The 142,366-nt window shown below is 46.1% G+C and overlaps 3 protein-coding genes across 3 annotated transcripts; 2 read left to right on the top strand and 1 right to left on the bottom strand.

Moving 5' to 3' along the window:
• Window positions 1-3,804: 3,804 nt before the first annotated feature.
• CLDN16 (claudin 16) lies at window positions 3,805-11,835 on the bottom strand. Its single transcript, XM_010220188.2, has 5 exons — window positions 11,716-11,835; window positions 6,913-7,015; window positions 6,156-6,320; window positions 4,846-5,037; window positions 3,805-4,024 (listed from the first exon to the last, which is right to left on the bottom strand). The coding sequence occupies exons 1-5, from the start codon at window positions 11,827-11,829 to the stop codon at window positions 3,885-3,887; spliced, it is 714 nt and encodes a 237-aa protein (XP_010218490.1). The 5' UTR covers window positions 11,830-11,835; the 3' UTR covers window positions 3,805-3,884.
• A 14,881-nt stretch (window positions 11,836-26,716) lies between these two features.
• Window positions 26,717-36,389, top strand: CLDN1 (claudin 1). The gene is made up of 4 exons (XM_088525539.1): window positions 26,717-27,003; window positions 34,288-34,452; window positions 34,924-35,008; window positions 35,536-36,389. The coding sequence occupies exons 1-4, from the start codon at window positions 26,781-26,783 to the stop codon at window positions 35,696-35,698; spliced, it is 636 nt and encodes a 211-aa protein (XP_088381665.1). The 5' UTR covers window positions 26,717-26,780; the 3' UTR covers window positions 35,699-36,389.
• Window positions 36,390-75,240: 38,851 nt separating this feature from the next.
• P3H2 (prolyl 3-hydroxylase 2) lies at window positions 75,241-141,599 on the top strand. The gene is made up of 15 exons (XM_088525528.1): window positions 75,241-75,714; window positions 125,945-126,091; window positions 126,900-127,089; window positions 129,610-129,741; window positions 130,333-130,475; window positions 131,912-132,001; window positions 132,495-132,535; window positions 132,665-132,759; window positions 136,306-136,433; window positions 137,025-137,120; window positions 137,211-137,361; window positions 137,978-138,095; window positions 138,766-138,841; window positions 140,050-140,190; window positions 141,435-141,599. Exons 1-15 carry the CDS (start codon window positions 75,241-75,243, stop codon window positions 141,525-141,527), a joined length of 2,115 nt encoding a protein of 704 aa, XP_088381654.1. The 3' UTR covers window positions 141,528-141,599.
• The last annotated feature ends 767 nt before the right edge of the window (window positions 141,600-142,366 follow it).

Raw genomic sequence — 142,366 nt, 5'->3', positions numbered from 1 at the left:
TCCTTACTCACAAACTTCTGTTCTCACCTGCTCAACCATCCCTTGCACCTGGCTCTTCTCAGCAAGCGCAACGCACGCTCCTTCCTGGGGCAGAAGATGAGGCTGTTGGATATGCCAGTTTTAAAGCTGTGAATGTTGCCAGTCCTACATATTCCCTGACATCTGAGACTGCAGCCAGTGTGCAGAGAGGAAGGGAAATGTTTCTTACCAGCATGATTATAAGCTTGTGATCTGAGGAGTCGCCTGTTGGATCCTCTGACATGACTTTCTTCTGTGGTCTTTAACCTGGCTGCCTCAGCTCCCCTCTCTAGGAACTGGGGCAATTAGATTTAACTGCTCTGAGAGATGGGTATTGGTCATGATTGCACAGCCTCAAAAGAAAAACCTTCTAAGTGCTATGAGCTGTTGCTGCTGTGATTAAATGCTTGCCCACAGAATTTAAAAGCCACAAAAGACCAAACTGTGAGGGTCGAGCCATAGCTGAGAACTGTGCTTCCCCAAACCTCTTTTTGGTGGTGAGATTTTGTTTCATTTTTCTCTCTTTGAACATTTCTAAAATGATTAGAAGTAGATGTGCCAAAACTGGTGGTTACGTCTGCCACCTAATAAGAGCTCCTTGTACAGGCATGCAATGGGGTCTGCTGCTTGCAACTAATGCCACCGTATCCTGGTGGCATCCAAGACCAAACTCCACTTTGCCAAAGTCTGGTCCTGTTAGTGCTGCTGTTTTTTATATTTCCTTCCACGAGAGAAATGATTTCCCTCCTAAGAATCGGAGCAGATCAGCTAGCAAAATACCTTTTCTAGGTGAAGATTAGAAGTGAGGTTAGGGACACGTACACTTCAAAATATTACAGCTATATAAGAAAAATGGCTTGCTGGTTACATTTTTATCTGATGAAAATAATTGCTTAAATCTTGTGAATTGCTCAAAAATCATATGACAAGGTGCATGAAAGAGAGGAAATCCATATTTTAGAAAATATCCATGTATCTGCACCGGGAGATAATCTAGCTGAAAAGGTCACAATAAGAGATCTCTATTAACAAGGCTGATTGAAATGTGAGAAAATGCAGAAAATGACAGCAACTGCAGATGTCATTATTTTTTTATATAACTATTGCTTACCTTTATCAAAATGGACAATCGATACCTATTTGTAGGTTATGAAATAAACTTATATAACTTGTAACAGTTTACTTGCAAGACCTTTCTCTTTTCCATTACCTGCAACTAGCTGGAGCCCTGGCAAGCTGCACCGAGTGGAGAGGGTGATGAGGAGCCCTGAGTTCTAGGAGACATCACAAGGTGAGTGGAGCAGGAAATGTCATAGTGACAGGTCTCAGTTAGATCCTTGATACCGTCTATGCCCTGGGAAAAGGAGCAGAGATGGCTGAGACTAAACTAGACTAGATGCCCAAGCATGCAAAAAAAAGTACTCTTTAGAAGTTAGTGGAGAACTCTAAAAGATTTCCTGTTGGCACTGAAGAATTAAGTGTTGAGCCTCAGCTGGAAATTGCATCTGAGCAAAAAGCCTTGTTAAGACATCAATAGCAATTGGGAAGACAGAGTGAGTCTATTTTAATATGGTGACCCCACGCCCCTACAGCAAGCTGCTGCTGAATAGGATGTAGATGGGAATTTGGAAGAACCAAAGAAAATGCCTTAATACCTGAGCTCGCCCACAACATCTTTAACTTTATGGACTGATTGTGATTTTGAAAGAAAAAACAAGTTGTACGTACTTTCTGCTTTTTTATTGCTATAAAATAAACAACCAAAATAAAACAGATTAGCATCACAAGCTAATGAGAACTGAACATTGCAGTTATGAAATCAAAGTAACAATTAATCAGTCAGTGCATTAACAATTATATATTAACAACTGATCAAAACATCAGATAGACTCCCAGCAAAATCTGAATAATGAAGCAATGCAGCATCGGACTGATTGTTACAAAACATTAACCCTGCAAACCTATGGGTGGCCATGACCTTTTCCTAATATTCTTGTGCAGCCAGTAGATCCTTCGAAGTTATCGTGAGAGGAGACTGAAGACAAGATTAAAGAGTTAACCTTTATTCTACCTATATTCTGCAGGAAAAAAGGGCTCACAAACATTTATGCACTTTTTTATATATACATATGTATTTGAGGAGAGTGCACCGTAGGATGAGATAGCATTTGGAGTATGCATATTTCTTACCTGTGCATCTCCAGAAGGAGTGCAGGACTTATATTCACCTCTGGCTATGTCATAGGTGTTTAGCCCTTAAGTGTCTACAGAACCTCTGCTTGGTGTGGCCCCTGCATCACAATTCCCAAAACACTTCCCATCACTCTATAACAAGCTGAAGAGCATTAGGACAAAGGCCCAGAAGTTTCTCAAACTGCACCATACCCCCCCAGAGGAAGAGAACAAGAGAAATGAATGGTCTGAGATCTGCAATTGTGCCTGCATTAGCAGCTGAGCCCAGGTTGTTTTCCCTAGACTAAAAGGGATACAAATCTTCCCAGCAAAAAGTGATCTCTTTATGACTCAGGAAGAGCTATAGGAACCAGCAACAAGAGGCTGGCATGTGTCCCTGAGTATTGGCGGTAGGGACTAACACACTGTCTGGGAAGTGTTTGATCCAGGACTTTGGCCCAAGTGATGCTGCCTTTGCTCAGCACCTCCCATTGAGAAGCGTCTCAGCACTGGATGAGTCAGGCCGGTGCAGCCCATGGAGTCACAGCATCTTTCCTCCTTTGGACAGGCTCAGAAGAGAACCTGCCTCCCAGGAGAAGAGCAGGAAGACGGGAGCTCCCTCCTAGAGGCAGGAGCTCCGCACTACTCTGCTTCTGCAGTGTATTTCTTCTCCTCTCACTTAGGGCAGTTCCTATCAACCCTAAGTAAATTGTGATTCAGTTTCTCTTTCCTCCAGAAGCAGTGCAGGGCTGCCAGCATTTCTGCACCCATCCTTGGGGAATGTGTTAAATCACTTTTTTTTTCAGTCCCTCAATGAAGACATGGCTGAAAGTCTAGCCTCCCCCAGCCTGTGGCAGCCTGGATTCCAGTAGGCAAATGTAGTTTTTATTTTAAAAATCTTTTGATAGAAAGAGGTAGAAAATTTTACAACTGTTGATCCTAGTTTGTAGCTGACTCTTGTCATGCACAGGGAGAGATCTCATATCATCACTCACTTCATTTTTGTCCAGGCAAAACATTTAGTAAGCAAAAAAGAAGCTGACAATTTCCAGATCTCAGCAAGACTAATGAATTCCTAACATACATTTTAACGATTACTGAAAAGGACTGTATTTTGCAGAGAAGGTGTACCTGAATTTACAGTATCTTAGTATAGGTGTTCATAGGCCAAAAATACAGTCAGTCATTTAACACAGCTCTTCATTTTCTGCTGGACTCTCAAAGCTGCTTTTGGAGGAGAGCATTCCCACTTGCTGGCTGCACAGATTCCAGATGTTTGCCAGATGATCAGTCCTCCTCTTAGCAGAAGCCTGCATTATCTGGTTTGTATGTTCTTTTGACACATTGTCAGACACAGAACAGATCCGTCTTGGAGTATGGAGATCTTTATGCTGAACACTGGGGTCTGATTTATCTCGCCCATAGAGCCAAATGCTGAAAGAGGTTATGTATTTTAGTTTGTGCTTATGTGAGCAGCCTCAGTACTCAAGACAACAGAATCTCTAAAGCATGGTCCTGCTTGGAGATAACTTTCTGGAAGGAGATTTTTATTTGAAGCTCTCCTAACGCAAACATTGTACCATGAAGCAAAACCCTGAAATGTAACTTAGCATCCGTATCAAAAGCATCTCAGGTCTCTGTATGGTCCGTAACAAGTAAAAGTAGAGCTTTTTTTCTGGTGTTTTGCTTGCTCCTCATACTCTTGTGTCCACTGCATACATTTTGGCAGTAGCTGTTTGTGAAGATGGCAAATGCACATTTGTGACAATGGTCTCAGCTGGGGAATAGGCCTTCCTCAAGGACTGAGCAGAATGCAGTCTCCCAGAGCTGGTGTCTGTGATGCACAAGGAGAGAAACAAGACTTGCTAACAATTGTTTGGTGACGTTCAGTTGTAAAGCTTTGAAATAGAGAGAAAGAAGCATTCTAAACATCACCAAGATAGTGTAATAAAACATTTTATGTCATACTCACATGTCAGCTCCCTCCTGAAGACCTTGATGTGCCTTGCAGTGCTGCTGAGACGAACGCCATTTTACAGCTGAACATACTGCAAATGGGGCTGAGCAATCATTTAGGGGTATCTGTGCCTTACTGGTGGTCCAGCAAGGTTTGGGTGAACCAGTCCATGCTTGCACAAGCCCTTTTATATTCCTTTGGGCCCATGACAAAATATTTATCCTGCATGCATTCAAAATGCATACAGGAGCACAAATGATTCTTGATCCAACATAAAGTCTGTCAAAATAAGCTCATTTATATCAGGTCAAGAGTTTGAGTTGATTTGCCCTTGGTGTCCCTGATCCATGATGAGGACCCCTGCCTGCTCTCTCATCAAGCCTCTGTTTCCTACACACTGGACTTCCTCCAGTGACAAAGTCAGAGACACAGGGCAGCAGATGTCTGCCAGCCCAGCAGTTCCCTCAGTCTGATGTCTCTTCAGAAGCTGATGCAGATCAGCATCCCCATTGCTCCCTACAGAACTCCAGCAGAGAAGTCAAAGTTGTAGAGGGCACAGAGACCAAACACCCATCTCCTCCTTCCCTGTGTCCTAGAGACAGTCCCAGAGGGATGTTCCTGACTCCATCCACCTGTAGCAGACCCCAAGACATCACTCTCTCCCTTAAATGTGTTCCAGCCCTGCAACAGTTCCTCACCTCTGAAGAGATACATGCAGCAGGTGAGCACAGCCCCAGACAAGAAACACCCGAGGGACCCCGCCATGCCAAGCCAGCACGACCAGCCAAACTTGTATTGGATTCCCAGAAACACGTTGTGGAGTACCAGTGAGGAGCGCTCCACATAGACGTCGATGGCGTACCACAGCGAGCCAGTAATGCCTGGGACACCTGCAGGACAGGAGAGAGGGGCCGCACAGCACTCCCATGTACCCCACAGTGATCACAAGGATATCACAAATATAAATTCCTTGAGTTATAGTCTGCTGTCTCCTCGTTGAGACTTTAGGCCAGGAGGAACCTTCCAGGACAACAGTATTTGGGCCCAGCTCTATCTCAACTGGATCACTTTGCTTAAGCCACCTTGTCTCCTGCTGATACCATACCTCCTTCTGATATCAGTGTTTTCAGGGAAGGGTATGTACCTTGTGGGTTTGAACTATCACAGATATCAGCAACTGTTACCAATTTTAAAAATTTCTGCTTTAAAAGGAAGAGAAATTCTCCCTTCATAGCTTATTTATCAACTTGTAAAGTTGCTTCAAGATTTTAAATTTCTAATTATTTTAACTTTCAAAATTTTGACAATATTTTTTCAGACAAAATGTGGGAGAAAAAATAGAGTCTGTTTAAAAGAATCTCTCCATGGACTTCACATATGCTATCTATGGTTAGGATGCATTACATATTAGATAGCAGTGATAGCCACTGAATTTTGGCATGAAGTCAAATTAAATGTCTTAGCACCCTAGCTGGCAGTGTGTTTATTTTCATATTAAAATTCTCCCACTGGCTGTAACAGCAAAACACCACAGTACATCAGGTTTTTGTGACCTATAAAGGAGAGATGTGTTATTATCCCTTTATTACAGATCAGCTGTAGAAATTTGAAGACAAGTGACATGCCCAAGGTCAAAAATCTGTGGCAAAGCTAGGAACTGAACCAGGATGTCAGTATGTTTCTAGATCTTCAGAAGTTGTCTCTTTGACATGTCTACACTGACTTCCTCACAGCAGAGCATCAGTAAGTGAAGTCAAACAAGGCATCAGCCAGCTCACCTGGTTGGTAAATGAAATAAAAGCAGTTACTTCCAACTAGCTGCTGTTAGAGGCATGAAGTGAATAGTGGTAAATTTTATATTGTGCACATCGGAAGCAAATAAACTTCCTTCTCCCATGTTTACCCTCCAGAAGATCACTCACTCCTCTCCCCAAAGAAAGAGAAGGCTTAACAGCTCCTCCTTTTCCTAAAGGGCATTCTTCAGGATGGATCCAAAGTGGATGAATACCTGCAATGAGCAAGGTAACTCCAGACACCATGCAGATGCGCAACTTGATGTGTGGCTCATCTGGAAGGAATTTAACACAGTCTAGTCCCAGAAGGAGGAAGAGAAATCCAAATCCTGCCAGGATATCTGCTGTGATCATCATGGCTCGAGTCAGCACCAGCTTCACTGTAAGGCAAAAGCAGATTTTTCTAGGACACAAGGAATGGAAATGACAGCGGGGTAATCGGGTCAAGTCCTATGTGAAAGTATCTTTCTCAACAAAGCTTTCTTCAGCTTTCCTCGCATGAAGTTCATTAGTGAGAAAAGAAAAATGACTGCCATTTGTAGATACACCAAATTATCTTTTGCTGAGAAGAGCAAATGACAGTCTGTCATGCTACTGTTTCAATGATATGCTTCAAGACTGTTTTCATCTACGCTTTTACTTGCAAAGAGTCTTTTGCACTCTTTTAAGCAACAGGCAGCATGGCACCTTTTGGGTGCTGTGTTGGCCAAGGATAACTGTCAGCAAGGACCGGACTTCTAAATTAAATACCTGAGGATTAGCAGATACCATTTGTATTGATAGCCAAAGCATGGGCTTAGGCCAAACTGTGCCAAGGAGCCTCTAAGCTTGACATAGCCAGGCCTCAACAAGTGAATGAAACTTCTCAGCACCACGTGGGCACCTTCAGTCCCTGCTACAGCGAGAAGGAGATGCTCACACCATTGGAATCAGGGTGTCCCATCTCCTTGTGGAAAAATCATTCTTACATACCAGGGTGCTCAGCGTAGATGGAGTCATACTCATCGCAGGTTTGGATCCCATCAAAAACATTTGTGACACATTCCCACCACAGGCCACGGCATTTTGTACTCACCTGTGGGCAAAGAAGATTTAAATAATAGTAATAATAAATAAATAAATATAACAACAAACCAGCTGATCGTCAGTTAAAACGTTCAGCAGAAATCCCAGTCCAGTTATGTCAATGGCAAACCGGAGTTGTTTAACTTGAAAAAGAAAAAAAAAAAAAAAGTGGCAGGATAGACTGAAAGGACAGTGTTTTCTGTGTGCTTGCTAAATTTTTAAAATAGAGCAAAGGACATGCAGATTGGGTATTAGGGTAAAAGAATTCTATTGGTAAGGAAAAGCTTCTGAAGGAAACAGCTGCCAGAGGCTATAGGGTGAGTATAATCACAGATATCTAAGGATGGGTTTGATGTCTCCTGCCAGATGATTGTCTAGGCCAAGCTGGGCAGGGCTATGGACGAGATGACCCGTGAATTTGCCATCCATGTCTCCTTTCCGCCCTCTTCTTGCTGATATGGCCAAGAAGGAAGGAGGCTGGGAAGCATGAGTCACAGAGGCCCATGTTTTGCTGGAAGCTGGGAGTGCTGAACTGGTTGCAACATGATAAAACACTGTTAGTTCCAGAGCAGAGGTGTGAATGGGAGCCCCTCTCCAGTGACCTGGCCCCAAAAGGACTCCACTGTAAACAAAGGCCAGAAAATGAGAAGTAGTCGCCTCTGACAGTGGCCCTGCGGGACCACACGTGCCACGAGTGAGCTACACTCATCGCCGAGACATCCAGACTCTGGCAGACGGAGCAGTAGCAGCATTGCTAATCGTCTCAGTGCTGCGGAAGATTTAGACAGCACTCCCAGCCCAGCCTGCCCTAAGTCAGGTTAATATGGGAGGCATTTTCATTAGCAATGCAAATATAGCAACAAGCACCTCTAAAACATTCCTAGGATTGCTCATATGAGGAGCAGAGATAATGTCAGCACAGCTTCATACTCAAGCCTGCCCTTCTGCCCCAACAGACACCCCACTGCAGTTTATCAACAGAGAAACTCACACAGGAAATGGGAACCACACTTGTTTCGATGATGCAAGAAATTCCTTTTTCTTATTCTTTGCACATCACAAAGTAATGTATCCCAACCACTTCATAAAGCCCAATACAGGATGCACTGAAGTCTTTAACCAATCACAAACTCTAACCAATCTATACAGATTTTCTATAATACTGCAAATGGATTAAGGGAGAGAAAAAATGACTCACTATTTCAGACTTTCAGAAAAGATACTATTTGTATTTGAGTGAAAACAATCTGCACAGTTTGTTTTGTGAACATGAAAACTAATTGCTTATAATTTTTTCGGGTTTTTGGCAGATTTAGTGGAAATTATCATGAAAATGAGAAGCATTGAGAGAAAAATCTGCTTTAATTGATTCTATATTTTTCAAGAGAACAATTTCATGCAAAACAGTTTGACCTATTTATATTAGGCATAAGCTTTTGCTGTGTCCCTCTTAATTCAACTGGAGTTTCTCTTCTGTCTTAATTTACTACCATTCAGGCTGTGCTTGAAATTAACATATTTTCATTAAATTGCATCTTGTTCCACTTGTGTTTATACCATTTTGTATTCTTTCCATATCACCTTAGGCTTATTCATATTACTATGCATTCAGCTACTGGTCTCAGATTCTTCCTCACTTGCTAACATTGGTATTGTTTATAAAATCTTACACACAGCATCTTCACCTCAACTATTAATGAAGGGACTAGCAGGATTCCAGATTTCATTAGCTTCCAAGCAGAACAGAGGTCTTCAGGTTCAAAATTTTAAATGTTGTCCTAATCTGTGAAACAATCTGCTGCCCAGGCTAGAAAACCTTGCTAAATGTTCTTTCTTTCTTGGGATGTTTTAATTGTCACTTGCTAGTGCTAGCACTGAATTTATGCCAAAAAAAAAAAAAATACCTACACAAAGACTACCACTCTTCAGGCTCTAGAAACTCTCTGTGCTTCTGCTATCAGGGCTGTGCTCAGGACACATCTCAGTGCAGCACATGCACAGCCAGCATCCCATTTCCCAGGGCAGGAGAGATGGGAAAAGGCCTCAGAGAGGGGACTTGGACCAGCCGAAGCCCGCGCTGTGCTACACTGATTTTCTGTTACCTGCCTTTTCACCTTCTCCCTAACCATCTCCCCTCTGCTTTGGGCAACTGTTCATCCTTCTGGCTTGTTCGGCTCTTCCCTAATCATCCTTATGCTCCATCCCACCAAAGCACCCTGAGCAGGGAGCAAGGCTAATTAGGAAGCATTGGCTGACGAGCTTGGGCTTTCAGCCGAGGAGGACCTGCCTTGGCATGAATGTTGCATGGATGACCTCAGTCCCATGTCCAGAGCTGTGCACCACATTGGTAGCACTAAGTTCCCATCACTTCTTCCTTCGTAGCAAATATGCTCCAGCTTCCCTGGGACTGGCCAAGGTCTTCCACAGGAGCTAAGGATCATGGTTAAAACACTTCGTCTTCCAGTCTGATTATGAAACACAATCCTGCGACCTGCTTTCCCTAACACAAGTATGCATGTAAAACATAAACTGCATAATGACTATAATATATATAAGTATAGCCTATTCATAATGTGTAATTAATATTAAAACACATCCAATTAAAAAAAAAGAAGACAGAACAAGCAACGTCTTCCCCTCCTGGGGAAAGCACAGAAGACAAACATGTGAGACGTTAGTCATGGCGTTTTGACACACTGGGAGAAGGTGCTTGCATATAGTGATTATGAGCCTAACACAAGAGTAAAACAGACCGTGTTTAACAGCAGTAGCAATATTTTTAATCCAGCTATAACAGGGAGGGACTGAGCGTACACAACAGTGCCTGGTGTGAAGAAGTTTTTATGACTTTTTGTAGCATAAAGCACTGCAAAAAATGAGCCAGTCTTGTCTTGATGCTCACACTGAAGGAAGCTCTGGTCAGTACATGGGCAAGGAGTGAGCTGGACAAGCTACCAGCACTCATCTGAGCTGAGGCGATCAATGTTTCAGGTTGCCCAAAAGCAAGGCCAGGTCTCTGGCCTGCTTCTGCTGGAGGTCGCTCCCCCATGGCCCAAGCGTCAGAGAGAGGCCAGGTGATGATATCTACTGTGGAGGATGGCGGTCCTTTCTCTCGAAGTCAAAAGTTGCCTGAATTACTGCTTTTTCTAGTTAAAAACAGGACTCAGTGGATTCCAGGCCTGTCTGGCCATTGATGATTTACCTGCATTCTCCTACCTAGAGAGGCAGTGAGTCATTAGGGCCATTAGAGAGCTCGTTCTGTCACTTATTAAGGCTGGGGGCATTTTGCTCCATTATTTAGTATTCACACTCAGAGCAGGAATGTGAGAAGGGTGGTTGCTAATGGCCAAACTTGGTGTTAATGGAGCACTTAGAGACAGCCCAGCACAGTTGCCTCTGTGCCAAAAAGACAAGGGGGCAAAGCCTGCGGTTAATGGGGTTGGTTCTTTCCTGGATGCAGCTGTTGGACTACTTTTGTCCCTCTTTACTGAAAATGATGGCAGTTTGGGATCCATTTGCCTATGCTGCATGTAGTTCACAGCCTCCTGGAATGAATCCAGAATATCTCCTAGCTAGCAATATAGAGTATATCCTAGCCAGCACCAGCAGATACCGTCTGCTTACCCTGCAAAGAAGCTTCATGGTCAGACTTGCTGATCACCAGCAATCCCATTGCATAGGATCTGTGGTCACCTCAGTCAGGGTTTCTTGCCGTGTAAAGAAAAATGTGTTTCCCTGGTAATATTTTACCTTTTTCTTTCTCAGATAATGCAACAATTTGTCACAGAGGCAGCAAGTCATGGCAATTCCCCTTCGGCCAGCAGTTTTGAGCCTGTTGTGTGTGGCTCTTCCCCCATGCTTCACTCAAACTGCTGAACATTGTATTGGAATCACCAGATCCAAAGGAGCTTTTGTTTTCCTACACTGGATAGCACCAGATAGCACTGGATAGCAGAAAGATTCCTCCTGATATATGCAGCCATGTTTTGCCTTCATTGCATAAATCATCAAGTTTTCCAGGTAGCAGATTGCCATAACCTTGCTCTGCAGCCCTTAAGTGCTGGTTGCTCTGGGAAGAAAAATACAGACTTGCACTTCTGAGTGGTGGTGACAGGATGCCTGTTTGGGGGCTGGAGTCTGTGGGGCACAGCTTGCATGTACACATTGTTCTGCTCTTTTGCCAATACCTTTCTGCAATGTGAGAGTGCTAATATCTGCACAAGTTTAAGCAGATGTTTTTGAGTCCAGGCTCTAAGACCAATCCCTGTGCTCCCTCTAAACTTCTGCTAGTTCAGGAGATCAATGGCTGTGGAGGAAAAAGGCTTGAAGAGCACAAAGGTACACCTTGGTCTCCTTAAAAACTCTGACATATAGAACTAAAAACTGTTCCAAAATATCCATGCAGACCGGAAACGCAAGGCGACCATGCTCTAGTTTATGCACATTTGAACCTAGGACCTATAGACTTTTTCTAGATGAGAGCAGAGCCTGGATAATAGAGTCTAGCAGAGAGAATTACACAGAATGCCACTTTTCCCTGATGCTGATGGAGTCATTCTCCCCCCTCCCACCCCATCAATTTTCATCCAGGACAACAAGGGAAAAATTCCTGAGAATGGAGCAATGATACCAAGAACTCCATGGCCACGTCAAAACTCTCCTTAAGCCACATTTGCTTTGGGAAGCAGGCTGTCCTCACCCGGGTCTTACCTCCAGGGAGTCATCAGCATTCACCATCCAGCAGTCTGTCCAAGTAGATGCTATCAAAAACCCAGTAGAGAAAAAAGCAAAAAAACAGGCAACATATTGGAGGAAATACTTCATCCCAGCAGGCGATTAGCACATCCAGGGGTTTAAGAAAAACAGTGCCCAGTGCTTGCTGGAGCGCTTAAAGCTGGAGTTCAGATAGAGTCTCAGTGTGGTGGCCTGGGAAGGCCACCACTACTCTCTTCCAGCGGTCATGAACAGTGGGAATTTCTCACTTCTACCAGTGCTATCAGTTGATGATGGCTGCAGAAAGCAACGTACGTCTGCGACACAGAGCAGAGGAGGCTCAGAGAGACCTTGCTGTGCACCAGAGCTGCTGAAGTCAAGCAACCCTGCCTATTTAAAGCTCTTGTCATGCCTGGGTGAAGAGAAATGGAAATGCAGAAGTCACATGCAGGTAGCAGGAGTCCTGCAGTTTCAAGGAAGAAGATGTCATTACACATTTTTGAAAAGTAGAGCCGTGATTTAAAAAATGAATCAAAATGTTTTCTTTGTGATGGAGGTTTTGAGCACTGCTAAGCTCACACACAAGAACACCCATGTACACGTGCACACACACACACACATACACACACATGCACTTACACGCTTTATTCCGACACACTGGTCTGTGCCGTAGCACTGGGCAATTATGAAGTGCATTTATCTAAATTCCCAACTTTCTTTGGTTACCCTGTGGGGACCCCGATCAACTGATGATCTAGTTCAATGCAGACATGTCACTAGAAAGGGAAGGAAAAAGGTAAAATCAAAGGCCCTCAGAGCCAACACCAACAGCCACCATCAGCAACCTCAACATAAATATGGAGATTTGGGGTTTTTTAGAGGGATTTTGCCTGCTTATTTACTAACATGCAAAATGCCTGTTTTCCTGCAGGCTCTCAGGATGAAGGGGCAGATCACCTGGGACAGAATGGTAGGGTCTCTGTAAGGAGGATCCTCACTCAGTCTCTTCTCACTCAGGGCAAAGAGAGCTGGAAGGGCTCTACGGTGCCTTCCAGGAACAGTGAGGGGAGAGAAGGCCTTGAAATTCCTTGAATTCCTTGAAATTCTGGCTTACAGAAACCAGCACATTTTCAACAGTCTTCCTTTTTGCAAGGGAAAACCACAGAAGACTATTTCGAGCTTTGCTTTTACTGCACTAATCTCCAAGGCAGGACTGAAGAGCAGATTCTTGCTCTGATTTTGGCTCTGCCTGTAATCTGCTTTCCCAAATTGATCCTGGCTGTCATCTCAGCTGTAACCTGCAGATGGAGCCGCATGGTTCAAAACTTGCATTCCCTTCTCCAAGATTTCCCTCCAAATATAATAGCAGCAACAGTAACAATATACTATCATATAATATAAGATATAATGCAATATATATAATACACAATAATATAAAAGCAATATAATATTATTATATATAATCTATATAATTCCTGTCACAGCCTTGTGAAGCACTATTGCTGCCAGAGTAAAAAAAGTTTTGCCTTGATCCTAAGATCGCTCGGTTTTTCACAGGCTAGACCAAAGGAAAGGTTCACAATGTGCTTCTGGAGGACACTGAATAAAAAGGAAAACTCTGCCCACCCCCTCCCTGCCCCCAAAAAAGCCCAACAAAAACTAGAGTATATGGGAGTTCTAGCTTTTTTTACTCTGTATTTATTATTTACATTCTCAGCAGCTACCAGGTGAGGAAGTTTTTTCCTTTCTTCTCTGCCACATGCTTGTCCCTGGGGAGACTTGTCCTGATATGGTTCTGTGGATATGGTGCTTTTTTATTATTTTTTCCCTGATTTTTTCAATTTTCAATTGCCTGTTAAGGCAAAGCCCTAATGGTCTTCAATATATGGTTTCCTGTGACAAAGATAGGGTTGTGTTTCAAACAGTTCCGGTCCACAGGGCCATGGTGTTGGTCACACGGGTCCCATAAAGATAATAACTTTCATTAGCCAAGTGTATATACTTTATGCTTCTATCAGACAGCTGCTGACAATATGCATCACCTTCTTCTATTTGTCTTACACTTTGTTAATTAACCTGTGGCTGCACCCATTTTCAAAACAAGATGTTCTTGCCAATTGTTATTATTAGTAACTCATAAAAAGTGGTGTGGTAAGCTCCAAAAATATCTGGAAAATCTCAATGAACCTTCCGACAAATAGAATTAAATCCTTAGAGGTGGCAAGAGCAGGGTGAGAGAATAGCAGAGCCTGGACTAGCCAAGGAATGTACTCTAGCCATACTCTAGCCATTCCCTACCCTGTTGTGCTGTCCTGCACTCAAATACCAGCCTATCTGAGAGAAGATGAACTCAACCAGGAAGAATGGGTCCATTTTCCTCATTTGGTGCATGGTGGAAATGTGCCCAATATGCCAAAGCATAATGCTCCCAAGGAAGAAGTGGGACCACAGTAAAGGCCAGAGTGGAGTTTCCAAGCTTTTGCAATGGGCATGTGCTCCTCTGTTGTAACTTAGCATGTCGGATGTCTGAACAGATCAGCTTGAGGAGAGAGCTGCACTAAGGGATGAAGATAGCATGTTCAGGGGTCACTGCTGCCTGTGCTTCAACGCATCAGTCCCTAGCTCTTGCAGACAGTCTTGCAGACATTTCTGCATGCCCCAAAATTGATGTTGCTGTCCCTGTTCCCTCTTTCTGCAGGGCAGGGCAGGCGACTGACCTTTCCTGGAGCAGGATACCAGTGCTTCCGTGGCCCTGAGTCACTCTGCGACAGGAAGTGGCTTCACACCATCTATTTGCATCTAGCTCAGGGCTCAAGAGCATCCTGGCCTTGGTGGCAGAGCAGGTTGGGATCATCCAGTTTTCCCTGGGGTAAAACTCCTCCAGAACATGGAATGCAATGATGCATCTGTGATTGCTATCCAATAAAGGGATTAATTCAATATCTGATGCTTCGTTAAGTTCTCCAATCTGTCTTACGGAAACTTCTGGAATTATTACAAAGAATGTGATATGTTTATGCAGTAGAAATCAGCAAAGCATGCATTTAATGCTTGTCATTTAAAACAAGCCAGCATCATTACAAAATAAAGTTTGTATGTAGCAGTTTCTCACCACACTCAGCTTTTCCAGCTTAGCATGACAGATGTCCCCTCATCTTTCAAAAATAGCTCTCTCAGAATAACCTCCCAAGATATCTTTGTATAGCCTAAAACCTGGCTGACATGACTAAGTGTAGCTTTCAAATGGATCTGTACGCCATAATACACATACTAGCTGTATCTTACTCCCTTGGCTAACCTAACATTGACAATACTTCGACACTAACCACAGCAATAGGGTTTAATGAGCGGAACCTGGCCTTGTAGGGCTCTTAAACTGCTTGGTATCAATACAGCATAACTTCACTAATCTAACAGCCTTATCGCCTTGCCTACACACGCTCCTAGCTTGGAGATGAATGTTGTACAGGTCGATTACTTTTATTACTCCATTAATACAAGGTAGTCTGTGCTCTCCATTAAAGGCAAGTCATTATATTGTCATTTCCACTAAGGCTGTACCTAGAGAAAATTACAGAAATGACCACTGTTCTAGAGAGGATCATAGCTGTTTTTATCAATGTACCTACAAAATCTTTTTTGAAACAATATCCCAGTATAAGCAAAATGAAGAAATTTCTTCATCTAGGAGTCTCCTTTGAGCTCAAGGCCTCACAAAGGCTCCCAGTTTCATAAGTATGGAAGAATTGTGGGGCCTTCCTTTGCTTCCATGGTGTCTAATACATAGCAGAGCAGGGAGCCTTGAGCAAGAGAGAAGCTGTGATGCTGAGCATTATTGCACGAAATACAGACCTAACTGCAAGCAAGCAGTCAATAGTGTAAGTGTCATGCTCAGGGCCAGGGAGGTTTGTCAGATGGACATGGCCCAGGGCTCAGATGGGATGGAGAGATTCAGGGTGGTTTTCCTTCAGAACCATTCTGCCACCATGAAAGGCTTAAACAGACTAGAGATAGTGAGGGACCCCCTCCAGCTTTTTCTCTTGGCATCAGTACACCATCAGATGTCACAGCTAACTTAGCAAAGAGGTGAATGTGAGAGGATGTGACTACTGCACATGAGCAGACTTGGCAGGGAAGTACTAACAGAGGACAAGAGCTGCTCGAGTTACAACATCATATTGGCACATAAATAGATGAAGGGCTTCTAGTAGGAGTGAAGGGGACAAGAGGCTAAACTACGATGATAAAACAAGTGTAATTGGTTTTGGAGAGAGAATTTATGGCTGGTTGCTTATGATGGCAGGGCTTGCACTCAGCAAACCCTTTACAGCCCCATGTTGTAAAAAAGTTTGAAGGCTCTCTTGTAAACCATAGGTCACGGTGGTCTGCCCTCCTTAGAGTTGTTAAAGGAAAGTGACTTTCCACAGAGTAGAGACCAAGGAGCTCTGCACCCTCTGCCATCGCAGACCTGTTCCCAGGAGCTAGCGCTGGCCTTTGCAGGCTGATGTTCATATGGGCATCCAGGCTGGCTGCGCTCTTGCACCACGCAGTGCATCTTGCAGTGATCACTGCAGCAATGTCCATGTTCTCTGGTCCGAGGAAAGAGTGAAATAATTTTGTCTGCCTATTTCTCGTGGCTACCTCCTGGTTCTACCTCTTCCATTTTTTCTGATTCGTATGTCAGCATCCATGGCCGTTGAGTTTTTTCATCTGCAATGCAAGAGATGGCAAGATCATGAATCTGGAACCCATTAGGCTGCCTGAGGGGAGGACCAGGAGAGACTCCATGCGTTGAGCAATGCTCAGCAGAAAGCAGTGCTCTACAGCAAGCGTTCTGGTGGGCAGAGTGTGTCAGCTTGCACATGCTGTCTGAAAACCATCCAATTTGTATCCAGCTTCTCAGCAGTAAGGAGGGCTCCGGCGACCTTTGTGCTATACTCAGGAGAGGAAAGGCAGAAGCCTCTCAAGTCACTCCTAGCCTTTTACATGGACATGTATCACACACTGGTGTGTCTTTAAATACACATGCTTACATATTATACATTCAGATATACATCTGCCTGTAAGGTATCTCTCCAGCCATGCTCTTGGGCTCATGAATCTCTGAGAATTAGCCTGGATACCGTAAGGAAAACAGAAAGACTTTAGAGCAACGTACAACATTTAAAGTAGGCATAGATTAAAAGTAAAGTAGGGAAACATGCATTTTCTAGTAGAGATGAACTTTAAGGGACTGGTACTCTTTTTTTTTTTTTTTTTGATGTGTATGTGTGCGTGCGCGTGCAGTACACACGTGGCTATGATACCTGCGTACATTCCTTTAAAAAAGTGTTTTCAGTCACTCTAATGAAATAAATAACAAAATAATAATTTGAATATGGTCTTCTAAGGCTATTAAAGTAGCCTGCAACCTCTTTTCACTGTGGTAAATTCTGTTTTATATCTACATATTAAATCCCGCACCTGCAAAGTACACGATCTCAGTGCTGCATTACTAACCCTATTTTAGAGCCGGGGAAACTGAGCCACTAAGTGTCTTACATCAACAGCAAGGACTCATGTTCCTACTGCTCTTGTAATACCTTGCCAGAACTCTCCGCATGGGAGTGGTACGATCCTTATTGCACAAAGCACGGGTGACCACTCCGGTTTCCTGAAAGCAACCACCAAGAACACGCAGTGCCGTCGCCGCATACCAGGCTCAAGCAGGCGTGTACAGGCAGAGGGGCTGGGCAGCAGGTTGGACACACCTTTTCTCAGCATGACAGTCATGAATATCCCTGGTCCACAGACACCCTGGGGGTTGTTGATGCCCTACTACACCCTGCAATATTGTCATACTGCTGCAAGCACGTGTATGTTTCCAGCATGGGTCCGAGCTCTCCGATGCCCGATGCACAGGTGGTGAAATGCAAGTGAAGCACAAAGCTTTTTTCCACTAACAGTAACTAGTGTGGCAATTTAGCTGTTTCCACAATACCAAAGAAATGCAAAGGAAGAGAGGGCACATGGTAAAAGCAGCTTGCATTGTATCTGCACTCCGGCTGCTGTTTCCAAGAAACTCGGCTCACTGCCATCTCCGTGAGGAGGGCGGTCGTACGTGCGCTTCACCCTGCAGGCTCTCCTGGCTGAAATCCAGCTCCTCTTGTGACTCACTTCACTGGAAACATCCGTTTCTGACCTCTCTCCCCTTTGCTCCTGTTCACCCAATTTTCTTATCAGAGAGTGAGGAAAGACCCCCAAGAAGCCTCATCAACAGGATGGGAGGGGGTAGAAGTGACTGCTCATCTAGAAATGCACAGCTTGGTAACAGGATGTTTGAGCTGCTATCAAACAGCAAGAAGGGTAAGTGTCAGGGCTTGGAGAAAACAGTGGCTGCGATGATTCACTAGCATGGGGCAGTTTTCAGACCCTATCGGATGAGTGTGGATCAGGTGGGGGTACGGGGACGCCCGGCTTGCCCTCCATGGGGTGGATGCCAGGCTGCAATGGGGCAGCAGAGCCAACTGCAAACCCACCTCGTCTCGACACAGACAAGCTTTCCTTCACCGTCTAGGCAAGCTGTTAATCATTACTGTCCCTTATACAGGAAGTGGCATCAGGGGCCTTGTCATCCCTCTTCCACACTGTGCTGTCCCCTCCTCCGTTTTGGGGCCTCTTTTTGCATTAAGAAATTAACCATAACATATGTCTTGCTTTCGCTCTTTCTCCTGCTCTGTACCGAGGGACCAGAGTTGATATTTCAGACAGGGCTTGATTTCCCTTGCTGTTCCTCATCTGAGCTCCCCAAAGGAGACTGTCCATCCCCTGCATCCTAAAGGCACCCCACATGCATGAAGAGAACACTCTCTTTCCTAACAGAGTCCTGGACCAAAATGCCCATTCAAGCTGAATCACTCTCTTGAGGTCCTCCCAAAGTACTAGACCTTCTCTTATACCATCTATCATGCCTGGTGGTCCAGCCTGGTCCCTGCTCACTGAGTTACTCTTCTTACACCAGTTCTATGTCATTTCATCTAATATCAGAAGTTCCAGTCTCTAAACTATTATAGCCAGGTGGGTCCCTTTTTTCACTGAAAAAGGAATCCAGAAAAGCATATTCCACATTACCTTGCGAAACACATCCCGACTGTTCAGGACACTACATGCAAGACATCCATCTGCCTGCTTCTAACTTTGGCTTCTTTCGTGCCTTCTTTGTCAACAGTACAGGGTGTGGACCAGCCTGAGTGCTCCCAAATCACCCATCAGCCAAGCCTGTTATGTACACCAGGCTTAAGGAAGAGTTTTTATGAACAGAGGGACACAGCTGTGAGAGAAACACCTACAGCCTCTGGCCTTCAGCCAGATAACTGGGGTTTCAAACTCCCTCTAGGCATTGAAATATGACCTTGGGTTGCCAATGCTCTTTCCCAGACTTAATGATAAAGGGTGTGTTAGAAAGACGGGGAAGAAGCTCCTTCTTACCTCCCCTGCCTTGCACACACACGCACATACACACATGCTGCTTGCAGTGCAGATGTGTCTTGGGCTCAGCAAAGGATTTTCAAAAGACTGTCGCTCCCACACAGGTACTAGAAAAACTGGCCTAATTTCAAGACTTCTGCACATTTGGCCCTACTCCCCACTGAAAAATCCAGCCTTGTGTCATAGCAGCAAACACTGAGTGCTTCAGAAATATCTAACTAAAGGGAACCGAAGCATTGAGTATGAGTACTTAAAAAAAACCCCTAAAGCTCAGCTCCCTTTCTAGAAACAAATACTTGTAGGATGGCTTTGCAGGCTATCTGTGAGGGTAACTGATCACTGGTTTTAGCAAGTTCTTACTAGAAAAGACCTTTGATGGCTTTATCTTCCCAGCATCAGTTATCTGACATGTCATAAGGGCCAAGGAAACAGATGAAGGTTGTGGTCCCGGCACAAATAGGTGAGACATCGCCATGCAATGGGGTGGGAATCTTTGAGAAATTTCTAAAATGCTGACTACAACTTGGGTTTTTCCCTGATATGAAGGTTGTCCCAAAACCAGCCTCACAAGTACTCTGCTGGGTGAGCAATGTAAATAGTAGCAACCCTAGATTCAGTGTTGGCTAATGACAGCTCCTGCAGAGTAGCTGAGACCTAGTTGAGACTAGGCATCTCTTTTTTTTTTTTTCCCTCTTTGTTTGTCATATCTTTCCTCTCTTCCAATTCCGCCTCCTTCATTCATCTGATTTCAACAGAAAATACTTCAGCAAAGAGGAAAAATCTGCAGTGGTGATCCTCAGGGTGATCAGACTCTTCACAAACTCAGGAAGTTCATTCCATAGTTAAGGCATCTAACTCATATATGAACACAGATAACTAATTCTCTGGTGAAATGTGAATATAAATGTGTTCGCTGCTGTAATTGGTTCCTCAAGGATCAAAAAAAAAAAAAAAAAGATCTTGCAGGCATCTGGAACACAACGAGGACCAGGAAGAAGGATGAATGCTAAGGATTAGGCCTTCACAAAGCTCATTCCCCACAAGAGCTCAACAAGTGTTTTCACATCTGCACTTAAAAGACTTTTTGAATGGATATGCATATAGCAAACATGAATTGTATCTCATCGGGATCCTAGTGCACATCTGTCATGGATCATGCTCTGACTAGGACACTCTGATGCTTTTCCTTCTCAGTGTCATCCAGGCCTGGATCTCACTTGTTCACAATGCTGACCTGCTCTGTCTTGTCTGTTCCGTGATTTCAGTACCACACACTGCTATGACCCTGATACATGGGAACCATGGAGAGGGAAAGTGACTGCCCTCTCCCTGGCTGACCCTCCAGCAAAGCACATGTTGCACTTGCCACTCTATTCCTCAGATGCACCACCACATCTGTCCCATTATCTTCCCCCATGAGCAAATTTTCATATACTTTGAGAAGAAAGTCTGTTGATGGTATGACGGAGCCACCCTCTATTGAAGCCATGAAGAAACAAGTTTAATAACTCCCTGCAATTCCCACCTTTTACTTCTCAAGTACTGCAAAGGGTTTTCCTTAGTTTGACTGTGTCTGACTTTTGTTTTCTATCTGGTCTCTGGTACAGAACGTCCAGTGAAAGAACAATCCTAAAATAGAAAAATACAAAGCAAAACAAATCCTACTGTACAGGTCAAATCTCTTGACCTCCATGGGATGGGTCTTATGCCATGGAATCTCTATTGGAGCTTCCGTATCCCCGTGGAAAACAACATGTGAGCGGCCAAACGCAGAATCACACTTGATTGCCAGCATCTTGTTGCCTTGCAAGGGCAAGGCCCGGAGATCTGAAAGCTGTGGATAATGAAAGACGTGATACAGTTACATTCATGCCAAAACCACTTGTTTACAGACGGGAATGATGTTGGTGTTTTGGGGCTTTCTGAAGATGGTTCTTGTCCCTTGTGGTCATTTGTGGGTTGCTGATTCAGGAAAACAATAGCAACAGGTGAAAACTCCCCAAAGCTGGGGAGGTGACTTGATCACTTCAACAGCCTCCAAGAGGGCAGTTTGGAGAGGAAGCTAAGAGTTCAGTGAGCCTCTAACCTCCTGCAGCCCTGCAGTCCTTTGCTGTAAGTGCATTTTAACTAGACCCAGATGAAAGTCATCACAAGAAGGTAGAGTAAAAATCATTGCCAAATCTTTAGCTTTATTAAATCTGGTGAAGAAACATGAATTTTGGAATGACTGTGCAAAGAGGGCTGATTATTAGTTTGGCTTATCGCCAAAAGATTTGGAATAACAGATGATGTCCACTAACCAGAAATGGTTTAATGTGTTTCTGAGTTCCAAAATTACGTATGGAATTATCCAGCCCATTCTTAATCTGTTTTTAGCAATATATTCTCAATATGTAGGCAACATCAAGTCCCATCAGTCCCTTTATTGATGCTGCCTATATCAACCACAGGTTTCAGTTCCAAAGAGGAAATCTGAGTTTTACTCATGGAAATAAGGATTTCATTTTGGGTGTACAGAGTAAAGCTCCAGTTTTGGTGCTATTATGTTGCTTTTTAGGCAGTAAAAGTCGGTTTGAGTAAGTCTTTACCAACAATACTTTTTTAAAACCTTTTTCTGAACTTGTGATCATGCAATAATGAGCAGATGCTGAAGAGTTAAGCTTTCTTTGTGCTGCTGTGTTTTGTAGCCCTGCAAGTTGTGATCTTTGGCTGCCTCTTCTGCTACCATGGTCAAAAACTGTATCCACCCCTTGTTGCAGGCTCTGCTTGGACACATTTTCACACAATTCATGACTAATCCCAGGGACGATTTGTGGGAGTTTCTGATACTTATAACATCTGATGAAAGACAAAACAGCGGGGTTGCCTGCAAAACAGTGCTCAGAGCTAGGGTTTAGCAGGAGTACTTTTCCTGGATGGATGGGGGAGTGACAGAGAAAAGCGAGAAGAAAAGGCAGCCTGCAAATATACAGCAAAGCTAAGTCCTTTCTGGGCAAGGCAAACCAGGACTAAATCTATGTGGTCCGTCCAGTCTGCCCTTTTTTCCCCAGTACAGAACTTTTGGGACATCAAATGAAGTAGCAAGTTGTAGGGTTCAGAAGAAACAAAAGGTCGTACTTTTCCATGAAACACAAAGTTGATTTGTAAAATTTTCCGCTGCAGGATGCTACTGACACCAAAATTTTTGAAAAACAGACATATTTATGAAAGAAAAATCCAATGAGGAAAATTAAATTTAAAAATAGCAGCAGTGGCTCAGATTGTCTCTTAAACATGGATCAGATTAGACTGGAAACCTGTTTTGGGGGAGTATCACTGTGTTTGTGTTATTCCTTGGCACTGCTCTTGGCTGCTAGCCGAAACAGCTGGCTGGGCTGTGGCATGGCCATGGCCATTCTCATTTTCTGGTCCAGATGTGGAGTTTTTGTTCTGAAACCCAACTCATGCTGCCGTGCCTGCTCTCTGAGGAGACCAGGGGGTGCCCTCTCTTGATCCCAACAGATCCCCTGTGCTAGACTCTCCATCACTGGCAATCTTCCAGTTAGGAAGAGGTGTTTCCCTGCAATGCATCTAATGTGAGGATGAATTCGGAGCAGCCCCAGCGACAGTGTTAGCGGATGCCAGCACAGAGGCTCACGCACGACCATGTGCTCTCTGAACACAGGAATTGCGCAAGTGACACCTTCCCCAAGAAATACCTAGGAAAAAAGGAGACCAGGCTGCTCTCCTGCAAGTCCTGGCAGGTGCTAAAGCTTGTTTTTGCCAGAAAAGCAAACAGGTATCACTAACCCGCAGAGCACAGACCTCTGCTTAGCGTGAAGCTGAAGTTGCTTCTCTGACTAAGTACGCCCAAAGAAGCAATACAACCAGGACGTGAAATATTTGATCAGTGCAGACTGATGAAGCAATAACTGTTAAATAAGGAAAAATCTCTATGAACTATTAGAGGAGTATATCTACACACACACACAATAATATCAGAGTTTGTTTTCGAGAATTGACTATATTCTTGTGCTTTAGCATATTCTCTGCTTTTGTAAAGGACAAAAGAGGTAGATTTTATGCTTAGCTAAAAACAAACCAGTCACTAAAGACTGTGAGCACAGGGCTAGCTCTGGCCTAGGGAATACAGAGCCATTGTTACATCTTGGATAAAACCAGGACTTTTAGCCAAGATTAATGATCTGAAGCAAAGGTATTTTCCCAAAAGTCAGGTAAAAGAATTTGGCACTAGCTTGTAAAAACTCCAAAAGACTTGCAGAGAAGAAAGAAACTCAGGCACAGGAGAAAAGGCAGTGCTTATTGCATAAAAAGAGGTTTGTTTTGCCCGATGAACCAGTGAAGAAAATCATTAGAAGCAAAGTGAAAAGATATTTCAACTCTCAAAGAAGGAAGGGATCCCATAAGGGAGACTTGATGGTCATAGGAATGCTGTAAAATTACCAACAAATTCCGAAGTGCCGAGAACACTGATGAGCGATGAAGGGGAAAAGCAGAGTTTCAGTGTTTATCTTGATCTGTAAATTCTTTGTGATGCCCACAGAAAGAATTGCTGTTTTGAATTCTTTGATGAAACATGAGAGTAAGCATCAAGTTTAAACTGTCCCTGGAAAGCAAAATGTAAATTGGATGTTCATAATGCTAAGACTCTGGCATGGAGTTTTTTTACTGATTGTAGTGGCATTCAGTGGTCAATATGAACAACAGACTGGAAGCTCTTATTTCTGCAAAGAAAGAAGCAGACCTGTGCCCAGAAAGCATGCCACATAGGCACAGAGAAGCACTTGTGTTGCAGCCTACCCAGGCTATGGGAGGTCCGAGAGCACTTGGATGTACCTCAGCAAGCCAGTGGAGCACAGAGCTGAGCACTGCTTAATACACGCCATATTCCTGATTTAGCCCTTCACGTGTCCCTGTCACTATGGTAGCTTGAGTGCATGAGCTTGCGAGTAGAGGTATGCTCAGTTCTCAGCCTAGAGTGAGCTCTGGCACCAGTGAAACTTTGCTGCACACTAGGCCCTTCTAGGAAGGATCCTAGCTGACGTGGATGATACTGTCAATATTAGTCTGAGATAAATGGGATTTTGAGTGGGCTGGCTCAGGCTGAGTTCACATAGTTGTTTCTCCAAGCAAGAGCATGGGTAGGAGAAGTGCTGTGCTCTGGAACCTTCCCAGGGCCAGTACATGAGCACAGATGTACATCCGCGTTAATGCAAAGCCAGTCTGCTGTGCTTACAGCCCCCTAACACTGCCCAGTGCAGCGCCCGTGGAGGATGGAGGAGCCCTGGGACTGCTGCACAGCCTCTCTGCAAACACAGCATCCTTCTCCAGGCAGCTGCAGTCCCACAAAAGCCCTCATGGCATAAGGCTGTCTCTACTCAAAGCTTCATGACCTTCCGAAAAGAGAAGAAACTGCAGATGTATGCTATTTTACTATACGCCCAAGCAGCCAAATTCACACTGTAGACAGATTTGGCACAGGTTGGCCCAAGGGTGCCACCAGGACATGCCCCAAGAGCATTTTTTCGCAAGGCCAGAGTGGGCCTGGGTTACAGTCCTTCCCAGAGCCAGCAGCCTGGGCAGAGGGCTCTGCCACGGAGCTCATGCACACGTGGAAACCACAGGTATCGCCTGTCCTCGAGTCTGCTCTTGCTCTCACAGCACAAGACTCCTTCCTTCCCAGGACAAGCATGGCCAGATCACTGCCATCCCAGACCCCCCGCCTTGCTTTCCTTGAAGGTTCAGCAGGAAATCCAAGTCCTTCCCTTCCAAAAAAAAAAAAAAAAAACCACACCTCTGTTCCCCCTCTTCATCTGCTCAGGGACTACAGCTAAAGGACCTATACCTCCTAAAAGCATCTTTGGGACTTGCACACCTGGAGTCAGGTTCAGAACTGATCTCACAGCGTCAGCAAGGAGCTACCTGCTCATCTGGGGATGGTGTGGGGGTCAGGAGAAGAGCTGAGTCATTTCAGCGTGCTGAAGCACCTTGGAACACTCCGTGTTCCTTTGAAAATGGGCATTATTGGATCGGGATGATTACTCAGACATCAATGCTCAAATCTAGACACTCCTAATGCTGCTCTCCTTGGGTTAGAATGGGTTTTTGTCATCCCTCCTTATCAGGCAGGGAAGGGTTTTTCCCAGGGAGCAACCCCAATGGCCAGCACCACCCTGGTTTTCCTACTCCTTGTACAGAAACTTTGATGAATATGCACAGTGATACATCTCTTTCATCTCTGCCTTTTTTTTTTTCAATAAAATTTCATGTCTTTCCTTTTTTCAGCCTCCCAAAGCTGTAAACCTGGAGCACACAGACACCAAATAAAGCACCATTGCTACAGATGCAGCCTCATAGCAACTTTTAATATGCAGTTGAGGACACGATTGGAAATATTTGCTAACATGTGACTAGTAAAGATTTATCTCCTCAGAGATGTCCAGAAAGCTGGGTACCAGCAACTGCAATGTTTTCAGAGCAAACTAGAGTTGCTTTGTCTCTCTCCTCCATGTGGTAAGATTGCAGTTGGTTTTCTCCCCTTTGGTCCCCCATCATTGCGCAGTATGGGTCAGGTAATCAGAAGTCTGTTTGCCTGTTTGCAGATCTCAGGAGCAGCCCCAGCAAAATCCCCTAAGTCATCAGAATGCCGTAAACCACGGTGTCAAAACAATACAACCCCGTCCCCACCTCCAGCAAGGCCTTTATCAGTAATTATGGCCTGTTTATCTCGGAGCCTGGAATTGCACCAGACACCCGCTGCATGTCCCCTCCGTGCAGTCTGCGGCAAAGGCAGCAGCACCACCCAGGCCATGCCATGTGCTCCCGGGCCCTCTGACAGACACGGTATTTCCTCACTCCAGCTCTCCTGAGTCCAGATCTGTCAGTATTCAAATATTCACACAGAAGAAAGAAAAACAGTAGTACCAGGACCACTAAATGACTTGGAAGGATTGCTCCCTTCCTGGTTTGTAATCAGCCCTCTTGTTCGATAAATTTGGCAAGTTGCTTGGTTCATAGAAGTATCTGAAAATCTAAATCTGCTTTAGGAGAGAACAAGAAGGTGCAGCACATGCTCCTTCTTAAAATGATAGATTCAAAGTTTGGATTTAGGGTTCTGGAAGCATTTGTACATGGATGATCAGTGCTTGCCCAGTGGCCTCTTTGAATCACAACCGAATAATTTCCTATCACTTCTCTGGTGTTTCCTTCACAGCAGTTTATCCCCACGTGTGTGGACAACCCAGGCGGGGAGGCTTCCCGGGGGGAAAGGGCTCGGGGGAACCGGGAACATTTTCCTGCCTTTCTCCCCTCCTCGACACCGCGGCGGCCCCGGGAAGCAGCAGCGCGGGGCGGGGGGGATCCCCGTCCCCGCGTCCCCGTCCCCATCCCCGGTCCCCCGTGTCCCCGGGGGCGGCCCGCGCCGTCGGGGGAGCCCCGCGGGGCGGGGCGGGGCGCGGACCGGCAGGGGGCGCCCTTTGCGCGGCCTTAAAAGGGGCGCGGGGCGGCGCGCGGCCGCCACTGCCCTGCGCGGAGCTGCCCGCGCTCGTCCCGCATCGTCCCGCAGCGGCGGCGCCCCCCGCCACCCCCGCGCAGCCATGGCCAGCGGGGGCCTGCAGCTCCTGGGCTTCGTGCTCGCCTTCCTCGGCTGGATCGGCATCATCATCAGCACGGCCATGCCCCAGTGGAAGATGGCATCCTACGCGGGGGACAACATCGTGACGGCCCAGGCGCTCTACGAGGGGCTCTGGATGTCGTGCGCCATGCAGAGCACGGGGCAGATCCAGTGCAAGGTGTACGACTCGCTGCTCAAGCTGGAGGGTAAGTCCGGGCAAGGGGGTCCGTCCCGTCCGGTCGCCCCGGTGCCCGCTGCGGCTCGGGCTGGGGGTGCGCGGCCCGTCGGGGTGGCCGTGCAGGGGCTGGGGGTGGTCGTGCTGTCCAGGTTGGGCTGCTGGTCCCGTCGCATCTCCGCCGGTCTCGGGGTCTGAGCCCCGGTTCTGCCGGGCGCTCTGCTGCCTGTGATGCCCGTCCCGTCGGGGCTGGGCGAGCTGCGGCTGCGGCTGGGGCTGGGGAGCAGCCCGCAGCCTCCTGCTCTGCGGGGACGTGTAAGACTCGGTCCTGCAAAGAGACCGGGTACAAGGGAGGTCTGTCATTCCTTGGCGACACCTGCGTGGAGGGTCAGCTCCTGACCCGGGCGCTGCTTAGTGAAGTGCTCTGACCGCAAGCAAGAACTCGCATTTTATTTTATTTTATTTTATTTTGGTGGGGGGTGGTGGTTGTAGCAGTTAAATCAGGAACTTTCTTTGGCTCTGGTGTCAGCAGTAAAGCAAAGTTCGCACTGATGAAACTTTTGAGTATGTTTTGATCTTGCTGCTGCTCTTGTGTAATTTTGTTCCCTTTTGAGTAGGTCACTGTTACCCCTTGGGGACTTTTCAGCAGAGGGATGGCAGGTGAGCTGGATTCCAGCCCAGATAAGGACAGCCTGTAGATTTTAGGCAGACCATTACTTCAGGGTAATCTGTGAGGCTTCTGTATCATCCTGAGATAGTAAAGCTGTCCTCCTGCATGTGACACCTGCTGCTTACCTTGGTGGGGTAACACTATTGTGTTGTATTGCTCTTTTTCCACACAGCAACAACAAAAAGCCCTTTTGACCTGTCCCATTACCTCCCCCTCATCCCAGGTCTGGTCAGACAGCACCTGGTACTCCTTAGTCTTTCTCCAGCCATAATTAATAAGAGAATAATTGCCACCTTGGTCACCTTCTCTTTCCCAAATGAATGAGCGTACCGTTTCTCATAAACTGTGGAGAGGGATGTTTGGGAGTATCCCCAAGTTGGATTGCTTGTGTGACGCACAGGAAGGGATGGTGGCAGAGCTGGACACCTGAGCCACACCTGGGCCATACTGGTGTCCCTGCTCCCCTACCTCCCAACACCCATAGCTCCTGCAGCTGCTGGAGGTGCAAATCAGGTACAAAAAGGCCCTCAGGTGCATGGTGCACCTATTTAGCACCCTTGGAGCATCAGGGCTGCACTGAGTGCATAAGGTGGTTTGATTAGTAATTATGTATAAGCTCTGCTTTTTATCTTTATATCGGGGGAGTGGGTGGGAGGGTACCGCAGAGCTGAGGAATCTCCAGCACCCCATGGGTCACTTGCAAAAGGTAAATTTGCCCAAGGGGCTCTGGCTGCAGCTCGTTGTTGTGTAAATTAATCTTGCTTGCAGAATCTAGTGGCAGGACAGATTCCTAAAAACCTGACAAAAGACCTCCAGACCTGTCCCATTCATTTCTAAGTACTAAATAACAGCTGCTCCACTCACCTTTGTTCTGCAAACAGGCTCTTCCAAGGCCACAGGGGAGCTGTGGCTGCCAGGGATCGAGGTTGAGCTATTAGTGGCCTTTTATCAAGTCCTACAGGGCATCTTTGCCTGCAAATCCTCAGGAAGCCCAGGAAACACGAGTATCACTGGGGAAGTCTTCTTCCTTGGGAAGTCAGCAGTGTGTGACCAAAATACACTTTTTTTTTTCCCTTGACTACTCTTAGCTTTCTCATACTGTGCCCTTCCCACTCAAAAGCAGGACATGTCAACTGACATAGTGTCTTCTCTGTGGACTTTGCTTTCTCTGGTGTGCTTCAGGGTCCCACAGGCAGCTGAAGGCCTGGGCAATGGTAACCGGTATTGCTGTTTTGGTTGGAGGCTTGGAAAACAACAAAAACACTCACCCACTTCAGCAGCCGCACCCAGGAACCGATACAGCTGTGCAGCGGGAGCTCCTGTATCGTTTATTTGTGTCCCAGGGAAGGCAGAGCATCTACGTGGGCAGAAACACTTCTCAGCAGCTGAGCTTTCCCTGCTGAGGCTGCGCATGCCCTGAGTGCCCCAAGCCATGTGGCAGAGCCTTGTGCAGCAATGGGAGAGGCTCACATAGTACAGAGAAAGGACTGAGTGTCTTCACACCTACAGTAGTTTAAGGTCATGGAATGATGGAAAGCTTTGCTAGCAAGCTTTTGGATGTCTGGTAGCCATTTCTTTAGATGTGTCCCTGCCTGGCTGCTTTGGCTGCTGCAAATCAGGGATTCTTTTAGCATAAGTTGACACATGCTGCTAGTGACTTGAGGAACCTTCAGCTTCCAGCATGGCCACATTTCTAGAGCTCATCTGTACTGGTGTGTATTTTTTTTTTTTTCCTAGCAGCTGTGTTCAACTGAGGGCTTATGGGAGTCTGGGATGTGCTATTCGGGCAATGGGAGGCCTGCATTTTGATGGCTTGTATGAAAAGCTGTGTATGGCTGCATGCATAGAAGTGTTTTTTGTAGTCCTCTGCCATCAGCTGTGGAGCTAACACAGCTTTGTGCCCCATTGAGGATGTGGGGAACAGGACCAGACAGGAGGGAGTGGGGTTCCTGGTACAGTTTCTGGAAGTCCTCACTGAGACACCCTATTCAAAGTGGATCCTCTGGGTCCTCTCTAGACTCCTTCAGCTGAAGATACTCATTGCCCTGTTTGGTGTTGCTGGGAGAGGTTCTGTGCTTGAGACAAGCTGAGACTCATCTGCCACTTCATCACCAAAGCAAGTACCTCCTCAATGAGCCTTTGTGCCCCAGCCCAGAAAATAAACAAGGGTTTGAATGCCCTCTGGGTCAAACAGCATCACTCAAATGTGAAATCTTCCCTCCTACATCTTTGCCACCCTGGCTGAGCCTGTTTCAAGGAGCTGGGGAAGGGGGGACAGAGGGCTAGAAAGGGTCATCTTTGGGTTATTGCTGTTTTGCTGTGATACTGGGGGAAAGTTGGGAGGTTGCGTTTTAAGCTAGCAGGAGGGACAAATGTGTCCTAATCATTTGTCGCTTCATCTTCAGATCTGGAATAAGCAGGTAGAATCTGATGGTATCTGTGCTTTCATGTGGGTTAAGATTTAATTTGCTCCTATGTTTCTCAATCCCTGTTCCCTTCTCCTGAAATTGAGTTATATGAACATTGGCTCCCTTGTGCTGTGCTTTCTCAAGATAGAGGGTTACCTGGAATGCCACCGAGGCTGTTCCTGTTTAGGTGCCAAGTTGTGTCTGTGGGGGGGAAAACTGGAGTCTTTTGCAATACACTGCTAGTATTGCTCTGCAAGCAGCTTCTCCTAAGCAGCTTTATTAAAGTGTTACTATGTGTTACTAAATCTCTTGGTAAGGGAATTTCCAGGCTTTGTGGGAAAACAGGCTGCCTACAGGTCCTCTACACAAGCCTCTGGAAATGGTGGTAATGCATGTTGTGTGCTTTTTCAGGGGAGCTTTCTTCAGCGCAATTTGAGTGACTGCAGGAGAGCATCAAACTTTATTTTCATTCCCTTTGGGACAGGCAGAGTAGATAGAAGGCAGTTCTTGCTTGTTTATCCTGTCTTTGATACTGGACACACCCTGAGGCCTTCAGGCCATCCCATTCCAGCAAGAAACAGGATCTTTTCTGTGTACTTGCTGCCTGAGTGCTCTCCGGATGGTGTTCTGGCTTCTGGAGAGATGTCTGAAGGAACCTGGGATAGAATACCTGAAAGTAGCAGAGTGCATAGGTTCCCTGCAAGGACTGGTAAGGGGGTCAGAGCCTCTAAGATGCTAGCAGGCTTTCAGACTCAGCCAGCATGAGTGTAGAGCATGGCAGTTCTTTGCTGATCTCTGAATTTGCTACTGCTTGTTCAGTTCTTCATCACCTTGCCTGCCTTGCAAAGAAACTTTCATGCTGGCTGGGCAGAGCAGCCTCAAATCCAGCTTGTCTGAGGAGGTTCAGCTTTCATGAAACTGCAGTGGGAGGCTTTGAAGGCTGCTGACTGCTTTTCAAGGGGGGCCCCATTGGAGGGGAAGGATAAGTCCATGTGAAAATATGCAGACGAGTCAGTAAATGAGCAATCTTCATCAGAAAATCTGTGTTACACTATAATGATGATTTTTGCATTATAAACAGGCATTGCAAAAATCCATGGCACCTTCCCAACAGCTTTGCTCTAGCATAGATAATACACACAAGATAAATAAGGGAATGTGATGACAGAAAAATACCCCCAAACTCTTGCTAGCAAAGTCCTTCCTTACTACTATGCAACTGCCAGCAATTACATCTGTGCCAGATAGTGGTTGTGGGAACCTAGGGTTCAGATAAGTGTATGTCATGTAGATTAAGTCAAAGTTAGCTGGTAGCATGTTTGTTTTTTTTAAGGTTGGATTCACTATGTGAAGCCAGTGAGAGCTGACATGTCATTTTTTATGGCTTTATAAATAACCGTGACCATTTATAATGGCATGAGGGGGGCATAATGGCACATGTGTGCTATTAGCTGTTCTAGCACTTACTACTTTCCTCCTAGTATTTTCAAGACAGGTCTGCAATTACTAACCAGCAATAAAAAAGGCTTCCAAGTAAATGGTTTTATATTGATAGTACATTGCTGCTGTCTGACAACTGTTGCTGGGTGCCCAGTGCATCTGTCTACCCCTCTGCAGGGCCTTTTCTCCTTGGGTTACTGATGCTGCCCAGACTTTATCATGTAAGGTGACAATACCTGTTCCCTTTGAGACTTTTGCTGCAGCAGCAAGGAATGCAGAAGTAAATCCTGTTTCTCTCGGTAATATGATAGATGTTATAAAAGGCAAATTGCTATGCATTTCTGCCCATTGTTAGCCCATCCTGTTTGCAGCTTGAGGCAGTTCTGCATGTCTCTACCCCTTGGAAATGTCAAAGCACTGGTAAAAGCCTGTAAAATGAAACTAATACCAAACTAGCTTTCTCAGACTCTGGATGTGCAGCTTCTACTGGCAATGCAGTTGCTAATGTGTACAATAATGACTAATCACCTGTATGATAATTAACCACAGTTAGTGCACTGCACATATTGCAAAAGTGATAGGAAGACAGAAGTGCTGCTTTCCAGAAAGCCTGAACACATGGCAGCCAGCTTGGGATAAGGGAGCATGCCTGGCTAATATTGCTCTGCTGTCACACTGAAGCATCCCAAAATAATGGAGAGCTTGGTCTGCAAACACTGCAATCTGATTTAATGTTCCAGAGCTCTGGTTTCCTAAATGCATCTGCCTCCTGCCATGGAATAGGGAGGCTTGAGGACCTTAGGGGTGAGGAGCCCTTGGTGTCCTCCAGGCTCTGCTGCTGAATTTCAGTGGCTGTAGGAGATGCTCACAGCATATTTCATACCTGCTGCAGCTGAGATACCAGTTTTTGTTCAACTTCTTTCAAAGCTTTCATGGGGTTTAACCAGTTAATACTTGTATATCTCGAGGTTTTAGCTAGGTTTGGTATCAGCTCAGTCTGTCTTCTGAAGTTGCATAAACTTTTTCAATGTATGCTCCCTTGTTTATAATCTCTGTTCATTGTACCTTTTTAAAAGATGTGAGTTCTGTTCATTATATTTAGTTTTCTATTTTGAGATGGCATTCTGTTAGCTCGAGCATTTTAGAAGAATTCTTTCAAATCCTCTTGATATAGATTACTCTTTTGCAGCAAAGCTACACAGTTGAAACAGACTTGGTAATGCTACAGTAAATGTCTTTCCCATGCAAAATAGCAACTAGTGTGTTCAGTTACTTGGCCTCTCCAGAGCTGCTGTGATAAGAGTTCAGTCTTAAATGTATGTTGGCTGAATTGGTTTTGTATATGGTATCACATGAGCTGAGGTGAGCTCTAAATTCACATAGCTTTTCATTTAGTAGCTTGATTATTTTTCATGTTCAATATCTGGCTCTGGAGGTGTGTGTTTTGCTTGAGATTTGTATTGGATTCCACTATTTTGATTTAATGCTGAAGTGATAAATGGCTTCATAAGTGGCTTCCAGCAATCAGTGATGCAGCAAATGTTTGATTAACACCTGGCGACAGCCTTCTCCTTTAGAGGAAGTGAGAGAAAAAGCCATTGAACCAAACTAACTGTGGGCTGTCTTTCCCAAGAAATAAAAGCCTCTTAGGAAAGCATTTCCTATTGCTCTGTGCTCTGAACTCTGCCTGTATTGTAGTGTTTTTTCACTGATTTCATAGTATGCCCTCAGACCACTTAATGAGTTTCCTCTGTTAAGAGGCAGGGCCAGATTTACCTAAAGCAGAATTCAAAGCTGATGGGCTGTCTGTCCCAGCTGCTGTGTACTCCTGGTACCCTCCTTTCCATTGAGCATCTAGTCCTGTCTGCTCTTGGATCTTCTCCGGAACTTTAACTGCCTCACTTCCCAGGCAGTAAAGATCAGCTTTTCTTATTTCTCCTCTGCTCATTTTTCCAATGTTCCAACCATTTGGAAGTTTTGTCACTAATGATGTTTTATGGCCTTTTTTTTTTACTGGATACAAAAAGTGTGTACTATCTCAGATGTGTGCATAAAGTTAGAATTTCTATTTCTGAGTCACTATAAAACGAAGCCTGGGATAAAGAAGCATATTAGGTTTATTTGCTTAGAGTCTGGGCAAGTGCAACTCATTACCCCACACCAGTTCTTCAAAAACCAAGAGGCTGTTAAAGCACTTGTTCCTGAAGTATTTAGCTTGCTAGGCTCAACTATTTTTACTTGGGGGGGAAAAAAGGTTGCCATTTCTGTCACAAATAACTTTATACCTTCTAGAACAGAAACTTAGGGTGTTAGAACCAAAATATGTAATTTAACACCGAAGTATCTATAAAATGGCTTTGGAAATGTTGAGCAGTAAAGGGGCCCTGTTGACTGCTGTGAAACTATTCATATGTATGGCACTATTCATATTTAAATATAGATCTAAAGGGGTTTTCAAGGAACAGCCTAAACTTGAATACTACTTTGATAAACAGATATCCTTCCAATTGGGATTCAAATGGTCAGGGAACAGAAGTTGTGTGAAGGCAATTCCCAGGTCATTTCCTGCATTTTCTGCATGCCCTTGTTTGCCATGCACTTTAGAAGAAGTTGAGATCCCAATGCATGACAATCTCAGAGTTTAAAGTGGAAAAGGAATATCTTGGTTGTATCCTGAATAGCACAGGGCAAAGTATTTGGATGCATGATTTTGGTAGTCAGTCCAGTAACTATCTTTTATATTTGTATTTCAGAATTTCCTTCTCTTTATACTAATTTAAATCCTAATGTCTTCTAGGCAGTCTTCAGGCCACTCGGGCATTGATGGTGGCTGCAATTCTCCTGGGCCTTGTTGCCATATTTACTGCTGTGACCGGCATGAAATGCATGAAGTGCATGGAAGATGACCAGGTGAAAAAGATGCGGATGGCTGTCTTCGGTGGAGTGATTTTCATCATTGCAGGTTGGTAACACATGTCTTTAACCTTAAATGTGCCAACTCTAAATGGCAGGCAGGTTTTGGATGAGCTGTCATTGCTCCAAGAGCATTTTGGGACTGGGAGCCTGGAGAAGAGAAGCACTAGCTGTTGGCTCTCTAGTTGCCACTAGCTGGCAAGAGCCCCATCTGGTCTCTTGCCTCTACACTATGCTTGCTGTAGTGGGGGGTTCTCTGCCACCCATCTCCATCAGCAGAGCTGGCCTGATCTAGACGTGCTGCACAGAAAAATTTTGCCAAAAGTCCTGTGCTGGTGTGACTCATGTGGGTGGCTCTAAATACCTCTTTCTCGTCCAGGTCTAAGCAATAGCTCAGACTTTCTCAGGGTGGTAGCAGCTCAGCATCAGTTCAGATACTTGCTCTGTGACACTTTTTGCAGTGAGTTTTGTTGATTTTGCTTTTTTAAGCAGTAAGTGGTGTGTGTTCTCTCATGCACAGGAATGGCAGCGCTGGTGGCCACATCATGGTATGGCAACAGAGTGGCTCGGGCCTTCTATGACCCTTTCACCCCTGTCAACACCAGGTACTGCCTCATTTTATGTAATACATGAACACTTCATAAAGCTGCTATGTAGAGCATGACAAATGTTCACAGGGTATAGTTATGAACAGTGGCTCAAAGCAGGAGAATTTCCTGAACTACCTGGGTCAGCTTTCCTACTGGACAGAAGTAACAACGTTGTGACTAGATCTCATCATTATGGTGGCTCTTGCAGTAACACCAAGGTTTAATGCAGCAGGATTGCAGCAGACCTAGTTTGTGACTTCTGTTTTTTTCCTACTACTGCATGCCTGAGGCCTAGCTTTTATAGACCTTGGCCTTCTTATGGTCTTGCTGAGTGGACTGGAACAACCAACTGTGCAAAGCTTTGTAGATCTGAAGGTCAGAATCCCAGGTCTCTGTTACTCTAAAGTGCCTGCCTTGCAGGAAGCCACTTGCATAAGGGTTTCAGCCCCCTCCTGCATCCTGCGAATGTGCTAATATAAGCAATATCTGTAATCCAGGGACATTGCCTGCAGTATTTACTCTCCTCCTTGTTTCTCCCCCAGGTTTGAATTTGGATCAGCCCTCTTCATTGGCTGGGCAGCTGCTTCTCTGGCCATACTGGGAGGAGCCTTCCTCTGCTGCTCCTGCCCACGGCAAGAAACCTCCTATCCACCCACCCGAGGCTATCCGAAAAATGCCCCCTCCACAGGGAAGGATTATGTATAATGAAATGAAGAAATGGAGCCACCAGCACTGGTAGTGAAGAAGCCTCTGGAGAAGACACTACAATGCTACTGTCCTGAACAGAGCTCAGACTTCCCAAGTTCTGCCTTCCTCTTCCCTCTCCTCCAAATGTGTATATTTTTGTATCTTCTTTGCTACAGGACGTAACTTCTCCTTTCTCTCCCAGCCCATGGAGGAAAGCTAGCCTAGGTTCATAGGTATTGTCACTGGAAAGATGAAGCCTCTGAGCTTGGGTTAACTTCAGTATTTGGGAGTAAAAGGGAAAATGATGCTGTTGGTGCTTTTTTAGTTTTTCTTTCTTTTTTTTTTAAATTAGATGGTAACAATTCAGTCCTAATACTCATTAAGTTAGAGCCCATTATGGGGGGTGTGTAGGAATTAAAAGAACACTTACAAACACAAAGTCATAAAGCCAATGCTAAGGGGATACCTAGTTTTAGGGCAAAGACTTCACATGTGTAGGAATGCTTGAGGATTCGACAATGCTCTTTTACTCTCATTGGCACTCTTCTCTCTGTACAGATTGGCAAGATCAAGGCAATTAAAAAACATGCAGTTGTCCATGTGCATGCTGTTGACCAACAGAAGACACAGTATAATGTGGCTTGGTGTAATACCATGTCACTCTTACTGAGATCTCACAAACTGATTGTGAACTCCCAAAGAAACTGCAGGTTTCCCTGGTGTTCAGGAAGCGAGTGGGAAAAAAAGATTCCTTTCTGCTTTCCCTGGCTAAGCACTGCCACTGATTGTTTCTGATATTCTAGCTCTAAAAATCTAACTTAGTTCTTGAACTTTTCCCTTGTGTTACAAGGTACCTCTAACAAACTCTCCTTTCTTGGAGTTGCTTTGCTAAAATGCTGGCTTGTGCTTTCTACCTCTTGGTTTTGGCCATTATTTCATATGTGTGATGTTCTCCTTTGAAGTCATCCCTTTTGCCCTTTCTCCATGTCTTGTGTCCCAGTGCTTCTCCACCTATCAACATGTTCTGAAGATGGCCAGGACTTGCCATCTGTTCAGTCCCATGCCAGTGTGTCTACTGCAACCTAGAGGGATTAAGAAATGCCTCATTTTTTTTTACAGGAATGCTTTCCACATGGAGCACAGACACAGACATGCTTTACTGCTACACACAATTCCCTATGCAAGCTGCTGTTCTTCTATTTCAGACTTTTCTTGTAACTATTTAACCTCTACCTTTTCCCTCCCTCACACATACCAGATGTATTAACTTAGTTTCTCTGGGTTGTTCATGCATTTAAATCCTAGGTTAGTTTCTGGATTGACTTTCATGTTTCTGTCCTCAAATCTGCAGTTTTAATTTGGAGTGTTATGAGTTACTGTCTCGGTTTGCCTTACACAGCTAATGTTAAAACAAATAGTGCCTTGTCAACGCTTGATGTTTCCCCAAGGATACCTCATACAGTGTCACTTGCTTCTTTTTTATCTTCTAAGCATTTTCAATGATGAGATATGAAGGCATATTTCAAGAAAACTGACTCCAAGGTTTTAGCATTTTTTTAATCCAAGCTCAAAGAGGAAGAAACCCAGCTTTTTAAAGATAAGATATTGCATATAAAGTCATATCTGAAAAATGCTGTTAATAGAATGTTTCAACCCTTTCTCTGAAACGCCCCATTTTCAGTGTTTTAACAAGCTCAATGAGGTTGGCCAGAGTTTAAACCTCATAATTCCTAGAAGGATGGTGTCAGCTCTCTAAAGCTCAAACGTACTGTTCCCAAGGAAGCTGGTTGCTTCTGACCAGGCTTGTAATTGTGTATATGTTCAGAGGCAGCAGTCTTTGATTTTCTTCTGCAGATAGGGAGAGCCTCAGGCTGAGTGAGCTGTGTACAACCATGGTGTTAGTGGTTTGTACCTCTGTTTGACCTCACTCTCTGCAACATGAATTGAAGTTACTAAAACCAACCAAATCATCTGCTTGGCTTGAGTGGATGTTGGCCTGTGTTTGGTGATGGCTTGTGCAGCTTCCATGGCTTCATGCAGAGCTGCCTGTGCATGATGGCTGCCTCATGTGACCGCACCTCCAAGTGGCAGCTCAGGTCATCTCAGACAAGGGCTGTGGATCTGTACTTTTGTATTGGCATTAACCCTGAGCCAGGGGGCAGATGCTTGTATTGGGAATTTGTATAAAGTGTTTAAACAATTTCAATAAATTGACTTTTTTAAAGAAAATCAGACTTAATTTGTTTGGGGTAGAACTCGAATGGTGAACATGGAAGAGGATTGCAGCCTGTGCTCTTGGGCACCTGCCTGGATTGCAGTTGCTCTGCTGTATCTGCTGCAGGTGAAGGTGGGGACAGCTCTTTTGTGGTGAGTCAGATGCCTATGGCCTCTGGCACAAACTCACCCAGTAATCATCAGCTGCGATTGCAGCCTAGGAACCAGAAGGTCTGTTCCTCTTCAAGGCACGCCGCACCCCGGGTGGAGCAGGGAGATGGGCTCCCTGACAGGAGGAAGCTGCAGGAATGGGGACGGGACAGGGCGTGGAGCTGCAGCGTTCCTTGCAGAGATGCTCTTGTTTCAGTGGTGCCTTGAGTTCAGAAACCTTGTCTAGAGAACAAGAGCCAGCTGTGCTTTTTATTTTATTTATTTTTTTAAAGCTCTGTGTACTTCATTGCCTTTCTGGCCAAGCAGGATCATGAAGAGGACAGGAGCCCTTGAAGGTGCTGGGAGGATGCCTTGCACCCAGAGACCTTCCTGGAGTATGTCATGCTTCCCTCAGCTGTGGTGGCATGTGCAAGCAGTTGGGTGTAAACTTTTACAGACCAGGTAATGACTCCCATCTAGCACTAGCTTTTGGTGACCTCTGGGCAAAGATCTGGTGATCTCCCAGGGGAAGCAAGGACCTACTCCCCTTCTGCTTGCCCTGGAAGCCTTTTTCTATTCAGGGGCCTTTTTTGTGTTCCCCTTTTATGCTTTTGAGTGCATGTGATGTGAAAGCTTTGTGTTCAAAACTTTCTTACAGTTGGTCAAGAAGCTGTCTCTGTTCCCTCATTTTCCAAGGGCTATTTGCTTTTCTGCTGCAAACAAAAGGAATAGAGCTAATTAGGGTTGTGTAAAGCTGGCAGAGCAAAACAAGACAGGCATGTGGTTGGCTGAGTGAGCTTGCACTGCCTGGAGCAGACTGGTTGCCTGGCATAGTTTGGGGTCTACAGTCATTCTTATTCCAACCTGTCAATTAGTCAAGGATTTCCATTGAGATTAATTTTTTCCCATGTTTTTATGTTCTTGTGCACACTCTGTCTCCAGGGGTTATTACAAATTCTGATCTGAAATTTCCTATTGCAGAAGGAAGGTGCCTAGGCAGACTAAAAAGAAAGAATAATCCCACCTACAAAATGGAAAGTAGAACTTTTTGTTTGTTGGTTTCTGGCACAAACAGAGCACTCTAACCTAGTGCAGAGGAAGGAGCCAGAGGCTGACCTCCTTGCTCACTATAGTTCTAATTTAGCAAAGCTCACGACCAAACCTACAGCTCTACTGGGGTTCCTGAGCTGCTAGCAGGAGGGTGCTGATTAGGCCAAGGGTGAGGATGTTCCATTTGTGAATGAATATGATCTCATGTGGGTCCCAATTCTAATTTCAGTCCTACTGTGATAACTCTTAGTATCCAGCAATGAGGACAGGTATTTGGAGAACTTTGCGTTCTCAAGCGTTACCTGTCCCAGGTGGGTCAGTTCTTGTTTGCTTTCTCCTGCTTAGGAGGGCTCTTCCAGTGTCTTTCGCAGTCATGCATTTTCACTTGCCCATATTTTCTGTATCTCTTTTGTCATCTCCATTGTTGGTTTTGTAGCAAAGTGGGGTAATGTGACATGAGTTGAAAGCTGGTGAATGGTTTCCCTTTGGATTTCAAGCTTCGTGTGTTGCCTTGAGATGCCTGCTGCTATAAACATCTTGAAATGAAATGATAACATTTGTCTGTGCAGACAATGGGAACTTTGACTGCTTCTTGGCATCTTCCTCCACACACTATTTATTATTCACAGGGTGCCAGAGTTGTGCAGGGAACTTCACTGTCAGTAGGAATTATATGCTCACTCGTATCAGTTAGATACAATTCAAAAAAGGGAGGGACCTGCAGATGTTCTGGGATGGCATCAGCCTCTTGCATTTCTTTGCTTCTGCAACTCAATCATTTTAAGAAACTGTCCATGCTAAAGCTTTTATCAGATTCAGCTTCTGACTTATACATACATTTCCTAGAATAAATCCACCTGTCTTCAGTGCTGCTCTGAACATAAATACAGTTTGTTAAAGCACTAAGCACTGAACGGTGGAGATCCCAGAAATAACCAGCAGAGCTGCTGACAGCTTATGATGCAAAGTGTTTGTGCAATATAGAAGCTCGCGCTTCTTTTAATATGACACAGAAGCAGAAATAATATCATTACAGAGTAAAGGAAGTTAATGCAGATTTTTTGCTAAAGAAAACAATTTAGAAATGCTGGTATCTTCCTGAAGATGTACAAATTTAGTGGGTTTACAAATGTAGATGAGGAACCAGGCTGAGAGTTGTTTGTTCTGAGCATGGAGACATAAGAGTAACACTCGAGACAACTAATGAATTGACAACATAAAATAGGCTCGTTTCAGCCTCAGTGCCTTGCCAAAGGACATCTAAAGATGACAACAACAACAGCTTCTTCCAATGTCTTATGCCAACATCCACCTGAACAGGCAGCCTACAGGTGGTTATATTAGCACAGAGGAAGGACTGCAGTCAAATCTAGAGATACAAAATTTCTCCATTGGCTCCAGCAGCCAAACGCAGTCTAGTCAGCAAGTAGTATCCACTTTCCTATGCAAGTCATCGGGATTTCTCCTCTGCCATGTTCCTTGCCCACCCTGTGGCTTAGTAGCAGCTGAATATCAGAGGAATTTGCTGGTTCCACCCAGAGCAGAGGGTTGCCTGCAGGTGAGGTTTCCTCTCTCCTTTTCCACAGGAATGGCTGTTTGGAGACATGAAGTGGAGGCAGGCAGGCTTTGCCATATGGGGAACTCTGATCTCTTTAGATGTATCGCCAGAGGGAGTTTACCACTGCCTGTATTCTTTTCCTGAGGCTTTTATTTCTCTCTCCTCAAGTTGCATATGATCCATCCTCCATTAGTGAGAGGTGTGCATCTCACAAAGTCCTCTTAAAATTTCCATCAGTCCCACCATTCAGGTCAAAATTCCCCTTCCTGATCACTCTGCTTGGATGTCTGTTGTCTCTATGGAGTTCCCAGAGGGACAGAATAGCTCTTCACAGGTATGATTTAATGCACTCCTTTTTCAGCCATACGGGCATGAGGATCATCCTGTTCTTTGCATGCCATTAGGCAACTGACTTGGTATTTAAACCTGGCTCTTTGCTTGAACCAGAAACAGCTTTGCCAGTATTTCCTCATTGTCCCCATGCATTACTCCGCACATGGAGTACTGTGAGCAGTTCTGGGCTCCACAGTACAAGAGGGAGGATGTGGAGCTGCTGGAGAGACTCCAGCACAGGGCTACAGGGATGATCAGGGGCCTGGAACATCTGCCCTATGAGGAAAGTCTGAGAGAGCTGGGCCTGTTCAGCCTGGAGAAGAGAAGGCTGAGAGGGGATCTAATCAATGCCTATAAGTACCTCAAGGGAGGCAGTGAAGAGGATGGTGCTGGCCTCTTTTCACTGGTGAGGACAGAACTAGAGGAAATGGCCACAAACAGAAGCATCAAAAGTTCCACAGGAACTTAAGGAAAAAATTCTTAACAGTGAGGGTGACAGAGCACTGGAACAGGCTGCCCAGAGAGGTTGTGGAGTCTCCTTCTCTGGAGATCTTCAAAAGCTGCTTGGACGCAGTCCTGTGCCACGTGCTCTAGTGACCCTGCGTGTGCAGGGGGGTTGGACTAGATGACCTCTAGAAGTCCCTTCCAACCTTAAGCATTCTATGATTAGTCTCTTTATTCCTCCAACTGCACAGGCACTTCAGTTTACTGGGTTTTCATTTCCCTACTGCAGAAGCTCAGCCTGTGGTTAGGAGCTCGTTCTTCCACAACATGCTGCTTTCAATCCTGTCTGCAGTTCCCTCACAAATCTTCCACACTGTGGCATCTGCATCACTGTGCAGAAAAATGAAAAACACTTCTTTGTTGAGCCTCATGTGCTTGATTGGAAAACATCCCAACTCCTACAGCTTTTCCAGAAAAGCCCTGCCTGGATTCCTAGCATACTGCTTCAGGGACATGGTGTATCTAGGGTCTGCAGTTCTTGGAAATAGTCCCCCCAGTCCATGGAAGCCTGCAGGTGGTCCTGCTCTGCCCCTGGCCTGGGCTCCCAGCTGTGGCCAGGGGCTGGAGCACGGACAACCCACCCAGCAGCTTTGCCTTGGAGGCATTGAAACTGGAGTCAGCTCCTATCAAGTTTACCAGTCAAGCCTAGGAGGAGATTTCAGTTCAGAAAATTATTCTCTTAAGTTAAATTCCCCATATGAAGGTGTTTCCATGTGCTTCATTTTTGCCTTAAACGAAATCAGAACCATTTTATCAAAAAAGAAGAAATTTCTCACTAGATCCCTCCTTTTCAGCTCACTCCAGCAGTGAACCTTGCTCCTCTCCCATCCTTCTTCTCTGCAGTTGTCCAAGTCCTCCTTGAGGAAAGACTTCCAAGTTCTTGTATCACTGGATTCATCTGACCATACCAGGCTGGTCCTGATAGCAGCTGCATTACACGAGTCAGGAGCATATTCTGGGGCACTGCATAAGTCCTGTTCTTACATTAATATATTGGTGCTTCCCCTACCACATACAAAACACCATACCTGAGAAAGGTATGTCACTGGCTTTGATCCAGAAAGCTGAAGGATGTCACTGTATTTTCATATCAGGGCTGAGAACAAATCCTCTCATCACAGATAAGGGACCTCCCTTGGCATTCCCAGCTAGGGTACCCAGGACTGAGGGGGGTACAAAGACAGCTTTTGCATATGCCATGCAGCCTACAAGCAGCTTTCCATGGAAAAACACACATACAAAAAAAAAATGAAACAAACCTCTCTCCTGCAAGTGACAGGGAGGGAGACACAGTACAGGCTGGCGGGTATCTAACTTTCCTACTTCCCTTGCTCCTAGGAAATACCCTGCAATCTGATTGCTACTGCAGCACTCTCCCTGCTCCCTCTTGCCATGATCCATGTCCTGACGGAGGAAAGGACTCTTATATTTAACCTGGGACACCATACCAGCGTTCAGCAGGTGGGAGGAGTGGGATGCTGGTGCTCCCAGCCCACTGCTGGGTCAGCCTGGTGGCTCCAGCCTCCGGCTGCCTCTGGAGCCAGCTATCCCAGCAGGGGAGCCATAAAAACAAGCTCAGCCAAGGGGAAAAAAAGCAAGAAATAGCATTCTTATTACAAGGTAAACAGCATTAACTCCATCTTGGGGGAGTAGAAACAACACGGCGGTGAGAGGCTGCTCTGCCTGGGAGTCCTGGAAGGGCGGTAGAGCTCACTCCACCCTCCTCTTATGTAACGCTCCCCACGCTGCTGCTGTAAATAGTCATTTACCTGTGTGTGCTCCTCTTTTGCTGTTTTTATAGGCTTTTCTTCGTAAACGCAGCTCTCGGTGGGATAGCCCCGCTGCGCTGAGCGCCTGGCACAGCCTCGCGAGCGGAGCTGCCTGCGCTCTGCCAACCTGCTCCCCTGGGTCAGGGCCGGAGCGATTAGCCCCAGATCACTCCTGCCAGCAGTGTTTCCAGCCGTGGCAAGGGGGATGGGAACGTGTGGGTTGTATTTGTTTTTATTCCAGCGAAAACAGCTCAACGGTTCATTTTAATTACTTTTTCCAGACCTGTAATGGCATTTCTCCACAACTTGCAGTTCTCCAGAAACGCACTGATTAAAACACAGCCGCCAAAACACGTCTGACAGAGAAGCGAGCCTGCCTGTTTACCTCACTCTGGGAGTTCAGAGCAGGTGCTCCAGGGAATTGTTCCATCCTTGCCCTGCTCCAGGTGTCCAGGGGACAGTTAGCTCCAGGCAGCAGGAGCAGCTCTGCTTTGGAGCATGGGGAGGCGGGAGCACAGGGTGACCCGCTCCGGACTTGTGCCCTCCTGTCTCCTAGCCAGCTGCAGCTTTACGGTACTCTGGGGCCTGCAGAGCTAAGGATGGGCACTGAGAGCCTCCTCCTGCATCTTCCACCCACCTCACAGGGCTTCTTCCACAGGCAAGTCACATTATGCAGGACCCTGACCGCTGTTCTCCCCAGAGGTGGGAAGGGAAGCTAGGGGGGTGATTGTCAGCCCTACACATCTATCATTAACACCAACTCCCTTGTTTTTTAGAAAGAAAGTTAAAAGTTCTCCTTTCTTGGTCCCTGTATTTCCACTTCCTGCACTGTTAATCTGGACAGACATCAGCAAATAATCCATGTTGATCCTGTCTCTGAGAAGTGAAAGGGCGGATGGGTGTGGAGATCCAAGGGGCCAGTCACTCTGTGTACACTCTGGCTTGGCCAACCTTTACTGCTACCCACACAGACCTGTGGGTCGTCGTCTTGCTCCTCAGGGGAGTTTTACTGGACATTGACAGTGTAACATGATGAGAGCTTTGTTTTGGGGAAAAAAAAAAAACTACTTTTTTTTTTTTTTTTTTTTACAGGGGGAGTGAAGAAGGCTCTTATGGGCTGGCTTTCCCCCATAAGAACATCTTCAATATGATCTACCCTCTCTTTGCAGAAACCCCATTCCAGGAGGGAGGGAGGGAGGGATGTGGTCGTGGCCCAGCAAAAAGACTGCACAAGAGGGAGTCTAATTTTCAGCGTCCTGCAATATGTTGATACCATGATATGTTTAGCTTGGGGAAGAGGCTCTGTTGACATTAACATCTTCGCTCACTTCGGAGCTGCGGTATGTTCTATCGACACGAAAAACAACAACAGACTGGGCTGTGGCTAGGTCAAACTTGCAAAAATAGCAGGGCAGTTGCTCAGCTGGGGCTAAGCTACCAGAGCTCCCTAGGAGTGGGAGCAGTGAGGGCAGTGGCTGTGGCATCCATCATGGTAACAGAGGGTCCTCGTTAGGAGTAATTGCCAGGTTAATTAGACTTCAGACCTCTGGACTGGATCAAGCAATATTTCCCAAAACTTTGGAATTGTCCGCAAATCACTAAGGGCAGTGTCGGAGATGAAAGCTCCATCCCCCATCTTTAACCTTTCTGCTAGCTATTACTTTTTGAATCTAGGTGATGACAGTGATGATAATATTCTTAATAGAAACAATGACAGCAAACATATGCATATATATATAGATAGATATATATATATAAATGTCTTCAAGGTGCAGACCCAGGGTGTGATATACCCTGTACAGACACTGGACTTACCCTGAGATGTCATAGTAACAGCTTTGTGATCTGGATCTGCTCTAGGACACAGCATTGTCGTGGCTCTCCGTTTGCCTAACAGATTCATTACTAATAATTACTTTCATCTGTGTTGCACTTGAACTCATGGGACTGCTCCGAGCTGTTTGCTTCGTATTTCAAGGTAAGTCTACAGGACTAAGCCCTGCAGATAGAAAAAAACAGCTGTCTGAAATTCAAGCCAACTCTGGAGCAGGTATTTATCTACATGGGAGTTAAATGTTTCTTTACTATTTTGTTTTGCACACCTAAACTCTTCAATATACAGCTCCCCAGAGCGGTCTGGCAAGTTAGGACTATGATGTTGCCTTGCTAAAAAGTGAGCAGAAGGCAAGCTACAGCTCTGAAGCTTAAACCCTGGAAATCAAGGGATGTGAGGTGCTTATAGACCCAGCTTTGAATGTATCTTTCTTCCTCTGGCTAGAGCTGGGGCTCTAAACCTTTCTTTTATTCCACAAACATGCCATGTGCTTGAGGGGCTCCTTAGATTTCATTTCAGGAATGACCATCAGGTCACCATGCTGCTATGAGTTGTGTGACTCAGGCTGGAAGTATATGATAAAGCTGGGTCACTTTGCCCTCAAACTGCCCAGAAAAGGTGCAGTTCCATCTCTATGTCCTCACCAGCTGCACGTTCATTTCCTCCTTTGTGCCATCTCTGGAGCTCCCTGTGCTGAGGGCATAGGCCTCTGCCTGCTTTGGCATGTGCGTGCTCAGATGAGCATTTGGCAGGGAGAAGGACTCACACCTTCAGCTCAGCACTATGATGGAAAAGCAGAGCAGCATTTGACACCAAAGAGCCTTGGGGTACCAAAGGCCACCCAAGCTCTTAGGTCTTCTGCAGAATTTCACAGGAATTTGAACATCAAATAACCAGGATTCAGCCTGGTGTTTTACTGGAGAGAGGAGCCAATGGAACAGCAACTTTTCCTTGCACACACCTACATTCTGCTGAAGGCCTGAATTGCTTCTGGCTCAGAGGAGCCTTTATCAACACAATACCAGGCATTAATAGGAACTTCCTTACGATCTTTCCGCAGAACAAAGTTTGGGCCAGCTTTGAAATGTAGTGACATCATGGCCAAAGTTAGGAGCAGATGAAAATTGCTGTGATAGAGTCATTTCCCTTGGACTTCGTCTAAGAAGACAGATGGGTTCAGGTGTTTCAGATGAAGTTAAAAACATTAATTACTACTGTAATGTAAGTTCAGAATTTGGCAGGTATTATATATATATATATAGTTATCACAGATCACAGTGCTAATATTGCAAAAGTGTGTTTTGTTCCCGTAATAATCAAATTGTCTAGCACTATGTAACGGATTAGTGGAGGCTGCTTTTTTATATCTCAGCATACACAGAGCTTAGCAGTGCATGTGAATACCAAGAAAACTTCAAGGACTGCATTGCTTTGTTTGGAAAATGAAAACACAAGGGCCTTGGACGGGATTCAAGCTGATTTGCAAAGTACATGGTCTAAGCCAGCCCCCCCCCCCCGCCCCGCCCCTTAATACCACCCCTTAATATTAGTAAATTTATGTTATCTGTGTCCTGGCTTTCAGAAGTTAGCCCTCCCTTTCCTCCTATTCTCCACCTGGATATAGAAATTCATACTGTGGAAAAGCAGCAGGGCTATATTCTGCCTGGTTAACTGGCAAAGTTTTCCATCATTTCCCTGATAACCCAAATTCTTTCTGTTTAGATGGTGTCATTACTGATCAGTGCTTCAGTTTAGCTGTGCCACATGCTGTACAAACAGCTTAGAGCTTGAAAAAATAATGCAGTAAGAATCGGACAGAACCACATAAATACATTTAAATCAAAATGATCTTGCATGAATGAAGCCCTATGATATGTCTGTTGAAGCAGGCAGCATTGCATTTGGTATCCCTAAACCTGCCCACGAATTGCAGCACATCTTGCAGAAAAGCTGATGATGAAGCTGGTCAAAGACAGGGATGGTGTTGACTGTAGCTGCAGCTGTAGACCAGGGCAGAGGAATACAGAGTCTGTGAAATATTGCAAAATTTTTATTGCTGGCAAAATCTCTTTACTCTGAAGATAATGATGTGGATGCAAGTAGTTTACCAGCACCAAAGGAAGTGGGACAAGTTTTTAGAAGATACATCCTTTGGAGGTATTGGAAAACACAAACTGCAACAGGGTGTGCTGAAAATAGCTCGAGACTGTGAAAGTGGGAGGACTGGGGGGGTCTCATGTGCTAACCTCTTGCCTTTCTCTGGGAATGGCTGTGGCCGCTCCCAGCAACAAAATCCTAGGCTAGATGGCCCTTGATCTGTATCAGACACCTCTTCTGGGTCTTAAGCATCTGACCCAGGCTCGTCCACAATCCTATCTCTGTTTTGGTCAGTTAGCATTCCTTTCAGAATAGTTGCAAATCACCCAAGAAGCGCAAGGCATGCCCTTCTCCCTGCCAGAGGGGAGATTTGCAAGTAAAGGACTTCAGGTCTTTCCATGAAGACTTTTAGAGAAAGGGCTTCTCTCTCTCTCTCTCTCTCTTTTTTTTTTTTTCCTTTTCCTTTTCCTTTCCCTTTTTCTTTTTTTTTTTTTTTCCTTTCCCTGAGACATGGGCAATTTTGGTCTAAATATCCTGGAAAAAATGGGAGATAAAAATAGACAGTGATGACAACATCCATGACTTCCTACAGGGATTTTTTTTTCAGGATTTTTCTGTTTTCATTTTTTCTCTGAAAAGCTGAAAGATGTTCAGAAGAAATGTTGATAAAAGCTAAATAAGCATTCTTCCTTCTCCCCCCTGGAATTCATCTTCAAAGTAACTTACAATGCAGCTAATCGAAACAAGAAATGTTCCTCTCAGTGGTGCCTTCTCCTCTTAAGAGCAATTGAGGTGATTTCCTATAAAAGGCTGTTCTCTGCGCCTGTAGCAGTATTTTTCTTCTCAGAATGGGTGGCCACACACGTTTGCAGAGACCACCGGTGCTCTTGCTGATGGATGTGCCATAACACACGGGGTGGGAATTGGAGAGTGCAGCCATCCACGCAAGCACAACACGAGGGTCAGGCAAGGGGCCCTGCTTCTGAATGTAGTTAACCCTGCTGCAGCTCCCTTCCCTCTTGTGCTCCTTGATGGCCGTCAGTCCTGCAGCCTCTTCCATCTCGGAGACTTCTCTTCCTCTGGAAGTGCCTGTCACGTGGATTGGGTTCTGGCAGGAGGCAATAAGCTCAGGTCTGCGGAGGCTGCTGTGCACATGCAGAGCAGAGGAATGGGGTGGGGGCAGCTTCCCACACATCATCTCTGGCTGGCTGGGACGGATGGGGATGGGCTCTGTGCAATATCCAGCCCAGAAGCTGTGGGGTGGCTGAGGATGGTTACTATTTGGTGATAAGGTTCTTCCAGAGGCAGTCAGAAGAATGTGGTGGGTGCAATCTGGGACACTTTCCCACACCCATCTGTATATACTTATGCTCATTCACTTTGAATGTCCAATTAAATGTGATGGCAGCAATTAAGCAAGAGCATCAGTATCTGTACTTAGTAATCTGTGAAAACCAGTTAGAGGGATTCTCTTAAAGATGATTAGTCACATTTTGAGCCCACCGTTGAAGTTACTGTTCTGTCACTTGGAAATGCTGTATATGTGTGTCAGTGTACCATAACCTAACAGAGACAGACACGGTCTCCCAACAGGATGAAGAATGGAGAATGGGTATCTATTTTGATCAGGACTGTCAAAAATTAAAGTGTGTTTCTATGAATAGGCACGTGTGTATGTGACATATACATGCATTGTAAGAGTAAGTTCCAAAATGCTAGTCAAGACTACTGTGTCTGCTTCAAAAGAGGTACAAATGACAATTTCTTTTCAAGCAGCACAGGAAGGAAAGAGGCTTTCCTTCTATCTTGCTACTGCAGTTAGCTTTGTCATCCCATTCCCTTTCTCAGCTGACAGGTCTATATTCAGACCACCTAAAGTCTTACCTATAGTTAACAGTTAATAGTTAAAAGTCTTACCTGTAGTTAACAAACTACAGTCAACTTTTATCTAGACTGGGTTAAACAATAGCCAAAGATGCAGCACTTTTCCCATTTCTCATACTAGTGACAGAAGGGGTATATTAGAACCTGCTAAGAAAGAATCTCATTTGATTCTGGTCATATTTAGACCCAAGAGAAACAAAACTACATTGGGGAAAAAAAAAAAAAAAGACAAGAAGATTGCAGCTGGTCAACTAAAGAGTTTTTGAATTCTGAGCATCCTGAACATCCTAAATTTAGTGAGTTTCTCACAATACTAATGCTGAGCTCCTGCTTGGGCTGCTCAGATCAGTTCAAATCCAGAAATGATTCCAACCTCTCCAGCTTGTTAATATTTGAAAATGCCATCAGATTTTCAGATCTGAAAATGCCCCGAGGCAGGCCATGCCCCCTGCTCTCAAGCCACCAAAACTTCAACTAACCCTTTCTCCCTCCATTTGGATAAACACCCTTTGCCTCTTTGATTCCCACCAAGCGGAAGCAAAAATGAAAGCAAGCTAAATTACTGATCTAAACTGCTCATTTCCCAACATAATATTCAAAGCGTGAGTCACGTAGAAGGACTCTCACCTTTTCTGTTAAGGTCAGGAGCAGTTTCAGTGTGAAGCAGGCAGGACACTGCCGTAGTGCAGCGCGGACCTGCGCTGGCAGCACCAGTCGCCCATGGCACAAGTGGAGGAGGAAGGCTCCCCATTAGCCTCTGCCAGAGCCCCTTGTTGGCAAAGCTCAGGGAAGGGTATTCTTAGCATCAGTAAGTGTGATTATCAGCTCAATTACGCTGTGGTAAGGCAGGAATCACTCCAGCAGAATCGAATGCCAGGGGAGTGCAAATGAAATCCAAAGTCAGACCTATCATCTTAAGTGAGGTCACGTGAACACCACCAGTAGCTTTGTCTGAATCTTCTTTTTTAATGATTCTTTTCTAATGCAAATAACCTAGTTTGATCAACTTAGGTGCTGCCCCAGGACCCAGATAAAGTTTGGGTTCCAAATGAGGGATGGCTGGAAGGCAGGGCAGCATCACCTATCTTTAGAAATAGTTTCATCCCTCTCTCAGCTGCAACAAGGAGGACTTTTCATTGTATGCCTGTTCTCAAACAGACTTCCTTTGTTCTGCTGTAATTTCTCCTCCGTTGGAATTTGCTGTCCAAAGTGCCTTGCTCAGTCATGCTCAGGCTTGTTCGTATGCAAGCGACTCAGAAATCTGATGAAACCTCAGTGGTGCCTGTAAATTTGTTTCCAGCTATCCAAAGAGAAAGTCACGGAGCCATTTTTTATGGCAGTGTTGACCCAGCAGCACCAAGTGGAGACCATAGAGAGGGAACAGGGAAATGATACCTGTCGGAGCCCACGTTTCTGGTATAAATAAGTGACATAAGCACCCAGAATGAGACTGACTCACCAGGAATGCATGAAACTTTCGTTCGAGTCCCATCTTGACTGCCAAATGTTTTACAAAAAGGCACACCTCAACGGGAATGGAGAACAGAGCGCCACACCAGAATTGCCATGAGCCCAAGGGTTGGCCACTCTCTTGGGAGGATATTTGCAGCCTCCGCACAGGGCAGAGCAAGGGCATAAATTGAATCTCCCTCCTCTCTAGTGGATGCCCAACACTGGCATCAGCACATGTTGCCTCATTGAAGTTGTCCCTGTTTTAAGCTTTCAGCATGCCTGCAGAAGAGGTTAGATGAACGCCTGCAAATCCCCCCTTAGGTCATCCAGTTGGAGTGAGGCTGTGAGCTTTGCACTGCCTCAGCTCTTGGGCACCTTGGCACTTGCTTTCTGGAGGCTCAAGATCCTGCTGGATGCACAGACAGCCTTGCCCAAGGAATCCAGGCTGGGAGCCCAGCCTGTACCCTCAGCTGAGACCAGTCTATCAGCAGTCCTGGAGGTTGACTCAGTCCAACTCTTCCATTCACGTCTGTTAAGAAGAACCTTATAAACAGTGATGTGGCTTCAAGACTCAGGTGATTAAGACACTAGATGAAGGAATCCCTCTAGGATTTATAGATTTGGCTGTGAGTTTAGCTGCTGTCTGAGTTTGGGGACATTGTCTAAAGGGCAGTACCAAACACAATGCACCATGGCACCTGCTGCAAGAGTCCTCCTTCATTTTGTTTCTGGACAGGCATTTCTTCATAGGGAAGCATGGCACACTAAAATGTCCTATGTCATTCTTAAACTTTAGTGTTTTTCTCTACATACACAAAGTGATTCTTAGGTTTCTTTGTTTCTTTCTTTGTTTTGCATCAGGTAGTATCAAGCCTAGAGCAAAAAAACATCTCTGTGTTTCACAAGTGAATTCCTGCTCTTAGCTTCAGAGCCCTGGGGCTCAGAAGGCCAGCATGAGGCCAAGGCTTGCAGATGAGTTAGGGAATTCAATGAGGGCACTTGGTCTCAGAGTTTGTTTCCAACTTGTACTGTCCGTGAAAGGCTTGCTTTTAAGTTACATGGAGTGTCAGCAGAAAGGGACTGGGCTCAGACCCTCTTCTACTCCGTATCTGCTCCCTTACCTGAGCTTCTTGCTTTCTTCTGCTCTGTCTTGCCCCTGTGCTCTGTGACAGCAGAACTCATGTTTCAGGAAGTGTCTCATTAAATTTTCCATATTTTGAAATCGAATGACTCACCCATACAGAGCCAGCCCATGTTTTGTCCTTGTTCTTCCAGACTGTGCACTGAACACACAACCAACTGCTGCCCTGTAAGTGGCTCTAGGACTCCAGGAGCATGGGGGGCCAGTCGTCAGCGAGTGCCCATCAGTTTCCCCCTCAAAAAAATGTCCCTTTCAAGCTTTTAAGTAAAGGCATGAGCATACATGAAAGGACACTGGGTGGGGGCTTGTGCCAAATAATAAGCAGGTCTCAGCAGCAGTCAAACGAGTTGGGCAGGTCTGTGGAAGCAATTTAAGGCAGGGAAGCCAAGAGGATTGGTAAAGTGAGAGATGTAATTATAATCCCTCTGAGCTGGGACACGAGAAGCCAAAGGATCCATGATACAACACCAGCAGCGCTGCAGCATTAGGGGAGGGGGAATTAGTCCCCAGTATCAACATGTTTACAATTTTATATTTGCCATGGCCAAGCCAACTTGCGATTATGTAACAGCGAGTGCTCTGTACCTTGGATTGGCCCCTCAGCAGAGGATATCCAGCCTGGATATCAGGATATTGACCTGGCACACTGCAGCTGCAGTGTGGGATCCCACGTCCTCACTGAGCACTGCTGGAGTGGTCCCTTGCTGGGAATGGCTTATTGGACTTGTGCGCTCCTTCAATAAGAGTCCAAAACCTTATTGGGTTTGGCACTTTATTGGGTATCAGAAGAGGTGGGGAATAGGGACACAGAGGGATAGAGCAAAGTTTTTTTTTTTTTTTTTCCTCATTTCCTGTGTTCTACCTGAGAAATATTTAACTGAGAAGTTGATTACATGGGATGTTTTGAAGTGTTTCCCTTGCCTGTTCGTGGTATTCTTGTGATGAAGGGACTGCAGAGCAAAGGGCTCACATCAGACAAAGGAAAAGTGAAGGTCCAGAGCCCCAGTAAACAACCCTCAGATGCCTGCTACCCAGTTAAGTACCGAAAAGGCTGAAAGATTACCTGGTTTTCAACAGCAAAAATAGTCTTCAGGAAGCACCCTGTTTATTAAGCTATCCCTTGCTCATTTTCATTCTTTAGTTGTATGGAGTTTATGGTCTTTGCTGCACAGCGGTACAACAACAGCAAAAGGGATGAAAGGATGGTCTTGGCAGAGCAGGCACTTAACCAAAAGCTAAAATAATAATAATAATAATAATAATAATAATAATAATAATAATAATAATATACTACATTTAAAGATATAGTTTAACCTAAGTGAGCATCAGAATTAGAATTATAGAATTAAATAGTGAAAGGAGGAGTTTCAGATTGTCCAGTCAATTCAGACAAGCTCTGACAGCTAAAAAAAGAAATGAAAGGAAAAAAAAAAGAGAGAGAAAGAAGGCAGCTGAGGATATGCTGAGAGCTTTCAAGTTTTTTTCATTCATCACAAGAAAGCATAAAAAGGGCCTTTATAAATTGTATTTAAGAGATAGATAGTTTTTTATTTAGAGTCAAAGGATTTTTTGCTTTAGCATTAAAAAAAAAGAAAAAAAGAAGAGAAAGAATTGGTATCATAATTTTAAAAGCACTTTAATCCTACATGTATTATAGAAACATATTCAAAAGCACATGCACACTGCAATTATCTATGCCTGTGGTGTCTTGGTGTCTTAGGAGCGTGGACTTCAGGAAAACAATAGTGCGCCTGTTATCAGCACAAAGGAGGATCAGTCTGGAATTACCTGTAACATTCACAGCCCAGGGCTCTGAGAGTTCTCATTTGCACTGTTGTTGAGCTGTGAATTTACTTACAACATTCCTGAAAAAAACTGACTGGCATTCCAGACTGCAACGTGGAGCAACTGGGAGAGCTGGCACCCTCTGGACAATGATCTTAGTGTAGTTCTTGCCTAAAACTTGGGGAATATTCTGCCAGTGGAGACAGAGATGACTTCTGAAGCAGCAAAAATCGGTGTGAGGGAGGGGCATCTGAGCACTGAGAACAGAAAATGGGTGTTCCGGCCTGAATGCGGGGAATGCAAAAGGAAAAAAGCAGACGGATGTGGCCTGGGCAGCAATACTCCACTGTATTTGAGCCAATACTGTTTCCATTTGTTTAAAACAGGGGACTGTGATGAAAAAAATGCTGTACCAGGGAACAGTGATTTGATAGATAGGTTTGGAGGTGATGGCAAATATCCTGATGTTCCTTGGTGTGATCAGTCAAAAGCACACAGGTCCTGCATCATCTTTAGGTCCATGGGTTGGGTTGTTGAGAAAGTATCTCTTGGAAGCCCGCAGCTTGTTATTTGTGTTAACTACATGCGACTGTATTTTGTGTTTGAATTTCACACTCCCAAGGATAATATTGTGAATCTCAGAAATTTGGGTGGGACACAGTCAGACTTGGGCAGTCAGACTTTAAGGGCTATGATGAGAAAAAGATAATGGTGGATGTGTTGTGAGTTTTAGCAGGTTATGGTTTCCCAGAGCATGAGATCCAGAGGAAATGGTCCTTCTATACTGTTTCTGAACTGTGTACTACAACATGAAGGTAGTGATATTTGTATAGGTAGTGCTTAATGAAAGTGGCAGAAATCTCATAAAAGCATCACCAAGATACTGGCTCTCTATCCCAAGGCTGCAGCTGCCAATCCTTAGTGTCCAGGGCACCTGACAGCCCCCATGGCACAGACCTTGTGGTGACAAGGGTCACCCTCTGCCCCTGCAGGTAGCTGCTCTACTAGAGCTGAGCCCACCACGGGTAGCTGGAGCGGTATTCGGCTGGGCCTGTTTTCCTCTCGGAGCGCGGCTGCGGTATCTGAGCCAGCCATCTCGGCTCCTTTCATAATCGATGGGGAGAAACCGGCAGGAGGATGTGATTCACCGACCTGTCTGACGCTCCACCTGAGCACCTGCAAGGGATCGCAGCACTCCTACCTAGGAACTGCCCCAGCAGACTCTGCCACCCACGCATCTGGCTGGCAGCGTGTCACAGGCACCTTGTGCTTCCTCACATGTCACATGAGGAGAGCTCCTGAAGCTCCACACTGCCAGGAAGGATGCTGCAGGAGCCCTGCTGACAGCTTGTGTGGCCAGCTGCAGGATGGGGAGAAGCTGTGATGCAAGGTGGCACCGCTCAGCATCCCATCACGAGCTGCCTATCCACAGCTGTGCCAGCTGCTCAGTGCTCAGCTGTTGGGGATAGGTGTGCACCTTCCCCAGATAAAACCTGGGAGCTGCAGAGGTGATCTTTTGGCACCTGGATGGGGAAGCAGGTTTGTGTCATGCTGATCAGCATGATCTTAGCTCTACATTTCATTTCTCATCTGTTGGAGGAGGATCTGAGGACTGTACTAGATGTGATTCATGATGACTGCAATTTATTTGTGCCATTATGATGGGTAAATCTTGCAGTGACTATTACCAATAACTTATATATAGAACACCAGGCTTGCAGGGCACCAGGCACCCATGACATGAGACAAATTCTAGGGTATGGACAGAAAGTGCTTGGGGCCTACTGACCTATATGCTTTTTTGGTGAGCAAGAGTAAGGAAGTACCCTATGCTGACCAAAGCTCTGAAGTTGCAAGGGAACAAGTCTTGCCGGAGGGATTTCCTGCATGAGGAGCAGATACTCATGCTTCCTTGGCAGATGTATCTTGAGCAAGTGTGAACTGAAAGAACTTGGGATAGGTGTAGAACATGGGGAAGAGATAGGTGGGTGGGTGATATTTCAGGGATTCAAAAGGATAGAGCGGTGGAGGTTTGGAAGGGGAAGAGAAGCTATTAAAGGAGGAGGATGAGAGGTGAAAGCGAGACATTGGGATAGTGGGAGCTGGCTGGCAGAGGAGAGCAGAGGTGACGGGAAAGAGCTGGGGAAAGAGTAAGGAGAGGAATGGGAATGTGGGAGATTCAGCTGCTTGTTTGTGGCAGACAGCTGGAAAATAGAGAAGAGAGAGGCTCTGAGGACAGCTATGGAGACTCAGCTAATCTCCTCTTTCAAGTTAGCTCTTCCCTGAATTTCTGCCGAGCAGGTGTCCTGGCCATGGAGTGTGCAGGACCCAGCTTGGATGCCTGGTCCTCCCGCAGCTAGCAGAAATGCACCCTTCACTGGTAGCTCAGCCAGCACCTATGGAGAGAGTGAGCGAGGCTGTGTTAATTACAGTGTAATGAGGATCCTGAGTGCCCCATGCCAGGCTGACCCTCGCTGTTCCTGGCTGGGGATGCACCAAGCGGCTTCATGTCAGCAAGGCATCTGTTTGCAGGGATCCAGCTTGAGCCTGGCTCTGTTATGCACTGGTTAAAGTCAGCTCCTTTCCCAGGCAAAACCCTCTCATAAATAAGTTAACTAGCTGCCAATTTACCTTCGAATGTTGGCCAGTGCTAACATGCTTTATACAGCCAGGCCCAGCTTCAGCGAGAGGGGAGAACGCCTGGGAATGCCATGGTACAGAAATGAGAGTATTTATAGGTGTTTGGAGTCAGGATTGGGTGGGACACCTGAGTTGTGGAGGCCTCATGGATCCTCTTTCTCTTGCCAGGAAAGGCTCTCCTCGTCTGGCCTCCCTGCTCCTTGGATCCTGCACCAGCTCTTGTAGAGTGGGGTCACTTCAGAGCCCCATGAGCACAGCTGTGAGAAGAGGTAAGGAAATAAGCAGTGCTGTGGATAGGCTTGGAATCATGGTGTGTTTATCTCTCTCCAGCTGACCCCTTCATCCCTTCCTGGCCAGCCTTATGTTGAATATAGGGAAGGGCTGTTTTTTGGACTCAATGGCTGCAGAGGGCTTTGGAGCGTTTTATCAGCTCTGCAGGGTCCCTGACCTGATGTTAACTCCCTCTGGGCTAAAGCTCAGCACCCCTCCTTGCTCCCACACCACCACCCTCTCTGTTCCAAAAGGCAGGAACCTGCTGCTCTGGGGCTCTGTGGAGACAAGTTACCACCTCAAAAGCTTCCACTTCCAAAGCAGAGCAAAGAGTGCAGCCAGCTGAGCTCCCAGAGAACTGCATGCTGGACTTGTGTGTTTTCCCAGCCTCAGATGCTGTTCTGTGCACAGGGGTGGCATTTATCTATCTTCTCTTAAGAAAATATCTGAGTTTCAAGGAGTCTTTTACAGGAAAAGACAGAGATGTGAGAAAAGGCCAACAGGATCTTCTACATCAGGGTATAGGATGTACATCTACAGATATCGAATCAACCTTTCTGAATCACTGCACATAAACTGCACAGAACAAGAATTTCAGCTGGTTTACTAAGTAAATGCTCTAACGCTTAAATAATTTGTTTTGGTTAGGGTATTTCTGCTGTTGGTAGTTTTTTTTTTTTTTTTTTTTTAACTATAGGATTTTTTTTCCTTATGCTAGTTAGGAACTTTGCTCCAAAATGTCACTGTCTTCTCCAAAAGCAATGAATCCTTTCCTGGTGAGCCCTTATCTTCCTGTAGTTTGCAGCCCAGATAAGGTCATTCTCCTCCCTGCACCAGTGCCTGTCTCCCCCACACCTATCCTGGCTATTTCTAGGCATGCATGGCACTTTCCGCAGACCCTTGCACTGCTTTGCAGAAGAGCTGCTCTCACAGCTCCATCTGCAGGCATTAGCCTGGGCTCAGCCCTGAGCATCACTCGTGCCTGAAGAGCTGCAAGAAGAGAAGGCATCTTCTCACCAGAGCATGAATTTCTGACCTGATTGCATTGGTCAGTGCAGTAGACAGAGTGAACTTGCTGGCACAGTCTGTGGAGGTCTTGCCCCTTCCTACGTGTTCTTGCCCATCATTGCAACATGTGGGCACTGCTCCAGCCGGCTGCCCCACTATGGCCCAGGAGCGCAACCTGTTCCCACACTTCATCCTCCAGACTCTTTGAATTGGTATGTCAGATCCTTCTTATCCTTTAAATCCTTCCTCGAGACAGGATTTCGCTGGGGCACTTAGGAGAAATTAATCGTCTAGCTATGAGGAGAGGAAGGGTGTGGTGGCAGCTTCTCTAACTTGGATCCCTGCTTGGACACAGCCTCCCAAAGTATTGTAGAAGCAATTGCTGGAATAGCTATGCTTGAACTTTGCAGCGTTTGTTCTGCTAGGTACTGAATTTATCTGGAGAAGTAGGAGCACAAAGCAAGGTCCGAGAACCATCTTGAAAAGCATGCAAAAGTGTCTGGGGCAGGTAGGAGCATATATTCCTATTTGGCCTGAGTGCAAAGTCCAAGAATGTTTTAACCTGAGCCTGCTGAGACATTTCATCATGTCATGGACCTCCTCAGCACGGGCTGCAGAGACAGGAGCAGCCCTGGCTCATTCCTTGGTGGCTGTGGTAGCCCTAAACCATAGCAGAGGGTTAGTGTGCTAACCCCAGGCCCTGCTGGAGGGGATGCAGTCAGAGCAGTGCACATGAAGGAGAGGTTCTGAGGATGGGAGGAACCACTTGGGCCTTCTTCTCCTCCTTGCTCCAGAGAAGGAGCTGCAGAAGGCTGCAACAAGTGGGTAAACCTGGCCAGGACACATGGAGGCACCTACCACACCAGAGGAGGGGTGGCTCTGCCAGGCCACACACGAAGCAGCCACGCTGGCACCAGCAAAAAGTTTGGTATTAGCCACCACTATGTCCCCAGCATGGGGACTGTGCAAGGAATTTCCATCCTCTTTGCTGTGCATTGCAAAAGGCACCTGCTCTGAACTCTCTGCAGGTGGGAATGTCAAGAGATTGGAGCTGTCACTAGAAAAACTGCCCAGGAAGAAAAAGGACCCTCAGCCCAGGGCTGATGCACTGTCAAGTGAGATTACATGGGGCGGCTGGTGCTCTACAAGATTACAAGATAAACAGGAGTACTGGCCTGCAAGGCTTTCAGCTCAGCAATTTGCCTTGGTAGAGAAAACAAAGCTGACAAAACGAGGCATAGGTGGTTGGTCTGTCAGGCTTTCAGCTCTGCTCAAAGCAAAGCAGTCAGGCTGTGCTGCTCATGGTATGTGTGATCCCATTAACCTTAAGAAAACACGAGCACAGTCACTCTTGACTGTCAGCCAGGCAAGCAATTTGCACCCCGTGCCTTGTGCCTGCACACACATCCCCTGCACATGCATCTGCAGAAAAAGGTGGCTTGGGTAGGTAGGATAACTACAAGTCCAGAAACCAGGAATTGCCGGCCCTGAAGTTGAGGCTTGGAGAAATGCCACCACATTTGATTTATAAAATGGGGCATTTTATAAACCATACTTAAGGAAAAATTGCTCAGAGCTGCTGTGGGGCTTAACTAGTTAATCCCTGCAAAGTGCTGTAGACATCTGAAATGCATTGTTAATATTTCTGCCTCCCAAGCAGGCAATCAATGGTCTCTTCACTTGAGAACTTAAAGCATAAAAGCCTCATTAAAACTCCCAGAAGAGTTTTTGCAGCCTTTTGTGTGTAAGACCTTGTCAGGGCTGCTGTGACTAGTCCATGTAAAATAAATTGCCGTATCTTGACTTTTTTTTTTTTTTTTTAATAGTTAAGCATGGTTCTTTAGTCGGCTCCTTTGCCTGATGCAGTGAGTGACACAACAGATTTCAAGGCCCTGGACCACTGCCTTTTTGGGCATTATTGGCCTGGCTTTGCCTGCAGGTTTCGTGCTCTCCATAGGAAGGAAGCGGATGTGCTAACAAGCCTGTGCTAGAGAGAGGATTTCCAGGTCTTGCTGCCGTGGCTGTGGAGCAGGAAAAGGCCGGTAGATGGTGGTATTATCTTGGCACCGCATCCTTACAGCACATGAGGAGAGGACAGCTCGCTTCAAGAGAGCCCAAGCAAGCACAGGGCTAGCAGCTAAGGCTGCAAAGGTGCAAACGGCTGCACGTGGGTGTCAGCAGCCCCTGAGGCCATATCCCCAAACACCCTGAGCATGTACCCAAATAACCCTGCTCAGAGCCAGTCTTTGTGCCATGGGTTTTCCCAGCATGTGTTTCTCAGGCTTTAGCAAATAGAAAGTGCTAAGGAAGGTGAGAGGACTTAGTGCGGATGCTACTTTGGTCTGACCTGACCACTTCAGTGCCACGGTGGCTGCTTGCCATGGGCTTCCAGGGAACGAAAGGCCAGCGAGTGAGTCAGGAGGAATGTCCTCACCACGCTAATCCCGGTAAGCCAACGCTTGTCGATAAATGGCGTGACTTTGCTCTCAAAACATGTTGTCTGCCTCCTTGGTATGGATGGGCTGCTTTGTCCCCGTCACGGCCTTTTCAAGAGGCTGCCAATTATAACTGCAGACACCAAACCAGTATAGCTCAGCCCCTGCGCTGCTGATAGAGCAGCTTCTCTGTTCCCCAGGTTCTGTTTGCCCTGTGCAACATCTAGCTCTGTAACACTTATTCCTTACCCTGCCACCAGCTTCATTTTCCTCTTTACATTTCCCTTTTAAAGCAAGCAGCTTTCCAGGCAGCAAGGGTGGTCATCTTCCTCCATCAGGTTATACATTCAACATTGAGGCACTGCTGCAGATGCTGATGGAAAACCTCCATTCTGGTCGGGGGGCTACAAGCTGGAGCAGAGCCTTACAGGAGAGCAGGGAAAAAGAGTCAGAAGTTTTGGGACTAATTCTCTTCTCTTCCTACAGTGGGCGATAGTCCATATGGCACATTTCTCTGGCAGCAGAGCCAGTAAAGATCTCCTTCCCCCTTCCAGTGTGTATTGCTCCTCTGGCTATGTAGCAGCAACTGCCTGAGGGACTAAACTATAAAAGTGTAAAATGATCATAAATTATGAATGCATTTTGCTGCTGCACTTTACAGTGTATTATATTCTCCTTCCCTCTGCCTGCACCAGTCATAGCCAAGCTATGGACTGTTCAAACCAGGAATTATTCAAACTGCCTGCCCAGACAGCAGAAATCCTAATGTTGAGTTAGCACCCTGAAATCTGCCCTGAGCCCAGGGTTTTTCCACATGCATGCAGCAAACAAAGCTTTGGCATTATTTTTTAGCTTTTCTGAAGCCAAATCACAGTTTATTTATGTTAGCTGTCCAATCAGCTGGTGTCCTAAACACATTTTGTTGTGGCAACATGATGGTTATATTAGCAGCTGGAAGGCTTCAGAAATTAGTAGAACACAGGCAGGTAATTTGGGGTTTTTAGTCTGGGAATATTAATGCCCAGTGAAGTCAGTGGGAAAGCTACCGTTGATTCCAGTGGATGCTGAAATGGCTTTGTGTTATCTGGCAAAACAAATTTCTCTAACTAATAACTAAAGAAGGGCTTATATTTTCCCCTGGAGAAAATAAACAGCAGTGCTGAACTCTGGAAATGGTTGTCTTATCACTTAGGTGTCTTTAATCCAGAAAATGTCTTGAATAGGGGGAGAAAAGAGGGGAAAAAAAGCACTTTTTTTTTTTCCTTTAACGTTCTATGTGTTCACACAGTGATGAGGAGTTCCCCTAGAGCACTGATCAGTTTAGATGCATCCAAGGTGTTTCTTAACCCATTTTGCCAGAGCAACAAGTTGTTACAGGAACACACAGCCCATGTCAGATAAAGTAGGATTTCTATTCTGAGTAAAGAGCTTATCCTGCAAATGGGACAAACCTTGGCTCTGGAACATTTAGCAGCTCAAACCCACAGTGTGTCTCACATGCCACTAGATTGTGGAGGGCTATTTCCATTTCCTTACTCTGAAAAGTCGTGGTTCTGTTCTCCTCCAGAAGAGAGACATTTTTGTGGCCGCAGTGGCAGCTTTTCTGTCAAAGGAAATTTTCCTTTTGAAATGGGTTGGGGAGAGGGAAGAAGAAATAGGAGCTCATCTTGTAAGAACCAAACTGCTTTCACAGTGTGAAGATGATTAGCTTACCTCTGTTGCAACGAAAAGTGACATGTGGCTCACCTTCGTGATGGGTTGGGATGCTCCCCTAAGAAACTAGGGATCTTGTATTGGATATAGAAATATCTCAGTATGTATATGCTGCTTTTTTGTGAGCCATCAGGGACTCTTTATAGAAGTCATGAAGGAAATGGCCCCTTGAGCTTCTTAGAGAGTTTTGTGCTTTTCTAATGGAAAAAAGTAATGGAAAACCTTCCTTCCATTATCAAGTCAGACTGGGTGTTTTCCCTGTACTATGCCTTCCTTTTTTATTGTGTTATTTTATCACTTCAATATCCCTTGTTGTGTTTTTTTCAAGTCACAGCTACAGAAAGTAACTTCAGCTGTAGATATGCTGTAGCCAAACTGATTTGCTCCACTTAATAGAGAGTATTCTGGGTGACCTTATAGTGACTTCACCTGGTGCCTCACAGTAACATATAGATACTGATGTTGTAAAAAGAAGTTTTGTGAGAGGTATAAATACAAACACAATGAGATCACATATTCTGAACTATAACTGAATGCAGACTCTTGGAAGAAAGTTGACTCAAACTTCTGGAAAAAACTGTCTAGTACAGAACACTTCATAAATTTTTCCACAACCCCAAATGTACCGTGCATCAAATGGTCTTCTTTTCAAAAGTGGTGCTACAAACCCTCTTTTCCATCATGTGTGGATGTTAGAAGGTTCCTTGTAATCAACGCTGATGGGGATGAGGTGTGTTATCTTCAGCCCTCTGTGCTCAATGTCTTGAGGTGTTCATCCTCAAATTCAATCCAGCAGCTCTGTGGGAACCATCAGTGCAAAAGCATTAAAAAGGAGCCGAGTTAAGTGATTTCTCCACAAAATGGACCTGATGGCTTCAATCTTGTTCCATGCAGCAGCTCTCTGCCTGGGAAATCAAGTGATGAACATAGCTACTTGTGGTAGTCCAATTTGAAATGTCACTAATAGAGTGTATTGCATGATTGGGTCTGCCCAGTCCAGCCTTGATCCTGGGTAATGAAGAGGCATATCGGCAAAAGTAATCTGTGCTGTTAACTGTGCTGAATATCATTTGTCTCTCTGGTCTCAAGTGCCATCAATAGATTTGAGATTTATGCATATACCTACCCATGATTTTTTTTCTGTCTTTCTTTTTTGGTACTTCTAGACCAGCCACTTTATGGACAGTCCAAGCAGGACTCCTAATAGCTTATTATTCTTGTTCTGGAGGCATCATCCTTCAGCATTTCATTGGAGAAGATTATCCATCCTGGCAGATGCACCTGCTTATAATCAGAATAGCCAACATCTGCTATGCAAATACTCCAGTGGCAGTTAACCCAGCTATGCAAGGTAAAGCAACGATGACTATTATAGCATGTCTATAGGGATCTCAAGGCACTTTACTTAGCATCTCACCATTGGAACATGCCAGTGTTTTGACAGTTCCTGGCAATGTTACACAAAACCCTGAAGCAGGAATAAAAAGAATTATGACTTTAATTAAAAAAACCTCATAATCATTTAACTAGGCATAATGATGATCCAGTCTGGATTTTGCCCAGCACTCAGCCTCTTGTTATTTCATGTGAACAAAGATGGTCAGAGGTTGTTTTATGTTGATGAGGGAAAACAGCAGGTCCAGTTCTTCAGCTCCTATAATTCCACGCCTAGGTCCAGCCCAAAGCTTGGCATCTTACATTGTGCTACAGCTGGGCACTGGGCCACCGTGGTGCAGCCCAAGCTAGGAGCACTGCACCCAACTCTGCACAGGGACCAGGGTAATGGGGTACTAAGACATGGGATTCACCCCTAAGAGGGATCCCTCTCTGCTATCCAGAGGGAACTGTCTAGGGAACTGCCTAAGTAAGTGACCCCTCTCCAGGACTCGAGCTCCTCTTCACATTTCACTGCCACAAACCCTTGTCTCACTGCATTTGCCCCCCTCCTTTTTTTTTTTTTTTACCCCCAAATTAAGTCGGGGCAGTGCTTTCCTATACCTCTTGGCATCTTGCTTAGCTTCCTTTCCCACAATATAATGGACTGAGGCTCAAATCCCTTTCCAGCAGCACTGGACCAGGATTTGGCTGAATGCTGGATTCAACACCATGCATTAGACACCAGCCTGTTTCATACTGCAGTTTTTTTCCCTTTCTAGCGGTTGCTCCTCCATTACTCACTGAAGCAGGAACTGGATGCTGTGACAACAAGGCTTGCAGAACAGTAATGCTGAGTCCCTCCCTAGAGCAGTAAACAGTTGTTTATACTGAAAAAATATTCAACACAGGTTTATACTCAGAGTCAGAGGAGAAGAATACAGTGGCTGTACGGGGCCTCCACTGCAACGTCTACTCATGCTGGTTTAACGAGACTCAGCCACGCTCTTCAAGGCTTGATCTCAGCGAGGGACAGCAATGAGGGAACATCTGGTTTGGGTGCCTGCCAGTGCTCAGGCATGACGTAGGGCTCCGTCCCACAGCGGGTCAGGCCTGGCCACGGCTGCTGCATTGCTCCTATGGGCACCACACGCAGCCAGCACGGGCTGGGAGCCCACCTGGACATGCAGCTGGGCAGCACTTCCCGTCGGCTGGCGTTTCTGTCTGCCTCTGTCAAACCCTTTGAGCTAAAGGTTTCCATGTGGGCTCTCTGCCTCAGGCATTTCCGTATTTTTGGAACATTTCAGCTATACTTGTCCTATTCTCTGTGGCCAGGATTTGGGAAACATATGTAATTTTGAGCATTCTTGCCTCTGGTTTGTTGAGAAAATGAAGTGCTGCCCAAGCCAGGAGGTTTGGCAGGATGTGCCCACCTTGAGTTCGAGGTATTCTCCTTTCTGCCAGCTCATCTGAGCTGCAGATGTCTGAAATTCTTCCGGTAGCTCTTGCACAGGAGGGTGGTGATGCCCGTGAGTGCTAAATGCTCACTGGTGCTGCTGATGTTAATGGAAATTCTGTCCTGGATATGCTAAATGTGCCAAACCCTGAAAAATCAAAGTATTGCTGTTTCAGAAGTCCTACCAAAATTAGTCGCAACACGACACCTTCCTTTTTGTAAAAATTAACTTGTTACACCTAAAAGAGAGGTAATATCTTGTTCTCACTGTGCAAAGAAATTGAGTTGTAGAGCAACATTTAGAAACAGCACAAAATTTGTCAGTGAAAAGCTTGCAGTGAAGTTCTGTTCTCAGAGAAATATTTAAATGCTTGCATTGAATAAATCCCAAAGCTACATGACAGATAAAGAGAATAGAGAACAACATATTATTTCATACAGTGTAAGCATCTCTTCCGTGGTCTGCATGACCCTCTTGGGCCATTCACATCATTGCAAAGGGGATGCTCCATTCTTTTCTCAAAAATGAGTAGTGCAGAGGCACTGAGGTGAGAGGGAAGCTGGGATCTGTCCATCACTTAGCACCAGGGAGGCAACGTAATGGGATGGAGGAGGTTTCCCCTGCTTGTTTTTCATTATGAACCCCTGACTTAATTTTGCAAACATTACATTCACTCTGATCCTTTTCCAAATGTAGACCAAGTTTTGAGTAAATTAATGTGAAGCTCCCAATAAGTCTGAGCTGATTTACAGGTTAGTATGAATGTCATGCAAAAACCTAATTTGGGGGGGCACAAATTCAGGCAATATCACACCTGTTGACTTCCAATTAGAAACAGCATTTAGCACATAGGTTGCACCTGCAATGTTCAAAGTGCCGCACAAGCGTTAGCAGAATTTTGGGACCAAGGCTCCGGGAGGCTTGGGTGAGAATTTGGCCTGCATCTGTGCTCTCCGTCTGCAGGCTCAGATGGATGTAGCAAACATTTCCTCCAGCTTTTGCCAGCGTAACCATGATTTGTCTTCTCACCACTGTTGGCAGCCTGTCTGTAGCAGCAGGTGTGGTGCTGAGAGCAGCAGCCTGTGGCTCTTGCCGGGATGAGCCCAATGCCTTTATTTGTCCTTAGGGAGCTCAGAAAATCTTTGTTCCCTCTTGTGGTAGAGCCCGATAAAACCCAAAGGAAACCCAATTGTTTAAAACTTGGCATATGATGGCTACACTAGATCTCTTCCTAAAAATAGGAGACCCGACTTTGCTTTCAACCATCCACTGTCCCTGCTATGTACATTTAAACAGTACCCTAGTGTATAGACCAGGCCCTAACAAGATAGTCAGCCAAAATACCTGCCGCAAGAGCTGGCAGTTATCCTGAGAAACTAGACTAGGCCACAGACCCAAGGAAATGGGCGCAGATAGTACAACAAATAGCCCAGATGAACTCTGCTGATCCCTTTTTTTTTTTCCTTTTTTTTTTCTTTTTTTTTTTTTTGGCATAGCAACAGTTTCTTTTGTAGCTTCATCTCTGCTGAAATCAGGGAGCTGGATTTTTAAATTCTACATTTACACAGCACTTTGCACAGCTAGAACGGGGTCTATGCCTGGAGTCCTGAGCACTCCTACAATGCACATTATAAAAATTCCTATGTATTAATAGGTTATGTTGCTTTCCCATCTCAAGGCGAGGTTGCATGATTAATCTATACATCTAAAGTTTGGACCAGTTCCATACCTGATATATAACAGGTCAGCTGTCAGGGTCTTGTCCTGTGTTAGCAGAATTCCTATATTTAATCCAACAGTCAGTGAAATATTATGTCTGGCTTGAGGTTTCTCTCTGAATTTTCTCACAAGCACTTGTTGTGAGATCATTTGTTAGTGTGCAGGCTCCAGTTGTACATTAACAACTCTCAGTTCTTCAGGGTTAAGTGGCAGCCCTGAGGATCCAATCTTAGCTTTGCACTTCACTGACCTAGCAGACTGTGCTGGAAACCAGAAAAAAAAAAAAAAAAAAAAAAAAAAAAACTCTTTGAAACATATATAGGCAACTCTGATATATGATAAAAATCAGGCTCAAAAAATGTTTAGAAGAGGACCTCATAATCTTTTCTCCCTTATCTGTTTGGATAGAGAGGAATAGACAGCTAATAAACATAGGCGGAGGTGTGGTGTAAAGGAGGGCCAGCTGTATTCATGGGCTCCTGTCCAGGCAGTTACTCCTTGATATGAGGAGACACAGCAGCATCTTAGTTCCTAAGTGCAAGGTTTTATTACCTCAGTGCCAGACTGCAGAGTGTCACTGAATTGTCTCAGCTCTAGTTTTGCTCTGCTAAGTGCAGAAGAAATTGCGGTGGCCAAACTACTGTCAGGCTCTCCTGGGACTAGTTGCTGATTTTCTTTGTGTTTGAGGTTACCTCTGCCCATTTCTGTCCTGCTCTCCGCACTGTGTTCAGGGCAGAAGGAACTCAGTGTTGACAGAGCTTGTAAGCGGGACTCATGGCAACCTCAGGTGATACCTTTCTTGAGCACAAAACCTTCCTCTATTCACGCAGAAATGTTTGTTGTGTGTTCAAGGCAGGGGGGCAGCAAAGGGAAGACGGACTTACTGTGTTGTTTTGTTGTAAAAAAGCAGGCTTTTAGTTAAAGATCCCATTAAAGGTCCCATTTTCTCCTGGCCAAGCCTCGTTGGGGAAACTCCAATAAAACTAGTGATGTTTGGCCCAAAAGCCATGCGCATGTTGGCATAAGTATAAAATGAAGCATCCAAATGCTCACAGATGATTTATGAGAATTCCTACCCTTCTACTCCCATTTCTTCCTGCTGCCCAAACTCCACACCACCCTTCCATCCGAGAGCTGAAGTTAGCCTTCTTTATCCTGAACTCTAAATTTTGGGAAGACATCTGACTGAGAAGCCATTTTCCAGAGAAGCCCATGGGGATGGGTTCAAATATCGAAGGGTTTCTCTTAAAATAAACATGCTCCTACCCATAAACTCTGGAAAACTAAATACCTCCCTTGAGCTCCCTTAACAGGCAACACTTCCCTTGTGGAAGCACAAAGTCTGTGTGTAAAACAAAGGCAACTCTATTACAGGGGAAATGGATACACATTAATTTGGGAAACTCTAGCATGAACAAATGAACTGTATGCGTGAGTAAAATATCTCCCCCACTGCAATGAGGGCAATATGGTTCTCTACCTGTTTGTTCAGCAGATAAATGTCTTCTGACCCCTAACACATCTCTCCTGTTCAGTCTAGTGGATCCTGCTCAGCTTGTTTTAGAGCCAAAGTAGGCACTTAGGTAAGTATGTGTTCCCCACTATGGCACTGGGAGACCCCTGGGCCTCTGCAAAACCCAGGCTTTAAACTGTTGGAAATTTGATGATGGAAGACCAAGGGAAATGCCCTTGCCTTCTCCAACACTGATGTCAGTAGCAATCCTTCCATCACCCCGTATCCTCCCACCGCAGCTGCACAGGGCAGTCTCCTCTCCTTGTGCTGCTCTCTAGGTGCTGTGCTGCCCATCTGCCCTACTCTTTGAGGACAGGCAGATGGAAGGAAATGGTGTGAGCACTGCCTTTCAGTCTGCACTGTTTCTGTGCAAAGCCCTGTTCAGCAAACTGCTTTCATGGAGAGTCAGAAAAACCTCTCTGAAACTCTATTCCTCAGTAAAGCTCTAGACCATGCAGCATGAGCTGTTCTGGTCAGGTGGCTGGAGCAGAGGGAGAAGAATGTCCCAGGGCTGACTCACAGATTCCGGGTGATGAACGTGCCGAGGTTTGCTTGAGATGAGGTCATGAAGAAGCCTTCTTTCATGAAGGAGACGACTGCTTCAGAAGGGGTTTTGCTTCTGGCTTAGTTTCTGTTCTGCTCATGCAGGAAAGGTACCTGCAATGCCAGCTCTGCAGAGCCCAACACAGGCACACATGCCTCTCCAAGGGCTAAACAAACACAGGAAACCCTTCCAGGCTCTTCTTTGCCACCTCTTTTGGCTGGATTAACATCTTCAAACTGGTCTGGAAGCAAAAGTATCAGCAGTTCCTTGGGATTTGATCAGCTCTAACAGCCTGCAGCATGCTTATCAATAGAGATGGAAGGGGAAAGGAAAAGTCAGAAATGCTGCAGACTAGTGCTGCAGCACTAATATCAGACGTGCTTTATTTTAATTTTTTAATTCTAACTATGTTCAACAATTAAAAAAAAACACATCCATTTTTGTTATCTGCCAGCATATTGGACTGTCCTGTTCTTAAGTTGTTTTGATTTCTAGGTATTTGTTAGTTTAATGAGGTTTTGTAAACACAAAAGCAATCTTGAGCAGCTTAAGTTTTGCCCACCCATCTGAAAGATAATGGGAAGCTGCAGTCTTGCCACGTGTTTTCAATAAAAAACAAGCAATTTACAAGGCAGTAAAACGGTACCCCGTGTCGCCAGTGAAGAAATACAAAGCAATGTTTGAAATGATGTCGAGTTCAGAAAATAAACCCCCTCTTACTCAATGCACTCCATAACATTAACTAAGCTCATAATCTCCCACATACCAAGTTCCCTCTTCACTACGTGACTACAGTGGCAAGAGGAGATTGGAGATCAAAATGGGGTAAAAACCGTTCTTGTTCCCACATCCTGCTTCCTCTTGACCAAAAAAAAAAAAAAGGGTTTCCACTGACCATTCTGGGGGAATCAGAGGAGACAGGCAGGGCACTGGGTGCCTGGGTTCAAGCATTTTTACATTTAGCTGATGCACATTGCTGTGCAGTGATTGCTATTGGTGCTACTGGCTACCAGTGTTGCTGTTGGTGCTTCAGCAGAGTAAAGATTGCGTTTTGCTTCTACAGACACCAGCTGAACTGAGTCCCTGAAGGGCAGGATAGCAAAAGGCATCGTAAGAAACCATAGCCACGCTGCCTTTGATCAGAGCTGCAAGCCAGCGGGAAAATACTGTCTGCAAAGCTGTTTGTGCAGCCCCTTTCAGAAAACATCCAGCCCAGCATTTCAAAGAACGCATTGTTTTGAAAGTTGCAGTAATTCCTAACAGCACAAGTTCTCTTGGCAGGAGGAACACGGAGATCAGCATCCAGCTGCACTCAAGGATCCTCTGAGATGCATTTTAGGGCTGCATCTCCATTAACCAGTTGATAATCCCCTGGAAATGCCCTACATGCTCTTTGGGAAGGCTCTGCTGCCCTTTGCTGCAAGGCACCTGCAACCCTCTTGGCTTTTAACAACTGAGGCTGCTCAAAGAAATAAACAAACAGCCTGGCTCATTGTAAAGCCAGGTTCATGGTAATCTTTCCTGATAAATGATAAATGATAGCTCATTCTGTGTTTTTTCTGTCCGGAGGAATCTCAGATTGCTCATCTCCCATAGCTTTCCTCTCCCCACAGTGGTGTGCGGCACCTGGCGTGCTGGGAACCGGTGCCCTCTGCAGCTTTCTGCTGCTCTCCAAAGAGAAACATCAGCTTCCACAGAGCGCTGTACAGCAGCGAACACAGGGGCAATTTCCCTTCCCATTCTTCAGCAGTCTTTCTCCCCTGCAATTTTTTCTAATTACACGGGACACCTAAATGAAATAGGATATTTGCTCCTCTCTACTTCATTATCGCCGGCTGCTCTTTGCCATCTGAATATGCTCCCCAGCTGATGTTATCGTCAGTCTCTATGGTGGCTGCTGCCAGCTGGCACACACCTGGCACGGCTGGTACTTTGCATCAGTGGTAATTAAACCATATTCTGGTCTCGGACATTTCAGTGCTGATCTTGAGTAAACTGGAATTGCTTTGCCTGCTTCCACTCCTGCTCCAACAGGTATCTCTCCTACAATTTTGCCAACTGACTTTTCAGTAATTTTTATCACTGAAAAAAACAGAGTTGTCCTCATGTCACCAGTGAGGTCCCTGAGCAGTGCTCGGCCCAGCAGTCAGCACATAGGATGGGGTGAGAGGATGAGTGCACGAAAGGAGGAATGACAGTGTATTCCCTCTCCTACCCTGTCCGGAAACAGACCTTCACTCTCCTGGTTTCTTTTGGCTGGACATTTGGGTTGACACTGGTCAAGAAGTGGGAAAGCTCTCCCAGGCTGGGTGCCAGGAGGTGCCCCCACTACTCCATGTTACCAAGTTGGTACCAAACAGCCTCCAGTAGAAGCTGTGCGACAACCTCTGGGAGAACCCAGGCCTGATCCATTGCACCTCCATAGCCCAACAACACAGAAATTTGTATTTTCCTCCTGTGAGCCACATTGCTGTCTTAGGCTTCCTCTCCACGATTACACCAATGTGAAGAGAAAATAGGACCCCAGAGATCTGTGTATTACACAAAATGTTAAGCATGCAAGTTCTCCTCCCTTTCTCTGGGGTAATTCCATTTAAGATATGGTTCTGAAGATGAGATGTCTTGGGTTGGTTTCTTTCCCTCCCACATCTGGCTGGGCAGCCGTGTGCCAGCAACCTGTCTGCCTATCAGCTGCACTGAAGTGATTTTTATGTATATAGCATTAGCAGAGCGTTTCTGGATCCTTTAGGATGAAAACTACTACCACATAAACCTAGTATCTTGCTGCAAAAATGATTCTGCTAAATGCACTCAGCAGTTTATTTAAGTTTCAGCCACTTCTGGGCCACAGTATGTTCATGACCTGGCTCAGCATCACTTTAACCAGTGTCAGAGCAGAGCAGGGAGCAGATACAGGACTCCAAAGAGAGTTATACTTTTTCACCACACACGATTTCCTCTGCTTTCTTTTATATTGCAAATGATCCACTTGTTGATTTACCCCCCTTGGTTAGATTAGTCAGAACTGCATTAATGTACAAGAAAGATGAACTGTGAAATGGAAGCCACAAGAAATCTGGTACTTGCAAAAGAAATGAACTCAGCATTTCTGATAGCCTCTCCTTTCCCCGCTTTTCACTGGATCGTAAGAAATACAATTGGGCAAGACTGGCAGCATGAGAGCTTCTCCCCTCCCGGTCTTCCCCTGCTGCAACAGCTTTGGCAGATGAGCAGGGCTTCCTCACACCGCTGGTATCTGCTGCTCTCCTGTTCGGACCGCTCGGGGCTGGGTGATGGCAGCGCTCCCGGTTATCGCTGCTGGCCTTAATCCATGCCTCTTCCAGGGAGTTCCTCTCCGCAGCACATTTTCCAGCATTGCCAAAGCTGTTTTTAATTCCTCAGTGGACTTGTGCTACTTCTTGGGCTTCCCCTGCAGCTCTACCCCCTCTTCCAGTTTCACTGCGAGGACTTTGGGTTCTAAATTCTAAAATTATCCATTCTCTCCTATAGAGCTGCCCCCCACTGGGCCTCTTCCCCATGTGTGACATTTCCTTCTTTCTTGCCACAATAGAGCGGGGATGGGATCCTGTGGCGAGCTCTGCTGGGAAAGAAAATATTTATTCTTGGAGATACACAGTTTCTCACTGCTGGATAACTCAGGGGGAAACTCTGTGGATAAAACTCTTGTTATCTGCAGGCTGTTTTGGAGCAGACAGCATCTATTTTAACTGGCTTAGCGGCCCCACAGGTTTCATGTGATCATATTTTTAGATATTGTTTAAGTACTGAATGATGTTTTATGGCTGGCCCAAAACTGACCAAGGGAATTACAAAAATAATAACTGCATCGAGGTGCCCAGGTTATAAATTAATGCATAGGAAAAATAAGCATGAGGTCATGCAGAGAAAATTATGGCCATGGAGGATTTTGGAGTAGGTTTAATGATTTAAATGTCAAGAGGGTTGCTTTGACTTTTGCACTCAAATATATACACTACAAAACATCTCTAGAGTGGTCCCCGAGAAAACAACAGGTAAAACCTGGGAGGAGATGAGGCCTCCCCAGCACACACCGTGCACTCTCCAACGCCATCCGGCCTTGCTGCAGTCTTGCCATAAACAACAGTCCTATTTAAAGAGAAAAATCCTTCTTGGTCACATCCAAATCACCCCTCCCAAACTTGACTAGTTTTCACTAGTTGACTCTGATGATGGATTTCCCATTGAAGGGTAGTCCCAAAAGTGTGTCACATGTTTATTATCATAGCACATCTACTTGGTATTCATTGCCACTCGTTCATTAACGCCCACAATCACTCTGACCTCTTCTTGAATGAAAGAGGAGACAGATAGAGGCATCCCACAGAATTCAGGTCAGGATTAGGGTCTAATTCATCAAGTAGCTCAGTAATAGTTCCAGTATATTCAATAAACTTCTAATTATGTACATGAGGCAAGGACCAAAGCCCTTCAGTGAGGCTATGTTGTACTTTTCCATCTGATTTGAACCTCCCTCACTAAAGTACATGGCTGAAGAGGTCACATTTGTTTGACTTGGGAATTAGAAAGTTTGTCTATGAATTAAATTGGAGGGAAAGCTTATGAGTGAAACAGAGAGGGCTTGAAACCTGGGTTTGCACAAATAACTCCTACTTAAAGTGCATGTTAAAAAGACATTTTGAAAGGTATTCTAAAATCTTCTCTTATCTTGTTGCCAAATCACCAGTGGTTTGACCCACATATCAGAGTTTTCCAAAAAAAAAAAAAAAGAAAAAAAAGGCTTCAGATGAATCTATTTATGTAAGAAAAGACCTTTCAAAACAACTGCACAGGGGCCAGGATCAACATCTGAACACGGGCTGAGTTGTAACATATTTAGAATTATTCCTTTCACCAGTGGCATGAGGGATGTCTCAGGCATCTTGGGGGCTGATTCACAGTTGTAATATCCTAAACGAGTAACTACTCTGCTGGCTGAAATTAGATGTGCTGGATTTAGATGTGCAAGGCTTTTAAATCCATCTCTTGCCCAGACTACTGCTGCTATTGAGGACTTGAGGAAGGTACCCCCATGTCATCTGCGATGCTGTTGGCTGTTGCAGCTACATTGCTGAACTGTTGCAATTGAGATCTTCTGCAAGAAGGCGTCCAAATGGGGGACCAGAAGACTTATTTCCATCTGACTTCTACCTTTTGATTTATGCAGCAGAAATAAAACTTTTTTTTTCCACTTCTTTGTCTCTCCAGTCATTCATCCACTTTCTGGATTCCTTCCTATGCAGGGCTTCAGTGTTATCACTATACATGCAGTGATATTGCTGACTCGGAAACAGTATGGAATTACGTGCAGTCTATTTACAAGCAGGTATTTGAGATGCATCCTTCAGAAAGTGCAGCCAGAGCACCAGGTGTTTTATAACTGTGATTTAGGGGAAAGCTGACTGCGCATTTAAAATACTGCAATCACCAGTCCAGTGGTACCTGTGTAGGCACCAAAATTCTCAGGTGACTCTTGAGAAGATGAAACCAGCCCTCTCATAACGTCCCTTCCATTCCCCAACAAGTTCCTTCCCTCGGGACCTGAGATGGCAATTTGAGTTAATCAAATTAAAAATTGGGACCTGAGAATGTGAGAACAAGAAAGCCATTTATGTCGCGTGGCCTAGTAGCTAGGACATGGACCTGTCATGCTGGGGACCTGCACTCAAATGGCTTTGGCTAAGCCCTTGTGAGTACCCTCCCAGCAGGCTAGCAGGGCAGGCAGGAGGATAGAGGGCCACCAAAAGCTTTGAAATATTTTCTGTTAATGTGCAAAAAAGCAACTGTGGAGGCGGTTAGGAAATCTTTGCCAGATGGGAAAACTCCCCATCAAGATCTCTAGTAAGTCTCCAGCCATGTGGGAAAAAAACTTCCTGCATGTAAAATGGGTTGTAAAACAGATGCCGTTACCTGATGGGTTTGCCTTGCAGAGGGTGCTGAGCCCTGGATCTGATCCTGGACGTGGCAGCGTAAACCAGGAACGATTTGATCGGAGCCAGAAGAGCAGCAGAGAGGAAAGTCCAGCACGACTGCAAGGAACATCTGGATTAATGCAGTAACAAAATCTGGACCTACTGGGCCCTAAGCCTGTTCCATTTGCAGTAATTTTAGTCTGTGAAAAGATGGCCAACCGCTACAGAGTTACTCCTGAAATGTCTGAAATAACCAAGACCACAATCCCTGGTGAGAGACCCTGCTGAGTGAAATACTGTACGCACAGACTTTCGAGTACTCCCGCTGAAGACAGCTTACAGGGAAACATTTAATGGGATCCAAGATTTGCCCATTCCGTCTCACTCAGGAAAAGCTGGTTTCAGCCAAATTAACTATATTAATATTAAAAACTTCTTGCTGACAGGTGTTCAACACTGAGATTGCTTTAAAATGCCAAATGAGATTTTTTCCCCTGTGTCATGAGGCCGCTTTGCCAAATGGCTTGTCACAAGAACGCCTTAAAATTCATATAGAGGAGAAAAAAAAAAAAGTAATATTTTGGCAGGGCAGAGTTTTGTAGCACTGGAAGAGAAAGCCCAGGAGGGAGCGGGATGTACACACAGCTGGGAGCCGACAAGGCTTCCAGCCACCTCTGCTGGTGGCAGGGGACACCTGGGGGCACGTTATTTGCAGAATTCCCAGCAGTGGGAAGCCGATGGAGCACGATGGGTTAGGGATAGCCGAGAGGCTCCGGCTCCGAGGAACAGGCTTGCCAAGCGTCACAAAACATCCTGCAAACCATCACGCCCGCTGCGGGGAATTCGGGAAGCAGGAGGAGGTGTGAGAGAAAACAAGGGGGAGGGCCCGATGTGTTTGCCGCGGCTGAGATGTCCTGGGAATAAAGAGCTCTGGGGACGGAGCAGGACACCGGGGCCGGGGGCAGCGCTGCCCGGGGGCCGGCGCGGAGCAGCCGCGGGGCGGGCGCGCTCGGGCGCGGGCAGCGGAGCCCCGCGGCGGGGGCGGGCGCGCGGGCGGGGCGCGGGGCCCTTTAAGAGGCGCGCGCGGGCGCGCGGGCGGGCGCACGTGGAGCGGCGCCGCGGCCCCGTCACGGCCGCCCCGGGCAGCGCCGCCGCCGCCGCGGGCATGGCCGCCGGCTCGCGGCCCCGCGGGGCGCCGCCGCTGCTGCTCCTGCTGCTCCTGCTGTGCCCGGCGGCGGCGGAGGGCGGCGGGTGCGCGGCGGCGGAGCCGGAGCCGCAGCCGGGCCGGCCGGAGCCCTTCGACGCGCTCTACGCGAGCGGCGTGCGGGCCTTCTACGGCGGCGACTTCGCGGGCGCGGCGCGCTGCCTGGAGCGGGCGCTGCGCAGCCGGCGCGAGGTGCGCGCCGCGCGGCTCCGCTGCGGCCGCCGCTGCCGCGCGCGCGTGCGGCTGGCGCCGCTGGGCGCCGGCGCCGCCGGGGCGCTGCCCTTCGCGGGCTCCGTGCTGCGGCGCGCGGGCTGCGTGCGGCGCTGCGAGGAGCCGCGCCTGGGCGCCGCGTCCCGCCACCGCGCCGCCGACGACGTGCGCGCCGACTTCGAGCGCAGGGTGCCCTACAGCTACCTGCAGCGCGCCTACATACAGGTGAGGCGCCGGGCTGCCCGCCGCGCGGCGGCACCGAGGCCCCCAGCTCATCCTCCCTCCCGGTGACATCCCCTTGGTGTCCTCTGCCATCCAGCCCGGGATGTCCCCCCGGGTCATCCTCCCTCCCGGTGACATCCCCTTGGTGTCCTCCGCCATCCAGCCCGGGATGTCCCCCCGGGTCATCCTCCCTCCCGGTGACATCCCCTTGGTGTCCTCTGCCATCCAGCCCGGGATGTCCCCCCGGGTCATCCTCCCTCCCGGTGACATCCCCTTGGTGTCCTCCGCCATCCAGCCCGGGATGTCCCCCCGGGTCATCCTCCCTCCCGGTGACATCCCCTTGGTGTCCTCTGCCATCCAGCCCGGGATGTCCCCCCGGGTCATCCTCCCTCCCGGTGACATCCCCTTGGTGTCCTCTGCCATGCAGCTCGGGATGTCCCCCTAGGTTCATCCTCCCTCCTGGTGGCATCCCCTCGGTGTCCCCTGCCAGGCTGCCATCCAGCTCGGGATGTCCTCCCAGGTCATCTTCCCTCCTGCTGGCAACCCCTCAGTGTCCCCTGCCAACCTGCCATGCAACTCCGGATGTTCCCCTAGGTTCATCCTCCTTCCTGGTGACATCCCCTTGTTGTCGCCTGCCATCCAGCCCGGGATGTCCCCTCAGGTCATCCTCCCTCCTGGTGGCATCCCCTTGGTGTCCCCTACCAGGCTCCCATCCAGCCCAGGATGTTCTCCTAGGGTCATCCTCCCTCCTGGTGACATCCCTGCGGTGTCCTGTGCCAGGCTGCCATGCAGCCTGGGGTGTCCCCCCAGAGTCATGCCCCCTTCCCAGTGACATCCCCTCATGCATCTGCCTCCTGCCAAGATATTTCCTGCTCTTCCATCACAACCTCCCAGTGTTCCTCCTCGAGCCTCTGCTCTCTGCTCTGAGGTCCCAGGGTCCCATGTCCTGCGGGGACTGGGGAGGAGCCCATGGTGAGCAGGGGTCCTGACTTGGGTGTCCCATGGGTTGATGGTGGGTGCTGATGTGTACAGTAGCATCCGGAGGAGGAGAGGTATATGGGGTTTGTTTGTTTCAGTGTAGAGTGAGCCTGAAAGCAAGCTGTCTTTGGTGGAGATTTTGCAGAAAAAAGGCCCCTATGACACCCCTTCCTCCTGCTGATTCCCCTGCTGCACGAAGGGTTTCCATTTGGAGTAAGCTGAATTGGAAAATGCTGTTTCCCTTGGAGTGGAGAGTATGCATGAAGTTGGGGTAGACTCACTGCTACCATGAGCTGATGGGCTCTGTCCTGTGTTATGAAATGCCTTGAAGGAAATGTCACAGTTGGTGTTTTGCAGCCTCTGATATCTTGGGTATTATCGTCTTATCCTGACAACTTTTGCTGTGTAGCTATGGTCTTTCTCTGAAGAAAATACTGCTTGCTTTTGAACTTCCTTGACAAAATGGGAAAGGAGAAAAAACTTTGGGGTGGTTTTCTAGCTTAGGACCTGTGCTCTGTCACATTAATTTCAACTGTGATTCCCTGCTAGCTGGTGGGCTAGTGGCTGTTGTTGCTTGTAGCATGGGTGCCTGGGTTTCAGACCCTGCATTAAAGGGAAGGTGCTAGTTGGACAGAGCTGTTTCTGTTTTCATGTTTACCACCTTTAACCCTATATGTAAGCCCAATTCTTCTGGGTTTTGGCCAGGATTGTAAGTCAGTACGCTCTACTGATTCCTCCTGTGAGGAGCCTCTAATGGACTGTCTCATTCCTGCTCCCTGATGGCTGAGCACGAGCTGTGTTATAACGGTTGCTGTTCTGACCTGGCTCAACAAGTGTGTTTGCGGAAGAAATCCTGCCCTGGATTTGCCTGCACTTGAACGGAACATGAGCTCAGATGGGAACCATGTCCGTGTGCCAAGGCTGAGTGAACAGTTTGGCATTTTCCCCTAGGGCTGGGCTGCATCTGCGTGTGCCCTGCACGGACACCTCGGCAGCAGCGTCTGCTCTGCCCTCTGCATAGAGGGGCTTGTGCTGAGCCCCCGCACAACTCGTCAGAGGGCAGCGTCAGAGTCGTTCCCTGGCTCCTTGAGCTCTGCTTTGCTCCTGAAAACCAAAAAGGAAATGGGATGAGATTAAGCATCCTGCCATGTGTCCTGTACAGTCCTGTCCTTGCTGCATGGAGAGGCCTGGCTGCTGGGTACTTGTGCTGGCTCCTGGCCGAAGTGAACATCAGGAGGCTGATGGCATTTGCGTTTTTTTGGGGGAGGAGGAATAGCCTGGAACATGCTTTCTAACTCCCACTCCCACTGACCTTTTGCTTGTTTGTTCCTCTGGAGAGGAGAGATGTATCCCTTTGGGAGGGAATGACAAAGCAAGGAATACATTTAAAAAACAAAAAAACAAACACAAAGTTTGGCATTCAAACAGTGCTCTGAAAAATGGTGGTGAATAACCATGAGCTAATTCTTGCTACAGTCCTGTGGGGTTTGGAAAGCAAAGGCTATTACTGCTGTCATACAAATGCCTGGACCAAATGTTGGCTTGGTTTATCTCTACCTTGAGAGCAATTGCTTCTGGGCTGGCAGAGTGATCCAGAGCACCCCCAAAGCCAGGCTAGAGGGGTTGAAGGCTCTGTCTCAGCCCTGGGTTTCTCTCTAGAGCAAGTGAGAGCAATGTTTGGTACAGCCATGGTGGCATGAAAATCTCTGTAGTAAAATGGTTGGGAATTTGGTGTTAGTCTGAGATTTAGGGCTTTCCTTGTTGCTTACTCTACTGTAGCAGTAGCTTCCCTGAGCTCTGCTGTTGCTATCCCATGCAGATGCTCAGAATGCCCTTGGAGAGGGAGGGAAATGATGATGTGATGAGGTTAAATGTTGATTGTACCCCAGTGCAAGAATGTCCTGTCAGTCATTAAATCATGCCATCCTGTTGGCTCCTTAAGACTTTCTTCACCCTCTTCTGTATACCTTCAAAATACAGGTACTTTGAAGGCCACAGTGCTTCCCAGATAAGCGGAAGGGGATTATTCTGTTTCTTGTTCCATGCTTTGAAAATGTACAAAGATAAATACTGTGACCCTGAATTGAGGTGTTTTGACTCTGGCATGATATGCGAGGAGATTGTGGTGCACGGCAGGACTGAGACACTGTGGGATTCAGCTGCTGGTTTCTATGAGCTTTGGAGTATGGATCAGGCCTATGACATTAACTGTGTTAGAGACTTTATACAAATTGCTTCGAACAAACCCCACAAGTCCAAAAGTGCTTCCAGGCCTTCTTTGCTGCTTCGATATCATAAGTAGAAGACTTCGCAGGCAGGATTTCATCTTAAATTAGCTGATGTTCTCGGACCGTTTAGAAATACCTTAGATGCAGCTAGCAGAAGTAGCCAGTGGGATGAGTTTTGAGATGTGAAAACTGGGCAGGGAAGGTGATGAGATCATAGGCAGTGGATAGAAGGAAAAGCTCCCTGGCCCAGGGAGATGGAAAAGGTCCTTCAGTGGGTTTCCAACGTCATGTCCCATGGCCAGAGGCAACTTGCCTGAGGTGGGTGGCTCTTCTGTGTGGTGGCTGGTTGGCCTGTATCGATGAAATACCCATAAGCTTGGCAGGTGGGTGTGGGATGATCTCTTTGCATGCTGAAATTCTTCTTCAATTACATCTTAGCTTTGCTGCCTTAGTCATCTCACTTATGCTAAAACCTACCCTGCAGGCCATGGTGTTTCTAAATCCCCCCTCTTTCTAGAGGTTTTCCAGCTCAGAGCAAGTGGAGAAGAAAACTCCTCGCACAGGATGGATCCTGGTGCTTGCTGCAAGCGGCTGACTCAGTGACCTTGCTGGAGCTTGCAGTGGATGGTCTGCCCATGAACGGCGTGGGGAAGCAGAGCTTTCTAGTCCTGCTGCCGACTCCTGTGAGCTGGTGAGACCCCGGTCCAGAAATAGCAATAACCTGGAAAACTTGATCACTGTCAATTGCAAAACCAGCCCTTTTCTACCCCACTAGCCCTTTCTGTGAGTTCTTTTCCTTGTCTCATCTTGTTCTTGTCCATAATATATCCTGGCTTACTTGCCCCATTATTGCAGTAGCCTCTTTCCATTTACCCCTGTGAATACTGGGGATCAGTGTTTATAAAATGGGAGCAAGTGCTCTGGAAGAACAACCAACAGTCTCACCTTCCCACTTTTCTGAGTGCTCCACTGCAGCCCAGTAGGATTCATATGTCTCTGGTCTGTAGCCATCAACCTGGGATCTAAATAAAGGCCTCTAAGACTGTGCTTGTGTTTAAAATAAGAAAACCCTACCATAGGGCCTTACTCCTCTCCGAGTAATGGCAGATCACTGGTGAGCAAAAGGTGCAAGAGTCCAATTCAATCTTGCTTATTCTGTCTTTGTTTCAAGTTCTTTATTCAAGCCATATTTATTATGCTTCTGTTCTTAGACAACAATATTTTCAGGAATCCATGTGTTATTAATCTAAAACAATAAACTTAGATTGTCTGTGTTGCAGGAGAGGCTGTTCCATGAAGTTTTTGTTTTCTCTTCTGTTCATACACATTTCTTACATGCATCTTAATCTTTAGCCGTCTTGTTTGGGAAGAACTTAACTTTACCCTGTTATCTTGCCCTGCTGGGTCTTCTACATTAGTCTACAGGGTCATGTTGTGCCTTCAGCAGGCACTGCTGACTCTCTCTGGATTACACAGCATTCCCCACTAAGACTTTTGAAATGCAACATGGTGCAAAGTCTTGATCTAAAGTCTCTGCTTCTCCTTCTCCTTCACAAAGGGATTTGGAGAGCAGAGTGGGAGCCCAAACTTGCAGAAACATTTGTGATATGGCTTATCGCCCTACTCAGTTCTGCTTTTGAAAGCTTCCTATTTATGAAAATCCAAACTCAAGGGAGGAGCCCTTCTGTCAGGCCTCTAGCTGCTCCACAGTGTTCATTCTGTCTTCTGCCTGTGCTTCTTCAAGACTTGCCCCCAGCCATGCTCAGGCATTTGTCTCGAAGCTCTTAATGCAGCCTTTTATTAGGACATGTCTGCCAAATTCTTTCCACCTCAAGTAATTGCACTTTGCCTATTTCTGCATTGCTGCTTTGGGCCAGCGCATTTCGTCAGCCTGACAGAAGTCTGGAGCATCTACCTAGGAATCATGGAATAAATTGGGATTCACATCAACATAGCTGATCTGTAACTTGCATGGCTTCACTCTACTGCTGTTGTCTTCCATGAAAGTTTTGTTCTGTTTTTCCAGCAATTGTGCATAGCCTCTAAACATACAGGGTCCCATCCTGAGGTGAACTACAGCCTTGGGGATAAAAGTGACATTTTCACTTCTGGTGTTTCAGGGGTAGCAACACAGAATAATGTGGAAAAAATCTCAAACTCCACCACTACGTAATAATGAGGAGCAGACTTAATACTGAGGTTATTTGTCATTGCAGCTACTGTATGACCTGTGAGGTTTGCCAAGTTGGTTGGCCTTGTTTTCATAGGACTTGTATCTCATAAAGCAGACAAAGACCTGTGGTAGAACTGTTGGATAATGATTATGATTAGGATTATTACTATTAGAGGTGTTTATTTATCTCCAATCTTGAGAACTGGTATTGCTCAGATGCTGCATAAATAAATAGATCCTAGAAGTAAGCTCTCGGAAAATCTTTTATTTAGCTTCTCCAAGAGAGCATTCCTAGTCCTCACCAGACATTAAATGTTAGTGCTCAAATATAGACAAAAATAAAATCAGTTCGAGATGGAAAACTGAGCCTTGAGTCTGTTCTGCATTCAGGCCAGAAGTGAATATCCCTGGTGTTCTTGACCTGCCCCAACTTCTCTGTGGCACTGTGGACTTCAGTGGAGTTGCTCATGGAATGAAGTACAGTTTGCTTCGAACTTGAAGGAGATAGAGGTTAGGTACACTTTCCTTCTCTTGATGGTGCTAATAGGAAAACTAAAAGCCTGAAGTCATTTTATATAGGCTATTAATCAGACACTTGATGAGCAGGACTGTTTTTTGTCTTGCCAAGAGTCTCTTTTCAGCTCATAACTCTGCAGTTTTGTCAGGGCTCCAAAGCAACTGATGGTGGGTCCTAGGCCTCGGTTCTTGGATGAGAGAAGGTAAGTCTGTGTTCGTCCTTATTTCTTGTCAGTCCTTGCCTTGTGACAGCATGGATGATGAAGACAATGCTCTACCTCATCCAGTTTCACGGAGTCTCTCATAGCTTTCATCGGAAGGTATCCGAAAGCATGAGCTTGGCTGCCATCCCAACTGCCAAATGTGCCCTCACAGCTCAGAAGAGCCCATTGGCTTTAGAGCTCAGATTACTCTTGCTGTATTAAACTGCTTGTGCTGTAAGCTGGGAAACTGCCCCTTTTCCCTTTTTTTCTCCTTAGTCTTCCACTATTTTTTCCCCTATCTTGCTGCCCCCTCAAAGCACTTGTCTCGTGACTGCTTCCTCTGGCTGCTCCTTGGCGTAGCCCTGCTGCTGGATGGCCCTGTGCGTGTGCAGCCTCGCGCCAGGAGTAAATGGCTTTTTGCATTGCCTGTTAATTCTCATCCATACATCCATGCGAGCTCTGCTTTGGCCTCTGGTGAGGCCTTTTGTTGTCCTTGGCCACAGTCATAACTAACAGCAGCCGATAATGAGCCGCATGTGAATGAGCAATGCTATTTAGCCCTGTTAAGCAAACTTATGCCCAGTACTTATGAGCTGTGCCTGAGGTTTCAACAAGGATTTTTCCCATCCCCTGTTACGAGTGGTGATTTCACTGTGGATGGTGTGGGCAGTAATGAGAAACCATAAAGTCAGTAACTGAGCTGCTTGCTGCCAACCTCCGGAGCGTTGTAGGAGCCTTGCTAGTAGTATTCTGTGCTTGAGGCAATGCTTGACATCTGGAGCAAGGGGTCCGGGGGTTATTTATCTAACTTTTTTTCTTTGGAGGTGGAAGGAATTAGTCACCATGATCAGGTTTACTCTTGATGTGTGGGGACCTCAGTACGTGACATATTTCCATGTGTGTAGCCCGGACTGTGACTGGACTGAGTTCAGTTAAATCTATGTGAACCTGGAGTGACCCAGCTGATGGACATGGAGTTTCTTTGTGTTTTCACTGGGGAAACTGAGATCAGAATTTGGCCCGTGCTCTCTAAAAAAGTAACTGATGGCAGGAGTGAAGGGTCGAGTTTTTTTGGATGCTTTTTGTTTTTAGCCAATGTATCGGCAATAAGGAATTGACTTATTTGCTGGCCGTAAGCTCGTGATGACTAATGAAGGCAGGGGGTCTGCCTGTGTGGGAGTTCGAGTAGAAAAGAACTGTTCCCTGTCAGCCTGTACCTCTGAACCATGAACCTCCTTTCCATGACAACTGGACAGTTAGTTAAACAGACCCTCCAGAGCTGACGTCAAGGGTCAGGGATTTGGCCACCGAATAATTACAGCAACAAAAATAGCATCCCTTCCCCACCCTTTCCTTCCCACATGCTCCTGCTGAATCCCAGCTCATAAATGTCCTTTTTTTTCCTTTCTTGGATGGGAGGCAAACCCACATGTATTAGCTGGAACATATGGCAAAGTTTGGCTGCAGCCCATCAGTTGTGAAGGCCAAATGCTTGCAGCTTCTTGCCCATTTCTTTTAGAAAAGCGGGTGGGAGGGCACAGAAAAAGTGTGTTCTTTCAGGAATTGGATGAAAAGCCAAGTCTGTGCCTGTATTGAGCTGGGAGGTGGACGGAGTGCAGGATAGCCTGTTGGCTGTTCCATCAGGCTGAAGAACGTGTCCTCTCAGTGTGGAAGTGGTTGAGAGGCAGTTTGTGCTCGGGCAGCTGCTGCCGCCCCGGCTCCCAGCTCCGCGTGCTGATGCTGAGCTGCAGATCACGGAGGTCTGCAGACCGCGTGCTCGGGGGTAATTAGGGCTAAGCTGATGCTGGGAGACAGTCATTAACACCATGGCCTCGGGCAGCCAGGGAGTTTTAAATGTGGAACAGCTCTGGGTGAGAAAAATCTCAGTCTCTGTAGCACTAAAAGTTTTATTTAGAGGGTGGGAAGCAACTGGGATGTAGTCCTTGAAGGAGCAGAACGTGAAGTGACGCTGTTAGAAATGAACTATCTGCAAAGCAGAAATGTGCCTCTGTCCCAAGACTTTCCAACAAAGGCCCTAATATCAGACTTGCCCGGTGAATTGCCTCCCTGGGGATGTTGAATGATGGAAACTCCTATGGGAGATATGTTCAGTACCTGAAAAATAGGATACTTGTAGTCTTGCCATAGATAGGAAGCCAAACTGACACTTATATCTCTTAAAAATCCCAATTCTAGTTGCACTCTTAAGATATGGAGTTAAAATTTGTAAGTTGGCAAATTAATGGCTTATTTTAGGAACTTGTTGGCTCCAGGGACTGGAAGGGCTCTTTTTTTTTTTTTTTTTTTGGTTTGTTTTATTTTTTCCTCCTCCACTGGCAGATCCCTTGTAACATGTAGAAAGGTAGTTAAACAGGTAGCATCAATAAGAAGCGTGCTTCATGCAGGAGAACTCATTGTACAGATGGCAGAGACGTGATAGGCTGGACACTGCATGGCCATGGGAATATCCATGGCTTTAACAAATGCCAGTATATGTTTGGGAAGAGTGCTTGAACCTCAAACCCTGTTAGGGACAGGCTGGTCTACATTTGCCTGCCCGTTGTCTTCCCGGGCACACATCTACTAGCATCACTAGCTTGTGTTGCAGAGAGGAGACTGGATTTCTGCAGCCACAGCTCAGTTTTGCAAGATGTTGGCTCGTGTCTACGGATATAATCCTTTGCTGTGAGATGCGGATGCTGCAGGACATGCAGAGTATCAGTATCACAGATATGATACAGCAAGTGATGTACATGTCCTCGTGTGGCTGCTCCCTAGCCCTGTGTGGAGCTTGGTGTTTCTGCTGCCCTTTCCATCCACTTGCTTACCAAGCAGCATCGCCTCCGTACCTTGCTTGGAGACATCAGTTCAGAGGGAAAAATACTGCCAGTCCCACTGTTCATCTTTGGCAGCCTGGTTCTTGCTCATATGCCCATTGCTCCCAGTATACATGGATTTGCTAATGAAATTTGGAGGGGAAAAAAATAGACAGAATAGCAGAACTGTGAGTTAGACATCAGTATACTGTTTTCATCCCTTTATTCCAAATCAGCTGAATTGTGCCCTTGATCTGGCATTGTGTCCCTGCATAAGCAGCATCCTGTGACCATGCTGTATCCGGTTGAATTTAGTGGATCACTTGATTACAAAAGCCTTCTGCTTGCAGCTTTGTTGCAAAATCAAAGGGTGGGCAGACTTTGCACTGAAGTATTGCGGGTAAAGCACTGCCTAGCCCAACAACTCTTTGAGGTCCAGGCTGGTCTTCCAGAGGTGCAGTGTGGAGATGCACTAAGTTCATAGCCCAGGACTGTGGCAAAACAGGAGATGCATTTTTTTTTTGAAGATGGAACCAGTCATATCCCTTCCCAGAAAAGATCTGTGTGGTAAAGAGAAAGAACTTGGAATATATCCTTAAAAATATTTGCTGAAGGTGTTGCTGTGACTGCCCAGGGAGCAAACCAGGGACTGTTGATTCTCCTGCTTGGAAGGCTCTGATTTTTCAAGTGCTCTTTGCCAAGGCACTGCCTGTCCTCAGGTTTATATATATGGGGGCATCTGTGTCCTGAGTTACTCTTTGGAAGTAGATGGGAATCTGCCAAGTTTTGTTGAAATAGTCTGAAGGGAAGAACATTGCGGTTCCCTGCCCTACACTGCTGTGGGAAAGTGATCCCAGCCAGCTCCATCCAGAGATCTGTGATCAAAATCCTTTAGGGATGGGGAGGAAAGAGTGCAGGGTGTTATCCCAGCTTTTCATACAGAGCTGTGTGATTTTGGGGAACACTGCTATTCCTGAAATGCTTTATTCAACAAAACATTTCATTCTCTTCTTGAGTCTTTCTTGGGATAAAAATGGGGAAAGGACCCTTGCAGATATTGGGGCTTTAAGCAGGGGAACTTATTGTTGAGGAATCAATTAAGGTTTGTGTATTTTTAAGGAATCTTGAATTTAATTTAAAAAATCAGGACTGCTTGTGTCCCAGTTTGTCCCCAGAATGCCTGAGAACTGACAGAGTTGTCTCACATGTGGGCAGGGAAGTGTTTGCTTGGGAGCATGAAGCTGGCTCTTCAATAAGAGTTGAGGGGCTCTGATATTAGGTGATGAGTGTGGGAGGGCCCCTTGCTTAGATGGGAATTGCACAGATTTGGGGAAAAACTCTTATTTGGGGGGGGGGGGGTTGTTCCATGGTCCTGTGGATGCCTCTGGCAGCAGGGGGTTAGTGCAGAGCTTCCTGCCGTGGCATCCAGTGTTGGGCATTAGCATGGGGCAGGGAATAGCCCATTCCAAACCGTCTGTGCAAGCCCAGGCTGGGCTGCTGTGGCAGGGAAGGGGTTAAGCCCTCCGTTACCTGGCAGGGCTGGCCGAGGGATTAACGGGTCTGAGCAGGGCCCCAGCACCAGCGCTCCCGGCCTTGCTGTTTGTCCCTGTCAGTGCAGATCAGGGCGCCTGCCAGGGAACACGGGCGCGTTCCCGGATAACCAGGATAACAATAGGCATCGCTGGCAGGCAGGCACAGGGCATTAAACCCGGGGAGGATTGGGGAAGGGAAGGCCGCCCCGGAAGGGCTGGCAGCGGGGGTGGCACTGAGCAGAGGAGGGGAAGCTGTGAGACGCAGAAGTCCTGGCGTGCAGTGTTTCCCAAGTTCTTCTGTAGCCCATTCCGGCATCCTGTCTGATGTCCTGGCTGCCGAACACCACTCAGTTAAACTGTGCACGTCCCAAGAGGTTCAGCTTGCGACACCACCAGAGTTGGACATGCTGATAGAGGCCTTGGGGTCTTCTGCTACCACCCCTCTCCATTCTACACATTCCAAAAGTGCCTCCCCAAGCGACAGTGCAAGAAGAGTTGAATTGCTCCACTGCGTGGTCAGTTCTGCTCCCTTTGTGTTATGTACTGCTCTTTTGGGGACTAATGGTTCCCCCATCCCAGCCTGGAGGAGGGGAAGGCTGCAGTGAGCAGCGTGAAGGGAGGTCCTTGAGGCAGCAGCTCCACACAGCAGTGCTTTCTGGAAGACCCAGGTCTGTAGTTCTGCCCAGGTGCCCTGGATGCACAGGATAGTTTCAGAAACTGGAACCTCGTGTGTGTAGTCAAAGCTCTGAGAGTTGAATTTTCCTAAGCTTAGGTCCTGAAATTAGAGACCCTTTTTTTTTTTTTTTTTTTTTTTTTGTTCTCCTCCTTCTCTTCCCACCTGCCCCCTCTTTCTTCCCAGGGGACTCATTCCAGCCTGATTGCTGTTTGGATTTCAGATGTTCAGCAAAACAGTCCCTGGAAGAATGACTTTTGCACTGTAGTACAAGGCTTCATGCGGGGATGTTATTAATTCCAAATCACTGTTATTTTAATCAGCACACTTCTGTTTTCTAATTCTAGTTAGAGCTCCTTACTTTGAAATCCTGCTAGATGATAGACTCAGATATACCTTTTTCCTCCATTAAAACTTCCCAAATCAAACCAAATTTGAGAGACCTGAAAAAGAGGTCAAATTAGAGAGACCCGAAAAGTCATTCTCCTAGACTTTTTTTTTTTCTTTGAATGTTATAGTACATAAAGCTGTCTGTAATCAGTGCATATCTTGGAAACTGCAGTGAGGAAACTGTACTGCTCTTCAGGCTTCTCTCGAGAAGCATTAGATAAGACTTGCACACTCAGGCATACTGCTTGCATTCCTGTTCCTCTGCTGCTGTTTTGCAGGGGGGATGTTGCAGTTTGGCTGCAAAGTGGTCTCTGGAGGTGGGTGGTGGAGCTGTGCTCAGCTCCTGGGTCGGTCTGCAGCGAGCCCGGCTGTCTTGGGGAATCAGCTACACTGCTGTTTCCCTCTGATTTCTGTACTGTTCTTGGCCTCTGTTGAATAGGGACCTTTACCTGTTCACTAGGGGATTTTGCTCCGAGCTGGTACTTCTCTTAAAAGAGAAAAGGCTGATGCTAAGCTGGAGCGTAGGAGAAAGTATAGCTAGGGGAATGTCTTCTGCTAAATCTATACTGGCCTCAGTGAGGGAGCGGAAGCCGAGAGCCCTGGAGATGAGGTCTGAATGAGTTTCCCTTTTGAAGATGGAGGTGTGATTTAATAGCTGAAGGAAGTGTTGGTGGTGTGGGTGGGAGTCAGCCGGCCCCTTGGAGAAAGGGAACAAACAGCCCTATGAAAACGTAATCCGGAGCGGAGGTTTTCCGCTCAGACCCACACGCAGCTGCTGCGGGGCTGCCTATAGGGAGTGGGGGGCAGGCCGAGATGCATATATGCTGTACTTGTTATTGCAGCTGAGCTGCTTAGGCTGAATTATCAAAATACTCCACGTTTGGCAGTTGCTTTCCAAGGACAGGAAGATACTTTCCTGTTGCAGTGAAAGAGCCGTTGTTGGTGTCCGGACCTGCAGGTTGCTGGGCTGGCATCCCAGGAAAGGCCGGCTGCAAAGCACCGGGATCAAGTGTGACCTGGCAAACCTCAGGCTTGTATGTGGCAACAGCTAGAAGGTCCCAAGTGTTTTTTGTTTCATTTTGATCTTTGTAACCCAAAGAAATGGTTCTCTGGCCACCAGCAATTGTTAGGAGAGAGATGGTGGCTCTGGTACTTTCCAGTCCGTGTTTTGGCAAACCAGGGGCAGGAAGGGAGACAGTCCCCCATGTCTTGACTTGTCTGTTGGTGGAATGAGTTTGATGCACTGTGATTCTGCCACAGGCTGTGCCACAAGCCTTAACTAAATGTGCACAGAACGCTGTGTGTGCTCTGAGTTGGTTCTAGCATGACTGGCATGCACACACAGTAGCAGATTAATTAAAGATGTCCTGTACTGCAACAGAAAAGACCACTTCTGGAAGCAGTTTGATTGTAGGCACCAGCACTGCTGGGTTTATTAGCAACATTTTTTTCCTAGTGGAAATAGGTAATTCAGAACAGTTCTACCTACAAAAAGGAGACATATGTGAGAGATACACAGGTCCACAAGAGATCAGCTGAATTTCTTCACATATGACCCATTCATTAAAGCACTTTATCAGGGAGTAGTATAGTTTGTTCTAGCAACATAAAGCTCTGTATAGAAAATGCATTTCATTAGGGTATTTTTTATTACCTTTTTTTAAAAAAAAAAACCTTTGGCACCTTCACTATACTTTCAAGGTGTTTTGTCCTGACCTATTCCTGCTCCTGTTTTAAGGACACCTCAAAACCTGATGGTATCCTTTATTTTTTAGGGTTTCCACTCACTTAGGATATTCAGTTTCCCCAATTTACTACCGGAGTGCAGAATAATGATACTCCTTGCTTTGGCCTTGAAAGCCTGGTAGAGAGTGTGATCCAAGGACCTTCCGGGGGGTGATTCCTGGAGTACAAATGCTCTCTGGCTAGGAGCTGGACTGAATTTGGAAAATTAGGTGTCATGCCCCATGGAAATGGCTTTCATTTCACATAGCAGGTCTGTGCATGGCTTGGGATGAAAGGCAAAACAGAAGGGGAAAATCATCAGTGTCCTGAACCCAATCCTGTGTCTGACACATCACCATACCGTGCCGTAAGTACCATCCCATCATCGCACCACAAGTTCCCTTTGGAAACTGCTTGGCACACCACTGAATTTTCTTTTGAAGAATCTTATAAGCAGAAACTCTACAGCTCTCATGAGAGAGAACTTCCTCTGCTTCCCCAACCTGGCTCTGGGACTGAGCGGGAATGAAAGCGCATCCCACTTGGAGCCGGGCTCTTCGGGGAATGTCATTGCAAACGTCTCTCTCTTTGCAGCAAGAGTATCTATTATTCATTTTGCTTTCCTTTGAAAGAAAAAAAAAAAGTCCCTACTAGAAAAATTTCAACATCCATTGGGGATTTGTTTGCTGGAAAGTCAATATTCTGCTTGATTTCAAAACCACTGAGTAAAAATTTCAGCTCTGGATCCTGTATAGGTTTGTCTTGTTCCCATGAGAGCCAGCAGAAAAATGGAGTGAGAGAAGTGGAGAAGAGAAAAGAAAAGCTGCAGAAGAACCTAGAGGAGAAATGATTCACAAGGTCAGATGAGCTTGACAGACTTCTGTGCCAAACCAAAGGTTATCGGGGTGCAGACTCTCAGCCTCACTCACTTTGTAGCAGGTTTCAAGGTTAGTGACAGGCTCATTATGTCAGTTTGTCTTGAAAGGAGAAACTTGCTATAAGATTGGCTTTTCATGTTGTACAGAAAAGAGTTGTCTTGGGAACAAAGCATCAGGGCCATGGCTCTGCTATAGCTGAGATGGAACAAGCTGCCTTAATGTCTTGCAGAGTCTACACCCTGTGTTTAGCAAATGGGGTTTGTTTGTGTCGTTCCTGGTTTGCTCCTCTCCAGCTGCAGGAGCAGGCACATTCCTCCTTGGAAGGACAATTAGGTGCCTCCTTACAGAAGGAAATTAATGATGGAGCTGGTTGTTCTTGTGATGATCCTGCTTTAGCAGTTGGCAGCATCATAGCCCAATGATAAACACCCTTTCTGCTGCAAGGTGAGGATTTCCAGGAGTTCTGGTCCTCAGTTCCTAGCAAACCTCTTTTGCCTTAAGGAAAGGGATTATGTGAGTCATGTGAATGGTACTCAGCACTCCAAACTCTGATTTATCTAAGACCTAAAAGACTGTAACTAGTTACAGAAGTGCCAGTACGCTAAAATAATGTGTGCTCCGTGATGCCCTCAGTGCTGTGCCAGGAGTCTTGTGCCTTTGGGAGATTCTGCAGCATGCGCTCATGGGCACACAATGCTGGGGGGAAAGGTACTGGTTGCCTTCCCTGAGTCCTTCCGAGTTCCCCGCTGGAAGAAACTTGGCATCCTGACTCTGTAAATGTTTGCTTCTTTGTTCGCATTTGCTCATATCCCCGGAGGCATGAAGTCATTTATTTGATTTGCCCCGCTGCTTCACACTCCTGCTTATGAATGGTCGAGAACAAGACTGAGTATGAATAGTCTGGCACATGTGGTTTTGAAAGACGTGTTCCCCTGCACATTAATGTCCGAATAGAGTAGCTGGCTCTGAAATCCTATCAGTAGGGCTTTTGAGTAACTTAAAACCTTTCTAGTAGATGCTTAAAATTTCTTCCACTGACATTGTGTAAGCGGCTGTTGAAGTTTCATTACCTCAGTAACCACAGAAAAGCAGCCTGCCTTTCGACTGAAACTTTCCCCACAAAGGTCTGGATTCATTTTTTTTTTTTTTTTCCCTTGAAGGCAGAGCACAGCTCATTGTAGTCTAAATACAGGGTAGAAGACTGAGATCACATATGGATCTGGGTGGTAGTTGTGCTAAAGATGAATATGGATGTGTCCTGTCTGCTGGCTACATCTCAGGAACTTCGCATTAAATATGGAAGGTGACCTGTATAATTTTCAACATAAATAGGATATTCAGCGCTTTCTTTAGAATAGCTTTTAAAAGACTAGACCCTAATCAAGGAACAGCTGCTTTTTCATGGCCAGTTCCTGGTATTTTCCATGCTTTAAATAACCACAGCGCTGTGTGCCATGGTGAGAGCTCTCACTTATGCCTTACCCCTTTGCTCTGCCAAAGATCTCCCTCAGATCTCCTGAGAGGAGACTTGTGCCTTCACTTTGGACATCAATAGGCCAACTGCACATGCTGTCCTGAGCGTGGTGTTCCCTTTCCACTGCCAGCCACCAACAGGGTGGTTTGACAGGACTCTTCGTGCTGCAGGTAACACAGGTCAGAAAAGTTACCCAGCTGTATCTTGGTTATACAGCCTTTGGTCTGGGCCGTTTTGCACAAGGAGGCGGTGACAGCACGTAGCGCTGCTTCGTGGAGGTGACTCTGCAACCTGCCGGGGGTTTGCCGAAAAGAAACGTGTTTGTATGTCGGAATCCCTGAGAAGTTTTTTAAATAGGTCCCATAGGAGTTCCTTTTGCATGTTATACCCAGAAGGCTGAGTCTTCAGCATGTCTAAAATGCTTTCTTCTAAAACTTTCAGCCATTGGTCAATTCACTGAGCTTCTGTGCACCTCTTCTCTTTGTGGGATACTTCTTGGAATCTTCAGTATTGGGAAGGATTTTGGTTTCTGTCTCCTCCCTCTCCACCTTCCCCACCTCCACGCTTTTTTTAAATGCGGACTTGTCTGACCCCAACAACTGAAACCAGTGGCAGAATGATAATCAAGTTGGAAGTTTTTTTGGATTGAGCCTCTTAGATGCTCAGTTTTAAATACAGTTGAATTCTGCATGAAAGTGCTTAGAGAGAAGCAAAGAAAAAGACCTTTAGACAGCTATCAAGTCTAGTAAGACACCAGGCATTGCATTATGGGTTTCCTTAGACACTCATTTTCAGATTTTTTTATTCAGACACCTATAAAATAAAAAGATTATTATCTTTGGCACAAGATCATTCCTATTTTCAGAAGCCTGCAGAGCTTCTCCAAATGCTGCAGTTACTGCTGCTGGGGGAATCTGTGCCAGGCAGCTGCTCTTTGTTTTAGGGAATGTAAGAAAAGTTCATAGGGCTTAGCTAATGTTTTATGTTTATTAAAGCTGCTGGTTTTTCCCCTCAGAGGTTCATTAACCAGCCTATTTCTTATTTAAGCAGCAAGGTGGCAGTCGGGCAAAAGTGATTTATGTAATTCGCTCATATACAATACAAAGCTGTTGAAGTACGAACAAAAGATGAGAAGTTGGTGCTGAGAAGGAAAAGCTATGACTATTACATGTGCTGTAGGGGGTCTAAGGTAAGAAGCTTACCTTAGCTGAGAAAATAAGCACACGGAGTTCATTTAACGGCCTTCCTGTTCACGGTGATGGGTTTTTTCCCCTGACTCCGGGGCTAACGATGTTTTAGTGTGTAACGTGCTCAGAGCCAGCGGGAGCCGCTGCCCCGTGCTAGTGCATGGAGTGATCAGAGCAAGTGGAGTCATCCAGTTTGGAGTGGAGGGGAAAGCTTAACAGCCCCAATAAATTATTATCTCTTTATATACTCTTTAAAAAGCAATGACAAACTGACTGGCAGGGCAGCACTGTGCCCTGCTCTGGCATTGTGGGTCTATTGAATGACCTGAAGTCTATACCTCCTTCTTTCCTCTTAAATTAATTTGAACAGCTGTGCCTACCTGACAAATTTATTTGCAGGTGGGAGAACTGGCTGAGGAAAAAAAATCATACTTTCATTGAGGATAACTGCATAAAGAAGGCAGCTTTCCCAGTACTGCTGGGGATATGGCTGAACTGTGTGTGCTGGTAGGTGGACAAGAATTATCTCTTCATTAGCAAGCTATAAATGCCCACAACAAGTTCAGATCAAGGGGCAGGTGTGAATCACCACCTGCAGTTCACATGATGCTGCTCTTGTCTCATTCCCACAGCATCTGCTATCTTGTTAATCAGTGCAACTGCTTGTATCCAAACTGAGTGCCAGACTAAACCTAGCTGAGTCTGAGTAGGGTCAAAGGGGGAACGAGTCTTGGTCTTTCCTTAATATTAATTATTTCCAAAACAGAGGTCTGCCACCTCTTTTAGCAGAGATCGTCACTCTTGATGTCTTAAAGCTCAGTATGCCATTAGGCAGGGCATAAAAGCTGTGACACCAAAAATGCAGCATTCTGGAAAATATTTTTTTCACCTGCCCCTGCCATATATTGTGTGCCTGAGAGTCTGGCTGTACCACAACTGCGCATTTTTGCAAGGGAGGAGAAGGGTCTTGTTTACCACAGATGCTGATTTTATTCCTTTATAGTTTGCTGATTGAATCAGATGCAGCCAGATGATGTAGGTTGAATCTCGGACTTCCCAGATTTTCCCAAAGAGTTGGTCATTGCGGTTGCAGCTGAAAACAGATTTCAGGATCTTGATTTACAACCAGCTATGTTCTCTGGGGAGAGGTTGGAGGAAGGAACTGAATTTTCACATCTTTTCTGTGCAGGAGGGTTTCAGAACTGGACTTGCAACGAGCGATCTGGAAACTGTTCCCCAGCTTCTAGCCCTTCATGGTAATGTGGGGATCATCATTGCAGGGTATGTCAACAGAAATGACACTGAGGAGATCAGAATAGAAATACTTATGTGACTTTGCCTGGAAAGTCACAGATTTGACTGAACCCTTATTGAGAAGCATTTGGTCACAACATTTTGAAAGCAGAAGTCTGAAGTTTGGCTTCTCATCCTGTAGCAGAGCAACTGAGTGAATTTTCAGAAGCTCTGAACACCAAAAGCTGCCTTGAAACCTCACATTGAAATTTGGAAAGAAAACATTGGTGTTAGCATCTGGGAGAGGCTTTGGCTTTGAGGAGGAAGGACACTTTCTGGCTGCAGTGTTTGGTTGCTGCTGCAGTGCCTGGGGCTAGAAGACCTTGCTGAACTGAGACATTACCATGGTGCTGGTACAGAAAGGCCAATGGCTGAGATGCTGGAAGACCCCTACATTATGACAATTGTCCAAAAGGGATTATTTCCAGGAAGTGTAGCTATACTTTCACAACTTCAGTTATAAGCAACCAGCTTGGATTGGAGCCTGGAAAATGTAGAGTGTCATGGGCTTTTTCATTCTAGGTTGTGGGCAGCCCCTTGAGAAAGAGCAGAGCTCTGGTTTGTTTTCCAGCTCACAGCCCAGTCAGTCTAGTCTCATGGAAACAGGATCGTCACACAACAACATAGAGGGTGCTGGTTTGTTTTCTTTGCCATTTATATTGCTGGAGAAGAGTACGTGGAGGATTGGAAAGGAGACAGGTGTATCATCCCCTGATTAATGTGAATTATCTAGTGCTTTGGGATGAATCCCAGTTTTCTTTGGCTATTTTTTTTTGTCCTAAAATGTGTGAAGTGCTAATCTGAATTTCATGAAGCAATTTGTTGATTTTTTTTTCCCCTTGCACAATAGATGCTTCAGCTGAAACATCATGATGTTGATGTTGTAAGGAAGCAAAATTGGAGGCTGTGTGGGAACTCTGTGGGAGAAGCTGAAGTTTCAAGTACAGGCGGAGGAGAAGGCTGGTAAAGTTATTGGTGACTCTCATTGACTTCAAGATCACAATTTCAATTGCAGAGTTCAGACAAGCACCTGCTAGTGATGCATGCAGTGTGTAGAGGTCTAGCTGTCAGCATAAATAGCTCCCTGCCTCTGCTTGACACGTTGGTCTATGGTCAGATGGATTTTTTATGTTCCTGTGTTTTCCAAGCTACCTGTAACATCAGTTAAGCAACTTTTCACGTACCTCTTTACCAGATCTGTACAATCGGATACGGTGGGTACCAAAGAGCAACGCCAAGTCTGAGGTCACATAGTGTCTGGAAAACACATTGCTCCTTTGACTTCTGATTTCAGGGGGAGTCAAAGCTGGAAGAGAATCAGTTTCTTGCATGGAATTTCCTGTTTGGGTGGTAGAGAGGTTGTTAGGAATTCCAATCTTAATTAAGAATTTTCTGTTTCAATTAAGATACCTTTGAGAGAAACTTGTCACATTCCAGATGTCATAAAAGCTTCCCAGCAATTCTGTTCAGCTGAGTTCATTTAAAGCCGCTTGCAATAACAGCTAATTGACATGCGATGCAGAAACCACACTTAGATTTTTCTAGTGAGAAAAGCTGCTTGTCCCAGGCTTTTTGTTATTGCTGTTGTTACTCTTAATCATCTGTTTTCCATGCACATAATGTTACTAATTATGGTGGGAAGATGTTTTTTTGTTTGTTTTTGGGAAGCTGACACAAGAACAGCTGTATGCATTTAGAATAAAGGTCCCTAACAGTGGCCAGGAGTGGACATTGAGGTACAAGAACCGAGGAGAAACTTGTGATATTCTCCCAGACTTCAGAACTCTCAGCTCTGCGGCATCCTAAATCTAAAACTGGTTTTCATGCGTACAAGAGCCTTCACTGGGTCTCTTGAATGACTTGGCTGGTTGCTTTTAAATCTATGTTCCCAGTGCAGTGACATCGTCTGCCAAGGCTTGCCTCTTTGCCTTTGATTTGAAACTGTCACCTCCTCCCTTCTCTTGGTGTCCCTAACTGCTGAATGGCAAGAAATGAAAAGTTGTTTGCTATTCAGTTTTCCAGATTGCTAAGGACTTGTTGATCTTTCTGTGTGATCCTCAAGCATCTGTTTTTCAGGCTGAAGAATGCTAATTTACTTTGGTCTTTTTGAGAAGCAGGGATCAGAAGCACATACAGTAATTGAAATGCAGATATATAATGTCATAGTTAATGTGCACCACTGCTTTCTTCTTGTGAGTGCTGCTGAGCCTTGAGTTGATGTTTTCTTCAGCACCCACCATATCCTCAAGATCTTCCAGTCATAATGGTCAGCTAAGAAACTGCTCAGTAATTTCTGGGCTATCGTGTTTTCAGTGGGCCCATTTTGAAGCTCATGGGCTTCTATTTGATGTCCTGTGATTGATATGAATAAATGGATTTGTTTCCTGCTAACATTTTGAAGCTGTGTCACTCTTTTGATTCCTCCCCAAATGATATAAGTGATCATTGTCTGCTATGTACTACCCTGTACATGCTCACATAGTGGTTTTTTTGCACTATGATAGGTTTTCCCATGGAAAACCCTCAGGAAGTCAAGGCTGAGGTAGAGTACACAGAAAATGGAACAATTCCAAGAGTGGGGAAATGCAGTTGTTTTTGATCTGTTGCCACCAGATGGTGTTCCTTACGGAGCGTGAATCCTTGGGAATGTGTAATGTCTCCCTGATGTTTGTTTGGGTTGACTCTATTTGGGTTATTCCTAGTGTTTAGATTCTATTCTCAGTGGTCTGTATATTGTTAAATATAAGCATATATTATAATATATTTAATGGTGACTTAATTGACTCCTTCAACAGCCTAAAATTTTGTGGAAAAAAATATAGTGCCAATATGTGGAAGATGCTGCTTTAATTGTTCCTTCATTGCATATGATTTTAGAAAATCAGAAATTCGTACTGGATTAATTATGGCGTGTGTAATTGTGTAGACAAAGGAGGGAGATGCTCCTTTCAGTGGTAGCCCCAGAAGCTCTGTGAACCTGAAGAAGGATGGGGAGCTGAATGGTGCAGATGGGCCAGTGTGGGGAAAGTGCAAATGTCAGTAGGAAACTTCAGTCTTTTTCACAGAACCATAGGGTGCACTGGGAGCTGAAACTGGGCAAATTCAGAGCATAAGCAAAATGCTATTTCTTAATATCAAGGGCATTTATCAACTGTAGTAAATTTTTAAGAACTGCGGCAAATCTAATATCATGGGAACCTTTTAAATTAAATGGGAGTTTTTAAAATTAAGATTGAACAAGATCATTTAGGAACCAAATATTGTCTAGTTGAAACAGAAATGAATTCTGTCCACCCCTTCCCCCCCCCGCCCCTTTTTCATTGTGTTCTGTTGGATTCTTTAGTTTTTTGGTCACTTTTCCCAAAGCGTAGATACTACACTTCTTACCACTGCTGCATGCAGAGACCAAGATGCCTTGTCGCGGGATGTGTTGTTTACAAGAGCAGCATATTCTTAAGTTACTCTAGCACTGATCCTCTAGCACAGCGATCAGATTATTTGTTGTGCAGGTGTCTCCTGTGTGAGTCCAAGGCTGGGTTAAAAGCAGGCAGAGCTAACAAGGTCATTTTTCTCTTCCTACTGATGGCTGTGTCACAGCTAGAGACCAAGGGATGATGACGCCTACTTGTGAATGCTGACAGCATGTGCAAATGTGCAGATGTTTCGGAGGCTGTAGGACAGACTAGGGCAGAATTTCCTGTTGGAGATGCTTAATTTGCTGAGGAAGTTCTATTCAGGGCCAAAAAAAGCAAAAGCAGAGGAGTCCCGTGGGTGGTTTTTTGTTTTGCTTTTTTTCATTTTTTTTTTCCAGAGATGCTGCTGATTTAATACTTCCTGTTGTTCAGCTTCCAGTGTGAATTCTCCGATTCCCAGGACAAGGCGCTTCGATGCGGAGTCCTTGTGCAATGGTGTGCAGTGCAGTGACCACATGTGCTCTGTTATCTAGCATCTCCAGTGTCTACTGGTGTATCCATGGCCGTCAATCAAGTTGGAAGAAAACCCACCTGAATTCAGAAGGAAAAGCCCAAAGTGCAGGGCAGAGTGAGTCGCACCGCAGGCGATGCTGCTCTGGGGCCCTGTGACCTTGCTGAGCCCAGAGTCTGTTTCTGAGCCCAGTTACTGGGATGCAGCCATGGTGCTGAGTCTGGGCTGGATGGACTGGGGAGGCTGCATCGCAACGGGAGGCTGAGACTGTCGAGCTGAAGACACTGGGTTCCTCAGTGTCTTGCCGAGGTGCTATAAGCAAATCTTAGCTGGGTAACGATTTATCAGATCCAGACGGAGGAAGTCTCTCATCATTCTCCTCCTCTGAGATCACTCAGATTCCTTATAAATTAGCTTGTTTTACAAACTGAAAGATCAGGAGGCAAGAACAGTGGTTAAGAATCTCCTCCAAGCAGTACTGAAGCAAATGGAAACTTTCAGTTAGGTTGCTCTGCCAAATTCCAGCTATCCAACTTGGATAGCTGACTTTCTGCTTTCTCAAATCCCTTCTAAGATGCAAATATAAAGAAGTTGCACAACTCGTGTCTCTTGATTATAATAATCTCTGTGGATAAAATCGTACAGAGTATCTGCTTTTTTCAAGCTGATGCTTTCTGGCGAGCTCTCTTAGGAACCCATGTGTTTTCCACCTTTCCCCGTTTCTCTGTTATCCTTTACTCCAAAGAGGGTTGATAGCTGTCCTGACCTCATACGGTCTTCATATCCTTTGTAAAACAGCAAAGGTGATGAATAACTAATAGTGTTAACTTTTCATCCATCTACTTCCTTTTAGTGCTTATTTCAGAAAGCTTTACATACATCATTTTTATTTGCAATAGCTGTTCTAGCTAATTCTAGTTAAAAAGGCACAGAACTTCAACCTTTTTTTCCTTAATTTTAAGCATGATGGTGGAGTTGAAGTTCATTTGTTTATGGCTGAGCACACTTTGTCAGCCTTCCAAGCAGCAAGTAGTGCTTGGCAGGGTCATACTGAGACTTAGCAAGCCAAGAATTATAAATACCTTGAAATTAAGGTTGTATGCTCCCAGTTTCAGTTTTTATAGGGGGAAATAATATTGCTTCATGTTGCAGAAGTGGAAGAAGTGGAGAAAATCCAGTGTTTCAAGCAAGGGCTCCATCCAAGAAAGGAATCCAAAAAAGTGCTGTCAGCATATGGTGCCTAAGGATAGAGGCAATCCCATAAGAGGACATGAGGTCTGCAACGTGCTGATGTGTTCAGGGACTCAGCTATAGGTTGTGGTGGAGTATCGGGACAAGGGATCAGTGATAAATCAGAAATGCTTCTCCCAAATGAGGAAACTTCCTCAGTAAGAGATTAGGTGGCAAGGGCCCTTCTTGCTAGTTAAGCAAAGTTTGTTGTGCAAAGACATGGATAGAAGTGAAGGACTCCAGTAGGGCCTTGGAGATCCTGCTGTCCTCTATAGGTGTCCTCTGAGAGCAGTGACAAGGTGTGCAGAAGAAGATGCAGGGTGTCCACGCATATTTTAATTTAAATTCTGGATTGCATTAAGGCTGCATGGGAAGAGGGCATTTGTGTTTGACACTTGGGCTGGCGTGGTCTGGTTATCTCCAGGGATTAGGTCACCTCAGAGTACTGAATATTTGGATTTATCCCTTGGACATATCCACCTCAGTTATTGAATCCTGGAGCTGGGTTTGACAGGAGGGATTTTTAGTTCCCTGCCCCTTGCCACCCACATAGCCAGACTTCCCTCCAGTGCAAGCGAAGCTGCAGCGGACGCCCCATGGTCGAGCCATGATGCAGTGCTGCTGTGTACCTGCACCCGGGAGCGCTCCAGGGATCTCCCGCATCTTGGTTCCTTTTTTGTAAAAGTGATGCCCATAGCACCTTTTCCCCTTGCAGTAGAGTTCTGGAAATATATTTATCATAACTGGGACACTTGCATAGTACAGCCATATAAAAAAAGTCAGAAGCCTGTATGAAGTTCTGGGTAATAACTATTAGCAGTCCTGGTAAGAGAAGGACAGTAGCTTAGGGGCAGTTAGATAGTAGGGCTTACCAAGACTGGATGTGATATGTTCCTGCTTTGCTAATTAAAAAAGTCCTGGAGAAAAACAGAATTTCTGTCAGGAGCTGGCCACCAACGTTCACATAGCAGTTTTGGTTTAGCCCTATGGCGTGACATTGCAATCCAATTTAGCAATATGTTCTAATTAATGTGTCAGTTCCCTTCTCTGAAACAGAGATCAAAGATTTTTTAGAAAATGCTTCCTTCCCACATGGAAGGTTATTCCTAGTATTATTTTTGGAATTAGGTTTACCATAAGTTTTCCAGGAAGCAAATTACAAATCTCGGTGCTCTACAGGGCATCTGCTTAATTTCTCCTCGTATACATGAGACATTTTGGAGCCTGTATATAATCAGACAGTTGTGTTGACAGATTCTGGCATGTTGCAGAACAAACACCTTGTATTCTGGACCAGATGTGGGGAGGCTAATGAGGTGTCTGTAAACAGAGTGTGAAACCTTGATGCTGCAGCAAAGGCTGGAATTTGATACTTCTTGAGGTAATGGAAATTAATGCTTTAAGCAGAAGAGAGTGCAGATTTGAGGGAAAGTGCTATTAAAGGCAGCAAAGCGGTGTGTGAATTAGAAAGTGAGGGATGTTGCTTTGAAGAATTTAGGTTTTTCTAGACGTTGCTAGCAACCAAGGTTGTTGCTGTCTTTTTGCTTTTCTATGGCCTGTGGAAAGTAGGAAATGAACTGACTCCTCATCTGCTTCCAGGTCATGACTGAAACCACACTGTGAAGGCGCTGCAGCTCAGTGTTTTGGGGTTTTTTGTTTTGTTTTTTAAAACATGACATTTATTTGAATTTTGCTGGCAAAGTTTAGAGCCTCCCTGAACAAAGAGATTAAATGGCTCCACTTCTAGCACCCTGGTTATGACTATGTTCTATTAAAATCCTGTTCCATGCTGATGATTAGTCAGTGAAGAAAAAAGCAAACATACTGAAGGGATGACGACAACGTGGAGAGGACACCCGATACCTTCAGTGGTCATGGCTGCAACATTACGGCAGTAGCAATTTCCTGGATATTCCTGGTGTAAGATAATAGAGAAAGGCTATCTGCTCTACCATTCTGCTATTGTAAACATCAGCCTAAAACCTGATGCATCAGATGTGTGAACCTTTCCAGACTATACTGCCAAAGGACAGACCCACTTCACATATCTGGCTCCTGATAGTGGTAAAGGATGCTGGGTTTGCACAGCACTAAGTCTTCCTTCATTTTTTTTCCCATTTGATCTTCTGGAGTCCAGTTTAACTGCTTGGTTCTTGAACTGTCTCTGCTTTCTTGCCCTGCCTCTGAGGAAGCAGGGGCTCTAGCAGAGCAAAGCAGCAGCAACTGGCACTTTAAGGCATGGGGTAATTGGTGACAAGGCTGTTTACCTATCAAACTTGCTTTTATTTTTCTCTCCCTGATCCAGTGCTTTGGCACTTGAACACAGCTGCTGATTTAATCCTGAAGCCAGTCATTTCCCAAAGAACAGCATTCTCAGCTGCAAGAGAAACTCTTAAAATTTTGTTGCCTAATTATTGCTGCTTAATTAAGAGGGCGAACTTGCCAGATCTGCTGCATTCTGGCTGTGCTGCGGAAAGGAGAACAGACCTGGTCGGGGGCACGGAGTAAGTCTGGAGCAAGATGCTTTTGCACAAGTTTTAATGGTCTTCCTGAATGCTGCTGCACTGTGGTGCTGTTTACAATTCTTCTCTTGTCCCTGCTTTCCATCCCACATGCAATGCACTCAGGTAACCAGCAGCTCAGTATAGATGGGGAGAGGGAGGAGGTGGGCTTAGCAAATCCTGGGAAGTCTGTCCCTAGCTATATCCTGTCTGCTTGGGTTTGTGGAAGCTGGAGAGCCCTGGCCTGGCTGCAGTCACTGGTGGGAAGTGTAAACAGGAAGGTGTTGATGTTAAAACTTGGTGGCCACCTACCAGCCGTGTTGTTTATAACATTAACCATCTGCTGCAGTGGAAAGGCCGGTTCACGCGACGTATCCACGAGTGGGTCTTGGGTGGATGTGAGGTGAGTGAGGGGGTGTATTCTGCTGCCTGGAGATAAGCAAGTGCTGCTGCAACTCTCGTGAGCTCAGAGGGCCATATAGATCTTGCCGCAACCCTCATGAGCTCAGAGGGCCATATAGATCTGTCTGCAGAAAGGCACTAAGTGTTTGCAGTTGTTAAATGACTGCTTAGACTTGGAAGAACTAGAACATTTGACTGGGGTAAATGGACAAGGCTATGGATTTCGACCATCTGCTAAATACATCACAGGTAGCAGAGCTGGCTGCTCTGTAACCTTACAATCCCTGATGTCTTTTGCAGGGAAGAGTTCCCACTGCCTGTGTTACATCATAGCCTAAATATGCAGGCTTCGCTGCAGCGCAGTAGGATTTAATCCTTTTTCCAGATTAGCTTTTAATCCACTTATTTTAAGTGGGCTGGCCTGTTTGAACATAAATGAATATAAATAAATGTGTGCTTCCCAGCTGGATAGCAGTAAGAAGGAAGAAGGTAGCTGGCCTGGAAAGAGCCACTAAGGTTTTGAAACAAGCTGCTGTGAAGTGCGCTGATTCCTTTTGGTGTTGGTGGGTACATAGTGAGAAAGATGCAAGAGGAAATGTGTCTTGTACTGGTGTGAATTGCCCTGACCAGAATTCTCCTGTTCCAAGCAGAAGTGCTTGGGACCCAACAGAGGAAGGGCTGAGAAACTGAATGTCTCTTGGTTCTTACTTTCTTCCACTGTGTGTGTGTGTGTGCTATTGCTGTAGGTCTGTTACAATCATAGGAACTGATGAGGTGCCCAGGTTTACCTGTGTGTCGTTTTAGGAGGTGAAATGGATGTAGTTCCAGTGCTGGAGCACAGTATTTTCAGAAGAGTATGTTAAGGGTTTTGGTGAAAATCTTTTGGCCAGTTTAAAGGAAAGGAACCAAAAATTACCCTCAATTTCTCCCCTGAAAAAGTTCTCCCCCGAACTGGGGAGCCAAATTCTGCAGGGCACCACTGTCCTGACATTGCCAGCTTAACACCTTGAGAAAGGTGAACCTGGAAAGATGAGTAAAACTTGGGAATGACTGTCTTCTCTAGTGAGGCTCTCTGGACTTGGCCAGTGAAAAACTGTCAGTGTTCCTCCCAAACTGCCAAGCTTTCCATTGAAAACAAAACTGTTGATCACTTCACTTAGCCATATAGCTTCATAGAACCTGAAGATTCATTTAGAGATCATTTGATCTTAATTGATGCTCCTGGGGGTGCTGATCACTGCGGGCTGGTGGAAGCCGATGCATGTGCCTTTTGCCCTGCTTTTCTTTGTGTTTGTTTATAGCTTACACTAACCTTTTGTGCACTTGGAAAAAGCAGCCCGAGGTCATTTCTTAGGGAAACAGTTTTGTTTCAGCTAGTGGCTGACAGCTCCTGGAATCTCCAGCATGTTCTGTCATTAAAGCTGGGAGAAGCGGCAGGAGCAATGACTTTGCTATTGGTGACATGGGACATAGCTGGTTTGCATCCATCCCCACAGCAGCTCAGTGGGGACAGCAGGCAGCCATGCGACCTCAAAGCAGTTTATTCACCCTCATGGTGACAGCAGCAACATCAGCGCTGCGTGTGGGGATGGAGCCCAGCTGCTCCGAGCGGGTGAAAGACGAGAAGGCTCCTGCTGTGGTGCCTCCCGGCACATATCCCAGAGCCACGGCCTCAAAGCTCCAGAGGCTTTTGACCTCCCTGAGACAGAGCCAGGGGATGCAGGGACCCCAAGTCCGGGAAGCCAGCGCTGGGTGAGATGAGCAGCGGGGAAAGGGGAGTCAATGTTTCCAGTCCTGGCTTTCATCTTTATTGCTTCTGTTTTCAGCAGGCTTGTTTGGCGCAGGGAGGGCAGGAGGGGGGCTGCAAACAATGGCTGCTCACATTTCCCAGCTGGCAGATACTTAGTGACTTAACCTCCCGAGCCCCCCTTAACTTATTTAGTTCATGCGCAGCCAGCTGAGGGGCTGCCAGCAGCCCCCCCGACCCAAATCCTGGCCCAGCTCCCTGGTCTTCCCCTCGCCGGGTCCCTGCTCCGCTGGGCTGACCTCCAGCAGCACAGGGGCTCTTTTCCTTGGGAAGCAAATGCCAAGTGGCTGAGGCTGGCGGTGTCCCCAGGGAGTGCTAACAGCCAGGGGACAGTGTGGGATTGTGGGGGCGGGTCGGAGCCCTGTCTTTCCTTTCCTAAGGCCTGTTGACATCATGGATGTGTGAGAGGGAAGTGGCTGTTTCTGGAAAGCAGCAAAGTGATTGTTTTGTGTGGAAAAGGCATCACTACTGACAGCAGCAAAATCCAAGCACCCTAGAAAAGGGGAGTGCTCGGGAGCTGGCCTGCTCCAGCACCCTGCTCAGCTGCAGCCACTAAGTGGCTTCAACCCTTCACTGCAGCTCCCCAGCCCCTTTTTGCAAGTGTTGCCAGGCTGGCGCTGGCCGCACGCGGAGCCTCCCGGTGCTGCTGCCGCCCCGGCCCGGGGGCTGTCCTGGGCCGCAGGGTAAATCCCAGAGCTGTGGGCAGGCGGGGGCTGCAGCCCTGCTGCAAGGGGGGGTTTCCAGCAGGGCTTGTGAGGGTGCTAAACCCTCCCACAGCACAACTGGGCTCCTGGTTAGTGTCCTATCCTGGCACTAACCTTCAGGCACACAGGAAGGCTTCTCCTTGAGCTGTTGCCTGAGCATGTTGAGTGTATAAATGATGGGAGTGATTAGGAGACTTGATTCAGGGCGCAGCGTAAACCTCAGGAAACATCTCTGGGGTGGAAAAAATGGTTATAAAACCCTTCATTCCCCAGAAAGCACGTGGTCTGTCCGGACTGATGAGCAGGTGGGAGTGCGGCAGGCATGGTAGATGTTGACATCAAACAAAGTTTGTTGGGAAAGTCTAAGCTCTCGTTCTCTACATCAGTGACAAGTCTGTGGTGCATCCGCGGGTGAAGAGGCTGTGCAGCTTGTGTTTCCCAAGGGTCTGCCGTAGCGTGGAGGAGAGCCTTGCTAATTTGCCAATAGTGCAGTGAGCGTAGGAGAATTTCCCTGGGGCAGTGGGTAGGAACCGGTATCCTGTACCTCACAGACCTCCCACTGTTCGAGGGAAAGCACAGATATTATGGGCACTTGAACACTGGCGTTCTTGGAGATGCCGTTTTATTCCAGATCAGTGCACCTCAGGCTTCTCCAGTTTACCCTGCTTCATTTTCTGCTTGGCTGCTAGTAGAAGCAATGTGCTATTTTGACATTGATTAGTCCTTTCTATCACTAATAGACCTTTTCTTTCTCTTACAATATCCACCCAGCCTCCCTAGGCCAGTTTTACAGTGCTGTTTGTTTGGTGTAGATAACTCTGCTTGCTAAACTAGAAGTTTTATTGGCAAATGCTGCAGTTGTAACAGATGTTTGACAGCAGCAGGGCTGGGGAGACGCAGCCCTGCAAGCAGGGCTGAGCTTGCTCTGCCCTGGCTGACGTTGTGGTGAAGTTGCCAAACTCTCTGAAGGGCTCCTAGGGCTCCTAGCACGTGTCCATGGTGCTGTGCTTGCCACAGCTGTGCTGCTGTGTTTTGGAGCAGGCACGTTGGCTGTGCTGCCACCCAGCTCCCGTCTCTGCCCTTGCTGAGCCCGTGGATGGCGCTTGGGGTGGTTCCTGCCCAAGCTGCCTGCCCCATCTCTTGTGTCAATGTGATGTGCATTAACCACCCGACGTGCTTATAATGTACTATTATTAGGAAAAAAATATATAGTTTAATCTGCTTGTGATCTCTGCCTGAAAGACCGGAAAAATGGGGTCTGCCTTAAATTAGCACAATGCAGGGACTTAGGCTGTGTCTAATGCCAGTTTGAACCCTTGTCATGGTGCCTCTGGCTTTCTGCACAGCGATATGATTTATAGGCAGGGTGCTTATCCTAGTTTCAGACTTTTCTTGGTATTTATAGCCTATGTTTCATTGATCTGCAAGAGATCCAACCCCTTCTTGACAGCTAAGTGCATGGTTAAGTCATGTCAGAACCATTTACCTCGATGCTAATCCATTATGATGCTCAAAATAAGAGAAATATATTTCCCCTGGAGAGCTTATGGTTTAAGGCCTCCCTCACCCCTTGTACAGATTTGATATACCTCTCCAAGTAACCTATGGAGTTAAGCCACAGACACATCGGGCAGAAGGGATATAAGTATCCATAGCCACCCCTTCTGTTTACAGTGATGCTGTACATCATGCAGTGATGTGTAATTTGAAGAAGGTCCCCACAGGAAGGAAAGTGAAGCTGGATTTGGAGGGCAGCAGTATGTGTCAATGTTTGGGGCAGGTTTTGCTGCCTTCCATATAACATGGCTGGTCTGGCCAGAGCGGCAGTGTGGGAAGCAGCACCATATGGAGTGTTATGAATGTGCATATGTCCGCATAGGGCATCAGCTCAAATGCTGTGTGCAAAATGGAGCATTTGTTGCTCCATTAAAATAGTGATTAAAAACTTGTGACAAAAGATTTGCATTGGCAGAAAAAAAAAATCACTTCCCTAGAGCCTGTCTCTGCCTGTACAGTGATGTGCAGTCTTCTGAGGACATGTCTCAGACTTTGAGCACCCTCTTCCCCTTCTTCCTTGCCAGAAACTCTGCTTCTGGGCAAGAGCAAAACCTCCTCAGTGAAACCGAGGAGGATTTTCTTTTGTTTCACCAACTTTCTAATTTAAGTCTCCTTGTCATTTCCTCACTCCAGAGCTACTTCTTTGGCAGGGGCAGAGGAGTGAGTCATGGCCATGGCCTGGGCTCCTGCCTCCTTCCCTGGACAGCACCACTGTGTCTGCTTCTGTGCAAACCCACTGGAGAAGCTCTCGGGCTCCTGGCTCTTAGATGTGGCTGGTGCCTTAATGTGAAGATGATGATGTACTGCTAAAAGCAAAAACACAGCTCCCTATGCTGGTCCCAGATCTGCTCCTTTTGGGTTTTTTGTTTGTTTGTTTTTCTCCGGCCAGCGTATAAAAGTGTAAATTCTATTCGACTATGCTGTGACAGCCAAGGTTTCTTGGAGACATTCCTCCTATCTTCTTGTACAGCAGGGTCTAAACTGGTCCCTAAGGATCTTGCTTCTGTGTCCCGCTGTGGAAGCAGAAACTCCATAGAGACCCTTGGAAAAATGGCATGGCAATTGAGTCTGTAGAAATGCAAGCGGCTGCTTCCAATAACAAACCCTGATTTTATGGCTTCTGCACGCCAACTTTGAAGAAAGATGTAAAGTCAAATATTTGTGCCACTTCTGGCAGTTGCTCTGAAGAAAATCCTCTGCATTGATACGTTGACTCCTGTCCTCTGCTTCCCTCTTCATTAGCTTTAGATCTAGTGCCAAAAAACAGGACCCCAGGTATTAAACACGGGTGGGCTGTGTGCTGCTTTAATTTGCTGCTTCGTTCCTCTCTGCACCCTCAGCTGCACACCCTGTTGAGGATGTCGCTGGGGAAGGAACATCACTGCTGTCCATCTGGTCTAGTAACTGGAGTGCTGCTCACCGAGGTCCATGGGACACCTCTGCAAGGGGTTCAAGGGCAGGAGCTCATCTCCCTCTGCTCCTAGAAGAGATGTTTGGGCTTGCCCACAAACTTGATGACTTCTAGGCTGGCTGAAAACCTCATATGTGCTGGACAGACAACAATGAACTCTTTGAGTATGTTTTGGGACAGACTGCTGCTTTCTTGGAAGGGAAAAAGGAAGGGAGACTGGTACTTCGCTGTTAAAATCAGCAGCCGTCTGGAGAGCTGCAGATGCCCTGTGTGGATGACAAGCCATGATACAGTTCATGTGCAGGACTGGTTTTGGAAGGACTTGGGACTGTGGCAGATCTGCCTGCAAAGCTGCAGTGCAGCAGCACTTGAATCTTCTGCTCTTGCTCTGTAGATCTGAAGATGTTTTTTGAAATAATGTGGGAGTCTGTGAAATTGGCCTGCTGTGAAGGATCAGTTATTGACACAGCAACATGATGTTATATCATTGCTTTCCTGCATTGAGCTTTCCTGTAAGCTCCTTCATGAGCTTTACAGGTGTGAGGACAGTTTAAAACCATCAATTGACTCAGACATTTTTGAAAAGTTACCCATGTTCATGCTTGTGCTGACTAGCTGGTGCTAGTGGACCCTGTTTTTAGCCCTGTCTTTGGATCAGTGTGATCAGATAAATCCTTCCTATGAGAAAGCTCATGAAGGTGCCAATGTATGTATACTGCTCTGCAGTTAATAGGCTCTTTAGTCTGGCCCTTTCCTGTTCATGGGCTGCGACCAGAAGTGCTTGTGAGCCAGAAGACCCACTGGCTGTATGAGAAAGAGCCTGCTTGCTCACATGCAAGTGAGCATTATACCAGCTGCTGAGAAATGCTGGTTTTGGGTGTCCACGCACATTTTTCAGGGGAGGAAAATGGTTATCCTTAGCATGTGCCTGAAGCAGAGTTTGAATTTCCATCTGCACAGATGTTTGCCTTGTCCTGCCTCTGCACCAGGTAAACTAAGGTGCAAAGACTATCTGCAGCCTATTTAGGTCTCTGGGCTTCTATGATGCTTCATGTTGTGTGGTGGGATTTTTGTTTGTTTGTTTTTTGCTCTGGCATGAAATCTAGCCTGGGGTTCCTGAAAACTGAGGTCACTGGTGTCTCTTGCATCCCATCACAAGACAATATTCTTTCTGCTGCTGGGGTCTCATAAATCAGACCCTTTTTCATAAGCCAGGACAAGTCTTCTAGTGCAGCCAGGAATCAGACATATGGAAGATCTCATGCTAAACAGCTTTGGAGAGCTGCTGAAGAAGGAGCTTGGCTTAGGTTTGATGTCAAGTAGGATGAGGGAGGGAAACGTCTCCAGCTTGTTTGTGGTCTGGCAGCCGGAGAGGTTTCTGCTGCTGTCATTGGAAACCAGTTTTTTGTATTTGCCTCATTCCTGAGATGCTTCTTCTGTGTGCGCCTGTGCCGCAGCCCTGCAGCGTGAGCGGCCTGTGCTGCCCTGGCCTCGGGCCCTCGCCCTGCTCCTCAGCCTGGCCCAGCTGCGCTGGTCTCGGCCCACCAGGCTGACCTACGAGGGTGCGTGGCCAGGGAGGCAAAGGAGAGGACCCAAGACGGCCAAATCCATGGGACCTTCTCAAAAGAGACTAAAAAACAGACTTTCTGTAATAGTTTCAGACAAACTGGTCTTTGTCCAAGCTTGGTACCAGTGGACATGTTTTGCATTCTGTGCCAGAGGTTTGCTGAGGAATAGCGATGTGGGGATGTTGTCCCCTGCATCCTTATTCAAAGCCCTTTCCTAGTCACCTGCCATCAGGCCCTACAGGGACCTGGTGAGACGATGAGCTTGGCCTTAAACCCTGTTGCAAGATTTGCAGAGCTGTTCTGGCATGGAGCTCTGCTCCTAGGGGAGGATGGAGAGCAGGATGCCCAATGCCCTTTGCAACCACCACTGCAGGGGCAAAGCATTCCCAAAGGGTGGCCTGAGGCATCAGGGGGATGATGTTGTCTTAAGAAGCATCTGCAAATAATAACCCAGACTGCTGACTGCAGTACTGCTGCTCCTTATGCAAGTCTGTCCACCCGTTTGCCAACCCAGTCACATACAGGTCTTGTGGATTTTGTTCTCATTTAGTTTTGGATCGCAGGGCATAAGTTTCCAGTGAATTTGCACCTGCAGTGATTTATGTTTTGAGTTATTGTTAGCAACAACCAAAACACATTTGTCAAAAGTTCTTATTTGTCTTTTTTATAGCACTTTTTTCTCATTTTGATGTCTGCTCTACTTTTTCAACAGTAGTCTGGTTTGGAAGCAGATTGATGTTTTTCCAAGAGCTTCCTGAAATAAGCAGCTGTTGCTCACTAAATCAAACAAAAAGACATTGTGAAAAGTGAGTCCAAAGTGCCTTTTTTAAGAAAAACATAAATGTGATATGGTTAGATTGCACGTGCCAGCAGGCTAAATGAATACATGAGACAGCACACTGATTTGCTCTCCGCCTTCAAACTTAATTCCTCAGTAGCTGGCAGTAAATTTGTGTTTAAAATAGAAGCGTTGCAAAGTGGTGCAGCTCTTGGTAGTCTGGAGAAGGATACTCTGTGGTGCTAACTGCTTGGTGGTGTGTGGAGAGCTGGACAAGGTAGCATTTGCTGCATCGTCTGTGGCGTGCTGCTGTTCACCCGGATAGAAATGGAAGTTTTTTGGGAGAAACTGTGCCTCTTTGGATACCGGGAAGCGCGACCAGTTTGGTTCTGTTGTGCCAGGTCAGGGAAAGGTGGGAAATAAGTAGCATGAAATCTGCTAAATGTCAACTGCGTCATGTGCTGTCATTGGAGCTGTGTGCAGTTTTTCTGAAAAACGTCATTTTTTGAGGGAAAATTAGGTTTTCAACAGAATTAAAACATTAGCAGAAAGCGAGCATGAATCAACATCTGGCAATTTCTCAGTCACCAGATTTTTTTTCTAACTTGAGCATAATTGTATTTTAGAGGAGAAAGGGGGGAAAAAAAAAAAAAAAAAAAACAAACAGCACCATTTTGTGTAAATAAAGTCCTTGCTGCCCAACCTTGATGGATGATGGACCCCTTGCTTTTCCCTTAATTCTGTTGCTTAACATTGGCATCATCTGCCTGTTTCCTCTTAGCTATTTCCAGTGCAGATGAAATGTGTTTTATTCGCAAAGGAGTAGGAGAGACCTCACGCGCGTCGGAGGCTCCCCAGACACAGGCTGCTTTTTGCCACTGATCGCAGGGGAAGTGGGAACCCCCCTCCCTGGCTGCACATCAGGGTGGCAGAGAGCTCGCCTGACCCTATTTGACTTCTTTATAGATCCCAGTCTCTATAAACAGCTTTTTATGGTATTTGACTTTCAAAAAGGAGCCAGGGTGTGGATGGGAACAGTGACAAAGAGCCACTTATAAGGATTGAGTGAACTCCTATGGGAGGCGAGCGCATAATTTTAAGATCAACAGAAAAATCTTGTAATATCCTAAGGCCCTGAAATGTCATCTGGAGTATTTAAATGATGTCATTCAGCCTCCAGAAACCAGGGTCGCAAGGTAATAATAGTTTGTACTGCTATTTAACAGGGAAACTGAGTCATGGAGCTGCGAAGTGACTTGTTGAAGAATTCCCGGTGAGTCTGGACTAGAGCCAGGAATTAGAAAACAGAAATCCAGACTCCCAGGCTGCTGAGCAATGCTCAGAAAACACTGGCCTCTTGCAGGAGAGTGACTTCAGCTGAGTCCTCAGCGAGGGCAGACAACTTGTCATTTTTTGCATACTTAGAAAATAACTTTGCCCCAGACAGAGGGTAATGTCTCTCAACCTGCCAAGGTGACATCAGTGGTGGGGCTGCAGCTGGGAGCTGCTGCGTGGCGTGGAGTGAAGAAAGGCAGTACTGTGAGTAATAAGGAAACTCGCTTGGCGGGGAGGAAGTGCTCTGTGCTGGCATCCCCGGGAGACGCTGTAGCCTCCGTGTGCAGTCGCGTGGTACTCGCGCGCGTCCCGCTGCCGGCTGCGTGTCCAGCAGCTCCTGGCAGCCAGCAGGGCTCCTTTGCAGGAGCTCTGCCATCCGCCGCTGGAGCGGGACCAAGCAGCTTTCTCCCATGGCAGGCAGACAAAATAGGAGCAAGCGGTAATGGAATAAACACCCGCTTTGCTCCTACAAGCTCCACGCAATTCCTTTAGGATGTTGCTTCCTCGTGCCTGTGAGATCTGACAAACTAAGGAACCAGCCCTGGGATAGGGATCAGGGAGGATCATCTGCCACCATGGGTGATTTTTGAGCTGCTGAGTGGAAGGGGGTTCTGCAAGAACGTGGACTTACAGGGTTTCTGGCATTTAAGAAGCTGGAGCTAAAATTGGTGGTCAAATTGGTGCGTGTTTTAGGTTTGGGTCATGGTTGGCATCCAGCCTGGCTCTATATATAGCTCCCTTCAGTAAAGGAATCTGCAGCTGCTCGAGGGTAGACATCAAGGTATTTTCTCACTGTGCCTCTTCCGGTTGTAGCCACATCTCGTTTCTGAAGTTCTGCTGTGCAAGCAGGTATGCAGGTGCCCTCATGTTTAGCAGTTTACAGTTTTAGCTGTTTTGGCAGTTCATGTGTTTGTGTGCAAGTCTGCGGCTCAGGAGCCTTCCCTCTGAAGGACTGAGCTCTTCTGAGACCCTGCAGATCACTGCGCTGCCAAAGGTGCTGCCTTCTCAAGGGCTCAGATGGGAAAAACGAATTGCTGAGATGCCATAGAAGCCACTACAGGCATGTTCAGAGGGTGCTGCAAACGCTCCTCTGAAGGCAGAAGAGCCGAAGAACTACGAGCACGCGCTTGCCATCTCCGAGCCGCATGCGTGTTGTTCTGTGGGTTATAAATGATGTGCATCACACGAACAGGTTTGTGAAGGAAGTCACGAAGGATGGTCATACAAAAACCACAGTTCTGTTTTACTAAACCTGCCTTCCCATTTGGTGCTTTCGCTGCCAACACTGGGAAGATAAAATAAAGTGCTGGCTCTAATGTTCTGGCTCCCTTCTAGATTCTGCCAGTGCAGAGGAATATGGGCTGAGCTTCTGTGGGTGGTTTCACAAGCTGCTGTCCGGGGGTGGTGAGTCTGTCAGGAAAGCTCTATCAGAGGACGTGCACCCCTTAGCTCCTGTGTCTCATTCTTGCTTCCTTTCCCAGCCAGGCTTGTTGCAGGTCTCCCACTGGATTCAGATGTAGCCTTGTAGCATCCACAACCACCACATGGCTGGAAAGCTCCTAAGACCTCTGAAGGGGAGGGGGTGAGGGGATTTCGGAGCTCACGTAGCAAAACTGATGTTGCTGAAGCAGCAGAACTTGTGATTCGATGCCACTAGAATTGTGTCACACTGAAGTTCATCATTTTTATACATTGACAGACCAGCAGTCTGATAAGACAGCTATCTGTGAAGCTTTGACAAGCAGGTGACAGTTAATGAGCATCTCCGTGAGCCCCCTGACACGAGAGGCGCGAGAGCAGCGTGCTGTGCGGCACATCTGGCAACGAGGCTTTCATCCTGCTGCTGGATCGAATGTCCCAATAAAGAATTGCAGCTGAACAGGCTTGTTTTACTACTTCGAGGAATGGCAATAGGAGCCAGAAACCCTAGGATCTGTTTTTGATTTAGCACGTGATATCAGATTCCTTACCTGCAAGCTGGGGAAAAATGATACCTCTTTCAAGGGGCCTTGCAGGACTCAGCTAAGATTAATAAGAGAAGGAGGGGAGATGAAATAGCTGTGACATTTTATTGCTGTTATTAATAATATAGAGAGAAGCCAGGACATCCCTGTGAATAATCTGTAATACTTTGGCTCTTGAGGTCTGGCTGCATTTTTTTTCCCTCTCCTCTACTAATCAGAACAGAGCCTGACTTTATAGGAGGAGGGCTCAGAAACCAGCATTTCTTGGTGTCTGAATAAAAAGCAGAATTTTCTGGTGTAATTAGATCCAGGCTGTCAGGAAATGAATGCTGTCTAGTTGATAAGTTTTTAGCAATGATTACCAAGCTATGGCTGGAGAAAGTCAGCAAAGTGTTTTCATTTCAGAAGCAGCAAATCCAGCTGAGACTTGTGCTGTGTTGAGTGTGGGGGCAGTTGTCCAAGGGCGCTCAGCCTCTCTTGCTAAGGCACGGGCAGATTCAGACAGGGCAGCGTAGGCTCTAACACACCATGTGGGCTGATGTCCTTGCAGACTGCTGTTGATTTTTCTCTCCAACTGGTGCAAATTAGTAGCAGTGTTCGTCAAAGCTTGTGGAGCTGTAATAGGGTAAGAATGACTTTTGCAAGGCCTCAGGTCTTCCCCAAAAGAAGTAAATATTTCATTGGCGATGGTGGATAAACTGAAGTGTGAAAGTGCATGTGCATGAATGTGCATAATTGGGGTTCTTTGTGCTTTTTTTGTTTTTCTGGATGTCAGCCTTAGCTGTAGCAGGCAGAGGTGCTTAATGTTGCCTCCAGTGTCTGCCAGGTCAGACTGTGCTGAGAACATGTAGCAATTGCTGTGATGTGCAGCACAAATATTATCTCGGCCAGAGTGTTCTTCAATCTACTAACCATGAGAGCACCCTTGAGATTTGATGTGCCCTTACCATCCCAGGTGACAGTGTGGGGACCTTATCCCTCCCCCATTTCATCCAATTCTGTTCCAAAATGTGTGTGTAGTTCTTTTTTATTATTATTCAACCCTAATTTACTCAAATGTTTTTAAATTTTAGCCAAACATTGGAAGGATCTTAAGATCTTGGAAGGTTTGCTGTTAAAATAGATGTATAGGTATGTTGGTGTATAGGTATGTTTTACTACAACGCCCAGACCTTCTGAAAACTCTAATACAGACTAGCTGCAGAACTGCAGATATTTTTCAGCCAGGCATCTACTCTGGCAACAAGATTATGCTGAACTCTTAAAATCTCCCAAATCCCTTATTTATTGCAGGCTGTGTAAATGGGTTCCAGAAGGCATTACACAGCTCCCTGGAGGTTAAGTCCATCAGTAGCTTTTAAGCCTGTAGTTTGCAGGCAAATTCTGGTTCAGGAGGTCAGGCTTCCACTGACGATGCCCTTTCTGGGAGGACCACCGTAAATCTGCCATGTTCTTCTACTCTGCCCATGAGCATCCAACACAGCATTGCTGGAGGAAGGTTCCTGGGATATGTGAACCTTTGGCTGGAACTAGTTTGGTAAGTCTTACTGGTGGGTCCCCCTCATAAGACCTTTTCTGTGCTCTGCCAAAAGAACAAGCAAAGTCTTACTGCAGAACTGTGGATATATTTTTCTTTTCCCTCCTTTCACCTTCTGACTTTCTTTGCAAGCATTGCTTCCTTCAGAAAGTAAATACAATGCCAAGATGCTGGCCCAGAAACGTGTCAGATCAGCAAAGAAATTTTTTTGCAGATCTGACATGTTTCTGGGCCAGCATCTTGGCATTGTAGGTTTTTCCAGATTCACTTATGGCAAAAGCTGAATTTCCCATTGGCCTCAAGCAGTTATTCTGCAAGTGAGCGGGGTCTTATTACAAAGCAGTTCAGCAGTTTTGGTGGGCCTAGTTGTAGAGTGCATCTTTGGAGCAATCAGAATGGTAGAGGCTCACCAAAGATGGATATGGATATAGGAGAGATGGATACGGATACAGGCTGCTCCGCTGTGATCCCTGAGCTCTCCTGTCTCCCACAGGCTGGCAGAGCAGGGAGGGAGAAGCATCCTTCCCCCTTGTGAAATTGGACAGCCCATATTCTGTAACTGGCAGTTCAACCAACATGACATTTTTTACCTTCTTTCAGTGTTTTCTTTCCACTGGTACACTCTCATGTTCTCCCAACATTTACAAATAAGTCCTCTTTAGTCTTTGCAAAATGCTTGATTAACTACATTGATGAGCTGATAATTTCCTTAATCAAGTCTGTGATGCTAAAATGTCCTTCAGCCTCATTCCCAAGCATTTCCAAGCATTTAGCAGGTGGGAGTCACGATCCGTTTTGCTTTGACTTCCACTGTGGAAGGGATACTTCAAAAATATGACAGGAAAAAACACGTTAGAAAACCATGTCCTTAGAGATTTTTCAAATGTTTTGATGTGGCAGGGAGATGTAGAGTTACCCTATGTATCTATTTGCTCTTTAGGATTTACAGTCTATTTTCTCTTTACGATTTACGGTTTTAATTTGCCTCTCTCCTTTGCTGTTCATCACAGCTCACTGCATGGGGAGATTTTAGCATCTTTCTCAGATGTTCACAGTGCACCCTGAGGGCTGTGTGCTCTTTGCTTTTCAAACAAATGTTCTGGCATTAATAAAATAAACGGGCTAGAATCACTGTTTAAGGTCAGTTGGTATTTTCTGAACTTTCTATAGCTAAGGGGGAAGGTGGGGAAGAGGCAGACATCAGGCTTCGGACAGGACCTAAACTGCTGCTCAACAAAACTGTTTACATAACAGAAGGACAGCATAAAAGAGGTATCATTTCATCACTAGGTCAGTGTGGCTTTCTGGCTCCAGGACGGTCATGAGTAATCCACACTGTGTCAAAAAGGCGTTTTTTAGAGGCACGTGTAGCCCTTTGGATAATGTTGAGTAACAGTGGACAAGCTTATGCATTTTAGCAGCAAGCTTTGGCCCCTGAAGGACATCTAACAGTTCATCATGTCTCAGCCTTTTAAAAGGTTCTGAGCCATCGCTAAGCCCTGGAAGGAGAGGAAAGTTTCTGCTATAAGAAATTTTCTGTTTGTGTCAGGTTTTTCTGTGTTTTTCTTAACTGTGTGTGTTCATTATTATTATTGTTGTTGTTATTTCTATAGAGATATCAACGTGGAAACAGCTTGGTTAGGAGTCTGCTTCAGCACTTGAAGCTATAGGCCAGGACAGCTTAACTAGTTGTAATGTCCTAGATAGCTGCCTAGGAGGCAGGATGCTAGAGAAAAGGTACTATCTGAACCAGAAAGATCCTGTTCTTTGGACCTCAAAGAAGGAAGATTTATAAAAGCGGGGAAAGTTCAGAATCTGGAAAACCATCTGTGAAGGTTTTGCTGAGTTTGGATCCAGCCTCTGACTTGGATTGCTGCATTCTTTTTAGCATGTTGGCAGATTATGGGTAGAAGTGCAGATGTGTGGAAGTATTCTGGAATAAGTTTCTTTGGCTTATTCCTGTAGGCACATGGATGGTCTATTGAGCACGGGATCCCAGTGATTTGCCATCACTATGTAGTATTTGACAAGCAGTTCAGTCACAAGAGCCTCTCTTGTCTCCTTGTTGAGAGAGGAGGTTGTGTGATGCTGCTCTTATTCTAAAATCCTTTACTGATGGAAGTCTGTAGATACAGATATGTGCCGCAGTGTTATCTGGCCTTCATCTGTGTTGGAATAAGCACTGTTTGTTTCCTTGCAGTGCTTTCCACTGTGGTTACACATCAGAGACAACGGCCCTCTCATCTCTGCAGATCTGAGATCATAGAAGATGCTCTGTAGAGGCACTGTAGCAGGATCCTTTCCCTCATGTCTCCCATTCCATCTCTGTCATCGCTTTACTTCAGTTCTCTCATCATGAAAGGGACTTTGCTTTGTTTCTGGTCCAAATCAAATGCCTCGGGGTCTTTAAGGCTGGAAGACTTTGTGGAAATGTAGAATATTGTTATGTTCCCGTGGCATGTGTGCTGCTGCAGGGAGCCCTGCCTCCCCGTTGGGTGACTCGTGCTTGCATGATGTATCCACTGGCCCTTTTAACTTCAGGTCCTGTTTGGTTTGTCATGTTTCTTCCGCCATCCTGAAACATGCAATCATTTTTGGCCTTTATCAGATCAAAACATTCCAGCCTCAACCTTTCCTTCCTTTGGGTAGAGAGCTCCTCACTGCTGCTGTCTTGGTGAGCACGATTGCCACCTCTCCTCCCAGGTATTTCTTAGTTCTGCCAGGGGACTACCTGTCTCTTCACCTGATGTCAGTCAACATATCAGATTAAAGCTCATTATTTGTCTATCAGACTGTGGCCTGTGGGATTCTTGCTGGTGGCTGGCAGAGAGGGATTAGGCATGTGCTGCCTGTTTCCAGCTGCTCAGTTTCATTAGCTCAAAATGCATCACTCAGTGATCACGCTGCACCTTCCCAGGTGTGCATGACTGAGGGTGCTAGAGGGATGCTATAACAACAGAGAAGGATATCCAGGATAACATCTGAGGATGCCTGCTGGTTTTATACCTGCCTTTTAATCTTGTACTGCTTGTTGCTGTTTGTGTTTAGGAGCATTGCTGTTTGCATCCTGCTTTCCTCTGAGGGCCCCTGGCTGGTGTGTAACTGAGGAAGACCCTGGGATATAGGAGTTTCTGTGAATATCCAGTCTGCACAGAGCCTTCACGTCCAAGCACATCCTGCCTCTCCTAAGGACATTATAAAAGAAGCTCTTATTTGGCTTTTGGTTTATATTCCCCTCTAAATATTCCCCCCTAAAAGGAGTTTGTTGCTCAGCTCTTAGAGATCCAGTCCTATTTTTTTTTTTTTGCCCTGAGAGCCCACACTGCATATTCTAAGAATTTTTTTCTCATTTAAAATGCTATTTCACACACAGCTCTGCTGTCATCAGAATATGTGAAACAGATCTGAGTGTTTTCTTAGAAGAAATTCTGAACTGGAGTATTTTTCCACCATGAATCATATCAAAGGCTCAGTAAACACAAACACATTTCCCACTGCCTCTTCCCAGGATGAACCCTAAGGTGCATCAATGTGTTTGAGGAAGGAAGGTTTCCCCCCGGGAGGCAGTTTAGCAAGTCCATTGCCAGGAGTAATGATTTGCTCCATGCATGGTATTTATTATACTTTATGTGGATTTAAGTGTATAGTACACAGCCATAAACACATGAAGATCTTCATTTTTAACTCTCCATGAGCTGTTTAAGGAGAGGATATCAGAAGGGGAAAAATCGAGTATTGAAAGGGAGGAACCAAAGAGACATTTTCTACAATGCTTCTCTAAATGCTTCCTCAATGCAAAAGGGCCTTTTCAGGCAAGAGGATGAAGTCAGTCTAGTCTGCATGTACACATGAATGTTTATGTAAAATAGAGTCCAAATGCCCCAAGGAAGGGAAGTGTTAGGACATCTGATTTCTTTTGGATAACTGAAAGAATTTGTTCCACAAAGAATAGAGCCCAGCTGTCATAGCATTTCTGTGCTGTCACCCAAGGGTGCAGGGAGGTGAGACGCCTTTTTGCAAAGATGTGATCCCACCTGCAGAAGGAAAAGCTTCCTGATTTAGCTCCTCAAGAGAATTTCATCCTTCTCCCTTTGCACTATACTGGATCATGCTGTTCATAGCCATCTCCTTGTTACTTGCCTCTACCCACGTAGTCAGTAAGCTCTACAACAGACACAGTAAGATTAATCTGCTTTGGCCCTGCACCTTTTATTTTCCCTTGTTATCTCTGCTTTCCAGTTCCAGAACTTGCCCCCCTCTGTAGTGTCTAGCACAGCTAAGCCCTTGATACAACACGAGCAATGCAACTATGGAAAAGTTTAAAAAACACTGCCTGCCATCAAAACACCCTTTGGCTGGGAGAGTCGAGAATTTGCTTTCTAGGTCATTGAATAGCTTTATTTTTTTTTCTCAGAAACTTTATGCATATTTTTGCTATACAAACTCATGCATTTAGCAATAAATTGAGGCTATGTGCAGGTAGATACAATCTTGTTACAGCAAGGTGCCCTGAAGTTTTGAGTAATCTACCCCATTTTCTAGTGTATCACTCCTTGCCCTTCCCACTCCCCAAAAGAGAGGTTTAAATTCAAAGTGTGTTTTATGAGCTGAATGTGCCTTAAGATAGAAACAGGTTGGACTATGACCATCACACAGAACATGTGATGGTTGCCCATGGGTGATAGTACATTCAAAGAAAGATGGAGGCAGAGGGAATTTGTTGGCAAATACAATACACAACACAAAAAAGGCCTTATACTATATCTGCATCCTGCACTGTACTGACTCCAGTAGTCAGAATCAAAATTGTATTGGCTCTAATCTCTATCAGATCTGACTCTTGAATCTCTTATTTATTTTTGCCTTGAAAAGTACAGGGTGAGCTGGGAGCTTCTTACTACCAGGATGGTACTAAGCATAGTACTTTGCATAGAAAGGATTTTCTTAATTGCAGTCAGTGAATCAGCTTTGGCGGTATAGTGATGCTCTAAAGCTTGATAGTGCTCTCTCAGTCCTTTTGGCAGCATGTGCTTAGTCCTTCTTAATGTTCCAATTAAATCAGTCTTCCTAATCCAAGTCGTCATTACAGGTTGGAAATCCTGGTCCCACTGAAGTCCACACCAACATTCTCCCTAACTATAATGGAACTGAGCCTTTCCAACTTGCTGAAATGCTTTAATCTAGGGCTTTGTTTGTTGAAAAGCCATTTTTCCTTTTTTTTTTTTTTTTTTCCTTTGAAATGCAGCATTTCTAACCTTTGAACTGGAAAAAATCATTTTCAGCATCAGAACACAGAAGTATTTAAAGATTGTTTCCCCCTTTTTTAGCCAGCTCTAGTTGTCATGGTAAGATCAAAAGAGTGTTTCTTCTGTGTGAGATGTAACAGAGCACATCTCTTGGTGATGATGTTCTGATTTTGTGTGACCTTTTGTCTGACACGTACAGCGCTTGCTGGAACATCTCTAAAGCACTGTGTAAGTCTTATCTGAATAACATGAATAGACCTTACAGAAATATGATGCTACAGTTGTCATATTTTCCTTGATGGTTTTCATTCAGTGATAGTCATTAGTGTTTTACTAATTGTGTTTTGAAAGTCCTTCAAAGATGAAAATCCCCTTGTGTTACAGCCTTCCATATACTTACACTCCCCAAGTTGCCTGACATCTAAATGGATACCCCATGGGAGAATGATTATTGTTATTCATTTAAAACAGTGGAAAATCAGGCACAGAGAAAGCAAAGTGATTTTTCCAATAGCCACACAATGAGATTGTGAGATTGAGATAAGAACTGAGTGTGGGTGTCCTCAGCCCTAGCCCAGACTGTAAAATACCAAAATACCTTCTCCTTGTGAATTCTGTTTTTTTGGAAAAAAAAAAATTCTAAAATGTTTCATAATTAATGTCACTGATAGTTTCTAAATGAGTGTTCTGCTTTGAGTTCACTTATCAAAACCAAAAGGTAATCTCTGCTCTAAAGAGCCAGGACCAAGGCTAGACACAGCCTGAGTCTTGTTTTTAGGATGGGAAAGTGATTTTCTGTTGTGCTTAGAAATCAGACTCTGTGCATCTCAGAGGCAGATTTTATCCAAGAAAAGCAAAGTTAGGACCTGTGGTGGGTTTCAACAGCCTTCCAAAAAGGAACCTGGAACCAAAATTAAAAAAGGATATTTCCCATAGCAGGCAGTTTTAGTTTGCAGCTCAAGGAACCACTTCCCTGCTGAAAGGTATATGGCATCTGCTTCCCCCACCCTCCTTCTTGGATTTTTCAGGCCTGATTCTGCAACAGATCTACACTGAAAGAACATTCTTAACAGTGGAAAGTCAAGGGATCGGGAATTATAGCTTTAAAGAAATCTGGAGTTAGATCTTTGAATTTGCTTCCTGACTTTGCCCAAATTTCCAGTATGATATTGGTGAAATCACCCAATTTACCTGTAAAACTGAAGAAAAAATGGTCATTCAGAAACACTAAAGAACTGGAATAAATCCTGTTTTTGCAGTAAAATCTGGGTTTCCCATGTAAATTGTTGGTACAGAGCTAACCCTGAAAATGTTCTGAGGTTTGTGCAGTTGTGTGTTTTTTTTTTTTTTTTTTTGCATACATATGGGCCTTGCAATGCTTTGTTTGGTGGTAGATCTGGACACTGCATGGAGATGCCATCTGACAGGAGCTCTCATCTTGCTTTCAGGGGTAGTCATGCATGCTTTCTCAGCCACTTCTGTCCTGGGTCTTTTGGGAACTGGAAAAGCAATATTGTCTGTGTTAAAACAACAGAATAAAAGCAGTGGTTTAGAATAGCTTTAGCCTGGTCACAACTTTGTAGCTTCTAATCAGCCATGTAGATGTTGGCAAGTTTCACTAACAAATCACATGTCTGTGGGAGGGCAGGTTTAAATCCCGGATCCACTCAGTTCCCACCATCAGCTGAAGGACTTTGTGAATCCAAATCTTCCACTGAAATCTTCCAGATGTGTCCTGCAAGTAGTATTTTCGCCCATGCTTGTATAGCTAGCTGCCAGGCCGTCCCTGGGGCACTGATGTCCAACTGCTTCACTGGCACTTTGGCTGGGCAGTGTGAATTTTGGAGCTGTTCCAGGCATGGCATTTTGGAAACTGCTTTGTTTGTGGGTTTGCCATTGATTCCCTATGCCCAACTCTGAGGTTGAAGACCTCAGAGGTGCTGAATATCTCCAGATCCTACTGACTTAAGAAGAGTTAAGAGCACCGACTGTCTCTGGTCATGCAGGCGTTGAGCCAAACACAGCCAGCCGTATGCTGGGGAGGTAAAATGCTCCCTTTCTGGACAGTGAGGAAAAGAGAGAGTTCCAGAAAGCAGCAATGATTTTTATTGAGGCCTACTTTTCAATTAGATTTGCCTCTCCAGGGACTCTAGCTGTACAGAGGCCCCAACCCTTGATATACCAGATTTTCTTATCCCACTACTGGTTTGTACAGCCTGGGATCAACTGTGGCCCAGGCCTGGCCTCCTGGTAGGTGATTTGCCTTTCCCTCCCATAGCTCTTCAGGTGTCTGGGTACCAGTTTTCAAAGCAGTGAGCTGGTGTCACCCTTCCTCGGGATGGTGAGGAAGGAAGAGGGAGGTCTCCTTTGGTGCATCACCGTGATGGCTTCCCTTGTGACAACAGGGGGGCCTTATGAAGGCACAAGTATGGCCTTTTGAGGCAGATGCTACTTCTGAACACTGAGCTCAGCTTTTCCATACCCTAGTGAGCAAAAGGAGGGCATGACAGAACTGTTTGTTTGATATGGAAGTGGCAATTTTCCTGATCACCTGGTACATTTGGGTGTCTGCTTTCTTTCAATGTCTCCCTGTCAAAATGGCTCAGATATCCCAGCACAGCTCAGACGGTCATTTCTGACAGCTGTGATGGAGCATTTGCATTTTCAGTTGCCACCAGTTTGACTCACTGTAACCGCCTTGTTTCCTCTCCAGACTGTGTTTGCATTCATCCTAATCTAAACAGTCCCAGATTACAGATGAAAGCACTGAGTAGTTCTTTAAGGGGTTTGCTACATGCCTTGAAGTTTTGAGTGTGTCCTTGCGTGCTCCACAGAACACTTCCCCCTTTACTTACCTTTCAGTTGGCTTCCCCAGTTGGAGTCTACATTCTGTTTTTCGTAAAGACTGTTTTCATGAGTTTGCTGAACTTTCTGATTCCACCTTGTGTTGACTGAAAGCCAAAGGAAACCTGTTACAGTAATTTTTTAATATTTGCCACTTGGAAATTTTGTTTGAGAGTGGGGATTCAAATGGCACCGCCTGCTTCCTTCGTAGCCAAAGTATGTTCCCTCTGCACCCTTAAGGAATGCTACCTTGCAGTCGTAATACATGTCTTCACACTGTGTTTTCCCAAGTCTTGCCAAGCTTTATATACACTATGAAAGGAGGCATCATTCTGCCAGTTAAACAACCGGGGTATTTTATTAACTTTGGCAGACAGCTCCTGTTTCCAAATAGGAAGAGATTTGCCAAGTAATTTGGCCTGGGCTCTGTGCTTCCAGTGGGGCTGCTTTTGCCCAGCCAAATCAAAGCTGCTGCTTTTACCTGTTCCAGCTCTTCCTCCTCAGAGCATCGTTCAGTGTAGAAAAGGCCTTCTCTGCCATACTGGTGCTGTAATCCAGTGCCTTGAACAAATCCTCTTCCCACCCCAGCATCCTGCGCAGCGTGAGCAGAGCGGGGGCCAGTGGGCCCTTTGCCACTGAATCCCAGCAAAGGGAGAATGAAGTCGGGCATTTTCCCCCAAAACCTTCTCCTCTTCTCTGTAGGTGCCTCTGTTACCACTGCAGGATTGTGTCCCTTCTTGCCCTGCATGCATGTCTGTCTGACAGCGGGGTCTCCTGTGCTGGGGTTAGGGAAGATGGAGAGGGCTAAGGTAGCAGTTCTCCTAAACTGCTGGGGCTTCACGTATTGCCCCACTCCTTTTTATAACTTCTGACTCTAATGGCTAGTCAGGTGTAGTTGAGGGGTTGCTCTAACAAACTGAATTTCTGCAAGCATTGTGCAAGTAGTTTGCCAAGAAGATAGCGGAGATGACCACAGTGTATCTTCAAACTAGAGCATGGAGATGCTACCTGAGGAGTGATATCCTGCAGCCGGGCAATGCTTTGACCACAAAGAAAGCTTTATCAGGCCTGTGCTATAGCAGATGTCAGAGAAAACTATCCACTTTCTTATAGTTTTGTTTTATGCTGAATGAGCTTCGCCCATAGGATTTCATAACCAAGCTTCTGCAAACCTTGTGCATGAAATTTCCATGAGAGCATCCGTCAAAGAGAAGGTGCCCTGATTTTACACAGATCTCCGTCTGAATTGATTCAGCTGGGGTTTATATGTCATTAGATACATTTTTTTTGTCTTTAAGGTGATTGCAAACCCTTCTAGAGAGGATTATACTAACCAGGCAACCTGCTGACAAGTTGGATGCTTGGACAATTCACCAGTCAACCAAATGTATCTGAAGATCAATCACATTTCAGAGATGAAACTAGTGATATATGCTTGAGTGGTAATCAGAGTCAGTTTGCACACTTTTAGTCCCCAAGATATTATCACTTAGCTTGATTCTTTTCTACTGAAATTGCAGTGAAAGACAGCTCATGTGAACTCACTGAAAGACCTTTTGTTTCTCACAGCTTGGCTGGAGTGCAGTATTCTACCAAGTCATGGAAATCAGTGCTCATTAAGTGCATCCAGGTCTTAATGCTGCTTGCAACTGAGCCTTAATATGCATCGCGGCCAAGAGCCTAAGCAAAACCCCAGCTCCTGGGAGGTTTTTAGCGTAACACTTACACTGGGTGGGTAGTTTGAAGGACCCTCGTGTGCTGCTCCTCTCAGCCTGCGCCGTGCCCTGCCGCAGGGAAGTGCTGGGGCCCTGCTCCGGCGGGCAGGCCCGGAGCCAGCGGGGCAGCGTGGTTCCCTGACCTGCTGCTCTGCCAGCCACACGGCACGTGGCTCGTGCCCAGGGCCCGCTAGTGCTGCCATCCTGCGTGCAGCTGCCTCCTGTGGGCTGGCAGGGTGCCAGAGGTGGCTGGTATCTCCTCATGGAGTCCTGTGGCTGGGAGGCTAGGCCGAGGGGCAGAGCTGTCCTCATGTCTGCATCGTTGTCTGTGTGGGATCAGAGCCTCTTTGCTCAAGCTGAGCAGGGGAAAGGAAAGGCAGGAACATTTTGAGGCAGCCAGGAGCATTGTACGCTGGAAAGTTTTCCTTACGGATGCGACAGGAGTGAGGCTCTGCCTGCAAATCCCTGGGCATCCTCTGTTGGGTACATTCACCTGCTGTATTCCCCCACGGGGGTTGGAGGCAGCGACTGTCCTTCTGCCCTGCCATGTCTCTCTGACATGGTGCTGACGGGCTGGGATCGGTCGTGGTCAAGATCTTGCTGTGTTGTGGCTTGTGGCTAAAACCACAAGCCTCACATGGACTTTGCAGGCTGGAGGCAGGCTGGGCAGCCTTGGCCTCGTGCAGAGCACATCGCCCTGCTAGGGTAGGGTAATAGGTAATAGGTAATAGGGCCCTGAGCTCATCCCCTCTCTGCGTGTCTCTTTGCAACTCACTTCCATTTTGCTGGTGGGTTTGTCCAGCGAGTACGTGGGAGCCTAGTGAGGGGGTCTCCGGTGGGATTTCTGGCGGTGACCTGCCTTGTGGTGGGCGCAGCGTATAGCACAGACGCCACCGAGCTGAATGGTTGCAGTACCTCTGGTGGAGGCTGTGCCCTGGAGCTCAGTGCAGGTTTTGCTAACAAGGGGAACATTTGGGCACTTGGTCCTCCCAAGGCCCCTGAGGTTGTAGCCAGCATTATCCTCGTTGTGGCTGGCAAGCTGGGAGAGCCTTTGCAGCCAGCAGGTTTGTCGCCTGGTCTGTTCTGTGCATAGCTGGAAAAGAGCCTGGACTGCCACTTATAGACCAAATCACAGAGAGCTGAAGTGACTCTTCGGACACTAGGAAACTCCAGCCCTCCCATCTTCCCTCGCACTGGGCTTTTCCTCTCAGTTCAGCCATTTTCCTCAGCCTCTGCTTACAGGTTTTCCTTTGTTATCCCATCACCGCTCAGCCCATTATCCTTTTGCCGCTGTTGTCTTCTCACTCCGTTCTGGATTTGAAGAATGGATGAAATGGCAGGCTCCCTTCACTGTGTCTTACAGCTGGAGTGCAGGGTCCAGATGTGCTGGAAACACTGTGCTAGACAGATGCTTGAGGGATACTTTGCTATGGTTTCACCTTGCAACTGTGTGTTTCTGCTTTGGGTGATTGAAGCTGGCAGGACAAAGACAAAATCCAGAAGCTTGAAATGTTTGGTGAGCAGACAGCTGCCTAGGATAAAGCAAGCCATAATGTATCAGCATTCTCTAGAAGGTGCAGGATAAACGGCTTTATTCTCTGCCCTTCTTCACCAACTCAGCTCTTCTTTCTTGTTTTTTTACAGCTGAACAAGCTGGATGAAGCAGCAGATGCAGCTCACACCTTCTTCATGGCAAACCCTGAGCACATGGAAATACAGCAGGACATTGAGAATTACAAAACCACGGCAGGGAAGGTCAATCTGATTGACCGAGAGGCCAAACCGCACATGGTGAGTCTGAACTAAAGAGAAGCCTGGGAATAAGTCTCAGGCAGTCTGGAAAAAAAAGAGATTGAGGAGGCCAAGAGAGCATCATCTGTGAATGGAGAGGTTCTTGCTAAGGTCCCTATTACAGTGGGAAATTAACCTATTAACACCAGGTTACAGGCCAGCTCTCAAACATACCAAAGCCAGTGGAAAGATTCTTCCCCCAGCAGTTCTTGTTGCACAGGCTAATTGAACTGTCTTTTCTGCCTGCTTTGCTATGTGGGTGACATGAATTTAAATACCAGGGCTGTTCCTGCTTCTAGCTTCAGGAGGTATAAGGAAGCAAGAGTGACCATTGAGCGCAATGGAGGCGTTCATGTTGGGGTGTTCTGAATCAGATCTGCCTAGTCCAAGTGCAGCCTTCTTCCTTGCTTTGCATGTCAGCTTCTGATAGCCTCTCTTGCTCATTCTGTGTCACTGGCGAAAAATAGGGGCATTCCATATAGTACTTGGACAGGAGGGTTAAAACGGAGAGCTGTGGGGTTTTGTGTTTGCTTGTTTTTCACACAGTGCATGATCCAGCAGTGTCACTGTGAATGCTGTAAGTACAGAGGAGTTCAAAGAAGCATTTAGGCAGATTTATGGCGTTCCACTTCTCCACAAGTCCATGAATAGTTAAGTACCATTTGGTGCAGCCATTTATGCCTGTGAGAACCTGTCCTTGCCCACTTGTGCTTTCTTTAAAATCACCTGCTATTGGCAGAGGCAGGATACCCTGGTCTGGGCAGTGCAGCCCACTTAGAGCCTTACCCTCTCACTGTCTGTTTTACAGGAGGACTACAGTGCTGGGGTGAGGCACTATGATAAGGAGGAGTACGACCTGGCCATTGAGTTCTTGGAGCGGGCATTAGAAGAGTACTACTCTGAGGATGAAGACTGCCAGATCATGTGTGAAGGGCCTCAGAGATTTGAGGAGCATGAATACCTGGAATATAAGGGTGGCCTCTACGAAGCTATTGCAGGTGAGAGCTTTTTGAATCTTAAGAGTTTTCACACTCTCTTTAGTATATTGAACATATAATTTAAATATTTTAAATAAATAAAATGTTTTGAATAACTGAGCTTGGGCCTTTGGCCGGATGCGGTCAAGTGTCTTTCCTTCCATCACGACTGTTAGCAATCCGGCAAGCACTTGTAAGGTTGGAAAATGAAAATACACTGAACAGAGGACACAGAACTAGAACACCTCTTTCTGGTCCTTAACAGGAACTGGACTGGAGGAACTGGCCATCCACTTGTGTGGAGCGTTTGCAGCCTTCAGTAGAGATAGAAATGTAGGTGCTTCAGCCTGTACACCTGTTCACTTCTGTGCACAGCCACACATACCTTGGTGAAACCTAAACATCACTGGGGCCCATCCATAGTCTCTAATTTTTTGTACATATGAAGAAAACAGAAGAGTTCTCTTGGTTATGCTCCAGATGGTCAGGAAGGTTGCCAGAAGGGCTCAGATCATAGGCTTCCTCACCATGCAAAAGGATGGATTTTTCATTTGTGGAGAGCCCTCTAATTGCAACCTTGACTAAAATCTCCAGAGAGAATTGAACACTGCTATGTAATCTTCAGATTTGCATGTGTGGCTGTGTGGCTTTGAGCCAAGGAGAATTAATAAGATTCGTTCTCAGTAGAAATAAGATTACATTTAATTAGTGGTAAGGGAAAGAAGAGCAATAAATTACGTTCTATTTGGCAGCAGAAATCTTATTTATCTGCTGTTGGTCTTGGAGTTCTATCAAGTGCTTTGAGTTTTGCTTTTCCTATGGAAAATACTTCACTCAAAAGCAGATTTTTCTTCGTTTTTGCAGAATTGTGTTTGCAGAGAAGGGTCTAACTGAACATAAGATGAGAAACCACCAACACACAGAAACAGAAGGTGCCTTTGTTAGGTGAAATTACTTACTATTAACATCTTTGGAGGGATTGTTTCTAATATTACCCATGTGAAAAATTGTGACAAGTGTTCCAAGGGCTGACTTGCAGATGGGTTTTGTCACCAGTGTCACTGTCAGGGACTCATGTGTGGTTTTAAACCTAGAATTTGCTCCTGATCCACATCTCTCAGCCCAGATATTTCAGCAGGGAGTGGAAATTCTTAGCACACTGAGAAAATAGAGTTTAAACTTCTCCAAAATGTTGTTTCCTTTTCAGTCCCAAGCTACCTTGTTATGCTGCTACATGAGGTTGAAATGTTCTCATCTCTTCACACCAGAAAAAGTGCATTTCATTGACGGATTGCCATGTATATTTTTGTTGTTGTTTTTGTTTTTCAGGATTTGATAGTACTAAAAGAAAGCAGTACTGCCCATGATAGATTATTTCATGTCTAGAACGCTAAATTAAATTATAGCAAAATTATTTGTACCCCTCTCCTTCACATTTTCCTTAGTGTCATACCCTGGATGTGTATGGCAAATCAGATGCCCACTGAGACTACCTGCTCAGCAAAAATGGAAATTGTTTTGAGTTTCCACTTGATCTTTGTGCAAATTCCTCAGGCTATTTTTCTGGCAGCGCTGAGAAATGCTTTGGTAGCCGAGCACATGTTTTTTCCAAGCCTGTGTTTGTTTCCCGAAGTTTTTAATGCTGTACAGAGACAGAGCAAGCAAAGTAGATTTGTAAGTATATTGCAGCAAAGGCTCCAAACGGGAATCAGATGTCAGTTTTGGCTTAAAAATTGCACAGCTGATCCAGCGCCTATATTGCATACTGCCTCCAACTAGAAAGCTTGCTGATGGCAGATGTTTACCACGTGCTTTCATGGTCCTAGGAGATTTGTCATTGTCAGGAAGCAACAAGCATTGGGATTTTGCTGCCAACTTTTGCACCTTAGACCTTTCAGATGAGCGTGCGCGCTGTGCTCGACCGTGCTCGAATAACTGCACTAAACCCCAGCCTCTCCTGCAGCTCTGCCCTTGCAGGACTTGTTTATGCAGAGGAGAGGGTTAAAGGGGAGCCCAAGGGACATGGGTGTGGGATTAGTTTTCATGTGACAGCCCTGCGGCCTTCACACCTCTGCTGCTGTGTGGTTCCCTCACCACTGGGGTGGCCGGTGGACTTACCAGCAAGCTGGGAAGAGCAGCAGTGCGCAGACAGCTTCAGCACAGAAGCAGCAGCTTCTGGAATAAAAAAAAAAAAAAAAAAAAAAAAGTTTAAACTCCCTCTACAGTTGACAGAAGGAGAAAGGCATTTCTGAAAGGGGCCAAAAATGTGATGGCATCTCTCTGCTGGGTTTCATAAAGGTCTTAGCTATTTCTACAGGTGCTGTCAGTCACCTTCCTGGCCAGAGCAGCAGAGTGATGGGTCTCCCAGTCGCACCCCCCCTACCCAGAAGGACAGTTTAATGCTGGAATTTTCTTCTTTCCCACTTTGGAGCTGCCACCATTTGAGTCCTTCAGTCTGGGAAACAGTCTCCCTCTGTCCTAGTCTCATCACTGTCATCATCCTTCCCAGTTCAGAGTGTCTCATCCCTCTTTTCCTTGCAGATCACTACATGCAAGTCCTGATTTGCAAACACGATTGCATCCGAGAACTTGCCACACGTTCAGGACGTATCTCACCCATTGAAAATTTCCTTCCGCTCCATTATGATTACTTGCAGTTTGCCTATTACAGAGGTAAAGTCTATCTTTTGGCATTTTACAGCTTTTGTTGAATTTTGTAAAGGAGCAGTTGTTTTATTTGGGAATCAGCATATTTCTTTATGATGTGTGTGTTCTGCCATGATGTTATGGCACTGTTTAAAAAGAGAGAGCAAAGGGCATTGGAAGCTGTCTGTTCAAAAGTACTTTCCCTTTCAGGTTGTGTGAAATGCATAGTTAAGTACTTTTAGCAAAGTGTTTTTGTGTTATATTTCTGGAATCTAATATTAAAAAGTCAGCAGTCAAGCTCTGCAAGTTCAAACTTATCTTGAAGTCATGATTCTTTAAATAAATGCATGCATATGGGGATTCTTTCATTTATCTTTTGGTATTAAAATGTTGGCAGTTTCCTGTCTGTGAAATGGAGCAGTTAAAGTTATATCAAAGCAGCGTTATGAAGTGTTGGGATCATCCTTTTGCTAACAGAGGGCTCACATAGTTCTTTCCACCTGTGTTCTCTTCCCCTTCTTGCCTGTCTGACCTCCGCTCTGTGGCCCTCCTGGCACAGCCAAAGGGGTGACAGTGCTGGGCTAGGTGCTTCCTAACAACTGGTGTATTCCCTTCTAGTTGGTGACTATGTAAAAGCTCTGGAATGTGCCAAGTCCTACCTCCTGTTCCACCCAGATGATGAAGATGTCTTGGAGAACGCAAGTTATTACGAGGGCCTTCTGGAAGGTACCCTGGATCCAGACACCATCAAACCTAGAAAGGTGAGAACAAATGCCATGTAAGATCATTTGGTGCAGAAGCATCATCTGGAAATAAATTCAGCTTGGCAATTTTCTCATTCTGGGATCACTTCAAAAACAGATGTGAAGGTGATGGACTAGCTGGCAATGCAAACTGTAATGGTGCAGAACCAGAGGAGCTGGCGTGAGTGAGAAACTGGAGAGCAGGGGCTTCTTTAAAATGGGACTTCTGCTAAATGAACACCAAGCAAGGGCAGTGTGGGTCGTGACTGAGCTCCTGAGCAATGTAAACCCTTCCCTCTCGCGTTGCTCTGGAGGAGACATGTAATGAAACACTGAGCACAAGGGGAACCTCCATTCAGAGAGGGCTGGGAAGTATTTTCCCAAGAGAAGTTTTGGATGTCAGCGCCAGTCCCTGACTGATAGCTTGGAGTTAAGTGTTCAGCCTGCTCTGCAGGGAGCAGCATGGCCACAGCAGGGTTAGGCTGGGGTCACACAATCAAGTGGTATTTACTCAATCACCCCGTGGGACAGACTTCCTCTTCGCCCAGGGTAGGTTTCGTCTGCGGCTCTGTGACTGCCTTTCTCACGATGCAGAACATGAGAAGTTCCTCTCAACCCATCACGGCCCTGCTCAGACTCATTCCTTTCACTCTGTAAGTGGAGGTCATCAGGAATTGGATTTTCTGAATTTCCTGTGAAATTCCTTGATTTCCAGGGAAACTCTATGCTGAAATCATTTAAAAAAAAAGTCATAATTTCTCTTCACAAATTGAATCTAGGGGAAAAAAAATGAAGTTGACAGAAACATTTCAATCTGTTTCCAATGTTTCGACATTAAACAAAGAATGAACAGTTCATTTTGTTTTGCAGAGTAATTTTCTAGGGGAAAATTTAGTGTTTTGTTAAATACTTACAAAAATGTGTGTTGAAAGATTTGCAGCTAGCTCTGCTTTTGCGGTCCCCATCTCACAGTACCCGAGTGCCATGTCCAAAGCCACCCACTGTCCCTAGCAGACAGAGCCCAGCCTATTAGCTCCGTGTTACGGATGGGAGCCAAGGCGCAGTCAGCCAAGGTCCAAATCCCAGGAACCTCAGTCTGCCTCCAGCTCTGCAGCTAGGCCTTCCCCTGTCACCATCTTACTGAGAAGGTTAGAGGTTTTCCAGGGTGCTGAGCTCTCTCCAGCAATGATGCACACGTATGCTGAGCATTCAGGCTTCCTAACTGAGGAGCTCAGCACCACCACAGCCCCCACAGAAGGTCTGTAATGTAGTAAGCAGCACAGCCCTATGCCCCAGGGTTGATTTAAGGGGTGATCTAGGAACTGCTGCATCCTTTGTCTCCTAGGAGTCTGAGGTGATGCATGAAAAGCAATTCCCTGTTTAAGCAGAGGTACATTAGCCGTTTCTTATGAAAACTACACTTAAAGCAACTTGCTGTCTCCTCTTCATTTCAGGAAGCTAAAATGCTGCTGAAGCGCCATAAGCTGGAATCTCATCTCTTGCAGACGGCTGCAGATGGGCTTGGATTTGCCTACACAGAGCCGGTAATGCCCGTGTCTGTCATTGCAAGGGCTGTTTATGGGTTTACAGCTATAGCAATGGCTTCTCCCCCTTCCCTTGCTGAAAAGCAAGGCCCTGTGTTGGTGACTCAAGAGCTGTATCTTGGCGCAGTGTGTTCGCTGTAGGAAAGTGGTGTTGGCAAGGCAAGCAAGGCAGCTGTTCCAGGGTGGAGGAGAGGCAGATGCCGCTTCATCCATCCCCTCCTTGGCATCTGGATGTGTCTCAGATATCAATCCAGTGAGACCTCCAAGAGTCACCCTCTTTTTATCCTGGTGGAGTGGGACAGAGAGAGCCAGACAAGCTGTCCAGCTGAGTGTCCCCATCATGAGGGGTTCCAAGTCCCCAAGGATCCATATAGGATGAATCCAAACCAGAGAGACTGACTGATTTACCCCAGCATGAGGCAGAGCAGCAAATCCCTGCAGGAGCTTTCTGGGCTTAGTTTGAAAAAAACACAATCTCTCCCTCTTCCTGCAGAACTACTGGAACCGCTATGGAGCCCGTCAGGATGAACACAGGTGAGTCCTTGGTCCAATTTGTCCATTTTTTTAGTATAGTGGTCTCCAGGGGATTAAAAAAACAGCATCGTTCCCAAAACCAGAAACCCATTGCCAAAGGCATGATGTTCCTCTTCTCTTCCTCCTCAGTGTCCCATCAAGTATTAGCAGTGAACCAGAGGATGGGCCCAGGCTGTCCCTGGGAAAGAAACCTGGGTCAAAAATAGATCGAGAGTTGAAGGAGGGTAAGTCTGATGAAAATTTTTCACCAAAACTAGAAGTTTCCATCTATTACTATATAGTCTGTACTATAGAGTACAAACTGCCATCATAATCAGTCAGCATAATAAGAAAGTTAGCACTTGAGTAATGAGCTCCAATCCTACCTGCGTTGTTGCAGTTTTGCTTGAGAGAGCAGTCATTATTTGCCCTGCAGCAGCATTTGTTGGTCTGTGGATCCTGCCAGCAATGTAGTAGTCTTGGATCTGCTCTTCTAATCTGCTGAGCTGCTCGGCACTGAGCCCTGAAATAACAGAGTTGGGAGACTGTTTCTTCATCACCAAGGAGAAGGTGGCACCACCAGCAATGTTTCCCCCAGGTGCTCTTAAGATTCAAATGTTCCCTTTTGTCCAGAAGGGAGAAGAACCGATGCTGGAGGCAGTGGGCTTTGAGAACTCTGGTACTGCTATTTTGCTAAACACTGGCCTGCACCATTTCAAAAAGCATTACTGTCTGCAGTTTGGCTTTTGATTTCATGGCTTACATCAAACTGCTTGGTTTTAAGGCCCGACGGCAGAGATTTCAGCTGATTCAATACATTCTCTCCAGCCACAGAAAATACCATCACATTTTCCACTAATAGACAAGATTTCCCCTAAAGTATTTTTGAAAAATTATGTTGCTGCCAAACTCCAAGGCCTGCAAACTGCAGGATCTCAAGTCAGGAGGTCTCTCATGTCTCTAGTGGGCCAGCTCTACACCAGCCGGCAAAGAAATGTCCCTGTAATACCAAGGACAGTCTTGCTATTTGCAGAATTTCACAACTTTCCTTGTCCTAAGTTCTCTCTAGCTCTTTGGTGTCTTGATCAGAGTCTCATTGACTCTTACTCTCACTGCACAAGTATGTTAGGAAAATATCATAGGAAGACAACTTGTTAAGCTGAGGACCAGTTGCTTTATATTTGTTGCTCTGTTTGTTTCTATAACCAAATAATTTTGTAGTTTGCCTTTCTCTGTTTTTCCTTCTGCCTTTGTATTTATTTTGGTGATTTGAACTGGGATTCCCCGGATCCCTCTGCACTTGTATTTAGAGGCCAGCAGAGTTGAGGAATGTAGCCAGGAACATACTGATGGTGTGATACAAGTATTCAGTGTTCAGAAAGCAGCTCCCAGGGCTGCTCCTGCAAGATCCCCTGCTCATTTCTGCACTAATTGGTTGCACAGGCTCTTACGCCTCTGGGTTATCCTCTTCCTTTTGTCTCAGGCCTGAATCTGGGCTTCTCTTCCAAAATCAACTCAGCCCCCTGCAATTTCAGTCTGGGGAACTGTTAAAACCCACCCAGTTGTCATGTACCAGACAGGCCAGAATATGCTGTGGATTCTTAAAAGCCATCAGAGAGGGAGTAAATGGCACTGGCTTTAAATACTCCCCATCTTTCCCTGCTATATCAGAAGGGCAGTCAGAGCACATTGGCCAAAGATTGTCCAGCTTCAATGTATATCAGGTACATTTTGACTCAGTGCCATTTGGGCTTAATGACAGAGCAGAAAGGAAAGAGGTTGCAGGAGAATAAAATAGCACTTCTCCTAGTGCTGGGTCCCATGGTTCACCTGGGTTCAGGTTCAGGTTAGGAAATACTGCCATGTTGTCAAAAACTCTAGTGACAGGACATTGGCCAAGCAAACTCCTTTTAATACTGTGACAAGAAGAGATTGAATGAACCAGAACTGGAGAGCCAGGACACCTGGTTTTCATTTCCAATGCTCCCTTCGTCTTTTGTATCTGAGCCTGACCAGCAACTGAGAAATTAAATGACACCACAGTGCTCTGAGTAGCAGCAAGGCAGACTAATGGATAGTGTAAAGACTGTGGGCCATCCATGGTTTATTAAATCACTTACTTTGTAAAATTAATATGGGAACTTTGTACAAGTGCAGCACTCCTTGTATATATACTGACCCTCATGAGGTTTGCTGGCTGCTATGACTTAAATAGCTCAGGACCTGCTGTAAATTTTGAGACAGCAGAAGTTGGATGCATCAGACTGAAAGCAGAAGGAAAACCCAAAGAGAATGAGTTTCCTCTCCAAATTGCTCTATGGCACAGTTAGCAGAAACTCGTAAGCTCTTTATGCTTTTGATAACTTGATCCCGGCAGCTGAAGGTTATGTCCTACCAGCAATGGGGCTCTGAAAAAGCAAAAGACACAAGCAAGACAAACCATTCTTCAAACCACAGTAGGTCCACACAAAGGCGACTGCTTTGGATGTAGCAGCTGCCTGGGAAAGAATAGAAGAAACTGGAGAAGTACTGGGTGATCTCTTCCAGATTAGTCCTTTACGTGCCTACTCTACTGCATGTGGGGGTGAGCAACACCCAAGCTGGGAAGCTGTGATGTGAGTTGGAGTGTGCCAGAAGGCTGCATTTCAGGGCTCTGTCTCTGCTCTGAGTCCATTTATAATATATGCTATTATCAAGCTACAGAGTGGACATGAGGGACATCCCATGCCTTCCATTTCCAAGAAATGTAGCTCTTTAGAAATAAACTCGTGGACTAGTGCAGGGGGGAGGGCTCTTCCTTCAGGATTATGTGTCCTCTATCAGCCAAGAGGATCTTCCAAAAATACCAAATGTGCTGTAATAGACAAGAAAGGTAGTAATTATAAAAAGTATAAAAGTATAAAAAGAAAAGTATAAAAAGCTGCTTATTGCAGCTTTGTCACAAAAGATAATTTTTTTCCCATGACTTAGATGTATTTCACCTTTCTCCTGTTGAAACATCTGGTTTAAGTTTTGGTGGTTGTTGCTATTTCTTTTATTTGCTGTCTTAGAGGAGTTGGGAGGAAGAGGCTTCAGAAGGCAGTGATTTAGTGGCCTTGCCGTGGTTTTCTGATCAGGCAGATTTGACAGGCAGATTCCATCAGGAGGAGGGCGACAACTTGGAGGCCAATATCAGGGAGCAAGAGGTTGCAGTGGTCACACTGTCCCCTGGGACAGCTCCTTTGCCCTGAGGGAAGGATGGTCCTTGGGCTTCTGCAAGTCTCCTACTCCCAGCCTGATCCCAGCAGGATCAAGCGCAAATGATGCTTGCTCCAAGCTCACCATGGCATCAGGTTTTCTATACAAGTGGAAGACAAAAAACACCACTGATGACAGCTCCAGACAGTGGTGCTACATGCCAAGCCAGCAAGATTCACACAGAGTAAGGGCAATGGAAACTTGGACTTTCATTCATGGCTACTGAGCAGGGGAGCTGTGTTAACTGGTGTCCATGTCCATTGTGGCATCCTATTGGGTTTGGCATTTTTAGAATGTGGTTGCAAGGCAGCTGATGAGAGACTGGAAAGTGCTGATGCTCCTGCAGCAAATTGATTTCACCTCTGGTGCTTCCATTGCTTCTGTGTCTTTTGTCGTTGATGCAAGGCCAAATTCTGCTCTCTGTTACACTGCTGTAAAGCTGTTTCCCTTGGAGTATACCCGGGTGACTTCAGCTGGTTCTCAGCCACGGTGCAAGATGCCAGTGAGGCCATATCACGTTTAGCAAGATTGTTTGGTGTCTCTGTTTCCATCAGGGGGTCCTCTTCTCTACAGTGATGTGAAGTTTGTCTACAACTCCCAGCAGCTGAACGGTACCCAGCGAGTGCTGCTGGATAACGTCATCTCAGAGGAGCAGTGCCGAGAGCTTCACAAGGTGGCCAGTGTGAGTAGCCAAGGCGTGGAGAGGGGGCCCTCGCTGTCACTTGGGTTGAGTGTCTGATGTTCCACACACATTTGGCAGGTTAGAGATGTCATCAGTCCACAGGGAGCCTCTGGGCTTGCATCTCACTCACTGAGCCTTGGCAACCAATGCTGTGATGCCTGTGGACAGGGGTCAGAGACTGGCCCCCATAACACACCTATAACTGCTGAATAGGACCTGGTGCCCTATCTTGGGTCATTCTAAGAAAGAAGCTGAAAGGATAAAGCCCATACAGAAACAGCTTTTCCCTGTGTTATACATAACTCTCAAGGGTATCCATCCACACGCCTGATGAAGCCTTTTCACCCAACAGCATCTCAGCCTAGGGAGGGGCTAGAAGATACCCAAACATCCCTAGTTTGGAGGTAGGCAGCTGTTTCCCAGCATCTCCAGTTTATTGAGAGCTGCAGCACCTTCCCACCACTTCCACCTCTCCTGGTGAATGTGACCCTGGGGTATTTTGGGAAGAGGATCCCAGGTTCTCCCACTGGAGCTACCCCTCTCCTGAAAAATCAGCTCATGTCTCAGCTGTATTTGTGTCTTTCCTTGCAGGGGATCATGTTGGCTGGAGATGGTTATAGGGGCAAAACCTCACCCCATACCCCAAATGAGAGATTTGAAGGAGCCACTGTCCTCAAAGCCCTCAAGGTACAGCTTCATCCCTCCTCTTCTTCCACCAGCTTCCTTTCCAGCCAGCACACAACTCAGATTTTCTCTTGACCTCTTTTCCCTGCCCAGTATGGCTACGAGGGTCGTGTCCCGCTTAAGAGCGCCCGCCTCTTCTACGACATCAGCGAGAAGGCTCGTCGGATTGTCGAGTCTTACTTCATGCTGAATTCCACACTCTACTTCTCCTACACGCACTTGGTGTGCCGCACAGCCCTGTCTGGTGAGGGACGCCGGGAAGGCGCCGCGTCTTGGCAGGGAGGTGGGAGGATGGGACGTTTTTCAGCTATAGGGTTTGCTGTGCTCATAGGTGTAGTGAGTGTCACTGCTTTGGAAAGGCCCTACCACCAGTTCAGACTCACCATGTGGTTATGGTGTGATGAGCAGGGACCCAAGCATGGGAGAAGATCTCTTTCATCTGGTGGTTAGACTGGTAGCTGAAGGCCAGACAAAGCCACTGTTCTCTTGGAAGAGAAGAGCAGGGACACTTCTGTCTAGAGAATATCATTTCCTGGGGTATGTCTGTTCTTTGTGTCTCCAACTCTACCTCTTTTGTCCCCTCCATCTCTTTTCACCTCTCACTGCATCTTTTCCATCTCCCCAGCTCTCCATCTCTCTTTCCTCAAACCTTGCTACAAGGAATAAACAAAGCTGTGAAAATCTGAACACGCAGATTTTGCCTTTTCTCCCCAGCATTTCCTTTCTTCCTCTCACCTGTGAACACCACCCGAGATGGGGTCAGGGCAGGCTCAGCTCCATTAACAAAGCTCACAGAGCCAGACATTCCCATCTCATCCCATCCCTTTTCCTTCCCCCTTCCTCCACATGGTCCTGCCTAGGCCAGCAGGAGAAGAGGAACGACCTCAGCCATCCCATCCATGCTGACAACTGCCTCTTGGACCCTGAGGCCAATGAGTGCTGGAAGGAGCCTCCTGCCTACACCTTCCGTGATTACAGGTAGGAACACGAGCTGATCACACCTGCCTCCCCAGGGGACCCAGCCATGTTATCCAAGCAAGTGAAGGGGCCATGTGCCACGCAGGCCACACAATCCACAGACTACAAACCCTAAAGCTGACACCTCCTAGTGGTGACCAGAATGCAGGTCAGCAGATCATTTTTGGTGCGAGTGAGCATTGCAGCTAAGCTTCAAGGTAGAATGTAACTGCAAAGGCTGTACAGTATTTTAGGGCTGGGAGTTCCTAGTTCCACGGGACCAGGTCTTTTGTGGGATGCTGTCAGTCAGAAATAAAAGGATGAGAGATGGTGGGAATCTGTTCATGCCGAGAATGTGCCCTGCTCAAGGAGAGATCTGCTGATTCTCAGCCTAGACTCCAGAACAGACAGTTTGGGCAAGATTGCCCCAGCTAGTGAGTCAGGAAGGAAGGAGGTTGTCTCCTTAGGTTGATAACAGATAGAAGGATCATTTCTAACCCCAGGTCAGGAAGGAGCAGAACACATACAGTATTGTGGGTCTTGGCCAGTTCCCACAATGGGAATCTGCCCCATATTCCCTTCAGCAGCTGCCACAGTCCATCGAGCTACATGAGAACAGTCACACAAGAGGTAGGCCAGCCCTAAGCACTTGCTTTTACTCCCCTCACTGGGATCCTGCTTCTTTCCCCAGCGCCCTTCTGTACATGAATGCAGATTTTGAAGGAGGCGAGTTCATTTTCACTGAGATGGATGCCAAAACTGTAACCGTAAGTCAGTGGTGTTTCCTGGCTGAGCTGCTGTGAACTGAATGGTGGGAGTTAATGTCCGTGACGTCCTTTTGCAGCCTGTGTAGGACTTTGTGCAGGGGGAACATGGCTTGCCTGGGCATTGTGTGTCTCATTTCGTACGGGAGGTTCGCAAGCGACCTTCTGTCTGCTGGCAGAGGTTCACAGACCTTGTTCCCTGCCTAGAGGCTGTGCTGGGCAGCAAACGAGGCTGCACATGAGAGGTTTGCACCACCTGTGCTCTGACGGGGGATTGGCTGAAAACGCGCATAGAGGCCGCCACTGGCTGAGGGTCCTCCTTTCTTCAAGGACTGTTGAGCTCCTACTCCATCTTGTGGCCAAACGTGAAGTGATACCACTGCCTCTGTAATACACGCTGATGGCTCTGCTAGCCTCCTCCTGTCATGTCATGGTGTCTGATAACTCTTCCCTCTACCTACACTAGGTGAGGGCAGCCCATGTTCAACATCCTCACAGCTGCAACCCAGTCTACAGAGATCACCACATCCATCCTGGGGACAGAAGATAATGTTGGCAGTGCCATCTTCTGCTGTAGGACGCATTGCAAAAGATTAACCTGTTTTAGGCTTCTCAGAGTGGGTCACTGCTGCAGACTGTTTATGAGAGGGATGTAGCTCAGGCCTTAGCCCCCATGCTCAGCATGGGCTCATGTGGGAAGCCAGGCTCCCCTTCCATGGTTGAACAGAGGGCCTAGGCACCACCCCAGGGCTGTGGAGTACAATAGATGGTGCAGGTAGATTGACTCTACATATGATCAGCACTTAATGGTTGGTTTTACTGGCACTTTGGTTGCTGAGGTCCTGGAGGATCCATGTGGATTCAATTTTGAGAGAAGAGAATTTCCACAGCTTGTGCTAAGGTTAGCCTGATCCTCCCCGCAGTCATGCCATGGCCCATTTTTGCCAGAGGTTGTCACCTGCAGAATTTGCAGCTTTGCCACACCGTCTCCTTCTTGCATGGCATCTGTGCAGCAGCATTGAGTCTCTGTCCTCCCAGGCCCAGTCCTGCATGTCCTCCGGAGCAGCTCATGGACTCTGAGGAGATGCAGGGACGCCCACTGAGATCCAAGGCCCTGGGCCATGGCGAGCCCAGATGTCACCAGTGTAAATAGTCATGCTGCTGTTTGCCACCGTGTTTACAATGCCAACTTGTTGCCTCTTTTCCCACAGGCCTCTATCAAGCCCAAGTGCGGGCGAATGATCAGCTTCTCGTCAGGTGGTGAGAACCCCCACGGGGTGAAGGCAGTTACCAAAGGCCAGAGGTGTGCTGTGGCTCTCTGGTTTACCTTGGACCCACTTTACAGAGAGCTGGTGAGTTCCTCCTTTGCAGATTGAGGGGAGCAGGGGCTACCCAGTGTCCCAAAGGTTCCAGTGAAAGCCCCCAACTTCTCCCTGCTTGCTTAGCTGCTGCAGAAAGGACCCATCCTTAGCTTCCAGTCCCACCACATCTGCTAGCCTCCTCTATCACACTCCCCCAACAGCATTCCCATGAAATGTGCTTCTGTGAAAGAAGGAGTGAGGGGATTGCTATGAGAGCTGGAGTGTTCTCTGCTAGCCATGCTCCTGCATGCAGGTCGTCCTGGGTTGGATGCTGGTTGCACAAGGATTGGATGCTCTTAGGTGCAGGTCACACCAGTGCTGGATGCTGGACACGGTGCTGGATGGCTCTGTGCAGGGTTGGAGCTGGGCATTTGTGACACCTAGTGGCCAATAACCTAATGAAGGGAAGAGGCCTCCTGAGCAATCTGCAGCTGAGAGGCCCAGAGGAATGTCCCGATGCTGCCAGACCCCCATAGGCAGCCTGGCATCATCTTCCTACAGGTTCACAGATTTGGGCACCTGGAAGACCTGGTTTGTGGTGCCTTTCAACTGCCAGTGTCCAAATTCTGTTTTAAAAGCCTGCCATATCCACTCCTTCATTAGCAAACCTGATCAGTGGGGATTAAAAAATAGAAGCCCTACTCTGAGAAAGTTCCTGACAAAAGCAAGTGGAGGGAAAAAGCAAAACCCTTGTGCTTCTGTCTTGTGAATTCTGTGTATTGGACAAACACATGGGCTGCGATGTTTTGGAACAAGCTTAATTTCAGACATGCACATTAGTGTTTCTGGCTGCATTTTGGTGATAGCTGGCATCCTGCTGTGCTGTTTGCCCGTATGGCAGATCAGCCCTGTCCACAAAGCTGGAAATCTTAGCTGCCAAGGGAAGTGAAGGGGAAGATTTACCGGGAGGACAAGGGGAGGCTCCAGCACCCAGCCAGTGGCAGCGGCTGTTCATATAATATGAAAAGGCAACTATAATATGTCAGCTCTGCCCCTATCCCTTGTAGCCCTGGGAGAAGGAAGGAAATTGAGGTATTGAAGTGCAAAGTGACTTGATTAATTTTGACTAGTAAATCCCCAGGACAAGTTCCCTGTGCCCTGTCCTCTAGACAGTGTTGCCTACGTGAACTGTCTTGCTCTGCCTTCTCCCCGTGGGCTGCTCAGCTGCCCTGAATGAACTGGAGGCAGGCACTGAAGCTCTGCTGTTACCTTTTCTTTTTCTTCCTTTCTTGCAGGAGCGAATCCAGGCAGATGAAGTGATAGCAATGTTGGACCAGGAGCACCTAGGACCCAGTGAATTGAACATCAACCCAAAGGATGAGCTATGAACTAGGCCAAAGACTTTTTCTATTAAATATTTATTTAATATTGTTAATCTTATTAGAACCCTTCTATTTTTGTACAGAGCTGCTGTATAAATTAACAGGTTAATATGATTGTGGAGTGTCAGAAGCGCCTCTTCTGCTTTTAGCGCAGCTCTTGCTGGGACCCCTTATTCCTGTGCCAACATTTCCTGCTGAGTCTAACTCTTGGATTTCCTGTCCTTTCCTTAGCACTTCTCAGGACTCAGTCAAATCCACCGCACCTACTCAGAGGACCCTTTTCTTCTTCCTCAGGCAGAAGTAGCAGCTTCTCCTCAGACCCTGCTGTGAGAATCATCTCCCGTGTGATGAGGGGACGCTGACAGCCGCCCCTTTTGCACTGTCCAAAGACCCAGGCAGTGCTGCCCTGCCAGTAACTGCCACCCCTCTCCTCTTGGAGCACATGTCGATTATGGCTGCTCTTTGCATGCTGTCTTCCTTCTCCAAGCCCTTTACCATTTGGAGCATGCTTGTTAAGGAGAATACAAAGTCTAACTCCTGACTCTTAAGAAAATGCACATCCCTCTGTAGTGCTGCAAAGCTGGGTTTGGGGCATTAATTCACAGCTGAGCTTCCAGAAGGCACCTGCTGAGTAGAGACATGGACTATGCACAAGCTCAAAGAGTCTTGGTTGCAACTGTGTCCAATGAAATAGGACCTGTTACTCTTGTTCAGTCCTTTCTTTTGCATATGGCCTGGGATGCAGGAGAGAAACTGCCTCATGCCTCATCCTTTAGGTTTCCAACCGGGTGCTACAGCTGGTAAAACCAAGAGTAAAAGTCATAGTTTCTAGGTCCATGCTCAAA

Source organism: Tinamus guttatus, unplaced genomic scaffold (genome assembly GCF_059628265.1).
Source record: "Tinamus guttatus ecotype Peru unplaced genomic scaffold, ASM5962826v1 Tinamus_guttatus_pri_ptg000227l, whole genome shotgun sequence".
In the NCBI taxonomy this organism is placed as follows: domain Eukaryota; kingdom Metazoa; phylum Chordata; class Aves; order Tinamiformes; family Tinamidae; genus Tinamus; species Tinamus guttatus.
This window is presented reverse-complemented; position numbering and strand designations above follow the sequence as displayed.

Bases quoted from the DNA above. Each gene is read 5' to 3' on its own strand.
- P3H2 (XM_088525528.1), top strand. From the start codon at position 75,241: ATGGCCGCCGGCTCGCGGCCCCGCGGGGCGCCGCCGCTGCTGCTCCTG. The intron at 138,096-138,765 runs GTAGGAACACGA...TTCTTTCCCCAG, and splicing joins TACACCTTCCGTGATTACAG to CGCCCTTCTGTACATGAATG. The intron at 138,842-140,049 runs GTAAGTCAGTGG...CTTTTCCCACAG, and splicing joins TGGATGCCAAAACTGTAACC to GCCTCTATCAAGCCCAAGTG.
- CLDN16 (XM_010220188.2), bottom strand. From the start codon at position 11,829: ATGAAGTATTTCCTCCAATATGTTGCCTGTTTTTTTGCTTTTTTCTCT. The intron at 6,321-6,912 runs GTATGTAAGAAT...TTTGCCTTACAG, and splicing joins CATCTACGCTGAGCACCCTG to TGAAGCTGGTGCTGACTCGA. The intron at 4,025-4,845 runs GTGAGGAACTGT...TGTGCATCACAG, and splicing joins CTGCATGTATCTCTTCAGAG to ACACCAGCTCTGGGAGACTG.
- CLDN1 (XM_088525539.1), top strand. From the start codon at position 26,781: ATGGCCAGCGGGGGCCTGCAGCTCCTGGGCTTCGTGCTCGCCTTCCTC. The intron at 27,004-34,287 runs GTAAGTCCGGGC...AATGTCTTCTAG, and splicing joins CTCGCTGCTCAAGCTGGAGG to GCAGTCTTCAGGCCACTCGG. The intron at 34,453-34,923 runs GTTGGTAACACA...TCTCATGCACAG, and splicing joins AGTGATTTTCATCATTGCAG to GAATGGCAGCGCTGGTGGCC.